Source organism: Aricia agestis, chromosome 1 (genome assembly GCF_905147365.1).
Source record: "Aricia agestis chromosome 1, ilAriAges1.1, whole genome shotgun sequence".
In the NCBI taxonomy this organism is placed as follows: Eukaryota; Metazoa; Arthropoda; class Insecta; order Lepidoptera; family Lycaenidae; genus Aricia; species Aricia agestis.
The window spans coordinates 22371447-22490798 of NC_056406.1; the positions used below are offsets into that span (position 1 = coordinate 22371447).

The following is a 119352-nucleotide window of genomic DNA, read 5'->3' on the forward strand; positions in this document are numbered from 1 at the left end:
TTTTTTAAGATCAATTTTGAACTAAGATCGTTTGCTCGGGGATGGCCTTAAGAGAAATACTCAAGCCTTTGCATCCGTTGGATGGATTATACAGCACTAAATGATGCCCGCAATTCCATTGCGTCAAAATTCGTATATCACGCGGGAACCGTACATTTTTCGAGATAAAAAGTATCTTTAGTCCTTTTTGGGAGTCAAAGTATCTCTATATCAAATTTCAGCAAAATCGTTTTATTGGTTTGGGCGTGAAGAGGTAACAGGTAGACAGTCAGACAGACAGACACACTTTCGCATTTATAATATTAGAATGGAGTTTTAATCGAGCGAAGTAACCAGTTACCACTCTTCAAATACTGTAGTGCCTGGGGCCATGATTTTTTAAGTCCGTATGGTTGCAAACACTGTATACGGCATTCTCGCAACATCTAGTCGGTCTAGTCCAAAGAAATGAACACGTCAATATGCCTCGGACCAACCATGTGCGTGTTTTCTCACGATGTTTTCCTTCACATTACGAACATCCGTATTATGTACTTGAGATCTGAAAATTTCTCATTGATAGACGCTCGGGATCGAACCTGCGCCCTCTCGAGTGCGAACCAACGATCTTCGCACTTCCCACTACGCCACGGACGCTTGTTAAGAGGGTGTAGGGTTTGATAATACCAGTAACTCACTTACATTCTTTTATCGTCACTGCTTGCTTTGGTACTTTGACATCGTATGAGTTTTTTTTTGCAAAATTGGGTCCTTCACTTTTTTTAATTATTCCATGAAACACTTTTACACTTTATTTGTAACACCGCTTTAACATTTAACAGACATGAAAAAGTAGTGGTACCACAAGTATTTCTAGATTAGAGAGTACTTAGAAAATAAAACAAATACATATAAAATTAAATGGTTAACGACTAATCCACTCCGAGACCTTCAGTTCTATGGAATAGCCAGCCACCTAGACTTGGTGTAATTTATATCAGAAATTGTCGTAAAAAGTCGCCCCCTAATTTAGGTACTTCATAATATAATATATAACCCTGCGACCTTCGTTTTATTTACTTTTAATGTACACTCAAACTATTCATATTAGAGCCGATATTATTTTTAGTTTAAATTACGCCAATATTTTTTATCCCAAGTAAATTGCACATTTTCGGGTTGATAACTATCCTACGTTTTCTCCCGGGGCTCAAAGTATCTCCATACCAAATCACATCAAAATCGGCTCTTAGGTTTTAGCGTGAAGAGGAGATAGATACCTTTATTTATATAAACTTTCGCACTTAAAACAATATTGTTGAAGAATTCTAAATACAATTAAAGTCTAAAAAACAATGGTGAAACTAATTTTCTTAAACACATCCTTGAACTGGTCAGAATCTGTCTCCCTTATTATGTCTAAAGTCAAAGCACAATTAAACAAACCATGATAAACCTTTCATCTAAATATTGAATCTCAATCGATAAGAGAATCAACCGATTTCACAGTATTTAAATTACAATTAGCTTTGAAGTAATCGGTTTATTCGATACCGGAGTTACGATTATGGCGGTCATTAATCGGATCGGATAATCGATATTTTGTCTTCACGATAATCGAGCAGGTATCGATTAATTATACGAGTTGATTAGCGGTGGGCGGCTCGCCCTAACGAGCCCTTCGTTTGTTTATTTAATACGAAGTCCGCCCACAGAACAAGAGCTGAGCCTGAGCCCGCTCCTGGTCTTAAAAGGGCTCCAAATAAATACTATTAATTGTTTTCGTGTACCATTCGAATCTCGATTTATTCGCTCGAGTTCAAACTAATTTATTTCAGTTTTTATCAATACCATTGAAATTATCATATAAGATACGGGACGGGATATATGACTATGACATGACTATGACTATGATATATATTTGAGCGTTCATATGTGGCCCCAATTTCTGACATAGATACGTAGCAAGGGCAACGAAAATTTTATGACCTACCTGAGTATGACAACCAACAAAGAATGCACACCTAGGTACATTACTGGAACAATATTAAAACAACTTAAAGTACGAAAGAATGGACACCTAGGTGCATTATCGGAACAGTAAAAACTTTTTTTGACGCACCTTCTCTTCTACAGCATTTGTTATTCGTATGTAAATACCTAACTTTTAACTGCTGAAGCTAATTAACTTTTATTGTTTATTTTATATACGTAGTTAAAGTAATAAATCGTCTAATTTACACGGAATTACAATATAAGACCTTGAGACTGTGTCTCCTCAGCGTTTACTACCTAATTGTTGAAATGTATATGTTTTTACTTGTAATTGTTGTAACAATGTAGAGTTACACAACTATGTGTAATGCTGCGTTTCTATGCTTGCCAAGGCTTGGCAAACATCCACATACACAAGCGTCCACAAATCTCGCTTGGCATTTGTAAGTCATTTCCACGCTTGTGAATGTGTATTACGTACATCCAACCAAGCGCCCTTTGATCTATGTTCAAAAACCGAAACTACACCGGATCGGATACAAGCGTCCACAAGCTCACGAAAGCCAAGCCAAATACTCTCTTTACACGCTTGTGCTTGTGGACGCTGCATGGTCAAGCCTTGGCAAGCGTGGAAACGCAGCATAACTATTTTTCTGCCAGAGGCGCAGATTCATGACAAACTCTTTGCAAAGGTCTCCCGGTTTTTCATACCAATTGGTCTCGTTCTGAACCTAGAGAGAACGAAACATTCCGTCAATGTTCAAGACCACTAACAGAATATCTCTTGAAGATCTTTAGGTATTTCGTACGAGGCTAAAATGCCTCGTACGAAATACTTAACGATTACTTAATGGTGTAATCATCATGCTAGTTTATTTATCATAAATAATATTAATTCTGTAAATTAATTTACCTATAAACTCTTTTAATCAGCCTTAGGCCTTACAAAACGTCAATAATAAACAATACAATATTGATGGTTCCCAAATATTTGGTTACTCGATTGTCTTGTTTTATGTATTTCATTTGTTTTACAGCGGGTTTAATTGGTTCGCCATAAATTATAGTTAACGAGTTCTGTGTTGATGAATGAGTGCCTGTCCCAGGGTAGCTCGGAAACTATATTGAACGGTTAAATACCGGAGTTTTTAACGTTTTATAATTAGATTTGGCGTTGTCCCGCCCATATCAGCGAGCGCGTGTGGTGCAAGTGGAAATTGTTAAGAATTCCATAGCTTAAGTTAACTTAGAGCATTTAAGACTATAAACTAATTTAAGTCTATTATATTTTTTACTTCTTTTTTTTACTTTTAACTCAAGTTACAATATTTAAGAAGCAGCACTTTTAACGTTACTTTTAATCTGGGTTCTAATTATTTCAGCGTGTGACATCAAAGGAATTTAACGGATATGTCAGAATAATTGCATTACATTGCAAGAAATAGCAAATCTTATTTCAGAAAATAAATTATTTATACTTTTAGTATTATTTGTACTTAACCCACGCCTCAATGTACTTTCACATTTGCAAAACTAAAATATCTTCGTACGGTAATCCACTCGGATTACCGTACGAAGATATTTTAAATTTAGAATGTTCATTCCACATTTGTGATTGGTAACAAACTTCTACAGTTTGAAATTTTATGATAAACTTTGCCAAACGTGCTTCCGTCTGTAACTTGCAACATCCACCGCCGCTAACAGCTAGGCGTTCCAGTCCGCAGATGACCTGCCCTGCCCACGAATTCCATCATCATTCATTTTAATTTTTATTACTACCGTCCACATGCTTGTTCATTTTACATACTTAATGTTTTTACCTATTGCACGGTCTACAACAGAAATGACTTGGCACCTGCTTTCATAGAGTTTCCGTAGAATGCGGTGCATTCTTAACTTTTGGGCGTTACCAAAAGCAGATCCAATTTTAAAGGGATTTAATAGGACATTGGACAGCTAAGGAATTTCGGAGGTTTCCTGTTATTTTTTGTGTTGAAATATAACGCAATGAAGTTACTACTTACTGATATTATGTAACATGTTTTTCAGGATATGTAGAACCAAAGGCCTTGTAGAGTCATAGCTCTTGTAACAAGCTGACGACTGACGTACGGCTAGTGTACAACTTTTTTTTCAGTTATATGTAAGTAGGATCATTTTCCAGAGATTTTTTTTATACTTATGCGAGATAGTGTTGCTGCAATGCCAAAATATTTAATGTATTTAAAGTACTAACAAATATAACAATAAATTGTGTTGTCTTGTTCGTTCTCGGAATCGGCTATATATATATATATATATATATATTTATTTGTCCCCTGTATAGGTAATGTAAGTAAATCCTATGTAAGTAAACTATATTTTACCAAGGAAAAATTTCAACGTAAACTGTGGTTAGTGTTAGTTGCAATAATTTTCGTTGTAGATTTTCCAAATAATAATATCGCAACAAAATTTTAGCTAAACCAAACATATAATATTATGGTATTTTATTGCATAAGTTAATACCTAACACTATTGTTGTTGTTCATGCCAAATTACATAACAATCGGTTGAAAAATGAAGTCGTGGTTCAAATTTGCAACTTCAAACGCTCCTCCTGTAAAGTTGTCTTTTTGATGTTACGATAGTCTACCTAGGAGCAATCGAAATCGTGTACGGCAAATGTGGGGGAATTCCCTCGGGCGGCCGGGGAAAATCCCTTCATGATCTATGGTCCACCTCTATAATCTCTGGACCGGCGATCGCTATCAAAAAATGTTCCTATTTGAAAGTCGCCATTTTGGCGCTGATAGCTATGCGATAGCAGTGGTGAGTGTACTTGGAACTAAAATTTTACGTAAATTTTCTATGTAATTAGTTCACAGTACGCTCACCGCGGCGTAGAGGTGTCTATGTTTAGGTACAATACGAAATGGCTGCGTTCAATAATAATTAACCTGCACTTTGGTAGTGGATTCGAAGCCAAAAAGCCACCGTTGTATGGCTAACTGAAAAAGAGCTAGAATAGTCGTAAAAAGAAGCTAAGGAGCTAAACGGTTTTTTTAGAGCTGATAATTGATAAATAGAGCCAAATCTAGCTCTAAAAGAGCTGAATTGGCAACACTGTTTGTTTCGTTTTAGAATATTCCGTTAATGACGTCACCAAATCTCGTAGGCCATGCTTTTCTAAGGTTTTCATATAAGTGAATGAGATGGCGATATTTTGTACGGAAATAGAGCGAGACCAGGGACAGTTCAAATGTATTAACACTTTTGATTATTACTAGCATTCCACTGCAACTTTATTGGGTCTATATTGTTCTTAAATATCGATAATTGAATTTTAGATTAATAGTGCGCGCCTACGGGATGCGTAGGCGCATCGTCGTAATTAAATCTATTAGATTACGATGTAATTATTGAGTATTATGTTATTAATGAGTGTCGTGGATCGGTATTGTTCGTGAGTCGTGATCCGATCGCTCCTAGTAGTCCGCTACGATGTATGAAAGTAGATTAAGCTTTGTGAGGCTGAATAGAGAGAAATTGTGTTACGTTTTTTTACTCTTTTCTCTAGAAAAGGCATTTTTAAAAGTTACCTTAACTTATTAGCTTTCATGCTCGTTTTCACCAACAATACCAGCTCTATTAGTCATTTAGGGACTATATACTATCTCGTAAGGCCTTTTTGTCCAACGTTTATGGGCCATCAAAATCATATAATTTGTTAAAAAACATACAATCCTACAAGCACTTTTGGTGCGGGGCATACATTTGAACAAAGGGTGGCATTTGTTCATTGGCACATGGCATTCTTGTGAAGTGTCGTTTAAAAACCACCGGTTTCTAACCTCCTGTCATTGCAATCTTTGTATGTGGTAAAGCCGCTGTTTCGTACCCCCTTCGCTATGTAACCCAAATGTCACCATCCTTGTAGAAGTTGTAGAACTGCGGGGCTAAAATGGTCGCTTTGGAGAATAATTTTATGAATTATATTATGATCCACGTTTTAAAAATCGCAAAATTGTCACTCTGCTTGCAATTATTGTCTTGTAATTCATACTTATTTGACATTCGTCAGTTTGACAGTTTTGACAATTATTCATTTTCTGAATTGTTTGAGAGGATTTGCAAAATGTGACCATTTTATGTCCGCTGTCCTCTTCGTGTCGTCCAGATTATGATACATCGACGGCGCTGTCATATTTTTCAAAGTTTGACATGCAATCAACCCGTGATTGATGTTAAACGATTGTTGAAAGACGAAATTGAATTATGTTCCTTTGACTCTGTCTGCCGGATAATGCCTCGCTCATTGAATACTAATTGCTTTTTTGATGAGAACTCCGATATTAATGGTCCAGGCGGGCTAGGAGCTTGTCGGCTACTGATATTAGATTAATTATGTGGCTAGATCATTTGTTTCGAAGGCTAATTACGTGAAATTCTGTCCAATACTACTACCCCTGTTACTATTCTTACACAGACAAAAGTTTTGTTTTGTGTGAAGCTTATTGGAAGCTCTTTTGGACATAAAAAAAAAATATATTTTATAATTTGAAGGTCAATATCAAAAGCTTTCTAAAGTATAATTGCAGTGCGATTGATCCCTCCTTGTGCTTGCTCTAGTCCTCATAACAATTTTGAGCACTAACGAAGCCAGTTTCTTTAAAAAGATAGCCCTTTTTTGTCCGGGAAATTTGGCCATTATGCAACCCCGGCAGTGCTGGGGAGGACAACCGAGGTATGTGGGACTCGCTGCGACCGCTAAGATGGTAAGTGGCCGCAGCTCTACCCATTAAAACCCGACCGTGTTCCTTTCTGCGCCGCTTCTGACAGATCTACGGGAAATGTGGGGCCACCGCTTAAAGATAAGCACTAGCGTGAAAGAACATGGAATACTATCTTTAAAATGTGGGTACCCACAATAGCAGTGAACCTGCCGTATGGTAGTTTATATTAAGTATTATTATTTATTATTAGCTATTTTACTGAGCTTTGCTCAGTATTCGATAAAACATGAATAAAATGACATTTTCTAAAAATGATTCCTAGCTAGATCGATTTATCGCCCCCGAAACCCCCTATATACTAAATTTCATGAAAATCGTTGGAGCCGATTCCGAGATTCCAGTTATATATTTATATATATACAAGAATTACTCGTTTAAAGATATAAGATATATAGATTATATAAATAAGATAGCTATAAGATATGCAGCGTCTAATTGTAACATCCAGTTTCTGAATATTTTTTGTGAGTTCGCATATTCAAAATCGTTGTAAATCGTTCAATATTCTGACGTAAGCCAACCCTAATGAAAGGGGAAAGAGGCTAACGGCCGTTCCCAATATTTGATCTATCTCTGGTGTTGCCCTACTAGAGATAGGAATAGCTCACATTAGACATTAGAGACATATATTTTATGTCAATTGTGAGCTACTCCTATCTCTAGTAGGGCAAAACCAGAGATAGATCAAATATTTTGAACGGCCGTAAGAGCACTAATGAATAGATATGATAAACCTCTGCCAAAAACACTAGAAACCAAGTATAAGGTCACAATGCATTATAGGAAGTCATAATATAATTATTTAGTAATTAGTGGCCATAGAAACGATGCTATACTCTTATAACTATCTTAGAGTATGGCATCATTTCTAAACATTATGTATTGAAATTTTTTGAATCACCTAGAAAACCTTGCCATACGTCATTTTTGATTTCCAGATACTGCGTTTAATGCTGCAGCCGGCGACGTCTGGCAATTGGCATAATAGTTGGGAGGGGAAGATTAAACTTGTATAGTATGATAAGGCTTCCGACATGACGTGTCTAGTCATCATGGTATAGAAATCAGATTTCTCACGTGGTGGGTTAAAAAATGTTTTTTTGAATATTGAAATGTCATTGGATTTATCAGATTAAGATAGAGGATGTTAAGTATACCCCGAAGAAGCTTCCATATAAAGCACAAACGATTCAAAGGTTAGGTAAGGCTGTAGGGACATTTTAAAATATAAAAATATAAAGCTTTATATTTTCCTAACTAAGCTTCGCAGATATTTTATTTTGCACTAAACTAAATGATTTAATCCTTGTTGTCTAAAATATAATAATAACTGACCGAAATAAGCAATTTTCTGTATATATTCTCTTTTTCAAAACTTTAAAATGGCCGCAGTTTCTGAACCCACCGCTAAAATAAAAAACACTCTTATTATTTTTTTATCAGTTTTACCTAATGTAAAAAAACCTACTAGGTCTCCATGACGCTCTAGTGACTACAAAATTAGCACCTTCCCCTCCCCTACTATAATGTATAATCAAATAATAGTTTCACTAACTGAATAAAATTCCACAGTTCTCATGGTGTTCTGTAAGCATGACTCGCTGTAGATGTTATCAGTTCTATTTTAGATATGCTAATTTCGTTATGAGTAACATATAACCTCATATAACGTATAAGCAATTAGTAGTATTTACCGTCCGTTGTTTTTAGTCCCACTTCTATTTATAATTTCATTACATGATATAATTAGAGATAAGAAAGTATGATGCATAGATAAACCAAGTTGTAATTGTTAAGTTGATGTTATTCAGTATCATAATTATATTAGATGAATAACAGTAAAATGTTTTTATGTATACCGTATCAAACAGAGGATAGAAGGAAACGTACGTACGTAAGTAAAAAGTAAGGAATCGTAACTCCCATACTATTACCGTTTTAAATTTGGTTCCTTTTGATCTGTCATGTAACTCTCTCAAGGTCACCTAAATGTTGCAAATGTATTGAAATGTGTACCTAAGGTAGGTACACTTTTTTCACAAGTATTGTGGAGCATGTTTTTTGACGGAGTTACTTTTCCTTAGTTTTTATTATTCGTAGGTAGGTAAATACTTAATATATTTTTTGGATAAGGAAGGAATTAATATTTTGCATATAAAATTCTCATGTGACATGAGTCATGTCGCACTGTTACTTGCCAAACTCCATATTATGAACGTCTGGACCGATTGTGTTGAAATTTTGTGTGCTTATTCTGTAAGTCTATCAAACCATTTATTTTCAATTCTAGAAGTAAAGTTGTAGGCTACAGCATACCAAATAGCGCAGTCAGTTCAAGCATGTTCTAATATAAGTACCTGGATGACCGAGCTTTGCTTGGTATAGCAAACACTCATTGACTTCGTGTTAATAACGCCATCTGCTGGTCGTTAAAACAATTAGTTGCTAACAAAATAGTATAATTATTCGCCAATAGATGTCAGGACTCAGGAAGAGTCATATTTTTCAGTTTATCGATTATTATCGATAAAACACGAATAAAAAGACATTTTCTGAAAATGATTCCTAGCTAGATCGATTTATCGCCCCCGAAACCCCCTATATATAAATTTCATGAAAATCGTTGGAGCCGATTCCGAGATTCCAATTATATATATAAATTATAAGGAAAACCAGAAACCACAACTCCATAGAAATATTATAATATCCGTTAGGGGATTTGTACTATGCAGAATATACGATGTGCATTTTCTGACAAGCATGTTATAATTATATCTGCCTGTTAAACTTAATTCTTAATTAAGTATTATGTTGTTCCTGTCATTTTAGTTAATGAATAGATTATAGACATGGTATTTAGACAATGAGAGGAATTAGACTGACGGGCGCTAATGCAAATTATTGCAATAGATACTTAATCGAAATTTTACCAATTACTGTAAGACATGTTAGAGGAGAAGGTGGTAATGTGGGCCCCCATTTTGTTTATCAAGCTTTATTTAAAAAGTACAGGAGTCAGAAACCAAAAAAATACATTATGGGCCTTCTTATTAATTTGTTTAAACATGTCGTAGTAGGGAATAAATAAAACTCGTACAGGATAATCGAAAGTATTCATTATTCTTAATTAATCACATTTGGTATTTTGAGTTCAAGTGATGGTAATGTGACCCCTTGGGGACACATTTAATGTATGCACAAGTGAAACTTAACGGCAAAAATCACAAATGTAATAGTCACCTTCGGAGCCTCAACAGGCTACATAGCCACAACTTTGACTCTCTCTCCTGTGGTTTTCCAGCTCTGTCATAGCAATAAATTACATACACGACACGTTCGCGTTTCCAGGAACCATATTTGTATATGAGTCGTCATATTTTACGCCGTCTTCGTACACTTTCAGAGCTACTGCTGGATATTGTACATATAGTGTCTCTCTGGCGTCAAACGGCATTCCTACCAGAGCCTTCTCCATCGTGGTTACGTCTTCCACGTGATCATGAAACTGTCTTACATGTAACGTGCCCCCCGGGGCCACATTAGGACCAATGTGAGGGGGCCAAATTAAAACTATACCAGATGCTAGTGAAACTAGAATGCTCTACAAATCAAGAGGTTTTATAATCTTCTACCCAAGTAGGCCCAGCAAGTATTGGGCCGTCAATGCGTTGCAGTTGACCCAATGTGTACAGCGGGCTTTTAAGTTTTAGGGTCAACCCACACGTACCAAAACCACATGACAACCTTGTGGTTGTCACCACAACCACACCACGTGGTCGGGCGTATATTTCGCATTGTAAATGAACTGGACCATTCACACGTACCACATTTTGCAGTCGTTGTCGACCGCTTATGTGATACCGAACACATCGCAACCACGGCCGACCACATCGCAACCACAACAGTGTGCGCACACCGCCCGCGCTCTTTCCCCTCTCCGTTTCATTGACTTTCGTACGTAACCACATCGCAACCACTGGCGAAAACGCAACCACATCGGCATTTTGTTGGTACCACAACGCAACTACAAAAAGCTGCAGCGACATCATTCAGTGCCATTCACGCGTAACTACTGCTCGACTACATTTTGTGGTTGCGATGTGGTGTGATTGTGGTGCGTGTGGGTAGGCCCTTACCGTTGCCTGACTGTGTCATACTGCCAAGCAGATAAAGTGAATGGTATGATATAGAGCACTCTTATAGAATTAGGGATTAAAAATAAAACACAATATACTTAATACGAAATACCAGTATATTTTAAAGGTTCTGTATTTTACAATGATACGAGATGTCACTTCATATCCGTGTGAATATTTCTTTGGTCCTTTTATTTTAATAATTATCTCGATATATATCTGGTTTTAATTCGAATTAATTTACGATACAAAAAAACTAAGCGCTTTTTAGCACTACAAATTGAAATAAATACAAAAAATACGATTTTACAAAAAAAATCGACCAATCTTTACAAAAAATGTTCTAGTTATATTTCTTCGTGGTTTTAACATCATTAAGCGATTAGTTCTCTACCTTTAGTAAAATTTGTAGGCACAACATTGTTCTAACCATAATGTTTACAGATTAGGTCACAAAATTGAGCTGAGTACTAATTTATTATCACAATAGTCACTGGTATACATGACTATGAAGCCTATATATATCATATTTTGTAATTCGAATAATACATATTTGTTACTCTACAATAAATAAGGCATATTTTGGACGGACAATTATTCTACCGTTCTTCATAAGTCATTAAATATATTATGTACAAGATGCAACCTCTTCTTATTTTACATAAGAATATCTTTTTCCTTCAAGTTCGTCGTCTTAATTAATATGTACTTAAACGTAAAGTAAAAAGAAATATTTCGAAATTACTTACAGAGAAAAGAATGCAAAAAGGAGTTCAGTCCCATAAAATATTGCCTTAACCTTAACCAAGATTTGTAGTAATGTAATAGAAAAATTAGCAAATAAATATTTTTACTCGGACATTTTTCCTACATTCTTAATTATTACAAATTGAAATGTATGATTGCACATCCCAGAAATACTTTAAGTCTAAGAAAGACACTACAGCAACAATTTCAGTAATAATAAGTGTTTGAAGAACAATTAAAAAACTGTTCAGAATAGCTAGAACCAAAAGTTGTAAGCACAGTTTCTAAAACCTATCGGAAGACTAGAAACAATCTAATAGAAAATCTAATAAGAATAAATCATAGAAAATGTGTCTATTCTATTTTAATCATTTAATTTTACGGAAGAGTTATACAATTTGAAAATATTTGAAGAAACAAACATTCACACATTATGTTTAAAGTTCCTAAATAAAGTACGTGCTTTTCTTTTTTTTAACGTTGATAATAAATATAATGTCGTCCATCACCAAATGTCTCTAGCCTACGAAACAAAGTTTATATTATAATTTACAATTTAATACAATATTACAGTCTTGTCGACTTTAAGTAACTTTCTTATTGCTGTAGTTGTACAACTACTATTGACATCCACATATCTATCCACATAGGTTCAATTGCTTAACGATTAGATTCACCACAATCAAATCTTTATTAAGCTCCGTACTTGATCATTTGTACTATCAGTACAAGTGCCTTCGATCTAGGACACCTACACGGCTCAACTGATCAGGTCCGTGTGGTGTCTCTGCCGCAGCATCTCAAGTCTGAGCTCGTGTTCTCTCGCAGCCATTCTCAATGCCGCTATACTGGAGCTTCGCCGCTCCACCTCAGGGCCGGATGTAGCCGGCGGGCTCTCGCTGCCGGGCGAGATGGGGGGCGACACGGAGGGGGCGTCGGGCGACTGCCGCGGGGGCGCCGCCAGCCCCGCCAGCAGGGAGTGGAAGGGCGGCGACGAGGTGTACATGGGGGCGCTGAACATGGGCGGCCGGGACATGGGCGCGCTGAGGTATTGAGTGTTGAGCGGTGACGATCCGTATCTGAAACAATGTGATGAGATGTTAATTCATCTGTCATTTTCAATTTAAATAAAGATTTTGGCTTGGATAATAATTACAATGAAACTATTGAAATTAAAAAGCACGACTGTTTTAAGATACATACACACACCACACACACACAAACAAATATTTTCTACTACGATTGTTCATTTTAAGACTGTCTTCTGTAAGCGTGCGCCCTAAGGGCTAAGGGCTAAAGGGCTATTAAATGCGAATAAACTGTTTCTTTACTTACCTAAAAGAAGCTAGGGCGTTCGCATCAAAGGGTTTCCGGAAGCCGAAGCCGAGTTGCGAGAAGGGGTTGGGCATAGAGGCGACGACGGAGGGCGGGGGCGCCGCAGAGCCCCCTAGGTACGGGTTGTACGGGTGCCCCTGTGGGCCCACCTTCTCCTGTTTCCGCCACTTGGCTCGTCGGTTTTGGAACCAAACCTGTAAGGAAATTTTCGATGTCAAAATATTATTATATCTTGGCTATTTGTTCAATATGATCTCGTCCTAGTAAAACAAGTTGCTATGTAAAAAAAATATTTTTATATAGATTAAATACTTTAAAATTTAGTAAAAAAGGTGCAACAAAAGAAATTTTAATATTGACCATTAATTTAATTTCAAAATTCCAAAATTTTTGCTCCAGTCGGCGCATGTTATTTTATATGCGCACATGATACTTTATAATGGTTACTCGCCAATATCGCAACATGCGACCCTACTTCTTACAACTATTCAATATTTTGACCATACATATTTATGAGCACAAGCTTTCATCGACATTATGTTAACCGATATTTTTAAAGTAATTTAAATTAATTCACTTATGATAAATGAGCGGGCAAAAACGGCATTTCTTAAAATGTCAGTGTTTAAATGATGCTGGGAACTGGTAAAACATCTTGCGCAATAAATAAAAGAAAACACACTCCCCGGCAATAAAGCTTACTTTGTATTGACAGTAATGATATTGTTAGGTCGGTAATTGTTTTATAGATATAACTTCATAAGGTCGGTAGCGGCGATTTCGTAATTGGGCATAAACACGCCACGGGAATGTTAAAGGAAAAAGTCGGTCTCAGCCCTCAGGTGCACGATACTAAACAGTTAAGGCGCTCCCTCTACGGAGTTGCCGTAATTTACCGTTTTTAGAGCCTTATTAATTCATAATTTGAAAGCTACAAAATTATAATAAAAATACATCAAGAATCTTCAGTAGATATATGGACGTTCCTTTCATAGTTATTAATTTCCTATTTTTGTTTTTATACTCATGATCTCAGCTTCCAAAGTAATACCAATTTATTTAAATTCAAGCATACATTCAGTATCTCTCTAGTATGTTACAAATTACGGTTATTTGAAACACAAGCAAATAGATCGACATCTACATACTGGACGTTTGAATTTTTTAGGTCAATTTTGAACTAAGATAAGTAAAAAAATAGGATTGCGGGTCAATCTCGGCAACGCGGCAAATGTCGTTTGCTCAGGGGATGGCCTTAATGGCATGTTCCGTCTGTCGATCACTGCTTGCTGCCTATTTACAGACGTACATGAATTAAAAAAATATGTACAATATATTATGTAGCAAACAATAAAGGGCAATAAACATACTATACCATACTAATTAGAAAATTAAGAACAGTAATTGTGTAGGTCTCGCCTTTTTTGTAGTTATGCGTACTTTTTACCCGGTTTTTTTTGTCATGTTGAAAAATTCATTCAAAAACTTGTAGATCACATAAATTTAACGCACACCTCGTGTATTTTATTACCAATAACTAAACGAGTGTAAACCATTTTACTTTGTGATTTACCCGTGATGTTTAATGTGAAATAAAATTTATGTTTTTACCTCTCATTGGGTCAATTTATGTCCATTTAGGTCTGATTTTAATATCATACAACACAGCGTACAGTTTTACTACTTTTATATCGACAAAAACTGCTTTTATGACATTTTACAAAGTAACAGATTTTGGTCATCAAAAGGTCCTAAACTCAGTTATTTAAGTTGTTCATACTTAATTTTTAGTTTATTTGTTTCTCAGTTTTAGGCTTAAAATTAAAAATGCTAACAAAATAATATTTTTTCTAAAGTTATGAAATATCCATACTATCCATACTAATATTATAAATGCGAAAGTGTGTCTGTCTGTCTGTCCGTCTGTCTGTCTGTCCGTCTGTCTGTCTGTCCGTCTGTCTGTCTGTCTGTCTGTCTGTTACCTCTTCACGCGCGAACCGCTGAACCGATTTTGCTGAAATTTGGCATGGAAATACTTTGAGTCCCGAGAAAGGACATAGGATAGTTTTTATCCCGGAAAAATGTACGGTTCCCGCGCGATAAACGAATTTTGGCGCAACGGAGTTGCGGGCGTCATCTAGTATTACATAATATTATTACGTCATGTACATAATATTATATTGTATAGGGTTAAATCGCAACACATTTACACACAAAATGTTTATTAATTTAATAAGGCCATAAGCAGCTAAATAGGGTCATTACACACAGATGGGTACAACATACATTAACTAAACCTGTTAAAGTAACTACTCTTTAATGTGGGATAATTTCGCCCGACGACCATTTAGTACGGCAACTTTTAAAATGTCTGTATTAAGACGATGCAAATATTTCTGTTAACTGAAATGAAAATTCTGTTGTGCCTTGTTAAATTTAATTGAAAAATATATTAATAAGCGTAATGATCATAAGTGATCAAGAGAACTTTCTTTTTTAATGTCCAGGCATAATTTTTTTCTCAACCTAAAATTTTGACACTACCTATATTGGATTGTTGCTTTACTAATCCAATTATTGATACAAATAATATAAGCATAAATTTAGGGCACTATAAAATATAATTTATGGATTTTAATTTGAATATAAAATTATTTACAATGGCAACATCTAAGGTGGATTTTACGACCGTGTCTATAAAGTTATAAATTCATAAATCGATGTTCTATATACGGTTATAAGTCGTAACTATTGGTATAAACATAACTTGAATAATTAATTATTACGTTTAGGAGTCGAATACTCAAAAACTACTTTAGTACATATAATATTAAATATACTGAGAGTGACAATTTAGTAAAATAGTATTTGTGAAATTTTTCAAAGAATTTTGATTTTGTTATTATTAAATATTAAGTAACGTAAAGGGCTTTTAAGTTTTTATCTCACTTCCTTTTCTCATATATTTTATTTGGTCGGCACTAGGTTGTAAAGATGAAGACACTTGTCATATATTTTGACCTCACTTCAGTAATTTTAAGGCGATGTAAACATTCTTCGAGAGTCATTGATACAGCCATATATAAATCCCAGTAAATTATTATTTTTTATATGGCTGCTTATAATTAGACCTTTTCGGAAGCTTTGCGAAACCATAATTGCACTTAATTATATCATAAGCCCAGTCACCTTTAATGAAATTGATCAATTCTAGTAATAATTAGGTACAAAAAATTCTGCTATTTGCGAGTAAATATCAGGCTCATTATCCACAATCAATGTGCTGTAGTCATTGACTTACATGTTGTTGTCGTAAGGACAGAACATTCGTGACATACCTGCAACGCGAGAGCGCCAATGTGGCATGTGACTTGGTACCAAACACACTACGAGCTAATCCTTATTTTGGAAATCATTTGCTTTGATTATTAATGGACTAAACTGTGGCAAGAAACTCAAAACCGCCAGGCAAGTTACAAGTGAAGTTATAACTTGCCTCGTGATTAAGAGTATGGCGAATTATAGAAAATTAAGAAAAACCTCTAGTGCACATTTTCTAGAACCTTTTGAAAATGTATTTTCTTTGTCCTGTCATTTGTGAAATCTCGTAGAGCGTAGACAAGACGCGTTTTAATGGGGCACACATCTAATAGACGTGAACGTCAAGACAGGGCCTGTCCTTACGACAGTAACATATGAATCAATGTGCTGCAATTAATGTAATTGTAGCTGAATCAACGTCAAAAGGGAAACATCTTAATTCGATTATAATACCTGTATTCGTGCCTCCGTCAGTCCGATCTTCATAGCGAGCTCCTCTCTGTAACAAATAAATTCAATTCACATAATGTTGTTTTAATATGCATATAATTTGTACTGTAATTGTATTGTCCGGCTGTCGCGTGTGATGTATGAAACTCTCATACAATTATTGCATTTTTGTCTTATTTTGATTCCTCTGTGGACGCGAAACATAATATGTTTTACACTCTTTTTCTTCGTACAGGATATAGGTATACGAGAGGCAGGCTAATGATAATAATTGTATGTTTGAATACATGATGAATTCGGTTTGGATTAATAGATATAGTAGTTGTTGCACTTTTATGAACAAAAACGAATGAATTTGCGTAAAATAGAAAAACCAGATTCTATGTAACGCAATTTTTTTAACCATAAACATAAGCCATTTAGCAAGAGCCTTCGAAAACGGAGTGACCGTTTTTTAGGCGCCGAGCGTCGTATGTACCTTCGCGCCCCTGGGCCCCTGGGCATACCTTTGTGATAATCCGCCACTGTATCGAACATTTAGAGAGTTACCGTGCTAATCGCACATTACGGAGCGAACAAGTCGTGAATGTCGCACGTTTGATGGATGTGTCTGTCGACAGTTTTTGCCCGTGCATTACTATTCAGTATTCATATTGTGGATTCGATTCCGACACGAACGCGCTTAACCGACTTATTAATATTAACATTATATAAACGTTTTCCGTTTACGCGAAAAAAGTTTATTTATAAATGTTACGCTCAAAGACCGAAAACCACGAACGAACATAGTAGGACGAGTCTTCTTTCGGAAACTCGTCCAACTTATATTTTGTAGTTTTCTACATGTCTAACAGTAGCTTGTTGAGTGCGTTTAAGCTTTTAATTAATAGTGTTTTACTTTTAAATTAATTAATTGATAGATAAGACTAATTAAACTTCCAATTAATTAATAGTTAACTAATGAATTGCACATTGACTTCTTGTTTTTTAACCTAATGTTTTTGCGTTGATAGATAAATCACAATGACTGTTAGTTGATTTTGGTTGGTTAGTTGTTTCTGGGGGTTTTTGACATAAATTAGATATTTGTTAGTAATTTCAGGCATTAGAGTCTCTGTTGGCCACTCATTGCCCAAATTAGGACTACACTATACTTGCAGGTGACTTCAACACGTGTCTTTTAAAATCTGATTTGCGTGCTTCCAAACTCCGTGCCCTATTCTCCTCCTTAAACTTAAGCGTACTTCCACTTTCTGCCACCCACCATGCCTCTCATATTACCCCTTCCCTTTTAGACCTCTTAATTACCTCCTCACCCGATCTTATAGATTCCTTTGGCCAATTCCCGTCCACAATATCACATCACGACCTAATTTTCCTTTCCTTCAAAATTAGACCAGCCCGTCGTAATACCCACTTTGCTCTCTCGCGTAATTTTAAGGACATAAATCTGGAGGCTCTTAAACATATTCTCTTAAATATATCCCATATTTGAAGTTGATTGGTCTCTTGTATACTCCACCACTGACATTGACCAAAAGGTCGTAATAAAGACTGGTTTAGTAACTACTGTTTTCGATACATGCCCCGATGCCCCGGTCAAAAGAATTAAAATTAAGCATGGACCGGCACCTTGGTTGACATAGGACTTAATTAATATTATTATGGCTAAGCGTAACCGTACAATGTCCCTCGGCATTGGCAAGACTGCTAGTCACTTCGACAATAATTCTTAAAGCTTAAATGATCTCAATGTTAATTTCTCTACTTCACCAATTCTCGTCGACCAGACTACAAAAGCACACACAATTTCCCATCGCGATTCCCTTCCTCGCCCTTCCTGTTCTCCTCATCTGTTCAAACATTTTAGCTTAGCATAAAATTGTAGTTTCGAGGGGCGGATCTTCTCCTTGTTATTTTTCATGTATTTTTTTAAATATCTTTGGAATATTAAGAAACAAAATCGTTCAGTTCAGACCTTTTTAATATAGATTCACTAACAATTTATTCAAATAAAATGTATGTTATCCTAGTTAATACTTATATTTCGATAATAAAATTTTTTGACTCCCTGAAACGAAATTCTTTTATTTAAATTAATTACGAAGGTTTGTAAACTTGCTACCCAGTTGATTAGATTGATCATTAAGAGACACAAATTTTGAACTTTATTTCATTCCTACAATTCAAGTAGTTCCTGAGATTTTAATGTTTTTAAATATTTAGACTTTATTTTTTTTCTGCTTTCCTATATGATTTCCGCACCTTCTGTCAAAACTGAAAAATACTTTGGTATAGTCTTTACACTACAATATTTTTATTTTTTGTGAATCGCGTCTCATACAAGAGATTTACGAATTTCTAATTTTTTTCGCGCCTTAAAAATTTTAAGAGCAAAGTTACATCAAATATTATTTTTTTTTATAACCAGTCAAATAATAAAACATTTACAATTTAAATAATCAGTCAATTATTTATCAGTCAAATAATAAATCAGTCAAATAATAAAATACTTATTCTTCATCACCTTGGTCGTCAAAAATGCTGTCCACATGTTAACACATGATATTTTTGTAAAACTTTGCTCTTAAAATTTTTAGGGCGCGAATAAAAATTAGAAATTCGTAAATCTCTTGTATGAAACGCGATTCACAAAAAATAAAAATATTGTAGTGTAAAGACTATACCAAAGTATTTTTCAGTTTTGACAGAAAGTGCGGAAATCATATAGGAAAGCAGAAAAAAAATAAAGTCTAAATATTTAAAAACATTAAAATCTCAGGAACTACTTGAATTGTAGGAACGAAATAAAGTACAAAATTTGTGTCTCTTAATGATCAATCTAATCAACTGGGTAGCAAGTTTACAAACCCTCGTAATTAATTTAAATAAAAGAATTTCGTTTTCAGGGAGTCAAAAAATGACTAATTTAAAAATTGATTTTCTCAAAAACGAAGTAAAATGCGCACACGGGAGTTCTACTCTTGCATTTGAAATATAAGACGTCATCGACTTATTGCATTAACTTAGTCATGTCCGATTTTGGGGATTTCTAAAACACTGTGCGTCGCACGGGTATAAAATATATAGCCACTGAAAAAATGATTAAAATCGATAACCTATGGTCCTTCACGTGGTCTACTTCTTATCTGTGCCAAATAACATAAAAAATTGCTCCAGTAGTTCGCGAGATAAGCCCTTTCAAATAATTTCTCCCGTTTTTTCCACATCCTCCTATTAGTCTTAGCGTGATAAAATATAGCCTATACCCTTCCTCAATAAATGGGGTTTCAAAAAAATTTTTCAAATCGGACCAGTAGTTCCTGATTAGCGCGTTCAAGTTCAGGACCCGATCTAGCCATTTAGCTGCTCCAGGCAAAGATCATTTTCGCCGCCCTTTACATATACAGGAAACATATTTGTTGGGGGAAAATTGGAGAAATATTTAAATAAAATACTCAAATATTTCCACTAGCAAACTTAAGGTAGGTTAGCTGGTAAAATTCTCAAACTTAAGTGGTGGATGGCTAGGTTGGAAGATAGGAATAAGTCAATTTCGCCGCCCCTCATTTTTGCCGCTCTGGGCAAAAGCCCGGCTCGCCCCCCCTTAGATCGGGCCCTGTTCAAGTTAGCCCTTTCAAATAATGTTCCCCCTTTTTCCACATTTTCCTCTATTTCTTTGCTTCTATTAGTCTTAGCGTAATAAAATATAGCCTATAGCCTTCCTCGATAAATGGGCTATCTAACACTGAAAGAATCATCGAAATCCGTTGCGTAGTTTTAAAGATTTAAGGGAACAAAGGGGCATGAGGGAAAAAAAAGCGACTTTGTTTTATAATATGACGTGTGTATAGATTAAGCAATAGTCAATACTATGTAATATTTACGTAGTAACTACTAAGTTAAGATTACATTAATAGTCACTACGTAAATATATTATGGTAACTATAACTATTCATAACTAGACGATGTCCGCAACTCCGTTGTGCCAAACTCATTTATCACTTGGGAACCGTACATTTTTCCGGGATAAAAAGTATCCTATGTCCTTTCCCGGGACTCAAAGTATCCGTCAGCTAATTCGGTCCAGCGGTTTGGGCGTGAAGAGGTAACAGACAGGCAGACAGATAGTACACTAAAGCAGTGTTTCCTAACCTGTGGTCCGTGGACCCCTGGGGGTCCGCGAGTATACGTATGGGAGTCCGCGGTGTCGTCTCTGGACCATATTCAGATTTTTTTGCTGTTTATTTTATTAAGGGGGTCCCTAAAAGCTGTACATGATTTCCTAGGGGTCCGTGGCAGAAAAAGGTTGGGAAACACTGCACTAAAGCATGTATAATATTATATTAGTATGAATGGCATGAGTCTTAGGTGCTAGTTGCTACCAATGAAAACAAACGAATACTAACCTCGTAAACACATCCGGGTAGTGAGTCCTGGAGAAGGCTTTCTCTAACTCCTCCAGTTGGAAGCTCGTGAAAGTAGTCCGGTATCTCCTCTGCTTCCTCTTGGGCGCGAACTCGTCAGCATCATCACTGTCTGCCGAGCCCAGGGGCAGTCTCTCTGATGCTGGTGACTGGTTTGCCAGTTCTGGAGTAGTTCTTGGAGACTCGTGCTCCGCCACCCCCATATTGTACTTCTGGTACGCTTCCTGCGCGAACTCTGAAACGAATGTGATCGAATATTAATCTTTGTACTTATCTTTGGGATAAGATTAAATTGGTCATTCATGAATCGATAGTCTTTAAATAGACTAATCTTAGAGATATAAGTGGTATGGTCTTCTTCGATTGGTCTAAATATACTTACGGTTTTTGGTATAGATAAGGGTACCTCTACCGGATCTACGAAATTCCCGTCAAGTTGCATCCCAAGTGTTAAAGTAATGTAGTTTATATTGAATTTTGCACCTTACGACACTGTCAAATCGTGAGAAATATATATTCTGTGGTCAAATCCATAATGCAACAATTTTTCTTGTCTATTTTTTTCTATTCTGCGATATCATAGTGACGGCCATATTTTGTACAAGTTTTTGCATAATTAATAAAGTAAATTACTGTTAAATAGTGATTTAATTTGCTCAAACTCATCACCAAGTAACTAGAAGGATCGATTTATTATAGATTTTACAAGAAATCTACGTGGGAGAGCCATGCTCCGGCATGAATGGACCGGCTCAACCGGAGAAATACCACGGGCTCACAGAAAACCGGCGTGAAACAGCGCTTGCGCTTAAGTCACTCATTTTACCCAATTCCTCTACCCTTTTCATTCAAGGGTAGGGAAGGCCCTACCCTCCCCTATTTCCTTCCCTATCCGTCCCTATTTCCTTCCCTACCCTTTCGGGCTATTCCCTTCCCTACCCTCCCCTACCCTATTACCTCTTAAAAGGCCGGCAACGCACCTGCAGCTCTTCTGATGCTGCGAGTGTCCATGGGCGACGGAAGTTGCTTTCCATCAGGTGACCCGTTTACTCGTTTGCCCAAGGGGGCATGAAATAAGGATTTCATAAAAAAAAACATTAATTTAAACTTCTTCGAGTACTATTACAGCCAGTGCCGAATTTATCTTATATCTTTAAACGAGCAATTCTTGTATATATATATATAATATATATAATTGGAATCTCGGAATCGGCTCCAACGATTTTCATGAAATTTAGTATATAGGGGGTTTCGGGGGCGATAAATCGATCTAGCTAGGAATCATTTCTAGAAAATGTAATTTCCATCGGATACCGAGCAAAGCTCGGTCAAACAGCTAGTATTTTTTATGAGAGTAGGCCATTGTATTTCCGCCGCCCCATGTACGTAATTTGCCGCCCCTAGGCCGTGGTCTACAACGGCCTATTTATAAATCCGGAGTTGATTACAGCGGTCTTGAAAGATTAAGAATTTAACAAGTACTAGCGTTACTATAATGATATTCATAAGATTATTCAAATGCTAGTCACCTTGTCGAGGATACAGTCGTGATATTATTTATGGCAGCAGCCGTAATTGTAGTTAATTCAATTAAAGTCGAAGGCAAAATGCTAATTTGTATATTATATCATAGTCTCATAATATCACTGTTGTAATAACTTGTTCACAAGTTATAATAATTACGGGCAATCAATATTTTAATCAGGATAGCTTTTAAAATAATAAAGTTTACTGTAATAGAAAATGTCCCATAATAATGAACTGACGTTATGACGTCTTGTAAATAGGCCGTTACATATCTTATTAAGTATAAGTAATAAGATATTATAATAAGTTCTATTCTTATTTAGGTACTGATTAATGAGATGAATCTTTTTAGAGTTCCGTACCCAAAGGTTAAAAACGGGACCCTATTACTAAGACTTCAATGTCTGTCTGTCTGTCTGTCTGAGTGTCTCCAGGCTGTAACTCAAGAACCGCTATAGCTAGATTTTTTAAATTTTCACAGATTGTGAAAATCTGTTGCCGCTGTAATAACAAATACTAAAAACAAAATAAAATTAATATTTAACGCGGGCTCCCATACAACAAACGTGATTTGCTCGATATCAATAATTGCAACACATAGGCACTTGAAATATTGACGAAATACCCAGTTATATTTGTAGTTTATTAATCAATAATAACATTTAAATAAATTAAATAATTAAGGGGGGCTCCCATACAAAAAAAAACACAATTTTCAGCCTATTTTTGCTCGATAGAGGTACGGAACCCTTCGTGCGCGAGTTTAAATAAAAAAAATAAAAGTCAATTTTCGAAATTGCAGGAAATACGAGGGCTCAGGGCGCGAAGGAAATGTCAAAGAAATATTGACAAAGATCCATATCGATCTTTGCAGTCCAATATTATGACAGACAGGCAATTTGCAAACGTTAATATAGCTGATAGAATTAATATGTGCGTACTATAAACGCACTTACAAGGATAGATAAAGTTAATTGATAGTGGAATAATTCATTTTAAAACGTATCTTAATGGTATAATTTGTTTTTAATGGCTCTATACAAGATTGCGCGTTCTTTTTTGCAATCTATTGTTTATTTATTCGCTATAAATTGAACGCGACATTAAGGTAATTTTTAACCGTAAATGGACGATTTATTGCGTTCATGATGTTTATCAAATACTCGATACGGGGTTTGTCGCCAGTAGTCGGGTAACATTCTTGTTTAATCACTTATTTAACGTCTACGTCTATTTCAACTTTCAAGGTTACGGATTTTCATTTTCAGGGGTAGTCTTGGGGTCATTTCACATTGCAAAGTGACGATTGCATTGCCCTGCTGTATGATAAATTAGCCATTCAAAACTAGACCCTAATTGTTAAAAAATCTCAACGCATCTCCTCGTCATGCAATGTGAACTGTCCTTTACGTAAATTCAAGTTTTTTGACCTGAAATTTTTGACCTTTGATACATTAAAATAGAGCTCATGATTGTTGAGAGATTAAAAAAAATCATGAGCTCTAACTTCATGTCCTTAACCTGTCATTTAGCGATACATTAAAATCTCATATTACATGAGTTTTCGTCCCGAGCAGTGGCCACTTGGCTAAGCGCTCATTTCTATCAAAGAACAATGTAACACGACCATACAGGGAGGAATCTCAAAAATGTGCATTATACGACAACTCAGAACTAAGTTGCACACCTGCAACTTTGCATCGCTGCGCCGGCCGCCGCGTATTGTAATTATGCACCGACCTTTAACTTTTTAATAGATTTTAATATTAAATACAATGTAAATAATATTATGAGTATGTACTATCAGAGAAGTTGATTCCTAGGCAGATGGGGGACCTACGTTGTTTGGTCGCGTTATGTCAAACCCATTCGACCGATCACTATTAACATTGTATTGACATGATCTGACCAAATGAAGTTAGTCTGCCAACTGCCTAGGAATCAATTATTCCATGTACCATCATGGAATAATAGTGTTAGTTATTATCCAATATGGTGCTCCGAAATATATGACAAATTCTATGTTTCCTTAGGACTGCATATTATGTACAGTTTAACACCTAAAAATAGAGTCTAAAATTTCAGAGTATTTTAACGATTTTGTTAGTGAGGTGCACAAATTAATTTAATTATTCAGGGTATTAATACTACTACTACAGATTAATAAATAGTTACTAGTAACTACACAGCTAGCCGATAATCTCAAAAACCGGCCAAGTGCGTGTCGGGCCACGCGTAATACAGGGTACCGCAAGTTTTTGATAATTTTTTATGGTTAATGAATGTAATGTACCAACGAGGAAATTGATTCCTAGGCAGTTGACAGACCAACTTCATTTAGTCAGATCATGTCAATTCAATGTTAAAGTGATCTGTCGGTTGGGTTTGACGTAACGCGACCAAACTACGTAGGTCTCCATCTGCCTAGATATCAACTTCTCTGATAGTACATTCATATTCATAACGTTTTTTACACTACTAACAACATCGTTTCAGTTTCGTTCAAAGGAATTTGAACGAAAAGTTCCTTTATATATTTTTTTTTTAGTTGATCGACATTACTCAATAACTTATGAAGTCTTCTTAGCCGTGATAATTTTCCGTTTAAATTCAGCATATATCCCTACTCCCGTGAATTTTTTCACATTTCTAGAAGCAACCGTTTAGCTGGTAGAAGGGGGAGACACTGGACTAACGATTTTTTTCGCTTTGAAACTTCATATTTCACAAATGGATCCCTAAACCGGAAAATGATCTTTGAATGCTCATAATATTTTTAATATAAAAAACTTATCCAACGACACCCCACACGGTGGGGTGAACGCAAAAAATAAATATTATCCTTGCTTGATATGTACGGGAGATACCATAAAAAATTAAGATTTTATATACCATTTTGTCGGCTTCGTTAATATCTGCATTCATCCCGAATTACAGCTTTGTAGGCCCTATAGTCTCTGAGTAAAACCACGGACGGACAGACAAGATGGACAGACGGACGGAACCAGGAACCCTTATAGTTATAAGGGTATAAGTTATAAGTTGTTATAAGTTGAGTTATAAGTTGACTACGCAACCCTAAAAGCACTACAGAAATATCGTAAAAGATTCGTGTCGTGCGCGTTTCCAGTTCTCGTAATCAATCGACATTTAATAAGTTAATGTCATTAAGTTAATTACGCTCTTATTATGGTGTTGTACATAATGGCCGCAGAAAATAAGACATAAGAATGACTGGCCCGGTTCTGTATGTGCTAGAATGTACGTTAAGACGCACGCACACTGTCGCACCAACAGAAAAACAAATTCCGGACTTGTGGGCATGTTTCTGCTGTAAAATATTATTACTGTTTTTTTTTAATGTCCTGTTTGGTTTTTGTTCGTTTTAAAGGTAATTCTAGAAAACAAAGGGTTCTTTCTTTGAAACAAAAATCTTTGAAACATACTTTTAATAACTTTCATTGATTTCGATTTACAATTATTGCGTCAAATGACCACAAATTACAAGTTTAATAGACTGTGACTGTCATGCAAAAACTGTTAAGTACTTTATGTAACATTTCTGTAACACAATCTATAAATGTAATTGAATTAATGAAAACAAAGTGTAAATATTTACTTCCGATAAGATAATTCTTGCTATTCCAATAATTAATCGATTGTACTTTATTTTGTGATAGTATCGGTATATAATATATTTAAATGATAGTAATACTATTATATAAGTAGTCAAAGTCCAAAAACAAAAAATTATTCTCGACAGTTTAAGTACGATGTCAATAGGGATGATGACTATTTTTTTTCTTATTGGTAATTGAAAGACCTCTCAAAAATAGAATAGTCGGTGAAAGAATAAGTCTCATAGCTTAAAAATCCACCAAGATATGACGATTCAAACATCTCATAAAATAGACCTTAACGAAATGCTCCATACAAAATGCTACTCGATTATGACGTCACCTTAGAGTTGCTTATAGGCATCGCGGGAGAACTTTGTTCGGTAGCTATATACATTACTGCGTTTATGAAAGTGGTTTCATAACAAAAGTTGCTTTAAATTACATAAGTTATCGAATGGTTTACAAATAATATTAAGAAATTGAATTGAAAAATAAATCGTCTTGAATATCCAACTTTGAAGGCGCATAGCAAAAAATATACAAAAGCTATCAAGCTGAAATTTTGGAAATACTTATTCTTACCGTTATTTCTTTGTTTATTAAGAAAATTCGCTAATCTTAGACCTTTTTGTTTTCAAATATTTGCTAAGAGGCATAATATGCTTTAGAATATTTAGTTATACGTGGGAGAGCCATGCTTCGGCACGAATGGGCTGGCTCGACCGGAGAAATACCACGTTCTCACAGAAAACCGGCGTGGAACAGCGCTTGCGCTGTGTTTCGCCGAGTGAGTGAGTTTACCGGAGGCCCAATCCCCTAACCCCTACCCTATTCCCTTCCCTTCCCTTCCCTACACTCCCTTATTACCCTATTCGCTCTTAAAAGGCCGGCAACGCACCTGCAGCTCTTCTGATGCTGCGAGTGTCCATGGGCGGCGGATGTTGCTTTCCATCAGGTGACCCATTTGCTCGTTTGACCCCTTATTTCATAAAAAAAAAGACTTTAGTGTGTAAACACACTAGACCGAAATTACGCGAACGAAGTTCGGCATAATTACGCCTGCAATGTTTTTTAAATTACTGATGAGTGATGACAGACCATGGTGACGTCGCGTTATAGCGTATACCTACAGCTAGTACTTCGGTCCAGTACTTCGGTCGTGCGTAAGTTCGGCAGCGATTCGGAGGCAGTGTTTTTTTTCGGTGTCAATTCGGCGGCGTTCGAGATACTGATTACTCGGACAAAGTTACGCAACTGGATTTCCGCCGCGTAATTTCGGCTCTTATCGTGTGTCATTAGTCATATCAGCCGAATGAGTCGGAACGTAAAATCGGCCTCGGAAAGTCGTGAAATATGCCTTGCATTTGCATGCACACGCCTTTAGCGTTGGCGTACTTTAATACGGGCCGTTTCTTTGAAAGGCCACATGGTTGTATATTTTTATTATGTATACCAACATGACGATTCTGCACTTATTTTATAGAGAAACAAGTCATAATGTTATATGATATAGAATTAGCAGCAAGTGAACAATACATTTTGTTTGTTTAATTTCTTTTTACTGTTCTCAAAAGTGTTTGTTTAATTCATGGTGCGCATGTGCAAAGTCTAGAATTCAATCAAGCTAAGATAGGCTGAACATTCGACATTAAATCAAATGAAAATTGGTAACTTCGTAGCAAATAAATACAAAAACTATTGAGAAATTTTAGAAAACCTTTGCTTGGTGTCACCAACAACTAGTAAAAAGAAAAATTAATCATCTAAGTTTTTACTTGCGTTTAGGACTGTACAACCCTTATTTGCCTCTGATAGGACCTTTATGTCAACGTCGTAAGAATCACTTTCATTAAAACCCCGAGGAATACTGTGAATCATAAATCTTGAGTTAAGAATATTTTATCTGAGATAATTTTTATTTCATTAGATATGATTGACGATCGCGTGTTGGTATTGATTAGTGCGATTACAATTATTTAATTAATTCGAATTAGCTCATTTATTAATTGAGTTCTTGACACCAATGGATTTGAATAATAGCGTTTACTGTGAAATAATTAGAAACATATATATAAGAGAAACGCATGAAATACATCTTTCAAAGACGTTCCGACTGCATGAGCCCTGAAGAAAACTGTCGTGAAAACGCCTGCGGTGTATCGCACCGGAGACTAAGGGTGGGTTGCACCAACTTACTTTAACTATAACTGTAACTTTCACTACAATGCAAAATGTCAAATCTTTGGTTAAAGTTCAAAATGGACGCCATCAAGACGCCATATAGTTATATGGCGTCTTAATGGTCATTATAGTTAAGGCTAACTTTAACTTTAACCTTAACTTTGACCACAGAATTTGACAGATGACAGCTGGTCCGACAAGACTTTAAATGAACGTGGGCGGGGGCGCTGCTGGTAAAGGAGAACTGTCAAAAATGGCGTTTTTGTATGATGACAGCCATAGTTCCTTTTTTCGCCACGTTCATTTAAAGCCTTGTTGAGCTCAAGGTTATCGTTAAATATGGCGTCCATTATTGACTTTAACCAAAGATTTTTTTACTTTGCACCAACTTACTTAAACTATAACTTTAACTACATTTTGCATTGTAGTTAAAGTTATAGTTTAAGTAAGTTGGTGCATTCCACCCTGAGTGACTAATTAGTATTTACCATTTAGTATGAATCGATAAATTATGCAATACATAAATATAAAATTGTTACAGTATGTGTTTTGTGAACTAATAGTTTATATAAGACATCAATCATATTAAGAATATTATCATAATTTTATCCTGAAACGTTAATAAAATACACGGCTGATCTATACGAGACATTTAATTCCATTACTTTAATGTACCTACTTAATGAAATGTTTGTCAAAATGTATGAAGTATAAAATCTTCATTGATTAAAGTTAAGTAATAATTAAATGTTTTTGAGTGCTGCTGTTATGCAGCTAAGTACTCACATACATCAAAACTATCGGTCTCCGAATCGAAGGAAATGACATGACATACCTATTTGGCATATTTAATTCCATCGAGCCGGCTCGAAGCGAGCCTTTGAGCTGTCAGTTTTGCGGTCCACACGGTGGTTATTGCTCGATTTGGAGTAAAACTATCGAGCAAAACCGTATGTGAGTACTTAGAATGAGATGTGAGCATAAGTTCCTGAATACACATATTATTCGTGATTGTCTGTACTGTTGATTGTCTGTACTGTTGATTGTCTGTACGGTTGACTGGCAGTTGGTCTGTCAACAGTGCCAACTGCCAGTCAACCTCTTTTTAATTTAAGTTTTTGAACAAGTAACAATAATATTAAAATATAAAATGATCATTATTAAACCTCAATAAAATTACGTGGAAGAGCCGTGCTTCGGTACGAATGGGCCGGCTCGACCGGAGAAATACTACGTTCTCACAGAAAACCGGCGTAAAACAGCGCTTGCGCTGTGTTTCGCCGAGTGAGTGAGTTTACCGGAGGCCCAATTCCCTTCCCTATCCTCCCCTATTCCCTTCCCTTCCCATCCCTACCCTCAGCTATTACCCTATTCCGTCTTAAAAGGTCGGCAGCGCACCTGCAGCCCTTCTGATGCTGCGAGTGTCCATGGGCGACGGAAGTTGCTTTCCATCAGGTGACCCGTTTGTTCGTTTGCCCCCTTATTTCATAAAAAAAATATGGAAAAAAATAATTGAATAAAAAATACCAATAAATCTACAACCAAAACAATTTAGACACTAATTCCTTTTAAGTTTCAAGGGGTCGTTTAAAAATAAAACCATGCTGTATATAAAAAAAATATTGTCAAAATCATAAAATAATATGGCACTTACAATAATATTCGTCCAATCAGCACGTGCTTACTCGGCGGGTTGTAAACAATTACTAATGAATTAACGCCAATAAGATTATCGTTTTCGCGAATTGTGAGTTGTGACCAATGGTCGTGATTAGTTTTCTGCGTTTTACCTCTGATCAAAAATAATGCGTTGCGTTTGCGCAATTTTTTTATTAATTTTATGTAAGTACTTTTTTCAAGCTACTTTAAAAAAATTCAATTATTTATATATCGATCACTCACGTATTATTGTTTGGTGAAGCTTAAGGATTCGGACCTTTATTATTTCACCGAAGTAATTAATTATTATGTTACTGTAATTTTTTTACCGCTGTCGGTTTATAAATTAAGAATTAAGAAGAATGTTTTTATTTTTGTCTAGTTTCAGTCTCAACTCTCAAGCTGTATTCATATTTCATACACAAATGGGGCAAGTGCGATATTATGCTCATAATATTATGTAAGTACACGATACATAATTAGAATTTAATTGGAACTATACCGCGAGTAGATTTTTTAATTACAAGAATTAGCCTTTTGATCCATTTGTGTCGAGTGAATCATTTATATTGATTAACATCGCTATTAAGTTTTTGTTTAACTTAATACGTAAATAAATTAACATTGTGTCATTCTGAGATGAGATCATTGTTAATGTTAATTAATGTTTACATGAATCAAGTAGGGGATTTTACTGAAATCAGTTAGTTCATTATAATTAATCGAGTAAACATCCTCACAGGGTTTCAGGAATCGTTCAATCTCTAGTATAATTATTCCATTCAAATTATCCTGTAGGATTTCCAATTTAAAGTTGATAACTTAAGCTTACAAATATGTCAGTTATGTTCAAACCATTAAAGATTTACGTTTAAAAAAATCAATTCAAAATTAAAAAAAAAATCGAGAATGTTACACTTCGGCGCCTATTCTACTTATTAAGTACATAAAATATCACCATCCATCTATCACTGGGCAAATATACACTGGCAATGTTAAAAAGTTTTTACTTCTTTAATCTCTGATTGACCTTGGCTGTCGTTTTAGATTTAAGTTTAAGTACCCTTAAGAGAAACAACAAACTAAAAAGCCACTACTAGTTTCATGTACATTTTCATTAAGTATTCTTTAAGTTTTATTTAACGAACACTGATGTAATGTTTATTTAATTTATCTATTTGTAACAAGTGTGTCAAGTGCGTGATTCAGTAGGCTATATTTAATTATTGTATACCTTGATGAGTAATTAATTTAATAGTCAATAATATCGTGTGACTCACTTAAGGAAGGATATGGTGTGATATGTCAAAACAATGCTATCGCGTCGGTTATTTTATTGTAGTTTCCAAATCCCATTAAAAAAACCCATGGGTTATGATCGACATCAATAATTTTGTGCACATGGGCGTACCCAGGATCAGGTTCTAGGCCAGGGGGGGGGGGGGGGGGCCAATTTGCATCGAGGGGGTCAGTTCTATGAAAGTACTAGATCTTCGATAAAAGTACTAGATAAGATACTTAGAAGGGACGTCAACATGATCCAGAGGTGGACAGATGCCCCCCCCCCTGCGCCTACCTGCCCCCCCTCGGTACGCCAATGATTATGCAATGTATATGCTGGAAGAACTATATAATCATGACCCAACGTAGAGTCTAATGATGTCAAACATCTAAAAAACTATGGAACGACACGAAGAGCAGTGTAAAATGTACTATCGGAGAAGTTGATTCATATGCACATGGCGGAACTACGAAGATTGGGCAAGTTATGTCAAACCCATCCGACAGATCAAGACCAACATTGATATGAAATAATCCGACTAAATGACATAGGCCCGTCAACCGCCTATGAATCAATTTTTCCGATGGTACAAAGTTCTCCACATGTTCTACGACTATCACTAATCTACTTTATTATTACGTAGCTAATCTAACATAGTAATAGTTTTCCAGACCTATCAGAACATCAATAGTATTGTTTTGTTTCCTTTCCTCGTGACACATAGTTCTGAGAAAGCCACTGGTGACATATTAAAATATAATAATAATTATTGTAGACGTCTAAAAAGAAGCGATAGTTGCTATTAATAATAATTAATAATAATAATACTAATAATAATAATAATCTTTTTTTTAAACTTTTAGCATCTGTTACAATGTGTAGTTATAATATGACCTAGAAGTACAATACAGTTGTATATGAACTTACGAAGACAATAAAAAAAAAATGGGCAATAATTGAAAAAATGTATACTTGCCTGTGACCGATTTGCTGTTTTTTTCTTTGTAAGTAATTAAAATAGTTTAATACACAATACACATCTTGTAGCTAACGAAATGCTTTAAGAACATACCTCAATAGAGTTAAGACTTCAATACTCTACCATCTTCAATATATTATTATGTGCCATCAAAAGAATTGATTCATTGGCCAATGGCGGACAGTTTACGTCATTTGGTCCCCTTATGTCAAACCCAGCTAATATATCTCTACACTTAATTGACATAGTCAAACCAAATGACGTAGGTCCGTCAACTGACTATGTATAGATCATAAAGTTAATATATCTAGCGGAATAGAGCAACAATCTCGAGCTGTCAAACCAAACCGAAATTGGGGTCATCTGTGTGTAAAAATATGTGTACGTATACACTTACACAAGCATGATTGAACATGATTTCTATGAGATTAAATTGTCAACGTGCGGCACGTGCCGACTGGAGGTCAAAAAAAGAGTGCTGCTGTCATGTATCACACGTCTCTTTTTACCACGCAGTGTTACTGATAGTGACATCTCTATTGCTTAGGCCTTTGTTTCTCTATTCCGCTAGGTATATTAACTTTATGGTATAGATCTCTACACTGAATTGACATAGTCAAACCAAATGACGTAGGGCCGTCAACTGCCTATGAATCAATTTCTTTGGTGGTACGTGCGGTGTCGTAAAACTTTGATGTTTTACTGTACAAATATCTTTTCCTTATTACTGTCTGTGATACCTAACAACTAAGAAGCAAACAAATTTCAATATTCTTGGCCTTTAGTCGATCTGTGTTTCATAATTTTGTTAGTAAAGTAAAAGTAAGGAAATAAAGTTTTAGATGTGACATAACAAATCACCAAATGACATTATTAATGCTTTCAATGCCTTTTGTCAAGTCTCATACATATCTATTTGTTTTCTAACTCTACTGTCAAAATTATCGAATGCAACCCGACTCAGAAAGATTACAGGGGAGGCAGTTGTCACGACGTAATTTCGCCAACAATTTTTTAAACAGTTCCCAGACGTATTACCGGCATTACCGATACGCAGAATTTGTAATGCAAGACACTTCTGTGAACTTGGCTAATTTATTTTAATGGCAAATAAGCAATTTCTATTATATTATATTAAAATTCATAGAAACATCATCTTCTTGGCTGTAGTAAGGGGAAAGACAGTTGGTCGGTTATAATATTATATTTTGGTAAATAGTGGTACGCCATGTAAAATGTGGCCTATGATGGGCAAATATAGGCGATTACGAACATGGATTATTCGTCTATGATTGCTCATGATTCAATGCAATCATGGTGATATGATAGCCAATAGCCATGTCACAACGTGATGAATGGCTTAAAACGTTTAATTTTGATTCATTAGCTAAAATATACAGAGGTAACAGATAGAAACTACGCTAACATAATTATTAATTATTACAATCGAACAGAAATAACACAATTACTTTATTCATTTCATCACGATGGGTTCTCAATTTAAAACAATGAAACTTTTTTACTATGTTACGAGCGAAATAACATATAATTATATGTGTAGGTGCGGGGTTTACCGCGACCCAACATACATAATTACGAGTTGTTTGTACAATTACATACAGAATTACATACACAATTATCCAGAATTAACTGTAATTTAATTTGCAGAAATGATTTGCTTATTGCCATTGTCTGTATCACATAAAATAAAACAACTAGTCATTTAAAGAAAATTTGTGTAGTTACAGTAACATGTAGTTGTCCTTTGTCTGGCTTTATAACGAACCAAAAGCTAACAATAATTTTCTATTAATATCAAACTTTGAATCTTAAGTTATTACTTAGGTATAAAAATGCGATAGTCTGTTTGTCAGTTACCTTTTCACGTTTTAACTGCGGAACCGTTGTGGATTACTCACTTTGAGTTCCGGAAAAGGAAATATGATATTTCTTATCTCTGAAAATGTACGGTTTTCGAGCGATAGATGATTAACCCTAATCGCCAATTATTGTTAACAATGGGAAAAACCATTTTGTGACGTTCGGTTGAAAATAATTGGAAATTTTGGGTGATTTTGCTGACATAAATATGATAAAATTTTCCTCATCACGTTGTGTCATAGGTCAACATTTAATAATTAAATGGTTAAAAAATATTTTCTCTACATACTGGAAAGCCTACCCAGTCGGACTGATTGCAGGCCATATCACCACTACAAGCATACGTGTGCATATTCCATCTTCTATCAGGGCCTTATTACACCTACTGAGTACACTGGCTAGACAGTGCTCTCGACCAAGTACTCGGCATGTTTATTATGGATGTGCTCGGCTCAGGGCACTGTCTCGCCGCTCTACTCGGTAGGTGTAATCAGACCTGTATCCTATGTGTCCTTTTAGTAGTAATTGAATTTCATAGGTAAAACGTAGTGATTATATTCTCTTTGTTCATAGGTTCCTATACAGCTGTTGCTCTACATGAAATAATAATATTTTTAATCTGAGCTCTATGACTTGCGTACTAATTAAAAAATGCAAAACTGTTTTGTGTTTAACAGCTGCATCAGCACGCTGAAAAGGTTTAAGTCCCAGGAGAGGACATTAGTTAATCTACAAACTGCTTAAATTAAATAATGATTACAACTGAAATGATGTCGAATTCACAAATAACAATTGTTCTTTTGAACCGTTCCGTATACTTTGAGGTTATCCAGTTTTTTTCTCTCTTCATTAAGGGTATTTACTGCTTTAATTGAAGATCGCTATCGCAATTAAAATCGTAATATTTAAAGGTTCATATCCGATTTATCACGATTTCCAAGAAAATTTTCGTTTTGCGCTTGGCATTCTCAACCTTATGTAGAGGGTCCAAACGCGAAAATAGCATAAAAGAACACGTGTGTTAAGGGACAGGCTAATTTTTATATACAGAATGCAATTATAAAAGTAATTACTGTGTGTAATATTTTATCAAATTTCATTATCTTCCGTTTTTTGTGCGTCAATTTAAATTACTATTGAGACTTTGTTTACGTCGCTGTGATGTTTCCAGAGTAATTAACGTTTTAATTCGTTTAAATCTGAACTCAAATAAAAAATAGCAAATCGACGAAATAAATTCGCCATTGTATTTATTTACTGTGTGGTTAAGAACTTAAGACGTGATCAGTGGCACGAGTATTATAATATTACGAACTTTTGCCCGCGGCTTCGCTCGCTTGAAGAAGTATTATTATATACAAACTTTCATTCCCTATTTGAACCCCTTGTTGTTGGAATTTATCAAAATCCTTTCTTAGCGGATGCCTACGTCATAACATCTACCTGCATGCCAAATTTCAGCCCGATCCGTCCAGTGGTTTAGGCTGTGCGTTGATAGATCACTATGTCAATCAGTTAGTCAGTCACCTTTGAGGTTTATATATATCTAAGATAGCCACTTATAGTGAAGGAGCGGGTGCTGAGTGGAGTTAAGTATGCAAAGCATGGGGTCTGTATTCTTTAAATGGGGTAAAACTTAAAAAAGGATACAGATTATGGTTTTTACAAAACCCCTCGTAACACACTGAGGTATAAGTACTACTGGTAACATTAAGAATCACAACCTGCACGTTTTCCTGACTTTAACCCTATTCATAGGATGCGGTCCTCATGTTTTGCATGCTCGTGGCAGTGTAGTGTATGTCACACCTCCCCCCTATAAAAGGTAGGATAAGTTATTATGTTGAGAGAGATCTCTATGATCAGTCGCGACTAAAACATCTTTTAACTAGTCTCCCAAGCCTGCAACATTGTATGGCGACCCAGCCAGGATTGTCTTGTTTAGATCAAAATAAATTTAAACGAAGTATACGACTATATAAAGTCGGGAGTACACATGACAAATAAAAATAGTAACACACTATTTTTAGCTTTAATCTAAGGCTCAACGCCGCTTTCTCAAGCAACATGCTTCTAAACCAAAAATGCTGCCCAGTGCCCGTTAAATATTTCTGACATTTTCACTACAATTTTATCGATCAACCCCACAATTAGCGACATTTTTAATTACAAAATTATTGAATTCGCCGAACACACGGAGATGGTGTTGATAAGGCAAGGGGAACCCTCGCACTTTTTCCTGCAATTACACCTAATAAATTGTGAACTCGATGTGTTGGCTCTGACATCGTAATTGCGGGAATTACTATGTTGTTTATTTGCCCATGTCATAATTGGACTTATGACACTTTGTACTTTCACGACATAAGACGGCTGACTACGGAGAGGAAAATATTATGTAGGCAGTACAGCGACACAATAGACATAAGGACAGCGACGTCGCTTGTAAAAACAAAGAAATATGACGCGATTGCTTATTTAATCAGTTTTGACACTTTGAATAAAATATACACCCCTGAATTTAAATAACTTTTCTAGAACAACAATTTTTCATTTGAACATATTTTAATTTAAATTTTCAAAAGAGTTAAGGCGCCGCACCGTGGGAGTTCAGAATGGAACATTTTTTTTTCAAGTACAAAATATATTAATACTTCAGTAATTATAAAGTAGGTTTAAATATCGAGATTGTATTCATTCTACTAAGCTTCGGAATAAATAATGACAATGTTATATCCTCGCACTTTAATTAAATTAATAATACGATCATAGAAGTATAACAAGGCATGGCAGATATTAATAACGGTCATTAACATATTCCGTTCACCACATAGCGCGTTCTCATAGGATGAATTATGTATGATATAATCAAATTAACGATCTCTGTCATATTATGTATGTTATACTTAATATTTACAACTCTTTTACTCTAAATAGCAGTTAGTTCTACTTCTACTTTTTAAAAAGATCAACATTTTTCACGGAGGAAAGTAGCGAAAAACATGAATAATAAAAATACGAGACGAGACACTAAATTTCATAATTGGAATAAAACATTTAAAATTTAATATATTTTTGATTATTTGGCCGAGCCACAACATTGCGTTGCGGCGCGACGTCGTGTCGCAAAAACATCACACAGAAATGCGATGCGTTGTCGCAACGCAAAAATGTTATCGAATACGATATCAATGTACAGAATATTATGTTATAACAATACATTACGCATCGGCCATGACGCGTTCTGCGTCGTCGTAGATTTTTACGATGCCGCAACGCAGTGGCCTGGCCCAACGTGTGAATAAAGGGGACCCTAGACGGTAATGCAGCATGACATGCGTTACGTTCTGTCATGCACGCATTATCGTTTTTTGCATTGATTGATGCGAATGACATGCAAACTACGTGCTGTACATGCACGCATGATCGTTTCGCGATTGACATGTCATGCAACAATGAATATTGTCGCGTGGATGAATGACATGCTGACGCTTGAGTCTTGACGTTGAGGTTAGCGCTGTAAAGTGGCCCATTCACTTACCTGCATTGCAGAACGCCGGCTTATGCAGGATAGTGAATGGTGTCGCAGGCCTGCATTGATTGTTGTGCTTACCTGAAACAAACAAATTACAAAAGTAAATATACAAATACGTAACATGTATTACATATTATATACTATAATCAAAAACTGAAATCCCAGAACGGGATTTAAAATAATTTAGTATCTATTACAAAATCGAAAAAAGTTTACAAACTACTAGGTATGTTGAATTGACATACACCCATAGATATAAAATATGTAAAAATGTTTGAAATTAGCACAGCGTAGGTTTGGTTACCAAAATAAAGTGCACATATTTTTCTTTCTTTTTGGGATTATAGAAACATATTTTTCAAATAAGTTACATAATGCAAGCAAACATCAATGATCAAAGTCAAAAACATAATATAGGTACTGCTTTGGCACTGCTTTCACAGTGATCCGGGAGAGGGGGGCTAGATTTAACAGGGGTAAGTATTAACAAGTCTATAACTACTAAATTAAATGACAATACGGTAAGACGTTAAATGTTATAAGTTCGGGCGATGTCGGCGAACGATTTGCGACAAGTATGTTGCCCGCCGGTCGCCACGTTCTGAAGTTATGGTATGTCGGTGCAAAAATACAGGTAAACAAACATTGTTAGGTTTCGAATTTTTTGATTCATGCTTTAATTATTTGGTTTTGCGATTGCAGATTTTTATATAATTAATGGTTATTTAGTTGTTAATTACAATTCTGTGTTATTTTATTAAATATAACTATAGTTTTTTTTAAATAATTAGTTATATCCAAAAAGTTCCTCGGGGGCTAGTTTTAATAAAAGGAACGGGGTAAGTATTAACCGTTAATATTTGGTATTACAAGCAAGTTGGAGCTGCCACATCTGCCGAAAGAGGTACGTCTATAACTCTGGCGGCACTCCGGCAACACCAAATCCACCGATGTCCGAATCCGAGGATCACATTAAATTTTTGTTGAAAGTGGAATCCATAGGGGCTGGAAACAGCTCAGGTTGGATGACATAAAAGGAAATTTATGTTATTTGACAGAAGATCTTATTGTTTTTTAACATTTGTATGTCAAAAAATAAATAAATAACCATTTTATTATTATGTTGTTCTTTTACTTCCATGGTTACATGAAATTCTAACAAGTTTACTAGAGTTAATACTTATCCCATCACTGTTAATATTTGCCCCCGAAACGGGGCAAGTTTTAACCGCTGACTTTTAAAAAAAAATTGCGTCTCCCTTTGAATCTAAGTAATTTAGATGAATTTTTAGCTTAGTATATGCAAGTCATATAAATTTCCGTTACTCTGGTATAAAAATAATAACATAAACTTTTCAAATTAAGAAGATAAATGACAATATTCAAAATCTGTTAGAACTAGCCCCCCTCTCCCCTATACAAGAGACATAATATTTTACCACACAGTATTATTATTATTATTTATATAATAAGGGGGGCAAACGAGCTAACGGGTCACCTGATGGAAAGCAACTTCAGTCGCCCATGGACACTCGCAGCATCAGAGAGCTGCAGGTGCGTTGTCGGTCTTTTAAGAGGGAATAGGGTAATAGGGTAGGGAGGTTAGGGAAGGGAAGGGAATAGGGGAGGGTAGGGAAGGGAATAGGGTAGGGGATTGGGCCTCCGGTAAATTCACTCACTCGGTTTTCTGTGAGCCCGTGGTATTTCTCCAGTCGAGCCGGCCCATTCGTGCCGAAGCATGGCTCTCCCACGTCAAAGGTAGCAGCAGAATTGTAAATTAATAGTTTATAATTAGGCTTACTAGATTATTATAATAATAAAAATTTTATTCAAACATAAATACAATACACTGCACACACTAAAGCAAAAAAAAAAGCAAACAATAACCCAAAAGAAAAAATAAAACAAACAACAAACTACAAAAAAAAAAAATATGGCATCATTAGGCAGTGCATAGTAGTAGTAGCAGTTATTATTGTAACAATGTAGTATTTAGTGTTGTGAAGCAATAGAAGCACAATAATTATCATTTACCACTCATACAATCACTTAGTACCTTTAACTTTTTTTTTATTAGGCCTATATATTCAGTACATGTGAAGATTTGGACGGCCTAGTATGAACTATGGCGGTTACTATATTTCTGTTCTATATGAGTTTAAAGATGCAATAAAGTTATAATTAATGATAGCTGTCCGTCTAATTGTACTTGATTTGGGACGTAGAATCCCGCGCGTGGCTGCCCACCGCTAATTAAGTTATCATTTTCTGTACAATTGTAGTTTTATCTCTCTATTAATTAATGTAATTAATGATTGTTCTGGTTTGTCGAGAAAAATACAAATTTCATGGAGTTTTAAACACCACTAGATTACATGTTTTGTGTTTATTTTAGAGTAAGTAAGCTCTACATAGTATGATATTGTAGTTCGTTACACGTACAACATTTTTTTTATTTGACGAATACAGTACTCCTAAATTAATAATGCGCATGGAAATCTTCGCTAATAGTCGTAATCACGAAAGCACCCGAATCTATGAAACGCAAGCCCTTCATTTTGCACCTTGTTCAAAGGAAATAGAAGTAAATATCATATTATAGGCATTATAGCCGGTAGCTGTCCGCTGTCGCTGGTCCGTCAATAAGTGCTATAACTCACTGGGAAGCTATCGCGGCGTTACCATGGTAACGTCCAACCAACGTCAACCTCTACGTGGCTGCAAAGCGCTGTTTTTCTTAAAGTTAAGTTTAGAAAAGCGCTTGCAGCGACGTCTTCCGACGCTCGGGAAATACGACCGTTGCCGGAAATTTAGAAAAATTCCTATGCGTATGCACTTTGAGAGCACTGTAATTTAGTAGAGGTCTGTATTTAAAGTGGCTTTTCGCTCCCTTACAATATGAGAAGTTGAGAATCGCATAATATATTGATGTTATTAAATGCTTTCATTTTTTAATTTTTTAGCAAAATTCGATTAATAAATAAAATGGTCACCCTACACGCTGACAATCGCGTACTTTCGCAACCGTATACTAGCGGCCCATGCGGCATACGGCCCCATGCGGGCGGCGGAGATCGTCCAGCGCACCTTGGAACATGTAATTATGTAAGCTTGCAGCTTTGTGTGTAGGGTTCCCATGGGGTGACGAAAACAGTGGACTACAGAAGATGGTCCAAGTTTTTAAAAATTAGGAACTAACTAAAATATTATATTTTATGAAACCTTAATTTTTATAAAACGACGCAGAAGAAAAAAGAAAAAGGTAGAGCCTTCAACATTCCTTAGATTCTGCAGTATACACTTATATTTATAAAATTTCTGGATTGAATACGTTTTATTTTTATAATTTCAGTCATTTAATTTTAGGAGTTATACTCTATTACTGGCAGTTTTCTCTCCCTCCTTACCAATTTTCAGCGCAGTCACGTGTTACAAATTTTATTGTTTTACCCATACCAAGTAAAGTGCGAAACGCTAAAAATACGTTTTTACCTCATCCCACAAAAGAGTACAGCAATTAGCCAAAATTTTTTTGGATCAACGAAGTCCTATTTTCTCAAAAACCATGGTAACCGACAATGTTTGCAAACGTTATGCAGCGGCTCATTGACGCATTAAGTTCGTAATTAGCCTGTCTGGGGTCGACCGGAATCGATACGGGCACTTGTTAGCCTCGCGCGGCCCGCCACGGGAATATCGACTCTATAACACTCTCATTAGGTCGCTATTAAATTAAGTCGTGTTTACACTATTACCATAATGATTGCTATCATGCGGACATCACCTTTACAATGCTCTACTAATTTAGGCCTATACATCGGCTACGTGGGCTTCAGAATAATTAAGTTGTTTTAAATATAATAAAATCGGCCAAGTGCGAGTCGGACTCGCACACGAAGGGTACCGCACCGATATAAAGCGAAACTAGACAAGAAAATGTATTTTTTTGTATCGGAACTTTTTATTATATTTATATTTAAGGGGGGCCTTAAATATAAATATAATAAAATATTTTGATTTAATTATTTCTTAACTAATAAAGTACAAATATAATTAAGGATTTTGTGAACATTTTAAATGCCTACCTGTTGCCGTTGCCAAAAAATAAAGTTTGTTGTATGGGAGCCCTTAAAAATATATTTTTTTGTTTTTAGTATTTTTTGTTATAGCGGCAACAGAAATACACAATCTATGAAAATTTTATAAGGCCAGCTATAGCGGTTCTTGAGATACAGCCTGGAGACAGATAGGCAGACGGACAGACATCGTAGTTTCAGTAATAGGGTCCCGTTTTTACCCTTTGGGTACGGAACCCTAAAAACGACTAAATAATAGAAAATTATAATGCAATGGAAATGAAAAGTTTTTTCGACGTTTCTGTCAATATTCTGATATTGTGACGTGTGCTTTATTGTACAGTATTTCCAAATTAATAATGCGCATGGAAACTTCGCTAATTGTCGTAATCACGGAAACACCCGAATCTAAGAAACTTGCATTTTGCACCTTGTTCAAAGGAAATATAAATAAATATATAGCCGGTCCGTCAATAAGTGCTATAACTCATCGGGAAGCCATCGCGGCGTTACCATGGTAACGTCCAAGCAACGTCAGGCGCTTCTACGTCGCTGCAAAGCGCTGTTTTTCTTAAAGTTAAGTTTAGAACAGCGCTTGCAGCGACGTCTTCCGACGCTCGGGAAATACGACCTTTGCCGGAAAATTACGAAAATTTCTATGCACATTATCACTTTGGGAGCACTGTATGTGCTAGTATCGCCCTTTGCTCCGAACTTTGCGTAATATTCCCTATTATAAAATCTTTAATTTTAATCTGCTGATTACTCTTTTAAGAGTTTTAGAACAAAAAATATAAAGCTTCCCCTTACTAATAAATATATAAATACTGTGTAAAGTTGAGCCGAGAGCATTCGCGTGTAATGCTAATGTAACGTTACAGAGTCGAGCATTACATCAGTGAGGGAGGAGAATCGAGCATTACCTTGTAATGATACAATGTGTAATATCTTGATACAACTTGTAACATAAATGCTACGTGCCATAATGAAGTCAACTTGCTATGTAATGCTCAAAGTCGCATCTATGATGTTACATTACACGCGAATGCTCGTCAGTCAGGGAGGTAGTATTGTAATGTAATGCTCAAAGTCGAACCTACAATGTTACATTACACTCAAATGCTCCCGGTGCCGGTGAGGGAGCACCTTTACCTTATAATATATATTAATAAAATATTCCTAGTTATCTAAGTTCATCCTTATCTAATTTATTAGACAAATCATATAACTACAATGTGTACACAGCGGCACTGTGCGTCTTTTAATTTTTAGGGGCCTACGCCCTACATTGTAAATGACTCGTAGAAAAGACTTAAACGCGTTTTCTTAGAATGTACTCATAATTTCCTACAAATATAATTTAATTAGCAAGCAGCTTATAAATTGTACGATGAATAAGCAGGTTTCTAATTCTAAGTAATCGAATGATTTATGCGGGAGCTTATAATTGTAATTAATCTTATAAGTGGCTGCACCGGTCGATATCTAGGAGTTATCTAATTCCGCATACAACTATCGGATTATATCTATTAGTTTACCAACATGTGTCATACATGTTACACATAGCTATAGATATAGAGAGATCTTAAATCTACTTATACTAAAAAATAATCTATCTATATATACAGGGTGTAACAAAAACAAGTGATAATACTTTAGGGTGTGTACGTGTTCCTTGTAGAGAGTTCACTGTGAAAGTAGCAGCGCTGAAAGACCAAAATTTTTTTTCACTTTTGTATGGGGAAACTCGTGACGCTCGGGCCCTTGCCCATACAAAAGTGAAAAAAAATGTTCATCTTTCAGAGCTGCTACTTTCACAGTGAACTCTCTACAAGGAACATGTACACACCCTAAAGTATTATCACTAGTTTTTGTTACACACTGTATATAAAAATGGATTTTCAATTGTGTTAGTAACTAAACTCGAAAACGGCTGAAAGGATTGGGCTAATTGTAGCCTCAAAATATTCGTAGAAGTCCAGGGAAGGTTTTAAAGTGACACGAAGTTCACCGGGACAGCTAGTCTTATATATAAAAATGGATTTCCAAATGTGTTAGTCGCGCTAAAACTCGAAAACGGCTGAACGGATTGGGCTGAATTTAGTCTTAAAATATTCGTAGAAGTCCAGGGAAGGTTTTAAAGTGACACGAAGTTCACCGGGACAGCTAGTATAATATAAAAATGGATTTTCAATCGTGTCAGTAACGCTATAACTCGATAACGGTTGGACCGATTTGGCTAATTTTAGTCTTAAAATGATCGTGGAAGTCCAGGGAAGGTTTATGATTTTGGTTACCTCTCCACGCCCGAACTGCTGAAATGATTTTGATGAAATTTGGTATGCTAATACTTTGAGTCTTGTGAAAGGACATAGGATAATTTTTATCCCGGAAAAATGTACGGTTCCCACGCAACAAACCAATTTTGGCGCTACGGAGTTGCGGGCGTAATCTAGTAGTTTTATACAGGGTGTAACAAAAATAAGTGATAATACTTTAGGGTGTGTACGTGTTCCTTGTAGAGAGTTCACTGACGAAAGACGAAATTTTTTTTTCACTTTTGTATGGGCAAGGGCCTGAGCGTCACGAGTTTCCCCATACAAAAGTAAAAAAAATATTGGTCTTTCAGCGCTGCTACTTTCACAGTGAACTCTCTACAAGGAACACGTACACACCCTAAAGTATTATCACTTATTTTTGTTACACCCTGTATAGCTTATCACAGATATGGATCTTGTGGCACTTACGGCCGTTCCCAATATTTGATCTATCTCTGGTTTTGTCCTACTAGAGATAGGAATAACTCACATTAGAGACATATATTTTATGTCAATTGTGAGCTATTCCTATCTCTAGTAGGGCAAAACAAGAGATAGATCAAATATTGGGAACGGCCGTTAGATGGCAGTACCTACTACCTACCATTACAGATGAAAAGCAGCTGTCACTAGCTTTAATTGCTATCCGAAATTGTTTGGGGAGGATGTACTTTAGGCTTTAGCTTAAAATATACGCATTGTTACATAACATTAGCGAATCCAACCCACTACTACTTTCACAAACAATTAACCACTGAGCCACCTGATCTCGGTCAATCTGCAAAACTAAGTTTGAAGCTTTCGCAGGAAGTAAGCAGATAGTAATTAGAGATAAGCGTGTTGCCGCGACTCCGTTCAGTGTGATACAGGGCCGGATTTTGAGGCAATATTCATATTATAGTTTATACGTGGGAGAGCCATGCTTCGGCACGAATGGGCCGGCTCGACCGGATAAATACCACGTTCTCACAGAAAACCGGCGTGAAACAGCGCTTGCGCTGTGTTTCGCCGAGTGAGTGAGTTTACCGGAGGCCCAATCCCCTAACCCCTACCCTATTCCCTTCCCTACCCTCAACTATTCCCTTCCCTTCCCTTCCCTACCCTCCTCTATTAACCTATTCCCTCTTAAAAGGCCGGCAACGCACTTGCAGCTCTTCTGATGCTGCGAGTGTCCATGGGCGACGGAAGTTGCTTTCCATCAGGTGACCCGTTTGCTCGTTTGTCCCCTTATTTCATTAAAAAAATATACAAGATGACCCGGTCAACTTTGTATCACTTTCATAAAAATATAAACCTTCTATAGACTTCTACGAATACTTCAAGACTAAAATTAGCAAAATCGGATATTTCGTTCTCCAGTTCTTGTGGGACTAACCATAATGAAAATATTTATTTATTTATTTATACAGATGATTATGTAAATATTTTACTTAAGTTAAGTGTTCGTCGCGCGGCAGAAAAAGAGGACGATATTACTTCCTTTACGCGGCGATGTTTATGTATACCTGTCATACGAATTTCTGACCAGATCACGTGTTTAACATTTTTACTAATCGCAAAAAATACACAACGCCTAAGCATCTTTTACTTCAACAAAGAAAGTTAGAATTCGTGCCAGCTTGTCATGTCTGTACTTCCATGTTCATTAGCCGCAGTATCGCGAGTATTAATGTATTGTATGATACATAATAATAATTAATGCTGTCGTTTGTACAGGGGCGTAGCTACCGCCGTATATGCCGAATCAATTTTACGAGGCCCCCGGGCCAACGTGTGTAAGCAAGACTTAATAAAAAATAAAAACTTTCCATTTCTTTAAAGTAAAAAAAAGCAACTTTAGCTTTACCACAGAATACATTATTAGATTTATTATTAGTACACTGTACAACCTTTACCAAACAATTTTTATCTTACGTTTCTGCGTTTGTAGGTACTCGATGTAGTACACTATGCTATTATATAGATAATATAAGTTAATATCCGCATAATCATGTTATTAATATCTCATCTTATATCTTTAAACGAGCAATTCTTGTATACATATACATATAATTGGAATCTCGGAATCGGCTCCAACGATTTTCATGAAATTTAGTATATAGGGGGTTGCGTTAGGTATAAAGGCGGAAATTAGCTAATATTTGTTTGTGAACTTATGCAAAAACTACGGAACGGATTTTGATCTTTGGCATAATGTAGCAGCTGTCTCTGGACATTTAATCTTCTGTTTTTTAAAAAAAAGTACAGTTTTTACTCGGTCACAGAAATCGTAGAAATTTGGCCTAAATCTACCTGTCTTTTTAAAATACACACGAAATACGACTCCTCCTTTATACTTATATAATATAATCCCCCAAGTAAAAGAGACAAAAAGAGGCAGGTCAATGACCGAATTGAGTCCTAAAATAAACTTCGGAAGTGTTGATTATCACCTATTGCCTAAGTAGCCAAGTAACTTAACATTGACATGAAAAGGTGTGACATGTCAAATAAGGTATTAAAGGGCTTTAAAATCCGGCCTCATATTATGATTGTCAATATTTGTGACAGATAGCAACTTGATTCTTTTTTGCATGATAATAAAGGCTAATGATATTAAGCTTAGTAGGCTTAGCAGAAACAGTCGATAGCAGCTACGTATTCGAATCGTTATCTTGAGAAAATTGCATGAGAGCTGTATTTTATACAACATAGAACAACGAATCTGAGCTTGAGAGGTATCTTCAGATTTGCATCTTATGTTACGTTGGCCTAGTATAATGAACAAATGATTACGAATGCCCATTTTATGAATAAGTATCGGCTCTGAATCTTAATCTGAAATCCTCATAAACTCTGAATTCTGAAAAAATCGTCTAAATTGCAGTTGACTATGAATTTCATAAAAGTTATGACAGCGTCTGTAAAAATTCCTAACGTTACGAACACGCTGCAATAACACCTTGAGGACAACGTAGAACAATATTATAATGCAATATTATCGATATAATATAATATTATATCAGTGAGCCCGCGTTTTGGTGGTCCTTCGAGCCGCTCGGCCTAACGTCAGTGATGCGTCGGATAAGTGCAGGCCTGTGTTTTGCCACACCGCGACTGTACCTGGCACTGACAAGTCAGCTGATAAGGTACTAATTGCGGTACAGTCGCGGAAAAAATCGAATGGAATACACGATGATTCTTTACGCCCATTTGAGATTTAAAAAAATACAAATTCTTTTTTTTTAATTTTGAAAGTTACGAATTCAAAAAAATAAATTTTTAAATTCTAATGTAGTTTTGAGACTTTGCAAAATGATAATAATCACTCCTGAATTTGAACAACTTGAACAACTACTTCAAAATATCAGTTGTTTCATATTTTATTATTAAGTGCCAAGTGCCAAGTCCACCCTATATATTTATTTTATCAAAAGTTCTTTAAACCCGCCTCGGTTCAAATTACATTACTTTCTAGATTTAAAAACTGCAAACAAAATGTTTTCAAAGGCATCTCAGTAGTCATAGTAAAGCAATAAACTTGTGAGATACTGTAAAATATGTTATACTGTGGTCACAGAACTACCGTTGTATTGTAATATCCGACTTTATTACACAGTGTTAAAGATTAAATTCTTATGCTTGTTGACTAAGTTACTGTTGATTATGCTACTATAAACTTTATTATAAGATGTTAAGGTTTAAATTCCTATGAATTTCAGCTGAGTTACTGTTGACAGGAGCTGTCAGTTAGGGAGGTGTTGTGGTAAGTTTGGTCTTAAGCCTTATTACACCGATAAGCTGATCTCAAGTTGATCGATAGTTTTGTTTTGTTTATATGATTAGGGTCAATACACATTGCAATGTGATGAGGCGTAGCGATGTTTTTTTATAGGACAAAATTGGAACAGGCAGCGTTATATTACGGTCTACGGGTGGCAAGTCAAAAATGTATCTCATCGAAACGCCACGGCAAGTCAAAAATGTATCTCATCGAAACGCCACGGCAAGTCAAAAATGTATCTCATCGAAACGCCATGGTGACTGATCCTAAGACGTTTCGATAAAATTAAACACTTTATCAAAATGGTACTTGCCACATCCCTCATCATCCAATATCCGAATTCCGATGTAAAATTTCAACCTGAATTTAAATATAAAAGATTACCTTGTGTAATTCAATATTTCAGTCGTGGTATTTAACAAATCTTTATACTACGGTTTTTCCTATAATATGTTTAGTGGTGTAACAAACTTGTCTATATTTGGTTATTAAATATAACAGCTAGCAACTAACTATACAATATTTATATTTACCTTATATATATTTGATAATTGCATAATATAATAATATGTAAAATTAGCAACATAATATCCATAGTACATGTGGTTTAACATTCCAACAAAATTTACCTGTTATTGTTGAAATCCTAATGTCATTATTAGCAATTTTCAATACTTATTTAATTAATTGTTATTTACCTGTTTATTGCCATTATTATAATCCATATTCCATATTATTTGCAAGAATATAGTGACTGTCAACTTTTCACGCTGTAGCGATTTGGATAAAATTTGGTAAGTATGGACTTTTAGTCCCGGAAAAGGGCGTAAGATTTTATCGCAAAAATTGTTCCTCTGTGACATACGATTTGCCATAAACGTCTAATTGCTCCAAATACTTTCACAATACTTTTCCAGGAAAAGCATACCTGCAACCGTAGCATGGCTACAGTAGAAATACGAAAGTATGGACAAACAGCGGAGATAAACTGAAGGTGCCGTTCCAATCTTTACCGCGGCTAGCTGCGATCGACAAAGAATCAAATATAAAGCCACTTTATGACACTAAAAATTCAAATAAAACCCTTAATGACGTAGACTATTGTCTATGTCATAAAGTGGCATTTTAATTGAATTTTTGTCGATCACGGCTAGCCGCGGCCCATGGTAAAGATCGGAACGGCACCTTCAGTTTATCTCCGCTGTTTGTCTATGCTTTCGTATTTCTACTCTAGCCATGCTACGGGTGCTGGTAAAGACATTCGCTATGTCAATATTTTTATTGGGAACAATATTTACAGCGATTATTCATACTAATATTATAAATACGAAAGTTGCTTTGAACAGATTATGCTGAAATTTAGTGTAGAGTTTTTAATACCGGAACAATGTACGGTTCCCGAGAGATGAACATAGCGCAATAGAGTTGCGGGCATCATCTAGTAAAATATAAAGCAGGCTCTTTTACTATCGAAAACAATGAATTAAGGTGACGCCTTGATAATTTGGCTGCAGCGATATCGATTTTTCTCAACAATGACTAATTAAGCTAAGAAATTAAAGTTCATTGTCAGTATTCATCATGTCTTTATAACACAGAATAATGTTAAAAATCAAAAAGACCTCTATAAAAACAGGGATTCTAATTTTGCCAACAGAGGAGAGTGATTTAAGCTTCCAAAATGTGTACATAGACTAGTTTAAACATACACTATAATTTTCCCATAGCTTATATGAAATATATTTATGGTTTTTAAATTACGACAAAAACCATTTTGTCGCTTACGCCCTTTCCATTTCTTGCTGTTTTATTTCTTGTCTTAGAAAAAAAAATTAGAAAAATAAGCGATCTAAAACATAATATCCAAAACGATTTTTTACTTTAACGCGGCGTCACCTTAAACATCAAATTTCACTTTAATAGCGTGCAAATCACTAAAAGTGCAACCTTAGTATTCCGGTAATTTCAAAACTCAAAAACTCGTGACGTGATGGAGGCTTAATTAATAATGATTGCATTATGACACAATAATGACAACATCTGCTAAATGTGTTGGAAGAGGCTTTTTGTGACGTTCGTGCGAAGGAAGAATTAGCAATCGATAAAAATCAAAATAATTTAGCATTTAGCAGTGCACACAAAAAGTTACCGGTCACAAGTACAGGAAACTTCAAGTGGTTAATTTTATGTGGTGCACTGCTTATTAACTTTTTTATAACCCCTTTTACTGATAATATGTTAACAAAACTTGCCCAAACTATATAAAACTTTAGGTTTATTATAACAGACTTTGCTCCTTCCCTTTTTTTCTAATGTTGTCCCAATTTCGGAGTCTTTTGAACTATAAACTTGTATAATTAAGTCAGTAGTCACAATTCCAACGTTGAAAAATTTAGCTCTAAATTGATTGTATCGGGGGAAATGATACTCGTAGTGTGTGTTCTCTATGCTTTTCTTACTCTGAGGTACGAGCTAACAATACTTAAAGTTTCTTGAAAAAATCTCCTCGCAATTACGTCAATCAAATATGATAGCGCAGAAATTGCGCGCTTCCGTAGCAACGTTCACGTGGCAGCAGCTTAAAGCGCATCACAGACGGTGAAGATAATATAAATATATTATATTATCTTAGAGCATATTTTAGAATATCGTTCACCATAGAAATCCTATGAACCATCACACACGGCGAAGTTAATTTATATTTCGTATCTTAAGATACCGAGCGATATGGAAATATATATTTCGTATCTCAATATGTTATCGATTGCTGATATGATAGAAGAAGATGCGAAATATATATTCATCTTTATAAATAGAGGGTGTTTTTGTGTCGGGCAGCGGGCTCATCGGTGATTGATGATAGGACGCACTAGTGGATGCAGTGTTGCCAGTGCTGTATAGACAGTATAGTGTATATTCGAAAGTTACATAATCTCATTTGAGGGAAAAAGGAACATTTCGGATAGTCTATATATATATATATATATATATATATATATATATATATATATATATATATATATATATAATGACGACATATATATGTCGCAGCCGACTGGTTTAAATAGCCGTTCAATCAAACAGCTAGCCCTTTGACTGAACAACGTCATTCAATCACACGGCTTTATGTCGTTTAGTCGACTTGTTGACTACAACGTTCACTACTAGACGACGACTAGACTAGACGACGTTTAGCCAACTGGTTTAATGGCAAATTAACTAGGGTGACCACTAGTTCTAACCTACAACCTACTTTTGGACTTTCTGGATTGTGTTTGTTTTTGTTTTGGCGGGGGGCTGCGCCCCCTGGGCCCCCCTTTCGGGGGCTGAGAACTAACTAATTTTGAACATATTTAGCACATACAATAATTATAGCTGATTTATTATTTATGGAATTGCAATAAATACCTTGGTGATGTATTTATTTCACTATCCCGTAATTTCTCCTCGAATTTTGTTGAAATTTAGATTCACTCGTATGTGCCTCCATAATTTTTGTCTCTTTAATAACACTTGTAACTTTTATTAACTACTGTCTTTCCGAAAAACAACCACAAACACCAACAAACACCTGCTAGTCGACGCCATATTGTAAATAAAACGCACCTAGCGCCGCAGCGGTGCGCGCTGATCTACTTCAATTAGACGGCGGCTTTTGAATCAGCTGTAGTGTTGAACGTTTTGAGTGAATAATATATTCAATCTAAAAGCTAGACGTGTGATTGAATGGCTTTGTTCAGTCAAAACGGCTATTTAAACCAGTCGGCTGCGACATATATAAAACTCAAAGGTGACTGACTGACTGATTGACATTATAGTGATCTATCAACGCACAGCCCAAACCACTGAACGGATCGGGCTAAAATTTGGCATGCAGGTAGATGTTATGACGAAAGCATCCGCTAAGAAAGGATTTTGATAAATTTCAACCCCAAAGGGTTAAAATAGGGGATGAAAGTTTGTATATAATAATACTTCTTAACGCGAGCGAAGCCGCGGGCAAAAGCTCGTTTTAAATAAAATTGACTTATGGCTAGCTTAAAAAGCTCATGAATCGAAATGAATGTTTCTCTTGAATTTCTAAAATACTCCTGAAACTTCTTCGTTGACAGATCTTGATAAAGGTTAAATTCGCCGCAGGTTTTTCTCTTTTTTATCTGAGGCTCTATCCAAATGTTTCTCCTTTTGGAATGTACTACTGCAATCTGCATTTCACATTCTATATCAGAATATTGTCTGAGGAGCTGAAAGTAAGGCAGTATCACTCATAGTCCATCACCCTGTATGTAGAACTCTAACAAGGAATACGTATGGCACCAACGCAGACTCGTAAGGAAATGAACAGATTTTTAATAATATCGTATCTTAGCCGTGTGTGATAGTTTAAGATACTATAATATTTTATATTTGGGCATCTTCACCGTCTGTGATGCGCTTAAACGGGCCCCTAGACAATTAATTTTATTGCGCAATATCAATTGTGAAATATTATTCACTGTCTAGGGTTGGTATTGAACGCGCCCGCCTTTCAATCTTATTGTCAATGTTGTTCAATAAATATTGTAGGTCTAGGGGCCCGCTATGGCCATCTTAAACATTGAAAATAGAACAATTGTCTTCAGTTCTGATACTCATGTCTCATAGCACCTATCGGAGGAATTGATTGGACATTGATTTTACATAATCTGACCAAATAAGATAGGTGCGTCAACTGGCTTTGAATCTATTTCCCTAACGGTACATTGTAGTGTCAATACTACTACTGTTAATATGTTTCGGTCTATAAATGTATTGTATTTATGTACTTTTACTTTTTGTTGGTGTCTACTTTGCAACGTTATGACGTTGCAAAGTAGACAGTGGCAAAAAGTGAGAAGTATAATATAATAATGCCGCGGCCGCACATGTGTAGTGCTTTATGCTTAAAACGATACCATTGCGCAATCTGCGTGTATCGTCCAATGGTATCGTCTCATAGCACTAAGCTTCGTATGATAGACGCATGTGCGGCCACGGCATAAGAATAATTTTTCATAACTTATAAGGAATAATTAATTGAATATTATTACTTACAATGTATGTGTAATGTTAGTTATTTATAGACATCGGATTATATGCACGAGAAAATGGCCGAAATATGCACAAAATATGCACAATCAAAAGTCACTTATTATAAAAATGTATTATTTTTGGAAGAGTTTTCCGGTGTATATAATAAATGCACTAATTTTCATTCCAGGACTTTTTCTTCTTTCCTTACTTACAATCTTAGTGCCCTTGGAAGTTAATTACCGACTTTATTCAATTTTTTTTCAAATGCGGCCAACTACAAAGAAACATTTTGTTTCTAGAAAGATATTGTACTTCGGGTGTATTGCGTAAACAAGGGTGGGCTACATATTTGAAGGATTTTGATCTATCATACCTCTGTTTCGTGTCCTCGGTGTGTATTATGATAGCTAGTTTGGCAATCAACGAAAAAAATGCCAAAATATGCACTATCGCCTAAAAAGCCCCATTATATATATTAAACTGTTAGTTATTCATTTCATCCCCGTACGTCTTCAAATGTGAATGAGTTTTAAGATGGATGGATGTTTGTTAATCGCGTAGGAACTACTAAACGAATTTTATTTGAATGTATCTAATGGGTATTGGGTAGCTAATAAGTATAATACTAAAATAGTAGAGTGTACCCTGCGAATGCAAGCAAACCCATGGGCAAAGCTTAGCAGATAGACAATAGTATATTCTGAACACATAAAACATGATATCGGAGCATCATATTAATATATCATGTTTATTGACAGGGAATGTACACACATACACCACATCGCGTGACGAACTGCAGTTAGAGCAGCAATACGCAAAAGCGATTGCAGAACATGGACACGTAGGGAAACTGCAATCGATAATTTTGAGGGCAAAGTTAGAAAAATGTATGGGACTTAGGTTCAGTTCACATTGCAACGTCGCGAGACGTCTGGGTTCATTGTGAACTGACCCTTACGCGTCGCTAATAGGGTCAATTCAGACTGCAACGCGACGCGTAGATGCATTTCTAAATTAATATGGATATTTTGTCAGACTTCGATTGCGTGAGACGTCATGCAAGAATGTCAAAACCAAACAAATTTAGAAACGCATCTACGAGTCGCGTTGCGGTCTGAATTGACCCTAAGTCACATGGCACATGCGATGCCGTATATGAAATCCCATTCATTTAGATTTCTAACTTTGCTAAGGAAAACATCGAATTCAAGTTGACTAAGTACCCAGTTTTGTTTAAAATGATGTTTTTATACGATAGGTGCCGAGATAATACCCGCGGCTGCGTGGTGAAGCCTGTATGTACCCCAATACAACTGCAATCCGAATTCTATCAAATGACGTTATACGACAGACAGACAAACAGATAAACTACTGGTCTGATTTGAAAAAATCTTTCAGCCTTTCAACTTCCTCGATAAATAGCCCATTTATCGAGGAAGTCTATAGGATATATTTTATGATGCTAAGATTAATAGGAGCGAAGAAATAGAGGAAAATGTGGAAAAAACGGGGGAAATTATTTGAAAGGGCTTATGTCACGAACTACTGGAGCAATTTTTCTGTTATTTGGCACAGATAACTGATATGAAGTTGACCACGTGAAGAATCATAGGTTATTTTTTGTGGACTAATTTGTCTGTGAAATATCTAATTCACGCGGGTGAAGCCGCGCGGAATGTCTAGTAATAAATAATCCTTTCGATCTCTGTTAGCTACCACTTTCGAAAAATTCCCGAAGAAATTTGTCCTTATCAAAAGAAGCTACTCACAAAATATGAAAAAAATGTTCTAGGGAACGTCCCGGACTATTAGTGTCTTTTAACATAATTATACTTAAACAGTATTCTAGTCGATTTCCAAAGGAGGACATTCTACGTTCGGCTGAATATATTTTTGAAGCAAATAGTAATAAATAATGTTATTATGAAAATACATATAACGGAATAGTTAAATAAAATACAATAGAAGAAGCTAATGGAACCTATTACGAATACACTTAATAAAAAGAGGCAGTTTATTAGTTTATTATGTTTTCGTGCTATTAAAAAATAGTTCAGTTAATTATATAAATCAATGCTAATTAACATAGCACTCATAGCACCATACAATGTAACCAGGTCATAAGAATTGCCACAGTATACATATTATACAGTAGTACACCCGTGTCCTTGAAATGCACTCAAAATAGATACAATCTTTCGCACGTGCTACGTCATGCTGCCTGATTATTTTGTTTGCTTTCTAAAGAAAAACGGAAATAAAAATGTTTAATTACATTTTTTAATAAGTTAGTTAGAAATTAGCAGTTTCTCAAAAAAAAGAGAACAAAGGCTTACCACCGAATTGGGAACTAACCCGGCGATAAGAACCGGTCTAGGTTAATTAGCTTGTACGCGGAGCCCATGACTATTTAGCAATATTTCTAACTGCCAGACTCAGAGTGGAACATTAATTGATTAAATGAATTAATTCAAAATTTTGACTTAAGCCCCATACATTATCTGTCAAACTCTTCATTAAATAATTGAAGGTTAATCATAATTAAATGTCTCTGAGTACGGCGGTAAGCTACCTAATGATATGCGTACGCCCACTTAGAGTGACGATTACAAGATGATCATACTGTATATAATTTATATTGTGTTATTACTTAGTAGTATTCCATGTAATTAATCTCTGCTATGACCATCTTGAGTATTTTATATATGTATTTTATGTAATTGCACTTCCTTGACTACAATAATGTATAAAATACATTAACAATTATCGTTAACAAAGTATTTCAAATGCAATCAACACAGTATAACATAGATATTTTAGAATTTACTAGATTAAACTAGAATTCATTAAATATACAGGTTGCAATTAAACCTTCCGGCCAAATTTAGATGCATTGATCCTTGTTAAAAAATACACGAATTTTTTTCTTTCACAAAAATGTTGAGAAATAGCTTCTGAAAGTTTTCCTCAAAAACACCACAATTAATGGACACTGCGCGTCGCCGGTGCGTGCCGTTTTTGTTTTGTTCGACGTTTGACTACGTTACTGTCACTATCTGATATATTATGACGTGTGCAACTGTCAAATTATTTACTGTATGTGCTTGTAGTGCCCTCTGCCCCTTTGTTTGCGTAATTTTTAATTTTATAAAATGAGTGATACAATAAACCTCAGAAATACCCGTTATTTTTAGATTTTTTTGACACGAGTTTATCTATTCAACAGCGTTGCTGCCGCCAGCCAATCAAAATCTCAAGTGAACAAACTCCTCAAAAATCCTAGAAATCGGGTAATAGTCGCGTTGTTAAAGGAACGTATTACATATTTCTGTGTTCTATGGTGATGATGATGAACATTCCAAGAAAAATTGCCCCGGATTCCCCATTGTTGGCTGCAAAATTTACAAAGAATTGTGTTTTTCGTTACAGTTTAAATCATTACAGCTATTGTATGCTAATGTCTCTAATTGAAGTGGTAGGGGGAATTCAAAAATTAAAAAACTTAGCAATTACACTATTGTAACGTTAAATTATACGGTGTACGATGTGAGAAATTAAACTTTTTGCCTTCGATTTGTACGACATGAATATCAAGTTAGCTATATTATATAATTCAATTTATTAATTGATGTATACTTTAGTTGCACTAGTAGAACAACTCAGGCGCAAGAAAATGATGTTTATTAGTATCCTGATTCTATTTAAATGCAACATTAACTACCAAATTATATTCTTCAAAAGTACTAAGTTTTGACGTTAAACGCGTTCTGAATTGTGCTTTATCGGGTTGATCAAAATTCAAAAACTCAAAACATAACTATTGTTTGGTAAGTAACAGACTGAATTATAAATGGGACGAAGCTGTATTGATATTGAATTACAATAGTAGAATCGAAGTACAGAGTAATGCTGCTCTACCTAATCACATTAACATACTAATGATTGCAAAGACGGGTGCAGTCTGAGAGCGACAAAAATGCAACCTACTGTTCCAGATTAAAAACTTCCCGCGACAAAAACGTCCATCCGATCGGTTATTGTATAATTTCGTATAATTAGTCACATGCTGGGATTCATTTTTTCCACGTCACAATCCGATGTCATTCATAGAGATATCTCGGTTTGCTGAACACAATTTCGTTCTTATACACGATCATTAGAGATGGAATCATTATCACTTTATATCAATTGTCTTTTTGTGCGAATCGCGTTTTTGTTATTACGATTGCATATTAATAGTAGGGGAGGTCGCGCTCATTTTAAAAAGTCATTTCATACCGAGCGAAAATCGTGACAATAATACTATTCTATTAATACATAAGAGTTTTGATCGTCAGCTACTCCAATATGGGTGGAATAAAAATTGAGAGTATCTCAAAGTTGTTGTTGGGAATCGTATTGAATTGACATTAAAAAGATCCCAATTCGCACCCAATAAAGGTTCATATCTAGATTATACACGTTTAGGTTCGGTAGGTGCTGTTTTAGTTTTAGTATATAACAACAGATGGCGCTTTTAAAGTAAAATGTATATAATTCTTCTTAACAAATATTGACTATCGAATTAATTACTTAAATTGCTATGTGAGGCAATTTTATGGTTCATTGAAACGAAAATCGCCGTCAGCTGAATATTTGCAGGTGGAAATGTCGTCTACGCGACACCCTAGGATACATCGAGCGCGAAGTAGGGCTATAATGTTTATAGCTTATATCACTGGCTGACGGGCTTTCCACCCGCATATTAACGACTGACGGTGGTCTTTATTATTAAAAAGGTATCAACATTCACCTGTATAAATTGTGTACGGTATGAAATTGCTTAGCAAACGATAGCACTACCTCCCCTACTATAATGTATTGATCTTTTGTATGACTCGCAATTCTTTTGACGTGGTGCGTGTTATTTGATTTACAGAAGCTTTTGAAATCAGTCGATGTACAATTTTTATTTTGTTACCATAATTTAATGACTCGTATCTTTTTTAAGTTGGTAGTTCCTTCTTGACCTTTCCCTGCCCCTCTTTCCTTCACTTTCCTTTCTCAGATAATAATAGACCTCATAAGATATGTGTCATGACCCATGTCTTATAAGATTCTATAAGAACGCTATCATCTTGCTTCTTATCTGTTGTTACTTTATACTTTTACCACTTGCTTGGATTTTTATGTTAAATCTCTTGAATTGTGACCTGAAAGACCTACTGCTATGCTTACTAAAATGAGGATTTTTTTTTATGAAATAAGGGGGCAAACGAGCAAACGGGTCACCTGATGGAAAGCAACTTCCATCGCCCATGGACACTCGCAGCATCAGAAGAGCTGCAGGTGCGTTGCCAGCCTTTTAACGGGTAACAGGGGAGGGTAGGGAAGGGAATAGGGGAGGGTAGGGAAGGGAAAAGGGTAGGGGATTGGGCCTCCGGTAAACTCAATCACTCGGCGAAACACAGCGCAAGCGCTGTTTCACGCCGGTTTTCTGTGAGGACGTGGTATTTCTCCGGTCGAGCCGGCCCATTCGTGCCGAAGCATGGCTCTCCCACGTCAAATTCATTTCATTTCATTGCAAAAACATGTGGTTAAGCACAGCTCTAAATAATATTTAGTAAGCAGATGGTTTATTCGAAATGTTGCATAATAAAATTCTCTCCAACTAATAACATTAATTTTGATCGCCCTAAATGAAGTGATTTGATTATCTGCAGATCTCCAAAGTCAATATGGATAAGACAACACAATACGGGTATTAAATTCTTCGTGGAATCAGTAACTTCATTTCGACTGGTTTTTGCGCGAGTCGTCGACGAGCTCCGGGCTTGTACCTCGGCCAGCCTCCGAATCGTCCCAACTACGAGATGATTATTGATTTCTTTTTGAAATTTCATCGGAGGATTGGCTCCTCAATATTAAACAGCCGCCAAGCAGGGTGGCAAATTGATCCTTTTTCCTTCCTCCGACCGTTCCACCGATGCAGGAATTTATATCATCCGAGATGTGCGCGACAGAAAAAGTGAATTCCATTTAATTATGGACGATTTAAAAATCTGTGAACAATGCCAAAGATCCTTTGCAGACGCGAGCCGGTTTTTATTAATGATAAAACTAATTTGATAATTTCTTACAGACGTCCGAGTGGATTCTTCAAACAATAATGGATTACACGTTTTTGGAATTATGAATTTAGGGATCCACTTATAAAAATGTATGTCTACGATCTAAAACAATTTTAGGCATCAAACTTTTTTAACACATTTTGAAAGAAAACCAAGATAAAATGACTGAAATTACAAAAGTGGCCATAACTTATAATGCTAGTCAGTCGAACTCCAATTATTATTTACTATTTGAAATAAATTTTAAGATAACTTAATCATTACCAGTTTTCTTGAATATTTATTATAATATTTTACTTCTAGAAATGAACGACAAGTTAATGACTTCTGGTTCAGCACCTCTACAATATGACCTCGCAAATATTGTAATTGCATTAATCGAAGTCCTTGTTGACAAAGACGTAACGTAAAACCAAAAGAAATTAGCAAAAGCTACAAAACACTAAAAGCGTCATTAATAGTGATTGGTGTAATACGTCTATGCCAGGTCTGATCCCGTATTCGCAATTAATACGAGACGGTCGCCGCGCGGGCGTCAGCCATAGATATTTGAAGATTTATGTCCGAGACACACTAAAAGGTTTGAGAGAGTCACCGCACGATAAGTAGTCACTAAAATTAGTAGCCACGCGACCACCGGACGTGCTACGGATAATTTTAATATTGTTTTGGGAAGAGGTTCGGTCTTGAGTTTGTGGACTCTAGAATCGACGATGCCGTGTCTGACCCTATGCGTATGATAATGTTAATTCTAGGAGAAAAAAAATGAAACTCAGAGATTTTCACATAATATAAGCAAATCTAAATTTAAATATTTACATAGTAGATGTCTGCATATCAAAATAGTAGTTAAGGAACAAAAGAAAATTAAAGGTAACAAAATATGAATGCAAGAGGAGGCTACATTTATTCAAATTTAGAGGATGTATTGACGTCGAACATAATTATGTAACAGTACCAATAAAACGAAATTGATCGTAAAACGTAAATTTTTGAGATTCATGTGGTGTGACGTCACGCGTTTGAACATTCCTCCTTTTATCTGCGGCGCCTCGGACAAATGACGCGTTATCGCGGGTTAGGCTATTTCTTCGTTGTTGCTTTTAATTTCGCCCGTAAAGTTTTTGTTATGTCCTCATTTTAGGGTTATCTTGTCCGGTAAGGCTGCGTGCCTCTGTCACATATTTCTCTGCTCGTTTTTGTTAAGTGTTTCTTTGTTTATACTGTTACGTCATGCGTCAGTGCTGGAGAAACTTTCATTAGTGGATTTAGATTTTTTATGCTCACAAGTAAGTTTATTAATTAGAGTTATACGGAAACACGTTAAAACTTTGTGATAATAATTACTTTTGTGATAATACTACTTGTCAAAAATAACATAAACAACAGAAAAGAAACATCATTAAATAATTTTTTTTCACTTTTGTATGGGCAAGGGCCTGAGCGTCACGAGTTTCCTCATACAAAAGTGACAAAATATTTGGTCTTTCAGCGCTGCTACTTTCACAGTGAACTCTCTACAACACAACAAGTACACACCCTAAAGAATTATCACTTATTTTTGTTACACCCTGTATAAACCATAATGACAGTGTAAGTAATAAGGAAGCAAAGATGTTGTAGGAAGAGGTTCCATATTGGGAAATTGACAGACAAACTGTAGGGGGTAATTAATTCCTAGTGTGACTTACCGGAATTGTTTAAGCACTTGTTCGTATACGTAAGGTTATTGAAATATTTATATTTCTTATTAGCATTTCAGATACATTATAGAGGCACAGTTAAGTGTAATGTAAAAATAAAGCGCTTAAAGAATAATTTGGCTTCATTTTTTTTCTTTTTTTTTTTTATGAAATAAGGGGGCAAACGAGCAAACGGGTCACTTGATGGAAAGCAACTTCCGTCGCCCATGGACACTCGCAGCATCAGAAGAGCTGCATGTACGTTGCCGGCCTTTTAAGAGGGAATAGGGTAATAGGGGAGGGTAGGGAAGGGAAGGGAATAGGGGAGGGTAGGAAAGGGAATAAGGGGATTGGGCCTCCGGTAAACTCACTCACTCGGCGAAACACAGCGCAAGCGCTGTTTCACGCCGGTTTTCTGTGAGAACGTGGTATTTATCCGGTCGAGCTGGCCCATTCGTGCCGAAGCATGGCTCTTCCACGAATTTTCGAATGAATTGTACTTTGTACAATAAGAAGTAGATTTGTAGTAAACAATAATCATATTCTTAACGAGAGACATGAGTCAGAGGCTTGTAAAGTAATGAGACTATTTTACATGAAACCTCAGAAGAAATTAAGTAAGCAAATTCCCAGTCAGAACTGACTTAAACGGTGACGGTCAACCACAAATTACCCCGGGAACCGCAAAACAGAGATTTAATAAACCTGTTACATACACAAGTAGCTCCTTACAGACTCGTTCCTTATCTTAAAAAGGCTTAATTAATAAAAATGGCGGATATGCCAATCGCCGTAAGCGTGTGGTTTGGAAGAAATATTTTTGAATAATGAAGAAAGGTACTAAAACAGCCTGATCATGACTGGAACTAAGATAAAGAAAGCTTTGTTACGTTAAATATGTACAGCGGGGCTAAAATGGTCGCTTTGAGGAATCATGATAATATGAATCATAATTATAAAATTGCAAAATGCAACTCTGCTTTCATTCATTTCTGTATTTTTGTACTGATTTGACATTTGTCAGTTTGACAGTTTTGACAGTTCATTTGCTGAATTGATTGAGAGGAATTGCTACAAGTGACCATTTTAGCCCCACAGGAATAAAATAATAGGAGAAGGTTCTGGTTTTTGAAGTTTTAGGTTAGTAATTATCTGCACCAAACTAGAAACGGTAATATAAATAATAATACCTATAAATTAAAATTCTGAAAAGTATTATCTTCAAAAATTAGGTAGTGGAAATATTATATAAATATAATGGAACAATTTCTACGACCAATACAAGATTTATTTCGTGCACTAGATTATGAAAATTATCTTGTTCTTACACAAAATTGAAAATATCAATTTAAATTAGGGGGACATTCCAAAGAAATTACTATGTTTTTTATTGTATAGTAAATTTTAATGACTCAGCAAAGATATTATCGACATAGCAGAGCGTACATTGTAAACATTTATATGTAATTAAGATCTAAAAAAATAATCGTAATTAGCAATAATTACCGAGTAACCTTCGTAATAATTCACCTCACCATAAATATAATTCAGGCTGGCAAGAATTCGTTGAATTGATAATAAAGCAATAAAACTTCAATATGCAGTTAAAACGATTTTATTACTCGATTATCTGTTTATAGAATTATTCGCTTTTAATATGGTTATCACTTTTATGTTTGGTTTCATTTGTTTCACTTAATTCAGAATCAGTCTTGTTGCTCGTCTTGTGTCTATAAAAAGTCAGTAAGTCACATTTAGATTTTTTAGTTTTAGTTATAGCTGCAGTAGCCATGGCTAGATTAGTAACTCTTTCGACTGAATCATATTCATAACAAGTATAACTGCTCGGTGAAAGTATTATTGACAATTCACAATCTCTTTAGATTATCTTCTACATAAAAGCTTCGCCGCCTCATATCAAATATCAATTAAAACATAGTTAATATAAATATTAATGAAGAGGCAAGCGAGATGCATCTCGGACTGGTTTGGTATAACGGCGGTCCCCGCCCCTGCGGTACGCCGGCCAATGGCAGACGCCGCCCCCCTCCGTTACTAGTGAAAATTGGCCCTGCACTTTTATCCGACTATCCGATTTTAATTACCGCACGATTGATTTTTCAATTCAATTATTGGAGTCACGATCTAATAACACGACGAATAATTTAATTAAATGTTTAATTGTTTTACACAACTTCATCTGAAGCTGTTTCTCATTCGATACCGACCGTTCAAGCGGTGTTTTCAATAGGCAGAAACAATAGCATAATTTTTTTGCTTTAATAATATTACTATCGTCATCACTCATCACCAACCTAAGCCCTAGTGACCTTGCGTAAAAAATATAAACAAAGCAGATTTTTAAATGGCGCAAAATCCATTATCCTCTTAGGTGTTCCTTATCGTGACAATTAATAAATACGGTTTTGGTCAGAAATAGATAGTCAATTTGATCGGAATGCCGGACAGGAAATGGTTGGTGTATCGGCGTCGATATTTCGTCGCTGACAGCCAGATAACGAGAGTTCAATGTCGCCACAGTCACGACCTTGCTCTTCGCTAATTCATCTTGGCTCTTTGTTTATGTTTACAGCGTTCACAATACAAGAAGTTGGTCATAGCGAATTCGTGTTTATGGTGATATCTGTAATTAAAATATTTAGGTCTCTTTCCTTCTGGCGAAAATCGACCATACACGGGCCTGTCTTACAATATTGCACTAGATAGCTTGATAAATAATCTGGTCTAGATTTGCAATGGTAATCCTTCTCTTAAAAAGCTTATTACCAAATACGTCTAGCAACATCCGTTATCCATAGTCCATACTTTTGTTTATCTAAAGAACTTATTTCTGCTCTTTCTTCTAATACGATTTTTGTTGCTCTATACTACAAACAATATTTGGTTGTATAATTTCTAGCGTCTACATAAGTTGCAGTCGTAGCAGGAAAAACTAATATTATATTAATTTGTCTTGTATCTCTTACTCCATATAGTCTATGTCTACGGGACTCAAAGTTTCATTCGTATTCTACGAATACAAATCTTCTTAGATTCTTGTAAAGTAACTCATGTATACTTGCGACGTTTTCCTTAATCTTTTGAGACTTTTAGATCTCACTTTTGTTATAAAGAAATTAGGTCTTTATCTTGTTAAAGCATTTGCATTAGTGCTAAATATCGTTTCAAAGTTTACGGCGTTGATACGGAGGCGCCTGTCCGCGAGTCCGCGACAGACTGGCGACAGACGGACAGACGTTTAGTAATTAATATTATGTATTTTCGCAGTTAATATTATGAACACTTACTTAGTTTGTTACCATTTTCAAACACCAGACGTCATGAACTATAATTTATTGACCTTTCATGACTTTTCATGTTCAAATAGTTCTGAATTTTTGAGAATTTTTGAGAATGTGATGAGAAAGACTTTAATTCATGAAGACCTAAGCGGCCGCATCCGGCCGCGATAACAATAGAAAAGCTATTGTGTCTCGTTATTCCACGATCGATGGGTAAATGTTTTAGATATTTGAGAGTAGTTAAGTAACTATAACGAAAATAAATGAATTAAAAATAAATTTTGAGGAAATGATTTTCAAGTAGGTACATATTATACGGCCAACCTAACGGCTATCGTTAACAAATTGTTTCCTCTAGTTTGTATATTTGGTTGCGTACGTGCACGAACAAACGAATGTACGACAACGTGGAGGAAAACCGCTAAGAGATTAGTAGAATAATTAATGCTGCACCCTAATTCTGCTGGTTCAATCCAACTGTAGCTTCGTTCCTTCTTCGATCCAGCTCGTTTCGTATCTAACATTAAAATATTGTTATCACTGATACTCGTCAGAGATATTTTCCCGATTTCCGCGTTCTATTAACGTTGTTTAGTGGGAATTGGGATAAATAAGGAATAAAGTTTAGGAATAGAGGAAGATTATTTTTGGCATCATCGGTTACTAACCGAGGAAATGCGGTAAACAATACTGACGCGTGTCCACAATGAGCTTTTTATTACCGGCTTTAAGCGAACGACAATCAAAATATAAATTACTCGAAACCGCACCGGCCATTTCTCGGAACATTAGTTTTTTGTTTCCCGGTAATCTACAATAGATTCGGTAGGCAATTTTGTGCCCTAAACCCCTTTCATCGCTAATTCTTTTCTTTGTTGGCATAATTTGTCAGTTTGTTGTCCTTTGAGGTTTCCGATAGACGGCAAAAACCGCGGTCGTTTTCGGAAGTCTAATAACAAGGCGCCATCGGTAGCCTTTGGACCTTTGTGTGCCACACCGGGGGTAGCTCCTGCAACTGAAAACAAACCTTAACTTTCAACCTTGGAGTCCATTTTTGAAGCTCTCGGTTGTCTGTGATTTCGATTAACACATGATTTTCGCAGACACTTGATCATTCCGTAATATTAGCGGCTCCGGAAGTGACAGTCATCGTCAAACACTTACCGCAACTTTTTGCCTGTTTTTAGTGCAGTATAATGTTATATTGGTTTCTGAAACTAATTTGCCGATAAAAAAGGTTGCAAAAAATCGGCGCAGGGTGACAAAAGAGAACGAGTAGGAAACGGTGTCGGACATGAGTTTGGACAAGTTTTTATTGACAAACTTAATTAAGGTTTATGAAAATGGGGTGGGTGGCGGGGTGCAAACTAAAATAAAAAAATAATTACCATATTCTCCATGAAAAATAGAATTGTGTTTAATAATGCAGATTGCAGATAAAAATCTCTAAGTAGATTTTGATTTAACTTTGAAAAATACACTTTTTATATTGGAAAAAATATAAAAAATGGAAAAGGAAAAAATATAAAAATGTATCCTTCCAAACTGAAGATTAAACAAAAAGGACTTATAGATTCCATGGATATTTCGCTAGAACTTCCCTAGAAAAATCTATTTGCCCTAATACATTCTTAATCGACTGTATTGTGTCGAAATTGGCTATGAAATTAGATCATTTGGTACCAGATTTATCCTTATGTCGTCGATTTGCCATGCTTTGTTCGTATTCAACATCTTTGTCTTCTAAATTGGCTGCCTCATAACGGTAAAACGCAAATGATTCGGTGAATTTAAAAATTTGGAACAAATTGATTTTTTCCATGGTGTGAAAGTTTTTGCCATGATGTTTTCCTGTAAAGACAGGTAGCATATGAACGATAAAGGAACAATAGATTCGGAAATTAAAAATGAGGATACGATGGACAAGCTTAACTTTTTGTAATCTTTCTTTCTGTCTTTTTTTTTTATTTAAACAATAATTCCGTAATAATAATAATAACCACGTTGGTGTTGGGGAGTTTTGCTGGGAATATGAAAGAGTGGCGTTGTGTTTTTGTATTATTTTCCTAAAATTGTGTTATTTCGGTTTTTAATGTGTAATGTTGGTAGAATATTAACCATTAAATATTCGATGTCGTGCACAAGTGTCGGCAAGTGATACAACTTCAAGAAACGTGCCAATTTGTGTTCCCTCCAAAACTCCATCGAAAGTTTTAGTAAACCACTTTACTAAAACAACTGACTTGACTCGTTGCCATTACTGACTACTTTTTTAGACTTTTACTAGACTTTCGACTTGACGATCATCTGGAAAAACGACTTTAAATTTTGTAAACTTTTCAGGAAATTTGTTTTCCCGCATTTTTTACTTGACACTGGCCATGGTTAAAAAGCCGAGCGCCATATTATGAAAAAAAAAACCACGTGTTAATTTTTTCCGCAACATGGTCTTTTGAGTCCAAAGCTCTACTGAAAATTCGTGTCTTTACCTTACTGACTTCTAAAAGTTTCTTCACTTAGAAAACCCTTACCTATAACACAATACACCCGTGCATAATCAGCCCGAGCTGAGCGGTCAAGAGGTCATCGCCCTGGCCGGAAATTGAGAGGATAAAAACAATTGCGGCTAATTCGATGGATGGTTATCCATTGACGGGGGGAATCAGGTGGAACGGGCCGCGCGGGCGACACGAGCCGCGGTGAATAATGGAATCACCGTTTTTCACGCTAACCGCACTGTTTTAGCGAAACAAATAGGGCTAGAGAGTTATTACTTTTTTTATAATCCTGTGCGTACATTAAAGTTTTACTTGGTTCTTCATTTTCAAATGTAATAGAGTCTTCATCAACATGTAGTTCCCTCTTGATATTGAATCCCAATAAATTTGTATTGGGATCCTCTTTGTAGGTGAAAAAGCCACCTTTCTTTGGATGATGATATTATTATAATAACAACATGAACTGAACTGATGTAACAGAATACTTCGATTTAAAATTAATTTCTTTATTGGTTTCTTCAACCATAATTATTTTCAACTCTACAAAATGTACCTGTACTTCTGTCGCTTTATATTTAGTACCAGTGTCGTACTAAATATAACTGTGCGTTGATTGAGTTTTGCACCGTCAAAAAAGTTGACTGTCCCACATAAAATGTGGGACAGTATGACACTAATTCGTTGTCACATTTATTCAGATTTCCAAAAACTGGTTGCAATTCAAGGTATGAAGTTGTAAAAAGTGTTTTTGCCGCAATTGGTAATTTGCGGGGAGAATGGGGAAAATACTGTATTTGTATTGTATGTTAAACGACTTTTTGTTAATTTACCGTCGTGCGGGTCGAGCGAAGACATAAATTAAAATGTTCGTTACAACTTGACTCGCTTGTAAATTCATAATGCTTTATAGTCTATACGTGTTTTTAATGTTATTGAAATGGTCAATAAACAATTAAATAATCCATATTTATATCAAAAGTGCGATGTGTCTGTGTCTGTTACTTCTTGGCGCTTAAGAGGCCGGGTACCGTCGAAATCTTACTTAATTACTTACCTATAAATATATTTTAAACTCTTAAAAAATATTTTTTAGTATTTAAATATTTTGTGGTAAATTTTTGCGCAGGAACCTAGGTAATTACTATTTTAAGCTGAAAAATAACTCAAACATGTTAAATATTTTCGGATGAGAAAATGATTTTGGTATAACGTATGCGGTATGTATGAGAATTTCGATGGTACCCGGCCTATTAATTCACTTAACTGAATTTGGGGATGTTTGGTATGGAGATACATTGAGTGTCGGTAAAGGATTTACTTTAGAAAAAAACCCGTGATAATTTCGGCGTATTGAAGTTACATGCAACATATTAATATAAGTTAAGTATTCCACCGACTGATGGAGTGTTTCCGGAAAGCAAACTTAAAAGAACAGCTGATTTTTAATTTTAAAATAATTAGATGTAATATAATAATAGCAGAGCCTTCTTGTGAAGCTGCTAGAATGCTATGTAACTTTAACTTTAAGTCAGATTTATTGTAAGTTTTGTTATATTTAGCATAAGGTACTATGGGATTGACACCGACATTTGTACAAAAATCCCTTTAAATAAAATATAAAGAAAAAAAGAAATGTAGTACTAGTATAAGTCTAAATAGGAGCCTATTTAAGCACTTCCAGAAAGGGCATAGGTCCACGTTTCAGTTTTTGTGCGCCTGCGCCGGATGTAGCGGCGGGGCTCTAACCATTAATAGAAGTATCATTTCACTGCACTGTTTTGCGTGAAGACCGTTTTTTATTAAATAAAAATACAAATTTATTTTAGTTTTCAATAAAAGAGCTAGAACTATTAGAGAATATGATTCACAGTTAGTTTGCGAACTACGCTTCGTTGGATTATTATATTTTTTCAAAGGGGAATATTAGGCAAAGGTCGGAGCAGAGGGCGCTACTAGGAGCTACCTACAGTAAATAAAACTTGAGAGGTGTCAAGGGACACCCGAATGGAACGAAGTTATTTCTTATGTTCAAAAAACCTGTATGTACATATTACATAATACATAATTATACTTAAACTCAAAAAAACTATTAAAATAAACGTCATCTATTGACTCCCAGGAATACTAACAACGCGTCGCTATTTATTTAAAAAAAAAACGCCATCTATTTGACGCACAGGAATGCTTACTATCAACGCCCTCTGCCCCTAACATGCAGGTACTAATAAAAAGGGTCGAAGTCTAATCACGGTCAAATATCGTTCTGTCTAGCCTTCAAAAAACTTTTTGTTTATTGTCTGTGCTGGTACTGCCTCCAGTGTGAAAACATTGCACTTATCTAATATGTTTTATCCTATTAGTTACATATATTAGTTTTGTGTCGATTGGACATTATCCGACCAAAGTTAGTTCTGCCATCTGCCTATGAATCCATTTTTCTGATCTAACTGCCTACCGACCGGAATCAAGCTATTGAGTTATATCCGAAACTCACGAGGCTGAACATCTTTATTTTGATTCGTTTAATTAAAAACCTGTTCTAACGTTAACATGTCGGCATATTATCATATTTTACAAGGGTTATGCTTATGAGCTTAAACTAGTTTATATACGACCATTATTAGTCTCTCCCTAATTTTTACTTTGTTTTTTAATGTTTTGAACTGGTTAATAAACGCATTGTAATAACTTATGCCACAACGTTTTACAGGCTTACTTTTAAGCTGGATATACACGAGCCATCTCTCAATCCAAAAGGCGTATTCGCAGTCCGAAAAGGTTTCAGAGTTATAAGATGTCGTCCATTGAACTTCTTATTTAAAATATTTAGATAACAGCAAATCAATTATTTTCCAATCCGTTCAGACCTAGTCTGAGAATACTATACCCATATGTATATTGTATATCTTTGTCATTTGCTGTAGGACAAACGTAATAGCTACTTTAACTATAACAGATCGATACCATAAAATGCCACACACGATCAAAGATCTACTTTAGATAGGCCAATAAATTGTAAAGGTTGATTACTTATAGTCATTACAATGTTTTACCTAACGACCGTCAACTTTCGATGACTTAATCCAATAAGTCAGGCAATTCGAATATTATTTGGTAAGTCATTAGTCGGCCCTATTTGGTTTGGGATTGGATTGCTTTATTTGGACCAAATTATATAACGGTTAAGCATTTATGTGGCAACATTTATAAATCATAAATCCATTCGTAGATTACTATTGGGGTTCCTTGATCGTTTGTAGAGCTATTGTAGAGTTTTATACATGAATTATATCAGCAATAATATCAGACAATTCAGGAAAGATGGATCTATGTAATTTGGTCTGGTTGTGTCATGACCAGTTAACAGGCAGCTTGACCAAACAATATAGGTCAACTATGACAAGCCTCCTAGTACTTAGGGAATATATTTTTATGATTATTACCAGTAGACAAATGATATAATTATTTCTAGATGTTACAAAACTTAATTTAGCAAAGTAGGATTAATTAATTTTGATAATCTTCGCTTAATTCATACAGGTTCCAATAACATAGTTATAACATACATCCCCCATACGGAATTTTAGAGTTATCATCATTTTAACACGACACGCGAGACCATCCAGAAGTAGCCCCCACAGATGTGGCTCATTTTTGCAATATGGCCACCACAATTGAAGGTGTAAGAGATCTTTCAAGACCCTGTGGTACTAGAATGAAGTTTTTTCGGGGGTATAGATGCAAAACAGCTGTCTATCAAAATAACACCAGCGATGTTTTATATTTCGGTTATATACAAAATGATACTTTGATGACATCGATAGAAGGGCGTGATATGAAATAGTTGTGTTCTATCTTCTAAGTTATCCTTTATAAAATGGTGGCGCTAGTGCTAATTTTAGCCACGCGACATCCTTGTAGACGTGTAGAATATACCCTAAAAACATTAAACAATACCAGATAATAGGGTATCCTTGTCTCAAGTGGTAAGCCACAATGACCGCTACAGAAACATATTCTTAGAATTGACCTAAAGCCAAATTTTCCTTCCTGTAGACAGAAATAGCCAAATAAACAATATACAGAAGACCATATTTATACTAGTCCGTACTAGATCATCTTAATAATAGAATCCACTTAAGCGTGGTTCTAGATAATGTAATAATGAACATGGTACCAAATTCGGATTAAACGCGATACAATAGCGAAAAAATCTTGAAAATCGATCCACAAACAACGAAGTGATCGTTGAACATAAAAAAAACAGACAACCATGTAACCTCCTTCTTTTTGGAAGTCGGTTAAAAATAGCAAATAACACAGAATAGCAGGCGCGTAAAACTTGTGTGTATGGGCCAGGCCACAACACTGCGTTGCGGCGTCGTATCGCAAAAACAACATCGCACAGGAATGCGATGCGATGTCGCAACGCAAAAAATTCATATAGATAGCACTCCTTACATCGGAAATTTTCACGATGCGTTCTGCGGCGTCGTAAATTTATAAGATGCGACGCCGTAACGCAGTGTTGTGGCCTGGCCCTATGTTAAGCAAGTTGTGTTAACCAAGAAAAGTGCTAAGGCACTTTACTATTACATGTTTTAAAATTTAAATGTAGTGCAGTAACTTTTATACTTAAACTTGTTTATAAAATATTATAATTTGGGGCATTTTGAAGTAATTAAATATAACGGACCGATTATCAGATCTGTTTACCCCGTGGAACGGGCAATTACTGGGGCCAGGCTTTAGTGTTAACAGGTGTTTTATGTAAATTAACAAAGGTTTTGTCTCTTACATGTATATTGAAGCGGTTAACGTCGACATTCTTGGTTAGTTCTTGCTTTTATAAAAACTAGCATAGATAATTTCGCAGGTCTATTTTACTTTAATTGCAACTATTCGCATGAAATAACAAACGATAAAGTTTCATGTAAAAAATCAAGGCATAAAAAGTTAGTGATGTTATTTAATACAATAATATTTTACATAATTTTCACTTCTCACAACAAAAATATTTATTTAATGTTTAGGTATCGCTAGTACCCCTCCTATTTATTATATTACTTGTTGTCATATTTTGATGTTTAGCTATCTACATAAAACTATTACATTTTAATATTAATTGATAAGGAACTTGTTTGGGTGATAAAATATCAAAAGTATAATAATTTAAATTCGATTTATGAATATCAACAGGTTGGCTTAGTTGTAGCGGATCATAATTTGCCTCATCAATAAATTAATACAATTAATTATGATTAAAAATAAATTATATGCTATGTTTGGCATTTAGTTTCGTGTGATTTTTAGATCTAGTATTAAAAAAAAAACTCAAATAATCTCGGTACATAAGTCATAAATCGTTAAGTTCGTAAACTAGTCTTTGTTCTATCCAAATGGCATGGACCACAGTCCAAAATCGCTTAAAAAATGATTGAAAACGCGGTAAAAATAATAATCAATTCCAAATGGATGGCGCGTGTACGACCAGCATAAGCAAAAGTTTCGTCATCGAGCATTTTAATAATCTGAAGATGTAACAAAACTAAGTGATAATACTGTATGGTGTGTATACAGAGTTCGCTGTGAAAGTTGCAGCGCTGAGTAACTTTTTTTTTCATCTTTCGCGGGCGCTTGCCCATATAAATCACGAAAAAATTTTGCTCTTTCAGTGCTGCTTATTTCACAGTAAACTCTATAATGATATAAGGAATACATACACACCCTAAATTAATAACACTAACTTTTGTTACACCTTGTATAATATTATTCGCGTTTAAGAGGAAAAGCTTATCCTTTTTCTTTCTTAATTTTTATGAGCTATAAAAATTTGGTAATATTTTATCAAATCTTAATTTTCGTGGAAATTTCCAAACAACAACGAATCAAATCAAAATAAATTCAATGGCACTTATGCAAACGACGATTTCTCTTGAAATAGTCTTCCTAGTACAAGTCACAGAAGCTTAGACGATAATCGTCAGCTGTTATACTAATGTTGTTTTAATACTACGGGCAATTTGGTGGGTAGTAGCGAAAAAAAGCCAATTTGCCCACTCACCGTGTGTGGCTGATGGCAAACTAATTATTGTCGCGTTTCGGACGAAGGGCTCGGAAAAAAATAGAGGTCGGTTACAAAATGGATCTGCGTTTGTTTCTTTAAATAACGTTATTTAAGGATGTTGACTTTTGATTTGAAAATGTATGATTTGGGACATTTGAAGAAGCCTGTGCTAACTGACAAATAAAGCGAGCAAAGTTAAAAGAAAGAAATATTATGGAATATTAAACGTAAAAAATATGTTAACTTTGAGAGGGAGATTATAAAAGTTTCTTGTAGTACATATTTGTAATTTACCAGAAACGTTGTGTTGTCCTACCGTTTTACTTTTACTAACTATTAAAACTAAATAAATGCACCTTCAACCTTGGTTTAATAAAACTTTAGAATCTATCAATTAAATTAGCGGCTTTATAAAAGCGTTATTTGGGCGACAGCTAGATTAGGATCTGTGACACCTAATGGTGGTCAGGTCAGTGGGTTTATTACATAATCCAAGGACAACTAACGACGTCTCGTAAAATTGATTTAGTGTTTAACTGTAGGCTTAGCGGCGGCTTTTGACGTTAACTAAGTTGTTATTATTAGCAGCCTACAGTGTCCCACTGCTGGGAAAAGGAAGGCCCTTTCTTTCATGAAAAGAGGAGGATGGACTATATGGTTAAACCATAATATAACCCACCACGCTTGTCCATTGCGTGCTGGCGGGAGGTTTTCGCCAGAGACTCGTTCGTTGATCAGCAGGGTATATTACGTGCAGGTGAGGCTTGGGCTCCTAAGATATAAGTACCCTACCCTTATACCCAAAAATAACTATAATATTATATAACTTAGATACAGACAAAATTATAAACCGCTATGTGGCTACAATTTCGTTGAGCTGTTTGCGGTGACTGTTCAGTTTTTCGGGACTAAGACGGTCTGGTATTGGTCCTCTTCTTCGGTTTAAAGTATCTCCGTATCAAATTTTATAAAAATCGGTAAAGCGGTTTTAGCGTGATTGTACCCTATCTTGGTAACAAAGAGACAAACTTTGCATTTATAATATTAGTATGGAAGTATGGATTATAATATAGTATCATTACTATGTGTGTGTCAAGATAATGATTAATAGTTACAAAATCAATCTAGCTTACGAAGACGGTTTAAATATATTTGACAAATATCGTTAAGGATAACTGTATGGACTATCGTGTAACTACTTCACAGCCGTCTATCCATGTATTATTTAGACAAATTGTTAACAGCAAATAAACGTAAAAACACGCCTATAGCCTCTGAACCGTTAAAAGCGATGCTTAGATACGGGCCCGATATTATGGTATTATCATACAATTAATATTTGCATTTTATTATAGACCGGCCAGTTACTCAACTGTTAAAGCTAGTCACGTCTATACGCGTCAATTGACAGCATTATACATGAAATGTTATATTCACAATGGATAAAAAGTGTGAGCCGAACAAATGATTATGCTTGTCAAATGTGGCAAATAGACGGCATCACCTTGCAACGTAGCAAGGCCATGCAGTGCACTTTAAAACCGAACTTTATTTACAAATAATAACGTTAAATCTACATAGTAGCCGCCCGCCATTATTTCATTTTTAAATGGCTTATTTAAAAATGCAACCCTTAGAAAGCACCCCTGCTTAGCCAACACTATGGTTACAGTGGGGGTTTGCTGCAAAATATGTAAAATTAGGTAATAATAACCAGGGCCCCCGTAAGAGCTTCTGGCGCCCATGTGCAAAAAAAGGATTTTGGCGCCCGTTTCCAAGGCAAATTTTTTGGGCCCTTGGTTTGGGCGCCCCTAATGATGGCGATTTGGCGCCCCTAGAGGATGGCACCCGTGTGCATTGCACAAATTGCATATATGGTAGCGGGGGCCCTATTAATAACAATTTAAATAGATGACACATTTGATTTCCGTTCTGAAATATCACCGATTAAATAATTTATGAAAATAGTGTGGTAATTTCACTTATATTCACTAGCCGGAATAAATAGCATTTAGGTAACTAGCAGGTATGATGTATATTTTGATGCACATTAAAATGAAATCAAACATTGTCCACCGACGGATGTAGGTATGTCCTCGCGTTTAGTGGGTAGTCACCTGCATGTCGTCAATTCCCATCACGGTTTGTCACCCAATAATTTGTGGGCAATTTTCGTAAAGGGGTGAATACATTAGACGGACTGTAAATTGATTTTTATTATAGCTCTGCCTCCGAAGGGTTACCTCATTATTATGTTATAATTTACATGGCATAATTTACCCGTAGTGTCACGATTATTATCTTTCTTTTCTATTACCCGGTACTTCTATTATGCGTTTATAATTGTAATGGCGGGTTTTTTCGTTACGTAATTCTGAAGTGTTGGTAATGATACGGTGGGATTGTGAAATTAAATCAATTTACCTCCATTTGTCGTTCGTATTACTTGAAGCTTAATGTTTGTTGAGCGTCCACTAATATCCGTTTTGACTGCGCTGCATCGGCTCTGTAATATACCACCGCAACTTCAATGTATATACAACCTTACTTTGCGGGTAACAATCAACATAGTTTTAACCCGGCCGTACATTGTACGAAATTTCTGATACGAAACAGTTGAACGTCCGCGCTGTCTCTTACATTTTGTACTGAGTCGAGTGAGCTCGAACTCGCCGGAAGAATATTTCTGATAGTGTGCGGGTGGCGATCCGGCGGAATTCAAAAATGTTTCTGATCAGAATTCGGACAATGTGCGGCCGGGCTTAATACTACTTCCTGTTATTCCATCTCCTTGTTATGATTGGCGCAGACTGCAGCCATTTGTTTTCTTAATTTAAATTTTTTAAAATCGCTTGTCGGGGAATCGCCGCAATAAGCAGTAAGACTATTATAATAAAATATATCAGTACAGTTTGTACTGCAGTATTGTATTTATGTTCGAATAAGTATAGTACTAATAAAAATGTTCTATTCTAATCCCTAACACTTACCAAAATATTTCCAACTTATGATTTTAAAATAGTAAAGAGACACAGTTCGTAAAACCAAATAAAGGCCAGCAACGCACCTACAGCTCTTCTGAGTTCTGATGTTGAGAGAGTCCATGAGCGACGGTGGTTGCTTTGACCAGTTTCCTCGTTTGTCTCCTTACTAAAAACAAAAACTTAAAGACGCTTATAAGTAGCTTAGAAGACGTCAGCTTCCAAGTCGCGACTATAAGTTTTCTTTTATGGTGAACATAAAATATCGTCGCGAACATAAGTATGATTTAATGACAATCGTAGAAATGTTTAATTGACTTTAAAGAAACACAATCATCTGATACGGATCTGGGCAAAACGAGTTGTGCCAAATCGGACTTTAATTAGACACGCGGTCGTTAGCTACCACTTACCACCACCTGAGATGGTATCGTCTTGTCTAGCTAATGGACTTCATCATCATAGTGGTGATCAGATGGTACCCAGGTAATCTGTGTTAATATTGTTTTAATAATTTGCGATCTCATTAAGTTCTGTGTGGATCGCTTGATAACTATCGCACCAGGGAAGTGAGTCAAGATCTTTTCTTTATCGCTTCTTTATAGAGGTAGAATCGCCGATCAAAATGTATGGAATTGAGATAAGACGAGTCGAACGTCAACGTCATATTAACTCCATACATTTTGATCTCATCCATACATTTTGATCGGCGATTCTATAACGAAGAAACAACATAAAAGTCTTGCCTAAATGGAGGAGATTACTTGCGACAGTATGAGAACTGCACATAGATTAAGACTTTTTCCATCATATAAATTGATTCAAAGGACATAACCCGAACAAATTACCACAACTGGCTGGTTAACCCCAATCACGACTTAGTGCAGTTTTCACATAAACTAACAAAAAACTACCTTAGGTCGGATATGGGTCATCTTGGATGGTACAATTTTAATTCTTAAATATCTCTCTAAGCACAAGACTTGGGTTTGAGAGCTGAGAATAAAATCTCTCTTGTTTTCTATAAACTCTCTCTCAAGTCCCAAGTACAACTTCAATCAAATATTATGGGGAGGCCAAAAGATATAGAACTCTACAACAAAATATGCTATAAAATTGGGACATTCCGAAGTTATCACAGTGACGGACTTACGGACAGAAGTCACAAAATGTAGCCGACATGACACTTTATTTTACGAGTATCGGCTTACATTAGGGTTCCGTGGAATGACATTAAAACGTTCCAGTTTATTATACCTCTGCAGTCTACATTTTAAAAACTTAACTCTTATAAAATGTGGATACAGGTTTCATTTTCCAAGAGGCTGTTTTCAAAACAAGCTTGCTAACTAATAAAGTAATAAACCTAAGTATTGAGCTTACCATCAATCACAATAGAAGAGATTCAAAATTAACTTTATTTACTACAGAAGAACATATACTGTTACACAATATAATATAATTACCTATCATAATCACACAACAAATCACAGTCTAAAATTGAAACGTTGTGCAATTATTAATTAAATTATAAATAAAATTCATCACCTGTGTTTATTACAGAAATAATTGTGCATTAAATTTAAGTGTAATTAATTAAAGATAAGTAAATTACTCAAAGGAATGGCATTCATTGCTTTTTTATGTTTAATAAATAAGTAGAGATAACGGAACCATAAAAAATATTAGACAACCGGCAAAATGTAAAACAAATTTTGATTTACTGGGCGAGTATGTCCTTAATTGATACAATAAAATCGTTAAATATAATTAAGTCGTTCCTATTTAAGGATTACAGACAAAAATACTGTTTATCGTGAATATTCATAGCGCTTAATCAACTAGATCTTGATTTTGATCGATGAAGGAAAATAAATCATTAATCAGTGTTAAAACAAGTTCACGCAAGCATCACAATTACTAATATTTTCTTAACTTTTGTGAAACCAAATGAAACTGGTTGTTTTAGCGTCTAAATCTTTAAACCGATTAAGAGAAATTTGGCATGAGATATCATATTGTGGCTCTACTGTTACAACAAAATTCACAATTCCCGAGAGATAATTATATCTCTCGGGAATTGCCGATTACGGCACATTAAAGTACTCGTAGCAGGCAATATCTAGATACTTTAATAATTTAATTGAAAAAGTTCAATGCAAGAACACATGTTCAATGCTGGCATCTTGTAACAACATGCTAAAAGTACGTTTAACTTTGATCAAATTGTTTTATCTGCAGAAAGCTTACGTGTAACTGCTCCTTTACGAGTAAAATCGATGCCTTTTGATAAAGTCTGAGTAATAAACGTGTTGCTATACTTTATGACGCTATAAAGGTACTTAAGTTATTTCATATTATAGTATCTTTATAATAAATTTTTCGCTTGCGGTCGTTCGCGCTTTAGAATAAAATTCCACAAGTTAACATTAAAGGTCACTTCACACCGAAACGAGACGAGACGATGCGCAAAAGTAGTATAAAAATAAAATCCCAAATAGCGTTGATATGTCAATTTTTGTCGCTATCAAACATTGTGGCGTTGCGCCTCGTTCGAAAATAAAAATGTATCTATCTCTCAGTTATTAGTTATTACGCTTAATTTGATGAGCCGATTTTGATGAAAAGTCCCGGTTTTCTGCGATGTATGAAAGGCGATCGAAGCTGCGAGAAACGTCAAGTATTAATTTAGCAATGTTTACGCGACTTTATCAGACTTTTAGATACTGGGTCACTTTACCAGTTTCACTCGGGGCATTTTATTTGCCCACTCTATGATTTGCTAAGTGCAAGATACGAGGAGAACCAATAGCAATATACAGCTAAGTTGTGTTGCGTTTGCATATTATGTTTTGGATAATTTAATGTGTTTAATACAATGTGTATAGTTCAAAAGCGTCTTTTTAGAACCTTGCGGGCTGTTAAAACGTAGTAACTACTAAGTGTAAAATAAAGCTTTTATTTATTTTTCTTAAAACATAAGTATTGTAAAAAAATTCTGTACGGAACCCCGTCCACAAAATCATGTAAATCCGACTTGTTGTCCTTTTTTGAGTCTGTGGGGCCGCGCGTGCGCCCTAATGGTGCCCCGTGATAACTCTCACTTTTCAATATGTCACCCCGTAACAGCACAACCAAACGCCATCGCATTCTCGACCTAAACACACAGCAATAAGATGCAATTTTGTATTATGACAAGAAGACCCAAAACGACAAAGGTAATAAGTCATTTGTATAGTTATCTGCACTTTATTTAGAAGCAAGATTTGTTTACAAGACTTTTTTGTCCCTGACAAAATACTTGGGATGCCTCGAATTTGATGCCTCCTTAATTATTTTTGAGTACTTAAGGATTACCTCGTATCGTTCCTAAAATATCTTTACATTAGTGGTTAATGATTGGTGTGGCTTAACGGCACCTATAAAGTTAATTTGGATTTTTTAAAAGCTAAGTTTTGAGGGTATAAAGTACCCACAAAATGTTTGGAAAAATATAGTTTTTATTATTCGTAGGAAAAATATAAAATTTAATATTGTATGGCGATTGGTGACTGATGAGCCATGATCACATGATACTTTATGGGAATGTTTGCCAAAAAATGCATTCCTTCGTCACAATTCAATGTAAACTTAGTATTGACCTTTTTAACCCCCGACAAAAAAGAGGGGTGTTATAAGTTTGACGTGTCTGTCTGTCTGTCTATCTGTCTGTCTGTCTGTCTGTTTTTACGTATATAGAAAAGCTGTATTTTAGAACAGCTCCATATTATAGTCCTGTTTTATTCTTCGTTTAATAATCATGAGTATTTAACGGTTCTCTATCACATTTGTAATAAATATACATTAAACACCTTGAAAACATTACAGCCCGTATTGGAGTAAGTATAAAAAACATAATTAAACGCAGGTATCAGATGTAAAAGCCTTAGCAATTTCCCCGACATTATGCAGATGGGTTCATGTGTACCGCGCATTATTCACTTAAATGTATATTATGACCACAATATAATAGCATAATACAGTAGAGCAACTTAGCTGTGTCCTTCAAATCAAACCCGCTCAAGAATTAATATACAAGTTATTCGCGCGCGTGACTTGTCACTGAGTTTTGTTCACAGAATTTTAAGTATTGTATTCCCGCTTTTGATTTTTTTTTAGATTTATTTATTTATTTATTTATTTATTTATTTATTTATTTATTTATTTAAAGATACACCAACAACATATTGTGACAACATTAATAACTTAAAAACTAATACATTTTGTTTTGAACTAACACAATAGCTAATTACAGGCGTATGCAACTGTTTTAGAGGTATTTGCTCCTTTCATTAAAAATAAGTTTCTAGAAGAATTAATCAAAGGTACCAGTGAATACATATACTCTTGTCAAGAACCTCAGATACTGGGCACAACTTATCTAAAATCTTGCAATAGTGTGCGTGTGCCATGCATTCAGGCCGTCTAGTATGAAGGTGGTCTACTGTATGTTATTTATACTGTATCATTAGGGACATAACACATTAACACGCACTAGACGTAACGATTTTGCGGGCATGTGTCAAAACCGCCATTATAGACACGGGTTTATTATCGTACACAATGTAACAGATGGTTTGAAGTTATTGAAGTGAAAATTATTTACAATATCATGCATCTTTTTGGGTTGGTTAAAAGTGTTACACTCGCGTCAGGACACGTGACTGAAAATTCGTAAGACGGAGGTAGAGTAGAGTAGTGAAAAGGCAATATTCCCTTTCTTCTGAAATTTTATTACTACATTATTGAATATATTGTATTTTACAACATATTTGAATAATATTCTATTTAAATTTTATAAATAAAACAAATTCGTGCTGATTTTTACCTGACCATTCCAAATTCATATTTTACTTCTGCCGTTACTCCTGGAGGCTGGAGTGCACCCTTTGTTTTTTCCTCTGGCTGTGCCTTATGACAATAGCATAAGAGTCATTCTCATATAAACTCACTCTCTTTCTCCCGTGGTTTTCAGTTTTCACACTGCGTCTCAGCGCGCATTATCCCTTTCTTGTTGCGTTTTCCATCAAAAATTTTCCTTCTTGTTATTTTCATAATTTGCATTTCATTTTATACTACAACAGGGTGACCATATTTAAATTACAGATCCTGCCAAACTTTGGTCGAAAAACTGCCAAATCCTGTAGTAAAAAATGCCTAAATCCTGCCATCTTTATTTACGTTTGTTTTAAAGTAAGAAAAGTAAAAAACACATAATATAATATATTACATTTTTTATAAGATTAAATATTCGCATCGTCTTCTTCCATTTCTTCATCTTTATACATAGATTTGTTCATGCGATTCAAAATTTATTTTGTGGGTTTGAAGGAAAATTTGCAATCACTATGCGCACCATTCATGCAACATAGATGCAACATGTTTGTTTATAAAATCGGCCAAGTGTGAGTCGGGCTCGCTCACGAAGGGTTCCGTACCGTTATAGAGAGAAATCAGAAAGTACTTAGGCAAAAAATTGTGTTTTTTATGGGATCAAATATTTATTTTAATAAAATTTTATTATTGTTAATAATTAAATTACAAAATATATAATTAAGGATTTTGTGAAAATTTAAACCCTCTTACTAATAAACGCTATATAAGCTTTGAATACTTATGTAACAGTATTTTGTCTTCTTCAATCCAATTAAAAATGTCACTTGTGTGACAGGAACAAAACACTGTATAACTATTCATAGCTTATATTTATTAGTAAGGGTATGTGTTTAGCTGTTGCCATTATTGATTACGAGCAAAAAAATCACGATTGTTGTATGGGAGCCCCCCTTGAATATTACTTTTATTTTGATTTTAGTATTTGTTGCTCTGGTTGCTTGGTTAAGCGGCACAGGAAATAGACAATCTATGAAAATTTCAGAACTCTAGCTATAGCGGTTCTTGAGGTACAGCCTGGAGACAGACAGACGGACAGACAGACATCGAAGTCTCATGAACAGGGTCCCGTTTTTACCCTTTGGGTACGGAACCCTAAAACGGTTCCGAGTTTTTGTATTGATTTGGGAGAACATTCTTTCGCATGAAGCGTTGGTAAGCATAACAATCCCTTTGAAACATTTAAAATGGGATGTTATTAAATGCGCATCAGAATATTTTTTCAGCACACTACCTTAACTCCGGTAATTAACTGAATGCATACCAGAAAAACTAATGTTGATAAAAAAAAAAACAATTGATTTACTGAACATGTCCTTCAAAAAAAACTTAAACATCATACAAAATGAGAGGACCTTTATAACCGAATTCACATCAAAAATATGGTTCATACATCTATCCGATGTATGAACCATATTTTTGGTGTGAATATTATTTGTAAAACTAAAATTTAAATCGTTTATCAAAAATACTAACTTGCACTCTAAATTGGACAATCTTACAACGGAATTTCTAAAAACGATATCGAAAGGTGCACCACAATAAAATCAATTTCTATTATCAAAACAAGTCTACAAATTAACAAATCGTGCAACTAAAATACGTTTAACCTAACTTTATTTTCTTTTTGTTTCTCTTTTTTACTGAAAAACATGTTGGGGCCTCCTCATCTAACGCCGCACTCACTCCTTTGCGCTCGCTCTTTACTCTTTAGCGACCACAGATATATCTTGATCTATTTCTGTGTTAGCGACAAAGATTTTTGGTAATTATGATGAGATATGGTGAAAGATTTTATCATTCCAAAACTATATAAGTCAAGGTTTCTTGATAAAAATTAAAAATTAAGAAAAATTATCAAAATTCACTACTGTATTGTAATTGAATGGGTTAGTAAATTTATTAATGATTCTTAAATAATTAATAGCAATGTTGGCCCAATACGACTTGATTTGGGTTGGGTTAATTTTTTCTTTCTTTCAAATTCTGTTTTAAGTGTAGATAATTTTTGGGGAAAAATTATCTACACTTAAAACAGAATTTGAAAGAAAGAAAATAAATTTATTTGGTAATATTAATTTGAATTACTACCAGCAGATTCTAATAAATCACTGACTTCTTTGATGCAAAAATAACATTTATTTTTCATACCCCAATCCTGCCAAAACCTGTCAAGTTTTTAAAACGTCAACCGATCATGCCACAGGCCAAAATAAGACGTCAATCCTGCCAAAATGGCAGGAACCTGCCACATATGGTCACCCTGTACTACAAACAACTGATATCCAATACTGTGTGTGTTTTGAAGTAATTTTCTCTGGTTCCAAAGCGATACAGGCCCTATTTTTGGAAGTTTTCCTACCAGAGATTACCTTATATTATATTATTTTGGTTTTTTAGCCCGGCCACACATTATCCGAATTCTGATCAGAAACAGTTGAATTTCGCCGGACCGCCACCCCGCACACTATCCGAAATATTCTTCCGGCTAGTTCGAGCTCACTCGGCTCAGTACAAAATGTAAGAGACAGCACGGACGTTCAACTGTTTCTGATCAGAAATTTCGGACAATGTGCGGCCGGGCTTAGTGGACATTTTCAGTTTCAATGTGCTAAATGACTTATTTGGATTTTCCTGCCATTGTCGAAAATCGTTCAGAAAATCCTACTAATATTCCAAAGGCGAAAGTTTGGATATATGTACGGATGTATGGATAATTATGTTTGTTACTCTTGTAATGGATGTTTGTTACTCTTTCACGCAAAAACTATTGGACGGATTTTAATGAAACTTTACAATATAGCTGAGTAACACATAGGCTACAATTTTAACCGACTTTCAAAATGGAGGAGGTGTTATGTTCGTTGTTTATGTTCCACGATTACTCCGCTGTTTGTGAACCGATTTTCAAATTTTTTCTTTTGGTGTATAGGTTATCATCCCAATTTGGTACCATATTCATAAAAGTGGTGACCTGATGAAGGGATCCTATATAGGGATAAGAAATCGAGGGAACTCCTTTAAAAATTTATATGGAAACATGTGGTGACTTCGGTTTCGTGAGCAGTATTCCAAACGTATGCTACCAACAAGTAAGATTTTGCACCAAGGTATGGCATGGTTCGGAAGGTGCTGACAGAACTCCTTACTCTTTATAGATACACGCTGGGCGACCGCCCAGGGCGCCGCATAAAAAGGGGTATTGAATGCAAATAAAAGGGGCGCCGAATTTTTTCAGCACTCTCAGCATTCTGGACGCCCAGGGCGCTGGTAGTGCTGAAACCGGCCCTGTTTCTATAACAGCCATTTTGAAGTCATAGTACCGTGACTCAAATTTTTAATTAATTAAAACTCCTCATTATGGCTACCTTCACAGAACTAGGTTTTAGGGCTTAAGTGAATTATTACATGACTGAGGCAGCCAGACATATGTAATTTATATGCAAGCCTAGCTTAAAGCTACTGCAGTAAATTATTATAATTCGTATAGTATTTAACTGACTTTCGGAAAATAAAAGTTCTTAGTTCAACTGCATGTATTTTAACCGACTTTAAAAAACAAGAAGTATGCTGGAGCTAGATGTATTTTCTTCTTATTTTTGTAACTATAGGGGTCAACGGATCGCCTGACGGAAAGTGAAAAAACGTCGCTCAAGGACATCTGCAAAATGATCGGAAGTAAATAACTGCCTTTAGTATTCATAGCAAAACAGTTTCATATCAAATTATGTTTAAAAATAAGGTGTTTCACCTCGGGAGAGCCTGTAGAATTTAAAACGAAACAACAGATCAGGCATACATTTGACAGCGAATTGGAAAGACAAAGGATACCCCACCTACTACGCCACGCTGGCGGTCTCCTCTGGATGTTATAAGATTTCTAAACAAGTTCAAGTCAAACTTGTAGAATAAAAACTTACTAGTAAAACTGTTATTTAAAGTTATAATAATAGTTTTCCTCCACGTAAACCCAATTATAATATAATTTAAATAAATTCGTCTAAATTTATTATATCAACGCTAATTATTAACTTCGTAACTTATCTCGAGATCAGATTTAATATAAAAGATTATTAAACTAATAAAATACACCGTGCGACCCCATACTGAGGCAACTAATTCAGAACACTGTACAGGGTCAGTTTACCACTTAACGACCTTATTTCCAAAGCCATAAGGCTTAAAGTTAGTAGGACAGGTTGGTCTTCGACTGTACACTCGGGTTGTAAAGTGTACAGTCTGTAACCGTAACTGTTAATGACTGTACTAAGTTCTAAATCTGTTACCGTTATTGGAGCAAAGGATCAAGTTAATTATAGATCTTCATATGGGTAAAAGTTTCTAGAATTGAAAATTATCGGCTTTATTTCATCGGGACACCTCGACTACGGGAGTAGTTGAGACTTCCGTCCCATAAATTTTCGTCCCAATGGGACGAATGACCAGAATCGAATTTTAATTCGACTATTGTGCAACCAGTCATCTCTACCGACAAAATGTGTGATAGAGCTGTACCTATACATTTTGTTATGGTGTCGGAAAACTCTAGGTAAAATATAGCTCCAAAAATTATTTCTAACCTCAAAATGGCCCCAACATAGCCCCGAGTGAGGCTATTTACTCTTTCTTTTGATTATAATAATAATGGCTACTTTGTGTTTTCTATTAATATGCTTCTGTTGTGTTCTATATTTCGTCACAAAAGGTACTTCATTCAAAGGTAGTTACGATAAAAAGTAATAAAAAAGCATTTTTAATACGGAGATAAAGAAAGGAGAAGTCGTGTTCCTTTAAGTCGGCAGAATTGCCGTTCTCATGTCCTTGATTCCAACATGGCGACTGGAATAAGTTATAACTTATAAGTTATAACCAATTAATTTCTATATTATATTATACTATTTATACAAAATTTAATTAGCACCGACGGCGCTTTGATGTGTTAAGAGTTATAAAACACACTTCATTTTATAATACATAAATATGCATTTTAATATTTTTGACGATGAAACTTAATTAATTATATAAATAATAAATCATAATTTATATAAATTATATCCTTATTAGCAGTTATATAATTTAAGAAAGATATTTAATAAAAAAGTTAGAGAAGTTTATTCTAGCGTAATTTCTTTAGATATTTTGGCCTGAAATTATGAATTGCTTATTATATATAATATTACTATTTTAATATTCAAAGCTATAATTATGGGTACAAGGCTATATGTGGGGTAGCTTACGTACTACGTACATATAATATCATGTTTTGTATATTATCGAGGTAACAATATTTTTTGCAATTAGAACTTTAGTACTTAGGTCACATCCGTGTACTCTCTGTAACTTCATGACAATATTCTTTTAATACAAATTAGTTGTTTAAGTGTAAAAAGAAAACAGACAGACACACCCACTAATTTATTAGTATGGATTTCGAGTTTTCGATCAGTTAACTGTTAACCAGTATTTGTAACGTAAAACGTTCGATAATGTAATTGGGCCGTCTCACCTGCCAGGCCACCAGTCAGTGGCTGCAGTCCAATTTACCGCCGGAAGCGAGCTGTTAGGGGTAAACATGTTGACGTGTGGTCCAAGTCATAGGAGAAGCAGACTTATTTTTTATTTTTTTAGTTTGGATGAAACTGTAACTTTAAATGTGAAGAGCGGGAATGCACTTGCAGCTTTGTGCGTGGACAACGGTTAGCTTTATAAATATTAGGCGATTTTATATTTTGTTCCAATTTTTGTAAAAACTAAAAAGTTTAAAGCTGTTTTCGTTTAATTAACAGTCACTTTTAATAGCTTATAGCTTAAATATTGTTGTTGCAATGTCAGCTCTTATTAATGTCTTCATGAAAAGAAGGAGCATAAAATATTATGTATTTTTAAGCGAGTCCTAACAAATTAGTAGTTGTTGGTTATGTTGCTCAAAAAAGGTATCAAATATGCATTGTTAATTAGTACGAGACTCGTATTCGGATTAAGAAAATATTATTTAAAAATTCCTTTTTTAAATTCGGTTAAATAGCTTCGGCACGCAACATGGGCCTAAGTTTTGCGCGGTTTCTAGACGTGGGCTCACACGGATCGGTTGTAGACAAGCCTCTGGAATATTTGTATTTAGTTTTTAGGAAAATATAAAATTAAACAAAAAAATATAATTAGAAAATACTGCAATGTTATTTCTTCAAATAAGTTGTTACCCATTTTTATAACAAACTTTAGTAATTTTACACTGAAAGAAAAAAGAAAATTATTTAAGTAGTTCAATACACCTTGTTGTAGAGTAATTATTAAATGATAGAGTACGTATCTAATGGTTAATTGAACAAGCAAATGGCCTGGAACTAGCGGCTAATGTTACACGAACTTGTAAACCAGATTATAATATTATATGTAAGTACTAAATACTAATACACTAAACAAACATACAATGTCATAGAGATTAAAAAAAAACTATAAATCCAATATAATAGTATGGAAAATGGAAATGAATATGGAAATTAGAAATGAAAGAAATATTAAGGTTGAGTATCTAATTAGAAATAAATATTATGTAAGTTATTACTTATTAGAAATAAATATGTAAGTTATAAAATATGAACAAAAGTATGTAACTTGTAAGAAGTTGATACTACATAGATTTTACCTTATCACCTCCATCGTGAGTCGTGGATATCGCAGACACAATAGATTTTCAATTGTTATGCGGCAGTTGGGGATTGATGGGTTAATGAGTTTTTACAACATTATTTTTAAAATAACAGTTTTTTTTAAGATCCTTATTAGATGTCATTAAAACGTTTGTTAAATTGTTACTATTCATTTGAAAAGAAAATTCTGATTAGGTAAACCATGTTGAATTTATTATGTGTGTACTGTGTAGAGAAAATAGCTACAGACAAAAGACAGAACAGATGCGGAACGAATAGGTACAAACTATATTCGCTCTATGGATGCAGCTAACATGTATTTTAGAATTAATATCAATAAACATTAATTATTTATGTAATTAGTTTAATAATAAAAGAGCTGGCAACATTTAATAGCGCTTCACCCGTCAATTTATTTCAATAATAATATATTTTGGTCGAGCGGCCATAGAGCCGTCAAAAAAGTACTTAATATAATTAATAATTATTATAGTTTACAGTTAAGTCTGACTTACAAAGTGGCTAAAATTTCATTACAAAATAACTTCAATATTTACAAAAGTTTAAAAATAATATTTCCTTTAATTGTTATGTACCTACATTAAATTAAACTGTTAGGTTTAATTAATGTAAAATAACATTAGCTGGCTAAGTCTTAAATTTTAATTTTCGAAATTAAAAAATGTGTTGAAGTTTTAATTGAAGCTAAAAATTATTATACGAGTAACACACCTCAGAAAAAACAGCAGCTCTACATCACAAAAAAAGTCGGATAAAAACGTCAAAACAAATCATCGATCCGCCGTTTAGTCGATCATTAATTTTTGTGCGAGAAAGAGAGAACAACATCTCACTCACCCTCATTCGAGTTGGAGTGTCCGTCGGCGGGCTGGTCGGAGTCGCCGACGATACTCCGGATGGTGAAGGAAGTCTTCCTCGGCTCCGGCATGGAGCTGGTCTCCTGGCACTGTCCGTTCACCATCTCCCCCTCACTCCGTCTGGTGGTCAGGTCCATCGTAACTCACTGTCCCGACACGATATCGCATCGTTAGCTCGCCGACGCAAGCGACATTATCACTAAAAGAGTTTAACGACACCGGTGTAATGGCGGGACGCGCGCCGTGTTCGCCGCTGTGGAGGCGACTGGGCCTCTTTCCTCCTCCGCGCGCGGCGCTCGGCCCTCCCTACGCCCTCGGGGGCGGAGCGCCCGCCCCCTCCTTTCGTGCGACTTTTTCACGCGACCGCAATGAGCGGTAATCGCGTTTATCGATACCGGATTGTGGCGATCAGGTTTTTCCGTTAATTTGCTGAGTGATTTCCTTTTTTGCCCGGACGAGGTGTCGCTCTAAGAAAATTAATATGGCCCCGAGGTAAAATCCTTTTTGTTATGTAAGTCACGTTATTTGTGCCAATTTTGTTTGTGACGACATTATAATTTATCCAGTCATCACTTTAATACGTATGTCATGTTGTTTATGTCAATTTTGATACTAACGACATTATAACTCATCCAGTCATCACCGTAAATAACAATTATTAGATAAATTAATTGAACAATGTAAATTACAATCAGTCAATAATAGAAATCCCCGCGAAATATAATTGACACTTAAACAAAGGAAAATCGAATAGGAAAACGTTTGTAGATTACCTATAACTTGTCCCATTGAACTGGTAAAAGTATGTATTTTGTTGGGTTTAAATTGGAGAAAAAATTGTAGAAAATTATTAAATGACATAGGCATAAATAAAATGTTTTATAATTATTTTATTAATACATGTATCAAAAACAGTAACTTATCAAAAATAGTATGTACACTGTACAGTCGCCAACCCTACTAGCAGTACTAGTTAGATTTAAGAATAGTAAACTTATGCTATAGATATTAATTTTCCAATATATTTATCGACAAGTTGCGTAAATTATCACATTTCTATAGCAATTTCTATAGTGAATTACATTTATAGTAATTCGTATAGTGAAGCAGTGAACTGGTAATAATTACAGCAAATCCGTGAATCACAATTTAGACACATAAATTGAGATCGCTCGCAGCCCTGAATTAGCCCTGACTATTGCACGTAGGGCTGTACAAAGGAGAAAATTGCCAATAATTATAATTTTATGGTGCTTAGTAAAATATACATGATCATAAGTTAATTTCAAATTATAATAAACTAATTTGACGGGATATTATAATTTCCCATCAAACGTTGTTTTGCCATAATATAAAGTATTTCGCCCATATTAATTTATTGAAGTGACTAAATAAGTATGGCACCATGGCAACGTTCATCGCTATCCCTTCGCACAAACAATGGTCGCCGTCAGTCTCCGTTTGGTCCGCAGCCCAACTCACCTGACTGCAAGTTGCAACGATTCGTCGCCCCGCCCCCATTCGAATTCGCACGCATTTAACAATATGTGGTTTTCATTAAAACACGTATCAAAATATCTATATATATATAAAACTCAAAGGTGACTGACTGATTGACATAGTGATCTATCAACGCACAGCTCAAACCACTGGACGGATCGGGCTGAAATTTGGCATGCAGGTGGTTATGACGTAGGCATCCGCTAAGAAAGGATTTTGATAAATTCCAACCCCAAGGGGTTCAAATAAGGGAAAGTTTGTATATAATAATACTTTTTAACGCGAGCGAAGCCGCGGGCAAAAGCTCGTAAAATATAAAGCCTCTATAAGAATATCAGTAACCAATTATCCTACTAATATTATAAAGGCGAAAGTTTGTTTGGATGTATAGATGTATGGATGTGTGGATGTTTGTTACTCTTTCACGCAAAAACTACTGAACGGATTTTAATGAAACTTTACAATATCAGCTTATACATCAGAATAACACATATGCTACAATTTTAACCGACTTTCAAAATGGGGGAGGTGTTATGTTTGTTTTCTTATGTTCAACGATTACTCTGCCGTTTGTTAACCGATTTTCAAAATTTTTCTTTTGGTATAAGTATAGGGTAATATCCCAATTTGGTATTATAGTCACAAAAGTTGTGATCTGATGAAGGATCCATAAGTAATCGGGGGAACTCCTTAAAATTTATAGGGAAACATGTGGTGACTTCGGTTTCGTGAGAAGTATTCTAAGCATATGCTACCAACAAGTAAGATTTTGCACCGAGGTATACCTGGTATACCGTGGTTCGAAAGGCGCAGAAGGAACTCCTGATTCTTTATAGATACAAGTTTGGGAGTTTTGGCGTTGTTTTAGGAACGGAAAGCATATGCTACTATACAAATTACATTCATCATCATCATCATCACTACCATATTATACCATGCATCGTTCTATGGTTATGACTTATGAGCCTATAATGACCCTGTTATTGGTACTTTTCATAGTCTTTAAGATCGAGGCTCGAGTAATTTGTCAAGAGATAATTTAAAAAAATCTACCTACCTAATATTATAAACCTGAAGAGTAAGTATGTTTGCTTGAACGCGTTAATCTCAGGAACTACAGGTCCGATTTAAAAACTTATTTCAGTGTTAGATAGCTCATTTATCGAGTAACGGCCGTTCCCAATATTTGATCTATCTCTGATTTTGCCCTACTAGAGATAGGAATAGGAAATGTAAATCATTCACAGCATGATCTTGACATTTCAGTTACCTGTTCAGAGGTAAAGGCTCATACTGAACCCTCAAAAAATAATTATAATAGGACCAATGCCCCAGTTAATATACGAGTATACTGTGATGAAATAGGACATAGAGTTAGTGTACTTATGAATAAATTAAGTGTGGGTCAGCAAGTAATTAGCACTTGTTTGCCCGGGGCATCATTTGAACAAGTAATTAGCCGGGCAATAAATTCTGCTTGCTCATTTGACATAAAATATAATATGTCTCTAATGTCTAATGTGAGTTATTCCTATCTCTAGTAGGGCAAAACCAGAGATAGATCAAATATTGGGAACGGCCGTAAGGCTATATAATATTATCACGCTAAGACTAATACGACCGAAGAAACTCAGGAAAATGTGGAAAAATTGGGGAAATATTAGAAATTACGAACTAGTGGAGCAGTTTTTATGGCAATATTTGGCACAGATATAGAGTAGACCAAGTGAAGGAAGTAGGGACATAAGCTATTTTTTATGGCAAAATATTGTACGGTTTCCGTAAAATTCCTAATTTACGCGGGCGAAGCCGCGCGGGACATCTAGTCATTAATAAAGCAGCTCACAAAAGTTTGCTCAAAATGAACTTTTTAGTAGCTATTAATAAATAACCTCACTTAGAAAAATTTAATCTATAATTAATATTGAAGTTACCCGCTATGTATTTCCAGTCGCTCACTTAGTAATACAGTCGCTCGGATAGAATTTTAATATCTGAAATAGTTTAATCGCAATCCACATTTTGTAAGCTCGTTCTGGATTTTATTATAAATCAATATTAGTCATTAGTCTAGTTTATTTTTCGCTTAGTCAAATTAATACCGCTTATGTTATTAAAAAGCAGTATGTTCATCATCAGTCGCAAAGTAATTTTTTATTGGCTCGTTTTATTATTTCCCATAAAAAAACACGTATATATAAGATAATATTATTAAGTTTGCGCGTCTAGGTGTAGGTGTAGTATTTAAGGATCGTAAGATTCTCTTATTTATTTTGTTAAGTACGAGACCAACATAAAGAAGAATATAAAACTAATACCCTAGTCAATATAAAATCAATGAATTAGGAGTTAGGAAGTTACTTATAAAGTTATATGTTATTAATAATAAGTAGCTATTGATCAGCACTTTTCTGAAGGTAAAGAATCAGATATAAAATGTCTTAATACTTTGTACTTTCTAAAAGTATTTTAACATTTTACTCGACCAACAGATAAAGGTAATTATCTGAGCAAAATATTAAAATTATCTGAGCAATTGTCTTAATTAATTTGCTCACGTAATTTTAAATAAGATTAGACTTTAATTTTGTAATAAAGATACAGGTCTCAACTAAAAAATATTTAGCAAACACAAGTAATTTACTAGCAAGTACCAACCCTGTGCAAATCGATAGGAGCCATTTCTCGCTCGGAATCGCTATACATTCTAGTTAGTGTTGTGCCCGCAGCGCCGCCCGAGGCTCGCCATTTGTCACGTCTGTTTGTTTGTCCATCAGATTTACAAATGTAATTACGATTTAGAAGGGTACCCTGTAGGTATTCCCAAAAATTAAAGAGCATCTACAAAAACAAAAAATAATTTTAGGCCAACTTATGCTAAAACATGTTTTACTAACTCTGAACATAGGTATTCTAATTCGCTTCCACACCGTAATATCTTCTACAAGTTTTGGCGTCGAGGCTACTTTGCTAGACATATTATTTTGAAGGTCAACTCACATAAGTATTATAATAGCTACTTTAATTATACAGGTTAATGGAATATAGGTTATGGATTTCTTCGGAAGTAAGTGAAGATTTTACCAACTTTAAAAAGTTATAATATATTTAAAATTATATTTTCACGAATGTAGCTAAATAAAAATATATTTTCTTTTATATAGTTTACACTTATTTTTGATATTTTTGACCTCTACAAGTGTCGTTAAGATTTCAGATTAATTAGCGCATCGCGATGACTTTTGCGTTGCATTCCAAAACGTGATGCTATCAGGTTGATATTAAACATAATAAACACCTTACACCTTTATTTTATTGCGCTCACTGATCACATTAAGATATTTTGTTTTAAATTATTGTAGCCGGTGGAGTGTAGAGTTGTAGACCCTCGAGTAACGTCAAAAGTACGAGTACTTTTTTTGTTCAGGAGATAATTCGTCCAACGTTCGCTTGTGTATGCTTTCGGTGAACCTACATTTTCTATAGGTCTAATATCTATGGCTTGAGCCCCAGAAAGAGAACTTAACGTGGGAGCGCTGTGTTACGCTGATTGAGTGAGTTTACCGGAGGCCCAATCCCTTACCATTTTTCCTTCCCTACCCTCCCCTATTTCCTTCCCTACCCTCCCCTATTTTCTTCCCTACCCTCCCCTATTACCCTATTCCCTCTTAAAAGGCCGGCAACGCACCTGCAGCTCTTCTGATGCTGCGAGTGTCCATGGGCGACGGAAGTTGCTTTCCATCAGGTGACCCGCTTGCTCGTTTGCCTCCTTATTACATAAAAAAATACTATAAGTCAGTAATATTTTGTTACTTATAAGTCATAAGTCATAACATTTTTTCTACAACGTTCTTCGAAAAAAACTCTCCCATCAACCAACTGGTCATCGGCATAGCAAAGGCCATAATTGTCGTATTTAAGTAATTTCGGTGCAGCAAAGGGGCCCAGCGTGAGCCGCTAAACCGAACTTTATTAATCCAGGATGACTTTTTATTTAACAAACCATAAATCCTTTCTATCGGCCTCCCCTTTTTGTCTCTTGTAATGAGAGTATTACCATACAGATAGATTCAGTTTCGGATATAAATGAGAGAGGCGCCCCGCTGTCAGAGGCTTTGGCGGCGCCGGCGCTAGGCCGTGTGGAGGCCCCGTTATGTATATGAACCTTATTGCAGAGTGGTAAGGGTTAAAATTACTGCAGCAGCTTCCTACAACTACACTACCAATTACTCCGCTGAACAAAAGGGTGGCAATTGGTTCGGTGTTTGTTAATAGAAGAGTTGTAAGATCATTTCACATACATTTTCTGTAAACACTCTACATATTTCGCAATTTAAGGCATTTTTTTAGCTTTTTAATGTTTCTATACAGACTATAATATAATATGATATTGGATAAAATGATAAGAAATAATAATTTTAAGGTTAGTTTTTTAATAAATAAGAATAATTAATTATATTTACTCATATTATTGTTATAAAGGTTTGTGTTCCTGTAATGTATTTTTAACATTTTATTGCTTTGTTTTTGCATATTATGTGCTTTGCTGTTTAACTATTTACATATTGTAAGTATCTGTTTAAGACTTCTGTATCTATTTTAATCATTATGTATTTTAAACATTATTTTATTAATTGATTAAAAAAACGCAAGAGTTTATTGAAAACAATAGTCTCCTCTCTCCACCTTCTGGTGAGACTTACTGAAGTAAAAAATTATAAAAAGTGAAATTACACTTGATTCCCCGTTAAATGGACCTCATCCTCCTTCAATCGCGTTCCTAAACGTTGTGAGGATCTTTTAGAACTTCTTCGTTATATTACGTATCTTCGGCCACTTGGAGACCATAGTCCATAGCAGACGGAGGATTCGAGTGTAATGCAAATTTGGTCGGACTATCAGCTGGATCTTGCGGTCACGAGGCGAGACCTCTAATAAGTACAGACCTAAACTGTCTCAAACGGACAATGCACACCGAAAGAAGACAAGCAAGTCCTTTGGAATGTATTAAAGCAAGCAAAAAAAATGTCAAATAGTGCGACGCTAAAACTCTAATTCAATTTTTTTTTGCCGCGGCGCGCATTTCTGTGGACTGACCCTAATACTAAAATTTAAATTAACGAGCTATTATGTAAACCTGATTCCTTAATATGACATCATTAAGTCGCCACGGTTTTTAATAGACCTTAAATGAAATGGTCACTTGCTATGTAGGTCAAGTCCTTGAGTCGCCACCCTTATCTTACTAAGTTATGAGTTACGACCTAATAAACAAAATGTTTCCTGATTATTTAGAAAGGTTTTGCTTTACAATGTCTGGTATTCGTAACAAAATGGCACGTTGACGGTTTAATGTAAGGAAAACATTTTTGATGTATTTTAGTACTTTCGTAAAAATATGTACCTACTTATAGTGTTAAGGTTATAATATTGTTTTCTTATATCTGGTTATGTGTCTGGTTATAAAATTCTTCCTACTGCTCCTATTTTCTTCTGATTAATTTCGTTGCGGGTCCCAAGACCGCTTTAGCATGTCCCTCGGGCTCCCTGAGATCATATCAAAGGGTTTTCGTGGTTGGATACCGCTGTCGATCCTGGCGACACAGGAGATACAGTGGTGGGAATGTGTGATGGGAAACATAATATTGTTTCTCATGTAAATTTTGACTCACATATAGACACCATCATCAACAAAGCCAACAAGGCACTCGGTTTCATTCTAAGACTTTCAAAAGATTTTAATAATATTAAAACCCTCAAGATTTTATACTGTTCCTTTGTCCGCAGCCACTTAGAATATGCTTCTCAAGTGTGGAATCCAAATTACAGCTACTACATTAATCGAATTGAATCCATCCAAAAGCGCTTCCTACAGCTCCTACAATTCAAAACTCGGCACTACGTCTCTGGTTACGAAACACGTTGCAAAAGGTTCCATATCTTGCCATTGCATGAACGACGACGCATAGCTGACCTATCTTACCTTTTTAAAATAGCGAACAGCGAAGTAAACTGTCCTGAGCTGCTAGGTGAAATATGTTTAGTAACACGCTCATTTCTGATACGCAGGCCCAAGCTTTTACACATACCATGTGTAAACAGCACCTATAGGCAAAACAGCTATCTGATAAGAGCCAGTAGAAGCTTCAATGAAATCTTGCACGAACATCCAACCGTAGACTTATTTAATACCAGCGTTTCTTCATTGAAAAAATGTATTACTAAAAAATTCTTTAGTGCGTGATTTGTTTATTTATTTAGTTGATATTTTTTTTTATGTTTGTTAATCTGCCGACTTCATGTTTCTTGTTAGATTTCTGTCTATATGTGAAAACTTTTAATTGGCCTTAATGTACGTGTTCTTCTGATTATAACTGTATGTAGCCGTAAGTTTTCCAAATTTAATAAAATAAAAAAATAAAAAATAAATGACATAAATTGTCTGATTGAGGATAATAAAGATCTTTAAACCGAAACCGAAAACTAAAATAGAGTTTGTAGGACCAAATTGGGTCACAGTTCTGGTACCTCTATATTATCAGCATTCTTTTATTTAGCTCAATGTACAGTTGACATACCTGACTGGCTGGCTTCATAGTCGAATAGCCGATCAAAATGTATGGAATTGACATAAGACGAGTCGAACGTCAACGTCATATTAACGAACGCTCAATATGTCAAAATTTCATACATTTTGATCGGAGTTTCTATAAAAAGGCCGGAAGTTGCCGGCCGGAAACACCGAGTGTGAACCAATAAGTGAAGCCCATTCACTGCAGGACTGCCGTGCAGTCCTGCCGTGAATGGGCCCCTTTACGAAGCGAAAACGAAAAGATCTTGGCTCACCCCACTTGTCGGATTATGTCAATTCAATACTACTCATGAACTGTCGGCTAAGATTGACATGAAGCGACTAACCTGTCCATCTATTCCAGGGGCCATGGTCATCTTCAAGTTCACCAAGCCGAAGGTGGTCAACTACGAAGTGATCCACTTCCCGCAGCATCACGTGGAGCATCATGTCGCAGGTCCACAATCTGCCTATGCGTGTACATCATCATCACTGAAGCGTGTCGACTGTCGCCTCACCTGACAGGTGCTTTTGTTAAATTTACGTAGACGACCAAACTTTCTTTAAATGAAGACTTTTTTGTAAAAACGTAGCCTATTCAGATTTCAGAATTTTTCCCTGATCCCTAACATAATATGAGAAATATGTTTAAACGTTACATGTTCACTTCATTAACTAATAACGAGTAATTTATTTAGATTAAAATATAGTTCCCGTACTTTCGACAGTTAGGGGCTTTTTAATATATGTAATTAATTTACTAATTATATTTTAATATTTGCTGATACCGCTGGTTTCCATGAACTAAATATTCGTTTATGATACAAACATTTCACAATTATTAAATTCATGTTTATTAATGCTGAATAAATAACGTCTATGATAATACATAATTTTATGGCCTAAAAGCTGACTATTGTTGGAAAACATGTTATGTAATTCATCTTTTTTGGGGTTCCGTACCCAAAGGTTAAAAACGGGACCCTACTACTAAGACTTCGTTGTCTGTCTCTTTCCAGGCTGTATCTCAAGAACCGCTATAGCTAGACTTCTGAAATTTTGTTGTTGTTGTCCGTTGCCGCTATAACAACAATTATACTAAAAACAAATTAAAATTAATATCTAAGGGGCGCTCTCATACAACAAAGGTGATTTTTTTGGCTTTTATTGCTCATTATCAATTCAATAATGGCAACGTACAAATAATGGCAAAGTACCTACCTGGCACTTGGAATTTTCCCAAAGGCCTTAATTATATGTGTACTTTAATAATTGATAATAATGTAAAATTAAATTTGAAGGGCGGCTCCGATACAAAAAAAACACAATTTTTGGCCTATTTTTGCTCTAAAACGGTACGGAATCCTTCCGTAGCCAAATGGCATAAAACCCTTATAGATTCGTCATGTCTGTCTGTCTGTCTATCTCTCCGTATGTCACAGCCACTTTTCTCCGAAACTATAAGAGCTATACTATTGAAACTTGATAAGTAGATGTAGTCTGTGAACCGCATTAAGATTTTGATATAAAAATGGAAAAATTATCAAAAATTTAGGGGTTCCCATATGTACAAGACGTCACAACTGAAACAAAAAAAAATCCGTCTAACCTATGCGTGTGTGGTATCTATGGATATTGGATAGGTCTTCAAAAATCATATTGAGGTTTCTAATATCATTTCTTTCTAATCTAAATAGTTTGCTCGAGAGACTCTTCCAAAGTGGTTAAAAGTGTGCCCCCCCCTCACCCCCTAACTTCTAAAGTAAGGACATGATAGCGCTCAAAAAATATGATGTACAATACTATAAAAACTACCATCGAAAACTGGTTTGAACAAGATCTAGCAAGTAGTTTTTTTTACGTCATAAATGGGAAACCTTAATTTAACTTTCATTAAATCAACTGAAATATAAAAATAAATCAAAAACCTTTTAATTTCATAGAAATAAACCTTATTGCTGCTGCGGAACCCTTCATGGGCGAGTCCAACTCGCACTCGGCCGATTTTTTTTATTTAATTTTGTGTTTTATAAAACTAACGCATAGTAATACTTAATAGTACTTAATGTTTTTGATAACCTTTAGAATTTTTTGGTTAAAAAAGCGAAAATCATATCGTCGTTGCGCTTGCCAAATCCTCTATGTGTTTTAGTCAAATTTTCAGGGGTAAACAATAAACTATTTTATTTAATGATGGCTGGGACTTATCAATAAATTAAAAATGCAGTATGGTGGCAAATCTTATATATGTATTAAGACCTTTAATTTATTGAAAAGTTACAATCATTCAATAAAATAGTTTATTGTCTATCCCTGACTAAAAACACATAATATGTGTTTTATTCAGTATTGTTATTGAATGATTGCCAAATCCTCTAAGAACATAATATTATGTAACAGTACTTAGAGGATTTGGCAAGCGCAACGACGATACTCATTTAAAAGGCAGATAGACATTAATTAAGTTTTAAATTATATTTAACTCATGTTTATGGGATACAGGATGCAATATATAATTTAAATAGTTTTAAATATTATGCTAATTATTCTAATATTTAAGAAGTGCATGACAATGATATTCTGTAAGGTCACACAAATACAACAAAATATTATCAAAAATAATAATTAATAACAATGAAATATTATATGAAAAACGCAAATTAGTAATAAATATAATTCGACATTTATAATGATTGTGCTGTAGGTTGGCTGTAGGTATATTTAAATAAAGGTAGTAATTATTGTAATAATCTAAAATCCACAGACGGACAAAAAATAAAATGGCGCATATTATCACATTTAGAATAAGTACAAAAGATTTTAATACATTTTCAGTGCCAACAAAATTAAGACGATCTAAGGAAATGTAAAGTTCTTATATTTAATTTGATGCTTAATAAATGTAATTGTTCATAATATTTTAATAGACCGTATTTACCTATTATTGTCACAATTATCCTTTTTAATTTTGCTTCTAATTTATAAGTCTTGTTTTTTGCCGTTTATTTGTTATATAAGAAGATCTCACAAATATTATTGAAGACTAAATAGCATCTCAACTTCGACATCGTGCGTACAAATAATATTAATTGTCTGGTATGAAGAACCTCCTGCAACTTATCGCCGTCGTTCCACAAGAAAAATATACCATACTCATTACCATCGTGCGTTTTCGCGTAGCTTTCTACCGCGCGCTGTAAAACTCTGGAACGAACTGTCACCAGCAGTATTTCCGGCCCTATACGACCCGCAAACCTTAAAGAAAAGAGCGTATTCCCTCTTAAAAGGCCTGCAGCTCTTCGGATGTTGCGAGTGTCCATGGGCGACGACGCTAGTTGCTTTCCATCAGGTGATCCGTTTGTTCATTTGGCCTCTTATATTATAAAAAAAAGATGGCTTCCAAATTCTAATATTAGTAGGCCCAGAGCTTCGCAAAAGCCGGAATCCTTTTTATTTTGGCCGGACGGCGGACTAAAAGCCCGACTATCCTCCGGCCTTATCTGGGCGTCTTGCAACTTTAGCGTTTGCCGTTACCGTTCAAATTGTTAAGTGGCAAAAGGAAACAGCGATTTAGCGAAACGATTTCGGTGGTAACTAATTGATTATGTAATTGTTATAATATCATAATATATAATTTACAAGATGGCCTCGCCGCTTTATGTTTAATTTAATTGATTAACCAATAAAAAGGGAAATAAAATTACGTTAAACCTTGCACAGATTATTTTGAATGATGAAATAATAAAAATATGCATAACATTGAAAATTTAATACTAATTTGATGCAAGGGGATTATACATAAGGGTTCCGTACTTCAAAATATATTGGTTGTCCGTCAGTCCGGCCGTTTGTCAATCTTCATTCCATCCGTCTGTCAAATTCCCTCGATTTCGGTAAAACGTTAATGCTAAGTACTCACATACGGTTTTGCTCGATCGAGCAATAACGTCGAGCACCCGATCGAGCAACCCGCGGCTCGGGCTTTCGTCCACACATTCAGCATTGCTCGATAGTTTTACTCTAAATCGATACATTTAATTCCATCAAGCCGGCTCGATGCGAGCCTGCGAGCTGTGAGTTTTGCGGTCCACACAGTAATTATTACTCGATTTGGAGTAAAACTATCGAGCAAAACCGCATGTGAGTACTTAGCATAAAAATTTCATAAACAAAACGTCTGCAAACGTCGTACTCGACCTTATTCTTATCTACTGGTTAAAATAATTATAACTGTACATAATAATATTAAGAACTCTACGCGCCAAAATATACTTCATTTAGTATCAACCGCATGTTTGACAAACCGACACCTGAATTTGTAAGAAATGGTATCTACTCCCGTTTCTATTCTACCATTACTATTCTAATAATATTTTTAATATTTTTATGCCTTTAGCAAAATGTATTTATTTTAAAACATTCTAAGCATTTAAAAAGAGCATAAAAATAAAAGGTGGCAAAATGTTATTAATATAATAACAGTTATCTGCAAGGCTATCTCTAAATACTTGTTAAATTATTTTATAGCCTAGACAAAATTTATAATATGCCTAGAATGCGGTGGCAAAAGGCAAAAATGCGTTATCTAATGTTTTAAATTGATAATAAGTAGATGTCTGATAGAACTTAATTAAGAGCTTTATAAAAAAGCTTACGTAATTTATACTAAATATTATTTTCATAATAATAAATCATAATATGTTTTTATTATAACCAATGAGGTATTAAATATTAATGTAGTTAATTGGATCTAGTTACAGGTCGCGATATTGGCTAAATCTGAAATCAGTTTTAGCCAATATGGAGAGTGGCTGAAGTCTGAACCTAGTCTGCTGAGATGATACCAGCTGGAACTGGTTTTAGGCCAAAACATTAGGCCTACACTAGACTAGATGACGCCCGTAACTCCGTTGCACCAAAATTAATTTATCGCTTGGGAACCGTACATTTTTATGGGATAAAAAATATCCTATGTCCTTTTCCGGAACTCAAAGTATCTCTATTTCGAATTTCAGCAAAACCGGCCCAGCTGTCTGGGTGTGAAGAGGTAACAGACGGACACACTTTCGCATTTATAATATTACTAGATGTCCCGCGCGGCTTCGCCCGCGTAAATTAGAAATTTTACAGAATCCGTAGGTACATTTTCCCATAAAAAATATTTCCCCCGTTTTTCCCACATTTTCCTGAGTTTCTTCTGTCGTATTAGTCTTAGAGTAATAATATAATATAACCTTCTCGATAAATGATGAGCCTTACTCGATAAATGATCTATCTAACACTGAGATAAGTTTTTAATCGGACCTATAGTTTCTGAGATTGACGCGTTCAAGCAAACATACTCTTCAGGTTTATAATATTAGGTAGATATAGATTTTTTTAAATTATCGCTTGACAAACTCGAGTCTCGATCTAAAAGACTATGAAATGGTATAATATGGTAGTGATGATGATGATGATGATGATGAAGAATGTAATTTGCATAGTAGCATATGCTTTCTGTTCTTAAAACAACGCCGAAACTCCCAAACTTGTATCTATAAAGAATCAGGAATTCTCTCAGCACCTTCCGAACCACGGTATACCAGGTATATCTCGGTGCAAAATCTTACTTGTTGGTAGCATATGCTTAGAATACTTCTCACGAAACCGAAGTCACCATATGTTTCCCTATAAGTTTTGAGGAGTTCCCTCGATTACTTATGGATCCTTCATCAGATCACCACTTTTCTAAATATAATACCAAATTGGGATGATACCCTATATACCAAAAGAAAAATTTTGAAAATCGGTTAACAAACGGCGGAGTAATCGTTGAATATAAGAAAACGAACATAACACCTCCCCCATTTTGAAAGTCGGTTAAAATTGTAGCCTATGTGTTATTTATTTAATATTTTAATCAGCACATGAATTGAATAACAAAATTTTTTTCAAATTAATCGTAGCACCATCTGTCAGGACAAACTAAAATTGAAATAGAATAATATTGAATGCGATGATAGCGCCGTCCGCCGGATCTAATGTAAAACATTCCAAAATCAACAACTCCTTATAAATAAGAAATTAATTGAAAAAACATTTTCCAGTAGACCAAACTGTAAATCTAAACCATTCTCGAATCTCCACGAACACACACAAAAAATTTCATCAAAATTGGTCCAGTCGTTTAGGAGGAGTTCAGTCACATACACACGCACACAAGAAATATATATATTAAGATTGAGTATGGATTTACTCTGGTGTAATTAATGGTTACACCTAATCCTTGTCGTCTAAAACTGGATATAGATTTTAGCCACGATTGAGGTTCTAGCTGCAACAGATACAAAAGTATCTGTTGCGCACAATACTAATATTATAATAATCGGCCAAGTGCGAGTCGGACTCGCGCACGAAGGGCGCCTTTATAGAGCCAAAAATTGTGTTCTTTGTATGGGACCTCCTTAAATTTTTATTTTATTTTAATATAATTTTTAATTATCAAAGTACAGATATAATTAAGACATTTTTGAAAATTTCAAGTGCCTAAGCAAAATAAAATTAATAAATATTTAAGGGGCCCCATACAACAAACGTGTTTTTTTATCAATAATGGAAACAGTTCCATTATTGATTTAAAAAAAATGGGGTATAAGAGTCCCCCTTAAATATTAATTTTATTTTGTTTTTAGTGCTTGTTGTTATAGCGGCAACAGATATACATAATCTGCGAAAATTTCAGAAGTTTAGCTTTAGCGTTTCTTGAGATACAGCCTGGAGACACACAGACGGACGGACGGACAGACAACGAAGTCTTAGTAATAGGGTACCGTTTTTACCCTTTGGGTACGGAACCCTAAAAACAACAAAACGCTAAATTAATAACTTCAATATCACGCCGCCATCTCACGGCCGTAAGACAATTACACAAGGGATCAAAATAACTGGGCGTACATAATGAAAACACGAGTCATGCTCAGAGGCGTATTGGGCAGGGGCCCGGGGCCTTCCGTTGTTTGTTCTTGATTGGGCCCTGCTTTGTATCAATAGCATTAATACTTTGTAAACGATATGCCGACATACAGCTGATTAAAGGGAGAGGTCATTATGTAATAAGATTGTTCGGATGGATCATAAGAGAAAAGTATTGTAGTTCCGTTAACTGAAACACAGTTGAAATAGTTTATTAAATATTATAAATAATATCATTGAAATATTCTAAATATTTTAGGTAATATCATGGACAAATTAATTTGAAAGATTTTTTTTTATTTCCAAATTGGTTACAAACATGAAATACACTAATTAAATACACTAGGGGATTGGGCCTCCGGTAAACTCACGAACGAACGGCGAAACACAGCGCAAGCGCTGTTTTACGCCGGTTTTCTGTGAGAACGTGATATTTCTCCGGTCGAGCCGGCCCATTCGTGCCGCCCTTTCATTAGGTTTTATTAGGTAGGGTAGAAACTAGTTATAAAATAAATATTGAGTATAATAATAATTATTAGGAGAACGTAGAGTTCGATAAATAGATTTTTAGGGTTCCGTAGCCAAATGGCAAAAAACGGAACCCTTATAGATTCGTCATGTCTGTCTGTCTATCTGTCTGTCCGTCCGTATATCACAACCACTTTTCTCCGAAACTATAAGAGCTATACTATTGAAACTTGGTAAGTAGATGTTAGTCTGCAAACCGCATTAAGATTTTAATACAAAAATGGAAAAATTATTAAAAAATTTAGGGGTCCCCATAGGTACAGCTGAAACAAAAAAATATATTTTTCATCTAAGCTATGCGTGTGGAGTATTTATGGATAGGTCTTAAAAATCTTATTGAGGTTTCTAATATCATTTTTTTCTAACCTGAATAGTTTGCGAGAGAGACTCTTCCAAAGTGGTAAAATGTGTGTCCCTCTAATTTCTAAAGTAGGGGTAAACATGATAAGTCTAAAAAAAATACATGATGTACATTACTATAAAAACTATTAACGAAAATTGGTTTGAACGAGATCTAGCTAGTAGTTTTTTTTATTCGTCATAAATGGTAAACCTTAAATTAACTTTCATTAAATCAACTGAAACATAAAAATAAATCAAAACCCTTTTAATTTCTTAAATATAAACCTTATTGTTGCTGCGGACCCTTCATGGGCGAGTCCAACTCGCACTTGGCTGGTTTTTAACGTTTGTTTCGAAAATGCGTGTACTTCTTAAAAAAGATACACTTCTTGTGAGTGTGAGGATGGATGATTGTTATTATTTTACACAAACTACTAAACATAACATTTATTTTAGATACAGATTTTGACAATGCACAATACTTTCAGGATAAAATCGAAACAGTAGAAGTATGTTCTGGCTAGTAATCGGGGGGAGCGTGTACAATTGGCCATCATAGACGTCGAATATGTATCATACAAACATACAAATACTCACGGTTAAACATTATGACCCAACTGCAACGTAAATAAATATCCCTCCGAAGTCACAACAAACCTCACCTGTCATAATATTTCCATTGTGGTGAGAGTACCGACGAATCTTCTGTGACTTTCGAGGCGCCGGAGTTCTGGCCGATGGATGTAGTCTATCGGAGGTTCTGGGGGAGACTCTGGAACGTAGCGAGCCACGTCGCCGGCAAAATGTGACAGTGTTAGTTTTTAAGTATATATAAAATATATATGTTACTTTTAAGGTATTTATTATATCATTATATTATGTATGTTAGATTTAAGGTATTTGTTATATGGGCCTCTGATGCCCAAATTAAATAATTTGAATTTGAATATATACATAGATACAGAACCATTATACCCGTAACCTGGGTTTCACGACGCTAGTGCAAGTCATGGGGGCTCAATCAGCATCTGTTACCGCCCATCGGTAGCTGGCGGCGTGTAACGCGCCCTTTAATGACTACGTATACCGGCTTAAGTCGATTAGATAATTTAAGAAGTGCTAAGATATCTTGCGTTTTTTCAACGATACCTAAACGCTGAAAATTTTGTTACATTGAAATATGTGGGTTTGATGACTAACTGAAAACATAGACATATTCTATTCTAGTATTATTACCACGGATACTACCACATATTCCCACCACTGCAACTCCTGCGTCGCCAGGATCAACAGCAAACTGTGGTAACCAACCACAAAAGCCCTTTAATAATATGATCTCACTTCTCAGGGAGCCGTAGGGACAAGCTAAATGTGTCTTGGGATCCGCATCGATATTAATCAGAAAAAAGGTACCAGCCCCCGTAGACAAGTGGCAAAACGCTAACGCTAGCGCTAACGCTGACGCTACAAAATGTATGGATTTGACATTAGTATTCGCTAGCGAAGCGATGACTTATGTCAAATCGCATACATTTTGTAGCGCTAGCGCTAGCGTTAGCGCTTTGCCATTTGTCTACAGGCCCAGGCCTAGAAGATAACATAATCCTTAGTAGTATCACTAGTACCTATCAGTATAAAAATTCCATTTGCCTTACATTCCAGACCATTTGCTTAGGTATATAAGAAGCCATCTTGAAAACACTAATACCTAATATATACTACATAAACAAAGTATGGCCATTGGCTCTGTAATCTGTTGCTAACTGTTTCAGAATAATATATTTTCAGAAACTTAGAATCCAACAATACGTCGCAATAAGTTAACAAGATCAGTAAAAACAAAGAACATCTTATTTCATAATAATTAAAATTCATTTGGATGCAAACTGCGGGTAATTAAAATATTATTACGCGAAGTAACAATTTCAGCGAACGTTAAATAATATTATTTTCGACTAATTTTGTGAAACCTGCACAAAAGTGATCATGAAGAGCAAATTCTTTTAGTTAAATATTTATCATTTAGTCTTGTTATATTTAGAGGATTCTTCTGTGGGCTGTCCATTGTCCAAGTCGATCATTGATGGGCCAATACAAGCGATTACTGACGGGTAGAGCCACCGAGCATGGGCAATCAAAGACAATATTTTTTGCTCAGATCGCATTTAATTTCTTATGATCCACGTTGCGCATGCTTTGGACAGCTTGAAAATCACGGTGGCTATCTTTCTCACTCAAACTCAGAGTGCTCTTCTTCATTTTTATTTTATAGATTCCTTTATAAATTGTTAGCGGCTTTCGTAGTCGTCATTTTCGTATAAAATCGCCCTCGTAAAATGTTTGGTATTTTTTAATGTCCTGCCTATCGTGGCATGTCTTAAAATATGGAAAAGACCCCCAACCAAACCAAATGAAAGTAATAATTCTAATTTATAGAAAGGATATAGTGAGAGGTTTTACTCAAATCAACAAGTCGCTATTCGCACAGCTAAACAATTTAAGGTTATTATTGAACCTATACTTGTGAAAACGGATGGACTCACGTATAGACATGACGAATCTATAGGAGTTCCTTTTTTGCCATTTCGCTACGGAACCCTAAAAAGCTTTAAATTATCTTTCACTTGTGAAAAGTCGATTTTGGTTGCCAAGGTGTGCAAACAGCAAGCCACCTAAAAACAGAGATTATATTTATTACGCAAAACCTCACTAGCTCAAGAAACTCTTAAAGTACGGCAGGTTATCTGGTATATTGCGTGTTTTATTTTCGTTTAGCCGACTTAATAAATTAGTTATATGTAAATCTGCTGCGTCAGGTTATTGTTTAACTAATATGTCTGGCGTTTGCCAAGACTGCGGCGCGCAGTGTACACGCCCCCTAATTCAATTTACATCGTACTTGCTGACGATACAGGCGCATAGAAAAGTGTTTAAGGTTAATTAATTAAAAAAGTAAATACAGGGTGTAACAAAACTAATTGATAATACTTTAGGGTGTGTATGTGTTCCTTGTAGAGAGTTCACTGTGAAAGTAGCACTGCGGAAATACCAAATTTTTTTTTGTGATTTGTATAGGCAAGCGCCCCAGCGCGGCGTCGCGAGATTCCCCATACAAAAGTGAAATAAAATTTTGCTCTTTCAGCGCTGCTACTTTTACAGTGAACACTGAAGTGAGTGAACTCATAATAACCCTAAAGTATTATCACTTAGTTTTGGGACACCCTATATAAAATAAATTTGTCTGCCTGAAAATTGTGTTTACATAATTCGCAAAATGTCAATGAAATTCTAAACGCAAAGATCACTGTAACTGTGATTATTTAAGTACATATTATCCTTGATAATATAACTGTACTTAATTGCCTTAACTTGATATCATCCAGCTGTCTTGTTACTAAGATGAGGATGAAATTCGATGTGCAATAAACGATTTATTACTACAACCTGAAGGAGAAATATCATACTTTTAATAAGGAAATAGTCATAACTTCTTGTAATAATAGAGATTAACATAATAAAATTATGATACGGTTTTCAGTATCGCTCGTAAAATATTATCATTTTATGTCCAACATCTAGATCTCAAAACTTAAAAAGGCCCGTCATGGAAAATTTATTAAAATCACGAGGTTTCTAGAACTTTATTGTCTTAATAACATTTAATGCGCATTAAGGATTGTATTAAATTTCTCGTAAAGCAAGCCAAAGTCGTTATGAGCATAATTTATAATTTGCTATAGCAATTTTTGCAACTCTAAACGGGTATCAGATTTTTATCACTATGCAGATGTTTATAAGCCTCTTACACAACATTAAGTATTTGTAAAAACTTACTTAATCTGAAATGAATCTTTACTTCCCTTTAGAAGACCAGGTTCATATTATACTACTTTTTATTGCGAGAAAATAATGGTTGAGGTTTTGACGACATTTATTTTGTCGGGGGAAAGTTAAGTTATATATAATACGATATCAAAATACAATATATTTTAAGCACCGTTCGTCTCGACAGTACCCCACAAACGAGCCACAATGATATGCGAAACAAGGAGCCGTGTTAGGCATTTTATTTAATTTTGTAATTACTCGAAATGGGCGGTTTCTGGCCCTATTTATTTTATGATTAATACACGGCCCGTGAAATTTTGACGTAACAACAGGTAGATTAATTTCCTTTGACTACCAACTACCAAAACTAAGTCTTGTGGGTTTCAGTATTAATTAATGTTAGATAAGCATTTATTTGCACTTAATAACTCGATCGCGGATTCTTGGAAATCTAATTGTTCTCGCGGTCGCATGCGACCGCTTGAGAACGAAAGAGTATTTATTATATTGTTGTTACTTTTTTTCCCCCAGCTTTATAGCTTTTATTATAATTATCTCGTCGCATTATAATCTCTATAAGATTATAAGTTACATATTTTGGCTACGCTTACAGTCTTTACTACTTTACCTGTTGTCGAAATCCACTGTTGAAATTTGTCTACGAAACGCGTTCAATAAAACTGCTGTTTGCATTTTATTAATGAACAATTCTATACATATTATGCAGATGTCTAATTAACTTAAATAATGATATAATTATATAAATAAAATCTTTGTTTTCATGCTAATTACTCGCTGAGGTTCGGCTGATAATTATTTTTAATGAATAAAGCAATAAAAACTTGGAGGTGAAACGTACGATCCGTTTTGACTTTTTTTACCTGACAGTTAAAGGAAAATTATCCTTATGTGGTTGCCATAAAGGTTCTGAAGAGGTAAAATATCTTTGGACAGCAGTGGCGTGACTCTTTAAATATAAATTAAACATATTTGGGGAAGGGGGATTTTTGAGAGGGGATAAGAGAAGCCATTTTGAGTTATTGTAGGTATTCATTGTGTATAATTTTTTTTGTAATTGTTAAGTATTTCCAAAGAGCCAAGCTATAGGTACATAATTTTTCAGTAAAATACTTATTATTTTCCGTATTTTTAATCTGTAAGCAAGGCAACAATTTGAGAGTTCTAAGGAAGTAACCTGCGTGTAGTCATGTCTGAGTTCTGCCTATATTAATTGCATCTGTCGTATATTACGGCACTCCCTAGTAAAACACAAAACTATCACCTTAGTGTAACTGCCGCACTCAGAGACGAATTTTTTTTTTTTATGAAATAAGGGGGCAAACGAGCAAACAGGTCACCTGATGGAAAGCAACTCCCGTCGTCCATGGACACTCGCAGCATCAGAAGAGCTGCAGGTGCGTTGCCGGCCTTTTAAGAGGAAATAGGGTAATAGGGGAGGGTAGGGATGGGAAGGGAATAGGGAAGGGTAGGGAACGGAATAGGGTCGGGGATTGGGCCTCCGGTAAACTCACTCACTCGGCGAAACACAGCGCAAGCGCTGTTTCACACCGGGTTTCTGTGAGAACGTGGTATTTCTCTGGTCGAGCCGGCCCATTCGTGCCGAAGCATGGCTCTCCCTCGTATGCTATCTACCTCCCACGTATTAACTGTAATTAAACGAAGATTTTTAAATACATTATCTGTCAAACTTTTCAATAAAGTTTAATCAATAAATCTTTTACTATGATTAAATGTCTTTGAGTAGAGCGGTAAGTTAGGTAGGCCACATTTAGCATCAAATAAACTAATAAACTGTATGCATCATGACAAAATATTTCTAAACTAAATAAATTAATTCATGCTAATATTATAAATTCGAAAATGTGTCCGTCGGTGTGTCTGTTATCTCTTTTCGCCTAAACCACTGAACCGATTTTGCTGAAATTTGGTATGAAGATACTCGTATTTTGAGTTCCAGGAAAGGACATAGGATACTTTATATTCAGAAAAATGTACGGTTCTTGAGTGATAAACGAATTTTGGAGCAACGAAATTGCGGGTGGCATCTAGTTAAATAGAATTGTGTAATTTTAACGTGATTGGAAATTGTAAATAAAAATAAGTCGGGTTTTCCTTCCAGCCCCCCTAGACAAGTGGCAAAACGCTAACGCTAACGCTACAAAATGTATGCGATCTGACACAAGTCATCGCTTCGCTAGCGAATACTAATGTCAAATCCATACATTTTGTAGCGTTAGCGTTAGCGTTTTGCCACTTGTCTAGGGGGGCTGACGCTATAACTCCAGAACGCACGAACCGATTTCCACGGTTTTGCATTCGTTGGAAAGATCTCGGGCTCCGTGAGGTCTATAAAAAAATTAGAAAAAATTTCAGAAAAAACAGAAAGAGAAAAGCAAGAAAACAGGGAAAATCATTTTATGGCAAAGCAATATTTGCCGGGACAGCTATGTAAATAAAAAAAAACTAAACTGAACTTGAAGACAAAGTCGAATATTTGTGATCTAATCGAGAGTCTATTAAAAGATTTAATTAAGATTATAGTCGAGGCGGCATCCGAAAAGCCAACTTTTCAATACAATGCCATGTTTTGCTACCTCGCGCTCGGCCTAAATTGAGTTATACTATCTGATGTTCATTAGTTTATTTTTTACCGTCAAAGGGCTCCATCGCCACATCATTAACTTTTGACAATAACTCCTTATTCGCTTGGATCCGGTTAAAGGTTTTAATCAAAGTTTGGTGAAGTTTGGTTAGGCTTCTTTCACACGCTGTAAATATTCTTGGGAATACTGCAATTCGTATTCAAATGTATTTTACCGGGACGTGTTTTTTTAAAGTTTGTATACGCACCTACTCATTAAAAATCAATAAATATTTATGTTTGAATCTTCTGTTCGTAAACTCTTATCTTAAAGTATTGGTGGCCAGAGAAGCTGTATACTGTATTTTAGGAAAGTTTACTGGGTCATCTAGTTTGTGATTATAATGTATACAGTTTACACTCCCGCCAGCAACTTTGCTAGATCTTCAAAACTCTGAAAATTGGTCTCATTTTAAAACTACTTTTTTTCAAATTGTATCATAGTCGGTACTGGTCTACCTATTAACCCTAACCAAACACAATCTTATATATAAAATTCTCGTGTCACAATGTTCGTTCCCGTACTCCTCCGAAACGGCTTGACCGATTCTCATGAAATTTTGTGAGCATATTGAGTAGGTCTGAGAATCGGCCAACATCTATTTTTCATGCCCCTAAGTAATAAGGGTTGTTCACCCTTAAATATTTTTTTTTTAATTTTTGGACGATTTTTTTTTATTCTTTTATAATGTGGCATTAAAAATACATACAACCCTAAATTTTTACTTTTTTATCACCAACCCCTATTTTTTTATAGCCATTTTAGTAATTTAATCATTGTTCATCCCCGGTTTATATGGCAAAACAACGTTTGCTGGGTCAGCTAGTAATTATATAGAATTTTCCACATTTATTTATTTAGTATGTATGTATGTATTCAGACAATTTTATATTCAGCCATTACAACGTTCGCGTTATCTTGAAAAAAAATTACAATAAATTTCTAATTACTCCACTTTTGCATTTTACACAACATTAATCCGAGTTAACATGTTATTAGTTATATAAAGTAGGAAATTAACACTAGTTACTTGTACACGAAACTTATTATTTTAGTTATAAATATTAATTATTCATATTGAAGAAAAAAGTGACATAAAAGTATTAACTCTTAAGTGATTTTTTAAGATGCCGAAGGTGCCGAAGCTAAATCTATACTTATATTATAAATGCGAAAGTATCTCTGTCTGTCTCGCTTTCACGCCAAAACTACCGAACCGATTGTAATGAAATTTTGTATACAGATAGTCTAAAACCTGAGAAAGGACATAGGCTACATTTTTACTGGAAAAAAGGGTTGTAAGGGTGTATAAAAGGTGGTAGGTATCATCTTACATTCAAGCCTCGATTTTTTTCGATTGTTATTCCTCTTCTACGTTATTACATAACTCAGTACGTCTTTATCTATGCAGTGACGTAACCTTAAATCTATCAATGATAAATAGTTTATGGGTAAAGTTGTGTAATTGGGCCTTGGGGGCTAAATAAGCGTTAAAATTTGGCATAAAATATAAAGTTTAATTTAAATAAAAAAATGAAATATTATGTGCACACTGCACAGCTGTTTTGATTTAAGGGGTACCAGGGTTTTTTTATATAAAAGCTTTTGACACCAATTTTATTTACATCGCGCGCTATAATAACAATAATAATAATTTTTAATATTATAAACTGAAGTCAATTCAATTCAATTCAAATCTTTATTTGCTCAAAACATGATAAAAAGATGTCACAAGCTTGAGTTAAACAGTACATGTTTTGCCGTTTTAATGGCATGCAAATATTACAATAAATAGGATCCTCTAAACTCACTAAAGTAACAGCCAAAATATTTTAAATATTCATTGATTCTCAAGCAAATATGTAATATTGATATTAATTAACACACAAATAGGTATACATTTAAAATGGAATTGAACATCAAAGGACAATACTTTATTCATTATGATTTAAAATTTATTATTAGTTATTATACAATTTCATTTAAATATTCTTTTACTGTGTAAAAACTTTTTTCGATTAGGAATGATTTTAATTTTATCTTAAATTTATTTACATCGTCAATTTCTATAATTTCATTTGGTAATTTATTGTAAAGTTTCGGCATCATTACATACGTACTTTTGTTAAATTTTGTAGTTTTTGATAGTGGCATTTTTAATTTTCTTTTGTGACGTGTGCTACTGAAATTTTCATTTAAATGCATATTACTTTTCTTAAGGAATACTAAAGACTCATATACTCGTATGTACAAACGCGGTAACGTTAATATCTTTAGGTCTTTGAAATATGACTGACAACTATCTGTAATTTTTAGGTTGCACATGGATCGTACGCATCTTTTTTGTGCCCTAAGCACACGTTCATTATCTGTGGAGTTCCCCCAAAATATCACTCCATACCTTAATACTGTGTCAACATAGGCATTATACGTGATAAGAAGAGTATCTAGATTTGCCGCTTTCGACAACATGTGTAATGCGTATGAAATTTTTTGTAGTTTCGAGCATACTGCCTCGATATGCGAGTTCCAGGTTAAGTCATTGTCTATATGAAGTCCGAGGAATTTAGTTTCTTTGATTTCTGAAATAATATATTTGTCATAATTGAATTTTAACAATGGTCGAACTTTATTTTTATTTACAAACGTCATGATCTTAGTCTTGTCAAAATTTAATATTAAATTATTGTCATTAACCCATTTTATGATATTCTTTAGTGCATTATTAATTTTTTGTTCAAAATCAGTTTTACCGTCGTCTAAAAATAATAAATTACAGTCATCTACAAATATTGTCATTAGTTCTTTAATAAATTTTGGAAAATCGTTTAAAGAATTAAAAAAAGTAAAGGACGGAGCACACTTCCTTGAGGACACCTCGTACAGTATTGTTGACTTTAGAATAGTGAGCTTTTTCGAATTTTGTTTTTTTATTTACTCGCTGTATACATGTAACTTGCGACCTATTTTTTAAGTAGGATTTCAGAAGTTCTAGAGCATTACCTCTTATTCCATATTGGTACATTTTATTGAGCAGGATATTATGGTCAACATAATCAAAAGCCTTTTTTAGGTCCACGCGGACGAAGTCGCGGACAACAGCTAGTAATGAAATAAGCCTGTGGGGAGTGGACATAAGCCTATAGGACAACAAACCAGGGATTTAAAAAACTGAATGCAAGTTTGAACGCCATATTTATACTATGGACATGACGTAATTAGCGGTACGTTGTTTGAAATCTCATACAATACTAGCTGTCCCGGCAAACGTTTCTTTGCCATATTATAAAGTATTTCGCCCGTATGGTTTTATTGAAGTGACTAAATATGTATGTCACCATGGCAACGTCCATCGCTATCCCGTCGCGCAAACAATGGTCGCCGTCAGTCTCGAGTTGTAATAATTTACTATTATTTATTAAACAATAAATAATAGTAAATTATCATATCATTACTTATTAATATAAAAAGTACCCAGTAGCCGATTCTCAAAACCACTGAATATGCATAAAATTTGGTTAAAATCAGTAAAGCAGTTTCGGAGGAGTACGCGGCCTAACATTGTGACACGAGAGTTTTATATATAAGATTATCTTACTCTGTCAAGTTTAGCATATTCTTCTGTCTCACTGGGTTATGAGAGTAAAGGAATAGAGAGTGCTCTTGTGTACTGCGCACATACTTGGGCACTATAAAGTTACTCCTGCGTAGCTGGTCTGGTTTCAATGAAACCGGACACCGTCACCGAAACCGGAGTTATTCCTAGCGAAGTATTACGACACAGTTGTATCTTATAAAAATTGCTTGTAAAGATCCAGGTTAAAGCTTACTCAGGGTTTTATAAATATGGGGAATGAGATGAGACAGACAATACAACTTGTACTGTTCTCTCTCTCGTTCCTTATCTTATATTATGAAGTATATAACACAGCCATTTTCAAAGTGTGCTCCACAGAGGCCTGGGGCTTCGCAAATTAATGCCTTGTATCTAACGCGAGCGATAAATTATTTTTAGAAATATCATCAGATACCAGCGTGGAGACAATTCATTCAAAGACAAAACATTATTTTTAGGGGTCCGTCAAAAACTTCTCAAAAGGGTTCCGACTTCCGCCACAAAAACATTTTGAGACAACGTCAGGGTCAACTGTAACCAAGATCCGTAACCAGCCTAAGTCATTGATCTGCTAACTCGCAGCTAAGCTTTAACCTTGGCCTGTTGAAATCCCCGTTATTACCCGACCGCACAATCCCCGCTCAAGCCACAGGCTAATTAGACCCATGACTAGGTTTTATGTAATCATTATATCATTAAACCTAAGATTTGAGCCTAGATTTTGATAAATATAACCTAAATATTGTATAGAATAACGACTAACAATCTTGTTATAATAGACAGAACGAAAGCCTCATTTTACGGTTGTTTTGGGGACCTTTTGAGGTGTGAAGTTAACATAGATGACGTAACTTATTTAGATATAAGGCTGTATGTTCCGAAATTCAGTCCAGTCTAGTTAGCGCCCGTGATATCCTGAATGGATGCTATATTTTACAGGTGTGCCAATGGAACGAATGTGACGTATTATAATGTTGAATGTTCACATCTCAATAAAGTCATCCATACTAATAATAATATAAATGTGTGTCAGTCTATCAGTCTGTCTGTCACCTCTTCAGGCTCAAACCGCTAGACCGATTTTGCTGAAAGTACGGAGATGCTTTGGGTCCCGGGAAAGAACATAGGATACTTTTTATCCCGGAAAAATGTACGGTTCCCAGGCGATAAACGAATTTTGGCGCAACGGAGTTGCAGGCATCGTCTTGTATAATATAATAATATACTATTTAATTACGTGGGAGAGCCATGCTTTGGCACGAATGGGCCGGCTCGACCGGAGAAATACCACGGGCTCACAGAAAACCGGCATGAAACAGCGCTTGCGTTGTGTTTCGCCGAGTGAGTGAGTTTACCGGAGGCCCAATCCCCTACCCTTTTCCCTTCCCTACCCTCTCCTATTCCTTCCCTACCCTCCCCTATTCCCTTCCCTACCCTCTATTCCCAATTACCCTATTCCCTCTTAAAGGCGGGTAACGCACCTGCAGCTCTTCTGATGCTGCGAGTGTCCATGGGCGACGGAAGTTGCTTTCCATCAGGTGACCCGTTTGCTCGTTTGCCACCTTATTTCATTAAAAAAAAAATAGAGATGCACCGACGATTGGCGTATATTTTAAAACGAAACAACAATATGGCGTCGATCCTAGACGTCAATGAGCACTAACCGGAACTCTGGATCACATTTTGTAATTTACCCAAGATTTTCTCGGTCAAATATCACGGAGATTTGAGATATATCTATTCCTAGGAATTAAAATCTTCTTCTTAAGGTTCATTGTCATGTTTGGCCATTAGTGACATAAAACATTACATCCGTATTTCTTTACAGTTTGTCCCCAAGTAAACTTCCGATTACTAGAGTCTATTCATGGTTATTCTGCCTAGGAAATTCTCAAAATCACCTTTACGTCGTTATCATAAAGGTTTTGCAGAGGTAAAAAAATATTGAAGAAACCGTCGCTGTCCGATTTAGCACGCACGCCGGCCGGTCGTTATAACATAATTATAACAAAGAACTCGCCATCACAATAATTATACCGGGATATTACTAGCGATCTATACCAGGAATTACTGGCATAATCGCGTATCGATCTACAGGGTGTAACAAAACTAAGTGATAATACTTCAGGGTGTGTATGTGTCCCTTATATGGGATAAAATGTAATTAATAAAAATAACACCCAATTTTTTTGGTGAAATGGACTCTCCTAATAATGCCCAAGCCCTAGAAAAATTCGGCAGGAAGGTTTAATTGCACCCTGTCTAGAGTTCACTGTGAAAGTAGCAGCGTTGTATGAGCAAGCGTGGCGTGTATGAATGAGCAAATGGAAAAATTCCTGACTTTCGGGCATCAGGAATTTTTTCCATACAAAAGTTGAAAACAAAGTTTATCTTTCAGTCCATTTTGACATTAAACGCAATATAGAGGACTCATAAACCCTAAAGTATTATCACTTAGTTTTGTTACACCTTGTATATTATCTTCTTAATACATATTGTACAGCTCCTGTGCTCCCGTGTACACTAGGCACGGGATCTGTACATTTTGCCGCAATTAGTACTGTGAACTTCCTTTCCTTAGACTCAAAGTATCTTTACCGAATTTCATCCAAGGTTGTTGTAACCAAAGAATTACAATTTAAGTTGTAACAGACAAAAATAATTTCATTCGTATTTAAAAAATATGGATATAGAGCACAGAAAGGGTCAATTCACATTCCAACTTGACGAGGCAATGTAATGCATTTTTAAATGATTTGTACTGAACTTTATTTGCTACTAATACCTGCCACTTGCGGTGTGGGGCCACCTCTTCTAAATTTGAAAGTCTCATTTAAATAATGATGCAATGTGAACTGACCCTAAGGCACAACGGAAAAACAAACAAAACATAACACTCATATAAAATCTGGCGAAGGCAGTATTAGATATTGTTTTGTTTGTAATATTATGTTTTTTTCACGATTATTGTGTATTGGTAACTTTCTACGTAATGATCCATGGATCAGGTAATTGTCTCGGACGGATACACAAATCTCCGATTGTGGTTTTCGCACTGCCCGATTGTAGAACAAAGAGTTATCTGTACTAGATGCGATATACTTTAAATAAAGTAGGCTGAAAAAAAAAATTAGATACAAAAATATTCAAATAACTAGAAGGAGCTTGTCTAACTTATGCTAAGTACTCACATACGGTTTTGCTCGATAGTTTTACTCCAAATCGAGTAATAATTACTGTATGGATCGCAAAACTGACAGCTCGAAGCCTCGCATCGAGCCGCTCGAAGGATTGATGGAACTGGATCGAGCCGGATTGATGGAATCAAATATATCAATTTAGAATAAAACTATCGAGCAATGCTGAAGGTGTGGACTAAAGCCCGAGCCGCGAGTTTTGCTCGACGTTATTACTCGATTGAGCAAAACCGTATGTGAGTACTAAGCATTAAAATGACGCGCCCCTCCCCCATATTTATTAAACAATTTTTTTCATTTATAGCAACTATTGAAGTGGTGGCGCGTCATTTCAAATTAGACAGGGTCTACACAGAAAATAGTACGGTATTTTCTATGTAGAGCCTGTCTAATTTATTATTTAAAACATTATGGAATCAGATTTTATTCAAATCATCCATTAATATCCCTAACTTTGTCGTGTCTATAGCAATATAGATGAAAATTTGATAGAATAAAGTATATAGCTACCTATATATTTTATTCTATAGGTATAGCTCCTACCTGGCACAATCGAGTCAGGAGATTTTAGGAGTCACGAATACGCTTAGTGCATATTATTTGTAGGTGCAACAGTATTACCCAATATAGTAACTACATTTTTTTTCATGCGGAAATGCTCTACATATCCCCGGCGAATTGGGGATATCGGTCGGGGTATGTGGGACTCCCCTGCGGTCTACCTACTAAGAGTACTAAGACCCCATGGTGCTCCACTCCCCGCATCGGCAGAGTTGCGGGTACGATAGAACCTACTGCAACTCCACGAGCGATCCACATAGTAACCACTTAGGAGGAGGGGGCTACATCCCCTTTAATAAAATTTCCTTCCTAGGACGGTTTAACGTTTCGAACAACCTTTTTATATATATAACTATAACTAGCTATTTGACCGAGCTTTGCTCGGTATTCCATGAAAATGACATTTTCTAAAAATGATTCCTAGCTAGATCGATTTATCGCCCCCGAAACCCCCTATAAACTAAATTTCATGAAAATCGTTGGAGCCGTTTCCGAGATTCCAATTATATATATATATATATATATATATATATATATATATATATATATATCTACACAAGAATTGCTCGTTTAAAGATATAAGATACAAGCTATTTGACCGAGCTTTGCTCGGTATTCGATAAAACACGAATAAAATGTCATTTTCTAAAAATGATTCCTAGCTAGATCGATTTATCACCCCCGCAACCCCCAATATATTTATATATATTTCATGACAATCGTTGGAGCTGATTCCGAGATTCCAATTATAAATATAAATATATATATATATACAAGAATTGCTCGTTTAAAGATATAAGATTAGGGGCAAACGAGTCACCTCATGGAAAGCAACCGCCGCCCATGGACACATTGGACACCGATTGACAGTAATAAATTTATTTGAAGCTTATCCATGTAATAAAAGATCTGTGTCTCGTTACCCAGCGCACGCGACTCACCGCAGAGTCAATCGTCTATGTGATTTGTTTGTTTGTTTTGTTACTTGTGGTTGTTGCCCTATTGCCTATTGGTTTCCGATGTTTACTATAGCTATCAATAGTTCTAGTGAAACAACTTATAAGCAATCATGACCGTATATAAACACGTAGGCGAATGCTGAGAATCATAGCAACTGTGACCCCTATATGTTAAAATGCAAGTAACGTCCTTTGCATAAAGGATATTGGTAGTAAGTTTTTTATAATTTTGTTGTAATATTTTTCGAGGTTCCTAGAGTAATAGATTTCCAGAGCTTTTCCAAAGATCGCCCGTGAAAATTTTCAGCCGAAAACAAGTTACGCATTATTGTTTGTTACCTACATAATGTTTGCTCATATCATGTCTTCTTACAGCTAACTAACGATTACAAAATAATTGTTATCGGATTATTAATAACATTATTATTAGCTTCCGTAATAATTACCGAGCTTGTTATTTAGTGGGTGGGCGAACCCACGGAATAATGAAAA

The 119352-nt window shown here is 35.3% G+C and overlaps 1 protein-coding gene and 1 long non-coding RNA gene across 3 annotated transcripts; one reads left to right on the forward strand and one right to left on the reverse strand.

Moving 5' to 3' along the window:
• Positions 1–12066: 12066 nt before the first annotated feature.
• Positions 12067–88388, reverse strand: LOC121725871 (homeobox protein aristaless-like). 2 transcript variants are annotated; one of them, XM_042113020.1, is made up of 5 exons: positions 88122–88388; positions 21151–21403; positions 16745–16790; positions 12971–13164; positions 12067–12714 (listed from the first exon to the last, which is right to left on the reverse strand). In XM_042113020.1, the coding sequence occupies exons 1-5, from the start codon at positions 88276–88278 to the stop codon at positions 12396–12398; spliced, it is 969 nt and encodes a 322-aa protein (XP_041968954.1). In that variant the 5' UTR covers positions 88279–88388; the 3' UTR covers positions 12067–12395. The 2 variants fall into 2 exon arrangements, with proteins under 2 accessions (XP_041968954.1, XP_041968960.1); XM_042113026.1 differs by lacking the exon at positions 88122–88388 and adding an exon at positions 30151–30195.
• Positions 34671–55668, forward strand: LOC121725911. Its single transcript, XR_006035461.1, has 3 exons — positions 34671–34783; positions 40058–40067; positions 55655–55668. It is a non-coding gene; the product is annotated as an uncharacterized LOC121725911 (long non-coding RNA).
• Positions 88389–119352: the final 30964 nt, after the last annotated feature.

Bases quoted from the DNA above. Each gene is read 5' to 3' on its own strand.
- LOC121725871 (XM_042113020.1), bottom strand. From the start codon at position 88,278: ATGGACCTGACCACCAGACGGAGTGAGGGGGAGATGGTGAACGGACAG. The intron at 21,404-88,121 runs GTGAGTGAGATG...CATTCGTTTCAG, and splicing joins ACACTCCAACTCGAATGAGG to AGTTCGCGCAGGAAGCGTAC. The intron at 16,791-21,150 runs GTTAGTATTCGT...TATTTGTTACAG, and splicing joins TACCCGGATGTGTTTACGAG to AGAGGAGCTCGCTATGAAGA.